General features: G+C 48.7%; 3 protein-coding genes and 2 long non-coding RNA genes across 7 annotated transcripts in view; 2 read left to right on the forward strand and 3 right to left on the reverse strand.

Moving 5' to 3' along the window:
• Nucleotides 1–4,304, forward strand: part of LOC140422635 (uncharacterized) — a 29,010-nt gene extending 24,706 nt beyond the window's left edge. The window contains exon 4 of the mRNA XM_072507639.1: nucleotides 3,110–4,304. Within this exon, the coding sequence (XP_072363740.1) occupies nucleotides 3,110–4,106 (997 nt within the window). The 3' untranslated portion in view covers nucleotides 4,107–4,304. The remainder of the gene's footprint in view (nucleotides 1–3,109) is intronic.
• Nucleotides 4,305–48,899: 44,595 nt separating this feature from the next.
• LOC140421448 (uncharacterized) lies at nucleotides 48,900–92,794 on the reverse strand. The gene is made up of 5 exons (XM_072506169.1): nucleotides 92,688–92,794; nucleotides 89,801–91,758; nucleotides 81,152–81,266; nucleotides 70,617–72,322; nucleotides 48,900–49,894 (listed from the first exon to the last, which is right to left on the reverse strand). Exons 4-5 carry the CDS (start codon nucleotides 71,633–71,635, stop codon nucleotides 49,045–49,047), a joined length of 1,869 nt encoding a protein of 622 aa, XP_072362270.1. The 5' UTR covers nucleotides 71,636–72,322; nucleotides 81,152–81,266; nucleotides 89,801–91,758; nucleotides 92,688–92,794; the 3' UTR covers nucleotides 48,900–49,044.
• Nucleotides 92,559–97,047, forward strand: LOC140421453 (uncharacterized). Its single transcript, XR_011946787.1, has 2 exons — nucleotides 92,559–93,286; nucleotides 95,500–97,047. It is a non-coding gene; the product is annotated as an uncharacterized lncRNA (long non-coding RNA).
• Nucleotides 97,048–107,567: 10,520 nt separating this feature from the next.
• LOC140421460 (uncharacterized) lies at nucleotides 107,568–111,391 on the reverse strand. The gene is made up of 2 exons (XR_011946794.1): nucleotides 111,003–111,391; nucleotides 107,568–110,243 (listed from the first exon to the last, which is right to left on the reverse strand). It is a non-coding gene; the product is annotated as an uncharacterized lncRNA (long non-coding RNA).
• Nucleotides 111,392–111,854: 463 nt separating this feature from the next.
• LOC140421414 (uncharacterized) lies at nucleotides 111,855–118,116 on the reverse strand. Of its 3 annotated transcripts, none has more exons than XM_072506089.1 (2): nucleotides 118,053–118,116; nucleotides 111,855–115,940 (listed from the first exon to the last, which is right to left on the reverse strand). In XM_072506089.1, the coding sequence occupies exon 2, from the start codon at nucleotides 115,507–115,509 to the stop codon at nucleotides 114,151–114,153; it is 1,359 nt and encodes a 452-aa protein (XP_072362190.1). In that variant the 5' UTR covers nucleotides 115,510–115,940; nucleotides 118,053–118,116; the 3' UTR covers nucleotides 111,855–114,150. The 3 variants fall into 3 exon arrangements, with proteins under 3 accessions (XP_072362190.1, XP_072362191.1, XP_072362189.1); XM_072506090.1 differs by lacking the exon at nucleotides 118,053–118,116 and adding an exon at nucleotides 117,680–118,036; XM_072506088.1 differs by lacking the exon at nucleotides 118,053–118,116 and adding an exon at nucleotides 117,634–118,036.
• Between the last annotated feature and the right edge of the window lie 9,341 nt (nucleotides 118,117–127,457).

Below are 127,457 nucleotides of genomic sequence, written 5' to 3' on the forward strand. Positions count from 1 at the left end.
ATATTTAAATGCGCGCAGTGTACGGAACAAGGTAGATGAGCTTGTGGCCCAGATTGTGACTGGCAGGTATGATGTGGTAGGCATCACAGAGACATGGTTGCAGGGGGTTCAGGACTGGCATTTAAACATCCAGGGATTCACAACCTATCGAAAAGACAGAGAGGTGGGCAGAGGGGGCCGGGTTGCCTTGTTAATTAGGAATGAAATTAAATCAATAGCACTAAACGACATAGGATCGGATGATGTGGAGTCTGTGTGGGTAGAGTTGAGGAACCATAATGGGAGTTATGTACAGGCCTCCTAACAGTGGTCAGGACCAGGGGCACAAGATGCACCACGAAATAGAAAGTGCTTGTCAGAAAGGCAAGGTCACAGTGATCATGGGGGACTTTAATATGCAGGTGGACTGGGTAAATAATACTGCCAGTGGACCCAAGGAAAGGGAATTCATTGAATGTTTACAGGAGGGCTTTTTGGAACAGCTTGTGATGGAGCCCACGAGGGAACAGGCCATTCTGGACTTAGTGTTATGTAATGAGCCAGACTTGATTAAAGATCTTAAAGTAAGGGAGCACTTAGGAGGCAGTGATCATAATATGGTCGAATTCAATCTTCAATTTGAAAGAAAGGTAGAATCAGATGTAAAGGTGTTACAGTTAAATAAAGGAAACTACAGGGGCATGAGGGAGGAACTGACGAAAATTGACTGGGAGCAGAGCCGAGTGGGAAAGACAGTAGAACAGCAATGGCAGGAGTTTCTGGGAGTAATTGAGGACACAGTACAGAGGTTCATCCCAAAGAAAAGAAAGGTTATCAGAGGGGGGATTAGGCAGCCATGGCTGACAAAGGAAGTTAGGGAATGCATCAAACCAAAAGAGAAAGCCTATAATGTGGCAAATAGTGGGAAGTCAGAAGATTGGGAAGGCTACAAAAACAAACAGGATAACAAAGAGAGAGATAAGGAAAGAGAGGATCAAATTTGAAGGTAGGCTAGCCAGTAACATTAGGAATGATGGTAAAAGTTTCTTTAAATACATTAAAAACAAACGGGAGGCAAAAGTTGACATTGGGCCGCTCCAAAATGACGCTGGTAATTTTGTGATGGGAGACAAGGAAATAGCCGAGGAACTGAATAAGTACTTTCGGGGACAGAGTTGAATATGGTAGCCATCACAAAGGAGAAAGTTGTAGAGAAACTAAGAGGTCTAAAAATTGATAAATCTCCGGGCCCAGATGGGCTACATCCTACAGTTCTAAAGGAGATAGCTGAAGAAATAGTGGAGGCGTTGGTGATGATGTTTCAAAAGTCACTGGAGTCAGGGAAAGTACCAGAGGATTGGACAATCGCTGTTGTAACCCCCCTGTTCAAGAAGGGAACAAGGAAAAAGATGGAAAATTATAGGCCAATTAGCCTAACCTCGGTTGTTGGCAAGATTCTAGAATCCATTGTTAAGGATGAGATTTCTAAATTCTTGGAAGTGCAGAGTCGGATTAGGACAAGTCAGCATGGATTTCGTAAGGGGAGGTCGTGCCTGTCAAACCTGTTAGAGTTCTTTGAAGAGATAATAAATAGGTTAGACCAAGGAGAGCCAATGGATGTTATCTATCTAGACTTCCAAAAGGCCTTTGATAAGGTGCCTCACGGGAGATTGCTGAGTAAAATAAGGGCCCATGGTATTCGAGGCAAGGTACTAACATGGATTGACGATTGGCTGTCAGGCAGAAGGCAGAGAGTTGGAATAAAAGGTTCTTTTTCGGAATGGCAACCGGTGACAAGTGGTGTCCCGCAGGGTTCAGTGTTGAGGCCACAGCTGTTCTCTTTATATATTAACGATCTAGATGACGGGACTGAGGGAATTCTGGCTAGGTTTGCCGATGATACAAAGATAGGTGGAGGGGCAGGTAGTATGGAGGAGGTGGGGAGGCTTCAGAAAGATTGAGACAGTTTAGGAGAGTGGGCCAAGAAATGGCTGATGAAATTCAACGTGGGCAAGTGCGAGGTCTTGCACTTTGGAAAAAAGAATAGAGGCGTGGACTATTTTCTAAACGGTGACAAAATTCATAATGCTGAAGTGCAAAGGGACTTGGGAGTCCTAGTCCAGGATTCTCGAAAGGTAAACTTGCAGGTTGAGTCTGTAATTAAGAAAGCAAATACAATGTTGTCATTCATCTCAAGAGGCTTGGAATATAAAAGCAGGGATGTACTTCTGAAGCTTTATAAAGCATTTGTTCGGCCCCATTTAGAATACTGTGAGCCATTTTGGGCCCCACACCTCAGGAAGGACAGACTGGCACTGGTGCGGGTCCAGCGGAGATTCACACAGATGATCCCAGGAATTGTAGGCCTAACATACGATGAACGTCTGAGGATCCTGGGATTATATTCATTGGAGTTTAGGAGGTTGAGGGGAGATCTAATAGAAACTTACAAGATAATGAATGGCTTAGATAGGGTGGATGTAGGGAAGTTGTTTCCATTAGCAGGGGAAACTAGGACCCAGGGGCACAGCCTTAGAATAAAAGGGAGTCACTTTAGAACAGAGATGAGGAGAAATTTCTTCAGCCAGAGAGTGGTGGGTCTGTGGAATTCATTGCCACAGAGGGTGGTGGAGGCCGGGACGTTGAATGTCTTTAAGACAGAAGTTGATAAATTCTTGATTTCTCGAGGAATTAAGGGCTATGGCGAGAGAGCGGGTAAATGGAGTTGAAATCAGCCATGCTTGAATGGTGGAGTGGACTCGATGGGCCGAATGGCCTTACTTCCACTCCAATGTCTTATGGTCTTACTCCCCTCTTTCCTCTTCACATCGAGGCCACAGCCTTCCGTAGGCCTAGGAATGCTGGGTGGTTCCTTTTCCTGAAGGAGATTAATGAACCAGTTGGGTTTTTATGACAATCCAGCAGTTCTCATGGTCATTTTTCCCAGTGCCGGCCCCACAAATGACCAGATTCATTCAGCTCAATTTCACAACCTGCCTTTGTGTATTTGTGGGTTCTCTCTCACTCTCTTTTGTCTGTTTTAAATCAATTTCACAGGGTATTAGAGCGAATTTGCAGTTGGGAAACTCAAACTGAACATTACATCAGATCTGACAGAATCCCCAATTTAACCTGAACATCATTGGATTTTGAACATGGAAGGAAAAAGCACCGTTCACAGTGGGGAGAAACCATACATGTGTTGTGTGTGTGGACAAGACTTCAACCAGTCATCTTACCTCTCACAACATAAATGCAGTCACAACGGGGAGACACCGTGGAAATGTGGGGACTGTGGGAAGGGATTCAATTACCAGTCGAAGCTTGAAACTCATCAACGCATTCACACTGGGGAGAGGCCATTCACCTGCTCCGTGTGTGGGAAAGGATTCACTCAGTCATCCACTCTACTGACACACCAACGAGTTCACACTGGGGAGAGGCCGTTCACCTGCTCACAGTGTGGGAAGGGTTTCATTAATTCAACCAATCTGCTCACACACCAGCGAATTCACACTGGGGAGAGGGCATTCACTTGCTCCAAATGTGGGAAGGGATTCACTCGGTCATCCGACCTACTGACACACCAGAGAGTTCACACTGGGGAGAGGCCATTCACCTGCTCCGAGTGTGGGAAGGGATTCACTCTGTCGTCTGATCTGCTGACACACCAGCGAATTCACACGGGGGAGAGACCATTCACCTGCTCCATGTGTGGAAAGGGCTTCACTCGGTCATCCCATCTGCAGAGACACAAGCAAGTTCACACTGATGAGAGACCTTTTAAATGCCCGGATTGTGGGCAGTACTTTAAATGTTCCTGGGACTTGGTGTCCCATCAACGTGCTCACACTGATGAGAGGCCGTTCACGTGCGCTGACTGTGGGACTGGGTTCAGGCGATCATCTGACCTCATTACACACCAGCGGGTTCACACTGGGGAGAGGCCGTTCACCTGCTCCAAGTGTGGGAAAACATTCACCCAGTCATCCAACCTGCTGAGACACCAGCGAGCTCACAGTGTGAAGAGACCATTCACCTTATCTGTGTTTGGGAAGGGATTAATTCAGACAGCCACCCTTCTAACACAACAGCGAGGTCTCCCTGAGGAGATACCGTTCACCTGACCCGAATGACAGGATGGATTCACTTAGTCATCGTTTCTGCTGAAACAACAGTGGGTTCCCAGTGTGAAGAGATGTTTTAAATCATGTATAATCAAGGTGTTCCCAGTGATGAGAGACTGTTCAGGTCTCCCTTTAAGACTGGGTTTTGGAAATTAAAGTTAAATGGAAAATAAATCAGCTCTGTATTAACTACCAAAATATCTCTAACACAAGTCTTTTTTTTGAAGCACTCTCCCTGTCTCCTCCATCCTCACCTTCAACACCAAGTGTGAGGAGCTCATGGAGTTTCTTTGTCACTAAGTCTGAGACAATCTGATCAGTTATCTCTGTCCCTTCCCTCCTTCCACTAGCTCACTGGGCCAAACTGTCTCTAAAGTTTCCCCTTTCCTGAGCCCTCCCTGAACCCACATTTTTCTCTTGTTTCACTCCCATCTCCCCTCATGCCCTATCAGGATTCATCTTATCCCCAGGGTAGAGGGGTCAATTACTAGGGGGCATAGGTTTAAGGTGAGAGGGGCAAAGTTTAGAGTAGATGTACGAGGCAAGTTTTTTACGCAGAGGGTAGTGGGTGCCTGGAACTCACTACCGGAGGAGGTAGTGGAGGCAGGGACGATAGGGACATTTAAGGGGCATCTTGACAAATATATGAATAGGATGGGAATAGAAGGATACGGACCCAGGAAGTGTAGAAGATTGTAGTTTAGTCGGGCAGTATGGTCGGCACGGGCTTGGAGGGCCGAAGGGCCTGTTCCTGTGCTGTACATTTCTTTGTTCTTTGTTGTTCTTTGTTATCCATTAGACCCATTCCTGTTCCAATGGCCCTATTCCCATTAAAGTACTGACAATCCAAACTCCCCAAGTTCACTGACTTTGTTCACAGTTCTCTCTCTTCAGGGACTGAACCTCTTTCCTTCAAATCTGCCATCATCACCTCTCCTCAATGAAAACAACTTTTCACCCCACTGTCCTTGCAAACAACCGCTCCGCTCCAGATTCTGTCTTAACTCCAAAATCCATACCCATCTTTCCCGAACTCAATGTTTGAATCCCTCCAATAAGATTTCTGTCTCCCATAGAAGCCAGACTCTTCTGCAGGCACAGACCGGGTGGCAGGTTCCCTTCCCTGGAGGTAATTAGTGACCAGTGGGTTTTTATAACAATCCAGCAGTTTTCATGGTCACTTTTTCCCAGTACTGGCCCCACAAATGACCAGATTCATTCAGCTCAATTTCACAACCTGCTTTTGTGTTTTGGTGGGCTCTCTTTAAATGTCCCTTGTTTGTACAAATAGTTTTACTGGGTTTTAGAAGGATTTACACTCGGGGAAAGTCAAACCAAACATCACATGAAAATCTGCCAGAGTTGCCCTGTTCATCAGGACCCGGATATCATCGACCTTTACACATGGCAGCAAAAAACCCTGTTAATACCAGGGAAAATGTGGGACTGTGGAAAGGGATTCAGATCCCCGTCTGAGCTGGAAACACATTGATGCAGCCACACTGGGAGAGGCCGTTCACCTGATTCCTGTGTGGAACAGATTCACTCTATCATCCCACCTGCTGACACACCAGCAAGTTCACACCGTCAAGAGAGAGTTTAAATGCTCCGACTGTGAGAAGAGCTTTAAAACCCACTGAGGGAGCACCAGCGCATTCACACCGGGTACGCACCATTCAGCTGCTCACAGTGTGGGGAGAGGTTCAGGACATCACCCCACCTACTGACACACCAACGAATTCACACTGACGAGAGACCTTTTAAATGTCCAGACTGGGAAATGCTTCAAAGGTTCTGTAGATCTGCAATACCATCGACGAGTTCACAGTGATGAGAGACCGTTCAGGTGCTCTCACTGCAGGACTGGGTTCATACGATCATCTCATCTCACTGCACACCAGCGCGCTCACACTGGGGAGAGGCCGTTCACCTGCTCCAAGTGTGGCAAGGGATTCATAAGAACATAAGAACTAGGAGCAGGAGTAGGCCATCTGGCCCCTCGAGCCTGCTCCACCATTCAATGAGATCATGGCTGATCTTTTGTGGACTCAGCTCCACTTTCCGGCCCGAACACCATAACCCTTAATCCCTTTATTCTTCAAAAAACTATCTTTAACTCAGTCATTCAATCTGCTGATACACCGACAAATTCACACGGCGGGGAAACTGTTCACTTGCTGTGGGTGTCGAAATGGATTCATTCACTGGTCCCACCTGGAGACACCAGCGAGTTCACAAATGATTTTGCAGGAATTGCTGCTGTTAATCACATCCTGGACTGAATCATGTTTATTCTGACATTTGGGGTTGATCTCTAATGTCAGTTAGACTGAGCAGGGACCCCATCACATCACATCATGTGTGGATAAAGCATTATGTCTGCAAACCCTATTAAATGCAAATTAGTCAGAGACTGCGCTGAACCGAAGATGAGCAGTAAACAGATCACAGTCCAGTCCTGCAGCTCTCCATTGACAGGAGCAGAATCTGGGGCGAAATTCTCCGTTATCGGCGGAAACTCCGCCGATCGGCGCAAAAAACGGCGCAAATCCCACTTGCGTCACGTCATAAAAATGGGCCGATAGTCTGCGGCCCGAAATGGGCTAGCAGCGACGTAACGGGATCCGCGCTTGCGCAGTGGTTCACGCCGTGCAGCGTCATACGCGCTGCACGGCGTGACGGCTCATAAGGCCGCGCAGCTCCCCCCCACCCGACCGGAACAGCCGACCGCAACACCCGACTTGATGGCTGGCCGTCGCTCAGCCCCGAGGTTCGAGTCACGCGATGTGGAGGCGCTCCTGGATGCGGTGGAGCAGAGGAGGGACGCCCTGTATCCCGGGCACGGCCGCAGAGTTGCCCCACGCCACAGCCGGCGTCTGTGGAGGGAGGTGGCAGAGGCCGTCACCGCTGTGGCCCTAACACCACGGACAGGCACCCAGTGCCACAAGAAGGTGAACGACCTCGTCAGAGCAGGCAGGGTGAGCGTCCCCCATATCCCCCATATCCCCCATATCCCCCCTCCCCATATCCCCCCTCCCCCATATCCCCCCCTCCCCCATATCCCCCCTCCCCCATATCCCCCCTCCCCCATATCCCCCCTCCCCCATATCCCCCCCTCCCCCATATCCCCCATATCCCCCCCTCCCCCATATCCCCCCCTCCCCCATATCCCCCATATCCCCCCTCCCCCATATCCCCCATATTCCCCCCTCCCCCATATCCCCCATATCCCCCCTCCCCCATATCCCCCCTCCCCCATATCCCCCATATCCCCCCTCCCCCATATCCCCCATATCACCCATATCCCCCCTCCCCCATATCCCCCCTCCCCCATATCCCCCATATCCCCCCTCCCCCATATCCCCCCTCCCCCATATTCCCCCCTCCCCCATATCCCCCCTCCCCCATATCCCCCCTCCCCCATATCCCCCCTCCCCCATATCCCCCCTCCCCCATATCCCCCCTCCCCCATATCCCCCCTCCCCCATATTCCCCATATCCCCCCCTCCCCCATATCCCCCCTCCACCATATTCCCCCCTCCCCATATCCGCCATATCCCCAAGTGAATCCAGCCCTAACCTTAACCTCTGCAATGCACGCGCAACCGATGGCGTGCATTCATATACCTGCCTAACACTGTTGCCTTTTACCCCTGCCACCACCCCCCCCCCCCAGGAGAAGCGCGCACACAACAATAGGGAGCATGTGAGGACTGGAGGAGGGCCCGCTGATGAGAGGCCACTGACCGTACACGAGGAAAGGGCCCTGGAACTGGCTGGCGGACCTGAGGACCGGGAGGTTGCTGATGCAGAGGTCGGGGCCCCACGAGCAAGTGAGCCACCAACAGCCCGTCCCCATATCACCCCTCCCCTATATCCCCCTCTCCCGTATCACCTGATCACTGCCTGATGTCTAACCATGCATGCTTCATTGTGTATCGCAGGACCAAACGTCCAGGCACCCATCCCCGCAGATGCAGACCACCCGCAGGATGCCCCTCGGAGACCACGGGAGACGGAGAGACCTGGAGCAACAGGGAGACGACACCCCCGTCACGTGCGGGAGCGACCACCCAGCGATGAGGGGGGCAGCCACAGGCCCCCGTCACATCCGAGCCAGGACACCACTACCCAGGACACCACTATCCAGGACACCCCTACCCGGGACACCACTACCCAGGACACCCCTACCCGGGACAGCACTACCCGGGACAGCACTACCCGGGACAGCACTACCCAGGACACCCCTACCCGGGAAGACGAAAGACCGGACAGTGACTCAGAGTGGATGGGTGGAGACGAACCCCCACCCCAAAGTGCCATGGACTCAGAGTGGGACGAAGAGCACGACACAACGCCACTGCTGTCACCAACACCCTCCACCATCGCAGAAACACTCACCACGGTTGGGCACTTTAGTGATGAGGCGTCTGGTACACTCACTGGTGCGCACAACACAGCCGTCCCGGTACAGCAGGTGGAGGTAGGAGCAGCAGAGGGACCGGTCGGTCGGAGGGCAGCCCAGGCCAAGCGAACATCTGCCGCCCAGATGGATCCCGGGTTCCTGCAGTTACCACACCCACACATAGATCCGATGCAACCACCGACACGGAGACGAGCGAATAGGGTGACGGGTGGCTTGCGGCGGCTGCGGTCGCAGGTGGAGGAGTCCACCCGCGTCCAGGAGCTGGGAGTGGTCCCGGTCATGCGTGCCACCCAGGCTGACACCGCACGGGTGGCGTCCGCGGTGGAGGCAATGTGTGCGACGGTGTCAGACATGGGGAACGGTTTGCGAGGCCTGGGGCCTTCCGTGCAGGCGGCGTCTGTGGCCCAGGAAATGGCTGCCCTCTCACAGGAGGCCATGAGCCAGTGCCAGCGCCAGATGGCAGAGGCGCTCAACGCCATAGCCCAGTCTCAGCAGGCCATGGCCCAGTCTCAGCAGGCCATAGCCCAGTCTCTGCAGGCCATGGCCCAGTCTCTGCAGGCCATGGCCCAGTCTCAGCAGGCCATCGCTGAGGGCATCGGCGCCAGTGGCCATGTGCGAGCTGGCGTCGCACTGTCGCAGACAGGGTTCGACAACCCCCTGGGCTCCATGGCTGCAAACCTGCAGACCCCTGTCGATACCAGCACGGGCCTCCAGGACTGGCAGCGCCAGATGTCGGGGGCGCGTCGGATGGCCAGTCCGTTCGCATCCCCCACCCATGTAGAGGCCTGGGGGCCATCGGGCACCCCGAGGGAGGAGGAGGTGGTGTGGTCCGTCCCGGCTCCCTCCGTAGGGGAGGTCCCGGTACACCGCGACACCTCGGACTCCCCCCCTTCCGTCCCAGGTGCATCGGGTGGGCAACGGGTAGGACAGGCTGGCAGCTCGCCATCCCAGTCGCCCGGGCCGCAGCCTGGCCCATCTAGGCCAGGACGCCCCAGGAAACGGCCGCCAAAGGGATCCAGTGTCAGAGGGCAGGAATCACAGGAGTCCACCTCCAGTTCTGCTGTACCGTCTGGGGAACCACGTAGACGTAGTCAAAGGGCCCGTAAGGCCAAACAATTAGACACTGAGTAAGTTGGCACGGGTGCAGGGCACAGATGAGTTTTAGGCGCTAGGGCACGTGCATGAACTCCTTTGGTTATTAAAGTCAATGTTACACCTACCGAAGCTGCCTTTGTGCTCTGTCCAAAGTGTGTGGGGGTGTCATGTACGTTGAGCGCAAGTGTGTGTGTGAGGGGTGGTCTTACCTCAGCCCCAGGTGAGTCTGCCCCCTTCCCCCTGGGCCGCCATCAACATCCCCCGGGCAGAGGACGGGACCGTGCGCTGCAGTGTCACAGCCGCATGCAGGGATGGTCCGGGTGGATGGTGGTACTGTGGCCATGGGTCAGACATAGTCCAACGATGTAGAGCCAGGAGCTCATCGGAGGCGGGTTGTCATCATTCTCCATGGCCTGCGATAGACACGCGTCCACCCGCAACTGGGTGAGCCCGGCCCGTTGTGCCGCCGGTGGATCGGCAATTGGGAGTGGGGGGGTGGTGTGCATGCGGGTGGGGTGTGTGGGGTTGGGGAGGGGGGTGATGGTGCTGGGTGGATGGATGGGTGGGGGGTGTGGGTCGTCGGCTGTTGTCATGGTGTGCGGTCTGTGGCCATACTACCCGATTCCCACGCCCATCTAGTCAGTGAAGCGGGCGTCTATCAGTCTGTCCCGTGCCCGCTGGGCCAGCCGGTAACGGTGGACAGCCACCCGTCTGTGTCTACCCCGTCTGCCCTGACCATTGCCCCCATCCCCCTCATCTGGGGAGGACTGGGCCTCTTCCTGCTGCTCCTCCACTCCGCCCTCCTCTGCTTGCGGCACATCGCCCCTCTGCTGGGCTATGTTGTGCAGGACGCAGCACACCACAATGATGCGGCCGACCCTATCTGACCGATACTGGAGGGCGCCCCCAGAGAGGTCCAGGCACCTGAAACGCATCTTCAGCACGCCAAAGCACCTCTCGATCACTCCCCTTGTCGCTACATGGGCATCATTGTAGCGGTTCTCCGCCTCATTGCGTGGCCTCCGTATAGGCGTCATCAGCCACGATCGCAATGGGTAGCCCCTGTCGCCCAGCAACCAGCCCCTCAGCCGGGGATGGCGTCCCTCGTACATGCCGGGGATGGATGACCGCGACAACACGAATGAGTCGTGTACACTGCCTGGGTAACGGGCGCAGACGTGCAGGATCATCATGCGGTGGTCGCAGACCACCTGTACGTTCATCGAATAGGTCCCCTTCCTATTAGTGAACACGGCCCTGTTATCTGCAGGTGGCCGCACGGCGACGTGCATCCCATCGATCGCGCCCTGGACCATGGGGAACCCGGCAATGGCAGAGAAGCCCACGGCCCGGGCATCTTGGCTGGCCCGGTCCACGGGGAAGCGGATGTAGCGGTGCGCCATGGCATAAAGGGCATCTGTCACTGCCCGGATGCACCGATGCACCGATGTCTGCGATATGCCGGACAGGTCCCCACTCGGTGCCTGGAATGACCCCGTTGCATAAAAGTTCAGGGCCACCGTAACCTTGACGGACACGGGGAGAGGGTGTCCCCCGCCAGTGCCACGCGGTGACAGGTGTGCCAGCAGGTGGCAGATGTGTGCCACGGTTTCCCGGCTCATCCGGAGTCTCCTCCTGCATTCCCGGTCCGTGAGGTCCTGGTATGACTGCCGGGGCCGGTACACACGGGGCGCCCTCGGGTGCCTCCGTTGCCGTGGGGCCGCGACGTCCTCCTCCCCCTCCTCGTCCTGTCGGTCAGGTGTCCCTCCAGCCTGGGCGGCTGCCGCCTGCCCCTCTGCGGCAGCCTGCGCCGCCTCTCTGGCACGCTCCTCCTCCTCCTCCTCCTCATCCAGGGCAACATAGACATGAGCGGCTGCCACCACGGCGGCCAACATCGCTGGATGATCTGAAAACATGACGACCTGGTGGGGGGGAGGGGAACGACGACATGTCATCATTGCCCATATCCCCTCCTCCCCCCAGCCAGGTGGCATGGACCGCATGGGTCCAACTGTTGGAGGCTGGCACCTGGCCAGGTGGACCAACTCATTTGCCCTCCCATCACCCACCCCGGCACGGACCCCCTCCACAACCCCCAACCTCCACCCCAGCACGGACCCCCCCAACCTCCACCCCAGCACGGACCCCCCCCCAACCTCCACCCCGGCACGGAACCCCTCCCCAAACCCCAACCTCCACCCCGGCACGGCCCCCCCCCCCAACCTCCACCCCGGCACGGACCCCCTCCACAACCCCCGACCTCCACCCCGGCACGGACCCCCTCCCCAACCTCCACCCCGGCACGGACCCCCTCCCCAACCTCCACCCCGGCACGGACCCCCTCTCCAACACCCAACCTCCACCCCAGCACGGACCCCCCCCCAACCTCCACCCCGGCACGGACCCCCCCCAACCTCCACCCCGGCACGGAACCCCTCCCCAACCCCCAACCTCCACCCCGGCACGGCCCCCCCCCCCCAACCTCCACCCCGGCACGGACCCCCTCCACAACCCCCAACCTCCACCCCGGCACGGACCCCCTCCCCAACCTCCACCCCGGCACGGACCCCCTCCCCAACCTCCACCCCGGCACGGACCCCCTCTCCAACACCCAACCTCCACCCCAGCACGGACCCCCCCCAACCTCCACCCCGGCACGGACCCCCCCCAACCTCCACCCCGGCACGGACCCCCTCCCCAACCTCCACCCCAGCACGGACCCCCTCCACAACCCCCAACCTCCACCCCGGCACGGACCCCCTCCCGGCACTCCCCCGGAGCCCAGCCTACTCTAACCACCCCCCCCCCCCCGCCGCACACACACACAAGCCGAGACACACCTCTCCTCAGGCAATCAGTCTGCGGCCACGCCATTTCCTGCCCAGAGCCAACCCCCCAGGCCGTCACTCACCTCCTCGCTGGTCGGCGTGAGCCTGGAGCACCGGGTCACGCCGATGAAAAGGAGGTTTGATTGACGTCGACGTGAACGGTCATCACGTCGACGGGACTTCGGCCCATCCGGAAGGGAGAATATCGGCAGGCCGAAAATCGGCTGCCTTGCGCAGACCCGTGACATTCTCCGCGGCAGCGGCGCCATTAACGCCCCGCCGACTTTTCTCCCTTCGGAGACTTCGGCGGGGGCGGGGGCGGGATTCACGGCGGCCAACGGCCATTCTCCGACCCGGCGGGGGGTCGGAGAATGACGCCCCTGTTCTGTAACTCGAGATTGCGGCTGTGTGAGCTCTTGAGTATTTATAATCACAAGTAGGCTCGAGCTATTTGGTAGATGGGCTGTTCAAAGCTATTAGCTTCTCAGATATTGAAGGAATTACTCTGAAAGTAAACTCACCGATTTCTCAGACTCTGGTCCATTAGTGCTTATATACAGTGAATCACTGGATGTTACTTGTTCTGTGAAATATCTCTCTCGATTGTTGCTGAACTGTTGGATAACTGATTACATTCAGACATGTCTGGAAAGGACTATGTGCCCAGGTTTAACTGTAATTTGTAACGAATAGACCATAAGACATAGAAGCAGAATTAGGCCATTCGGCCCATCGAGTCTGCTGCCATTCAATCATGGGTGACATGTTTGAAGGTAGGGGAACTGGCAGCGTGGGTTGGTACCTGGGACTTCGATGTTGTGGCCATTTCGGAGACATGGATAGAGCAGGGACAGGAATGGATGTTGCAGGTTCCGGGGTTTAGGTGTTTTAGTAAGCTCAGAGAAGGAGGCAAAAGAGGGGGAGGTGTGGCGCTGCTAGTCAAGAGCAGTATTACGGTGGCGGAGAGGATGCTAGATGGGGACTCTTCTTCCGAGGTAGTATTGGCTGAAGTTAGAAACAGGAAAGGAGAGGTCACCCTGTTGGGAGTTTTTTATAGGCCTCCTAATAGTTCTAGGGATGTAGAGGAAAGGATGGCGAAGATGATTCTGGATATGAGCGAAAGTAACAGGGTAGTTATTATGGGAGACTTTAACTTTCCAAATATTGACTGGAAAAGATATAGTTCGAGTACAATAGATGGGTCGTTTTTTGTACAGTGTGTGCAGGAGGGTTTCCTGAAACAATATGTTGACAGGCCAACAAGAGGCGAGGCCACGTTGGATTTGGTTTTGGGTAATGAACCAGGCCAGGTGTTGGATTTGGAGGTAGGAGAGCACTTTGGGGACAGTGACCACAATTCGGTGACGTTTACGTTAATGATGGAAAGGGATAAGTATACACCGCAGGGCAAGAGTTATAGCTGGGGGAAGGGCAATTATGATGCCATTAGACGTGACTTGGGGGGGATAAGGTGGAGAAGTAGGCTGCAAGTGTTGGGCACACTGGATAAGTGGGGCTTGTTCAAGGATCAGCTACTGCGTGTTCTTGATAAGTATGTACCGGTCAGACAGGGAGGAAGGCGTCGAGCGAGGGAACCGTGGTTTACCAGGGAAGTGGAATCTCTTGTTAAGAGGTAGAAGGAGGCCTATGTGAAGATGAAGTGTGAAGTTTTGGTTGGGGCGATGGATAGTTACAAGGTAGCGAGGAAGGATCTAAAGAGAGAGCTAAGACGAGCAAGGAGGGGACATGAGAAGTATTTGGCAGGAAGGATCAAGGAAAACCCAAAAGCTTTCTATAGGTATGTCAGGAATAAGCGAATGACTAGGGAAAGAGTAGGACCAGTCAAGGACAGGGATGGGAAATTGTGTGTGGAGTCTGAAGAGATAGGCGAGATACTAAATGAATATTTTTCGTCAGTATTCACTCAGGAAAAAGATAATGTTGTGGAGGAGAATGCTGAGCCCCAGGCTAATAGAATAGATGGCATTGAGGTACGTAGGGAAGAGGTGTTGGCAATTCTGGACAGGCTGAAAATAGATAAGTCCCCGGGACCTGATGGGATTTATCCTAGGATTCTATGGGAGGCCAGGGAAGAGATTGCTGGACCTTTGGCTTTGATTTTTATGTCATCATTGGCTACAGGAATAGTGCCAGAGGACTGGAGGACAGCAAATGTGGTCCCTTTGTTCAAAAAGGGGAGCAGAGACAACCCCGGCAACTATAGACCGGTGAGCCTCACGTCTGTAGTGGGTAAAGTCTTGGAGGGGATTATAAGGGACAAGATTTATAATCATCTAGATAGGAATGATATGATCAGGGATAGTCAGCATGGCTTTGTGAAGGGTAGGTCATGCCTCACAAACCTTATTGAGTTCTTTGAGAAGGTGACTGAACAGGTAGACGAGGGTAGAGCAGTTGATGTGGTGTATATGGATTTCAGCAAAGCGTTTGATAAGGTTCCCCACGGTAGGCTATTGCAAAAAATACGGAGGCTGGGGATTAAGGGTGATTTAGAGATGTGGATCAGAAATTGGCTAGCTGAAAGAAGACAGAGGGTGGTGGTTGATGGGAAATGTTCAGAATGGAGTACAGTCACAAGTGGAGTACCACAAGGATCTGTTCTGGGGCCGTTGCTGTTTGTCATTTTTATCAATGACCTAGAGGAAGGCACAGAAGGGTGGGTGAGTAAATTTGCAGATGATACTAAAGTCGGTGGTGTTGTCGATAGTGTGGAAGGATGTAGCAGCTTACAGAGGGATATAGATAAGCTGCAGAGCTGGGCTGAGAGGTGGAAAATGGAGTTTAATGTAGAGAAGTGTGAGGTGATTCACTTTGGAAGGAATAACAGGAATGCGGAATATTTGGCTAATGGTAAAGTTCTTGAAAGTGTGGCTGAGCAGAGGGATCTAGGTGTCCATGTACATAGATCCCTGAAAGTTGCCACCCAGGTTGATAGGGTTGTGAAGAAGGCCTATGGAGTGTTGGCCTTTATTGGTAGAGGGATTGAGTTCCGGAGTCGGGAGGTCATGTTGCAGCTGTACAGAACTCTGGTCCGGCCGCATTTGGAGTATTGCGTACAGTTCTGGTCACCGCATTATAGGAAGGACGTGGAGGCTTTGGAGCGGGTGCAGAGGAGATTTACCAGGATGTTGCCTGGTATGGAGGGAAAATCTTATGAGGAAAGGCTGACGGACTTGAGGTTGTTTTCGTTGGAGAGAAGAAGGTTAAGAGGAGACTTAATAGAGGCATACAAAATGATCAGGGGGTTGGATAGGGTGGACAATGAGAGCCTTCTCCCGCGGATGGATATGGCTGGCACGAGGGGACATAACTTTAAACTGAGGGGTAATAGATATAGGACAGAGGTCAGAGGTAGGTTCTTTACGCAAAGAGTAGTGAGGCCGTGGAATGCCCTACCTGCTACAGTAGTGAACTCGCCAACATTGAGGGCATTTAAAAGTTTATTGGATAAACATATGGATGATAATGGCATAGTGTAGGTTAGATGGCTTTTGTTTCGGTGCAACATCGTGGGCCGAAGGGCCTGTACTGCGCTGTATTGTTCTATGTTCTATGTTTCTCATCCCCATTCTCCTACTTTTGCCCCATAATCTCGGACCCTTTATTAATCAAGAACCTATCTATATCTGTCTTAAAGATACTCAGTGATTTGGCCTCCACAGCCTTCTGCGGCAAAGAGTTCCACAGATTCACCACCCTCTGAAGAAATATCTCCTCATCTGTGTTTTAAAGGATTGTCCTTTTAGTCTGAGATTGTGCCCTCTGGTTCTAGTTTTCCCTACTTGTGGTAACATCCTCTCCATGTCCACTCTATCTTGGCCTCGCAGTATCCTGTAAGTCTCAATAAGATCCCCGCTGTTCCTTCTAAACTCCAAAGAGTACAGACCCAGAGTCCTCAAACTTGGAGGAGTGGATATCGGGATTTGTGAACTAACATGCAACATCCAGATGTAATGACTTTATTCAACATACTGCACTTGCTATAACCTTAGTTAAAATACATATCAGCGCATTTTTGTTCTCATCAGGTCTTACTGTACATAGATCTTTTTTAATAATTCTGTGTATAACACTTTGAATACCTAAGCTCTATCCAGACTAAATGCGATGATAGAAATGTCAATTTCTTGAATGGTTCCTTATGTTAAATCCACTTCAAAAGATAAAACATATCTGCCTGCAGAAGTTCTCAAAGTCAAACTCATCAGTGGCATCACTAGTTGTTTTATAAATGTACATTACGTTGCGTTTAATATTCTTGAGCTTCAGATATATCCTACACTGAGTTATAAAAATATATTCTTGTCTCAAATCCAGAATTGAGAACTGGCATTCCAATTCTAACTATTGCATTGTCCACCCATTGATGTTAGTTGTATTTTGGTGATCCCACACTATAACTAATTCCTTTTGCAAGAACATGTGCTACAAAAAAGTGTTGTTTTCAAGCCCATAATGCAATATGAATTAATGTATGTTAAATACAAAATGGTTATAGTGTGCGAATGCTCAGGCTAACAACATTCAATTTTATAAGGCAGCAGCATTATTTAAAAGATCAATTTACTAATGGTAGACTATTGACGCCAGTTAGAAAAACCTATATGGCACTGTGATCTGGGATGTACTTCTGAGGCTGTGTCAGACCCCATTTGGAGTATTGTGAGCAGTTTTGGGCCCCATATCTAAGGAAGATGTGCTAGCCTTGGAAAGGGTCCAGAGGTTCACAAGAATGATCCCTGGACTGAAGAACTTGTCGTATGAGGAACGTTTGAAGACTCTGGGTCTGTACTCGTTGGAGTTTAGAAGGATGAGTGGGGATCTTATGGAATCGTACAAGATACTGCGAGGCCTGGATAGAGTGGAAGTGGAGAGGATGTTTCCATTGTAGGAAAAACTAGAACCAGAGGACACCATCTCAGATTAAAGGAATGATCCTTTAAAACAGAGATGAGGAGGAATTTTTTCAGCCAGAGGGTGGTGAACCTGCGGAACTCTTTGCCGCAGAAGACTGTGGAGGCCAAATCACTGAGTGTCTTTAAGACAGAGATAGATAGGTTCTTGATTAATAAGGGGATCAGGGGTTATGGAGAGAAGGCAGGAGAATGGGGATGAGAAAAATATCAGCCACGATTGAATGGCGGAGCGGACTCGATGGGCCAAGTGGCCTAATTCTGCTCCTATGTCTTAAGGTGAACATACAAGGACTCCTAAAGTCCACTCAGAATTAGATGCTGAACTGAAATGATAATATTAACGATGATCAAAAACTTGGTTTAAGTGCCAGGCAATGACCATCTCCTACTAGACAGAACCTAACCATCTCCACTCAACAATGGCCAAGTCAACTCAATTTCTCCTCATGGGACAATCCCCTCACTCCAGGAACCAGTCCAGTGAACCGATCCTTAACAACCCCTCAGAAAGTATGTCCTTCCCTGGGTAAGGAGACAAAACCTGTGCACAGTACTCCAGCTGAGGCCTCAGCACTGCCATGTTTAACTGTAGTGGACTCTTATACTCCAATGCCTTTTTAACGAAGCTAACACACTGGGTCTGAGCGTGTTGCAGTCTATGAGATCTTGCTGTGCACAAATTAGCTGCTGTATTTCCTACATTACAACATTAACTGCACTTCAAGGGAATTAAATTGGCTGTAAAATGCCAGGACATCTTGAGTTCATGAAAGGCTCGACAAAAATACAAATCTTTCTTTGACAAAGGAGATATGACCCAGAAGTGGAACAGTTGAGAACGGGATTTCAATTAGTCTCTTTTTACCTTGGAGGAAACAAATACTCGACACAGTGTGAGTTTGACACCAAACTGATTTACTTCACATTTAATATTAATATCTAGAATATTAAACTCCAGCCCCATTATAGGGGTCACTAACGTCAACAGAAATCAGCTCCAAGAGTCCAAGAGTGGTGTCAGGGAACCTGATACTGGATGGATTCCAGGTTTGAACCCTGCAACTGAACGGCATCATTCTCGTGACACCAGGTTAAATGTAAATTGTCAATGATTCAGCAAAAGCTGAGCTCACCTCCAACACCAAATGCAGGCAGCAGCCATTTTGGGGACTGCTGTTTTGCCGAGGGAAGCAGGCAGCTCATGAAAGGGCCAGGTGAATAAAGAGCGCACTATGCGACCATAGACATCAAATCTAGGTGCAGCACTCAGATCTGTGCTAGTTTATCCCTCAAATCTCACAGAAAATCACATGAAAACAAACCATGTTTTGACCCACAGTGACTGACAGCAGTGCACTAACATGCACCACACTGTCTAACTTCATGCAAAAAACAGATTGACAATCCCATTTTGTTCCAGACAGGCTCCATAAGAAGTTCATCGATGAGCTTAAATTGCTATTTATTGGAATGAGCAGGTTTCTCGTTCCCTCCTCTCTTCCAGCCTTTTGAAAATTACAAACGGTCTCAGAGGCTGCAGATCCTGTGTCACTGACCAGGAAAGTAATTTTCACATCACACCAGCGCCCGTTCCCACCTCCGCTGGTAACTAAAAACCAACCCAACTATCAGAATGAACATGGTTCAGTTCTGGACGATATAAACAGCAGCAGCAACAATCCAACCCCTGTAGTCATAAGTGAAACTGTTGGTGTCTATGCAGGTTGGATGAAAAAGTGAATGCCTTCCCACACACGGAGCAGATGAAAGGTGCCTTCACAGTGTGAACCCACTGGTGCCTGAGAAGGTTAGATGCCTGACTGAATCCTTTCCCACACACGGAGCAGATAAATGGTCTCTCCCCTGTATGAATGTGTTGGTGTTTCAACAGATTTGTTGAGCTTTTAAAGCTCTTTTCACAGTCAGAACATTTAAACAGTCTCTGATCACTGTGAACAAGTTGGTGTGTCAGCAGAACTGGTGACTGAGAGAATCCTTTCCCACAAATAGAGCAGGTGAATGGTCTCTCCCCAGTGTGAACCCGTTGGTGGGTCCCAAGGTTGGATGAACTGATGAAGCCCTTCCCGCACACGGAGCAGGTGAAAGGCCTCTCGCCAGTGTGAATGCGCTGGTGTATCAGAAGGTTTGATAATTGAGTAACCCCCTTCCCACATTCAGAGCAGGTGAATGGCCTCTCTCCGGTGTGAATTCGCCGATGAATTTCCAGCAGGGATGGAGAAATGAATCCCTTCCCACAATCGCCACATTTCCATGGTTTCTCCTTGGTGACGGTGTTCTTGTGTCTCTCCAGGTTGGATGATCAATTGCAGCCTCGTCCACACACAGAACACGTGTACAGTTTCTCCCCACTGTGAATGGTTCTTTCGGAATGTGTAACTGGTTAAAACTCTTTCTATAGTTAGTTCACTGGAACACTTTCACTCGAGAATGTGTGTGTCTCAAAATTGTTCCAGACACTGATGTTTTAAATCTTTATCCACAGACCGAACAGACAAACTCTCATTCCACATTCAAAGGTGGATAATATTCAGGTCCTGATGACTCGAGTGACTGCCAGATCTTGATGTAATGTTTGATTCAAGTGAACCATCCGCAAGTCTAACCCCCTGTAAAATGAGTTTACAAAATCATTACTTTAAATGCAGAATAGAAATTCTGAACAGACAATTCTAGTTTCTCTGAAACATTTTTCATCTCTTATTCCCCCAAATCTGTAAATCCCCGTCCCACACACTCTCCCTCATCCCTGGGCTGAAATCCAAATAAAGTTGGATAATTCTTTCAGGATCCTTTAAGAAATTCTACAACTCAAGCTCATGTTTTACAAGGAGGATCGAGAGTCCCTATGGCTGTGTTGCCTTCCCGGTGCCAGGGTTCGGGACACTTACATGGGCACATAGGTATAAGGAGCAGGAGTAGGCAATTCAGCCATTCGAGCCTGCTCCGCCATTCAATAAGATCATGGCTGATCTCTTCTTGGCTTCAAATCCAGCTCCCTTTCTGTTCTCCATATCCTTTTAACCATTTTTAAAAAATCAGAAATGTACCTATCTCCCTCTTGAAACCATTTAATGACTCAGACTCCACCGCACTATGGGGTAATGAGCTCTGTAAATTCACCACCCACTGTGAGAAGTATTCCCTCTTCACCTCAGTTTTAAATTTACCGCCTCTCAACCTATATCTGTGACCTCTCATTCTAGATTGCCCCACATGGGGGAACATTTGGCTTACATTTATCAATCCCTCTTAATATTTTCTATACCTCGATCAAATCCCCGCTCTCCCATGCACGTTTTGAATGTTTACCATCATCTATCCCACTCTCTGATTGTTCCCCATTGCTGATCCTAATAAGCACACTTTTCTTCTTATCTGTTTCTCTATCTCCTTCCCTTCGTCAGATATTCCTTTACTCTGATTGAACTCTTCTTTATCGGCAGCCCATTGCTCAGTTACAGTTTCCCCTGCCACCCTTTGACTCCAATTTACCAGGGTCAGGTCCATTCTTACACCACTAATGTTGGTTTTCCCCAGTTAATTATAGCTTCCACAATCAAAGGCTGAAGATATTCAGGTCCTGATGAATGAGTGACTTGACTCAACTGAGTGATGTTTGGTTTGAGTTTCCCATCTCAAAATGCTGCATCTAAAAATATGTAAAATAATTTTAACAAAATCCATCATTGTCAGTCCAGGAGAGAAATTGAGAAGAAACAAACATTTCACCTAGTTTGAGTTTGCTGTGTATAAATCCTCCCCTTCCAATCCCGATAAAAGACGTTTCCAAAATCCATCATGGTCAGTCCAGGATAGAAATTCATAACATTCTCTCCTCCTGCTTACATGTGTGATCAATGTAAGAAATTGGCATATATATTGTATTTTATATCTGGTGCAGTAAGGTTTTTAAAAGCCTGGGTTAAGGTATATACTTGTTGCAGTAATATTATTAAATGACCTTGGTTAAGGTCCAGACTGTGTGTCTGCTAAAGCTGCAATTAAGAAGATCTGAAGTCATTATTCATTCGAACCATTTACGTGTTTTCATAGAGATGCCTAATGTAACATTGTTATGATTTCTAGAGATTCCCTGGAGTGCCGATAATTTATTGGGGTGTGTTTTTTGTCCATGCTAGACAAGGTCATGGAACATAGTCGGATACAGATAATGCAATTAATGGGAGGAGCCAGGTGTGTCTGTAGTTATGCAGTTTCAGAACGGTTGCAGTCTGCTCGGAGATTTAAGTTGAACAGCAGTTTTGCCAGATGCTGTAAAGATGAGCAGGAGCTTCTGACAAGACAGAAGTATTTGGTATTGGTGTTGCTTACTTGGAGTTAGTGAAGGTGTAAGACTTAAATTTAGGTTTTTCCTTCTGTTTAAGAACTTTTATTTAAATTTGGAGTACCCAATTATTTTTTTCCACTCGCTCCGACACCGACCCTCTCCCATATACCCACTTCCTAATCATGACTATATTCGTCGTCCAATAATAATTACTAAAGTTCGGCAGCGCCAGCCCGCCCCGCTCCAGCATCCCCTTTTTTACTTGCAGGGTCTTATCCGCCCATACAAAGCCTGTGATCACCTTATTGACCAGTTTAAAGAAGGACCGCGGAATAAAGATGGGGAGACACTGAAACACAAACCGGAATCTCGGAAGACCGTCATTTTTTAAGAGGCAATTTAGTGCGGCCAATTCACCTACCCTGCACATCTTTGGGTTGTGGGGGTGAGACCCATGCAGAATGTACAAACTTCACACGGACAGTGACCAGGGGCCGGGATCGAACCCGGGTCTTCAGCACTGTAAGGCAGCAATGCTAACCACTGCGCCAATGTGCCCCCCGTAAGAACTGTTTAACTGATAATTGGAAAGCTATTTTCTTTCATGTTAAGTGTGGTTAGTTCTGTGTTTAAATTAAAGTTTGTTATAACATAAAAGATACTGTCATGATATCCACATCAGCATATCATGGTGCAATCACACACACACTGATGGACAGGTAGTTGGACCAACCAGCACACACATAACATCGCAGCCAATCACCAGTGAGAGCACACGCACTATAAAACAGGGAACACCACAGTTCCCGCTTATTCTACCAGGAGATAGCTCAGAGCACAGAGCTCACAGCGTGCCACTCAGACATACACCATGTTCTGAGTGCCTCACTAAGATAGTGATAGGGCTGGGTCCACAGGTTAGCTGGTGAAGCACATACCCAAACCAGCAGTTAGTAGTTGTCATTGTTTAAGACAATAAAACAGAGTTGTACCATCTACAGCCGTGTTGGATCATTTGTGCATCGGAACACCCAACACGACATGATACAAGTAGTGGAAGCTAACCAGCGACTGTGAGACCTACCTGCACCCTTTCAGAAATCCACCGTCCTGCTCCATGGAAAACATCAGCCCACTGCAGCCGCTCCGAATCGCTGGAAATCTTGGCGTCAACTGGAAGCTGTTTAAACAGCGCTTCCAGCTCTTCTTAGAAGCCACAGACAGGGAGAATGCATCAGACACCAGGTAGATCGCCCTCCTCCTCTCCACGGCGGGGCAACACGCCATCCACATCTACAACTCCCTGGCATTCGCAGAAGGCGAGGACAAGACAAAATATAAGACGGTGCTTCTGAAGTTCGAGGACCACTTCAGCGTGGAAGTGAATGAGAGCTTCGAGAGGTACCTCTTCCAGCAGCAGCCTTTCCAATCTTACTTGACACACCTCCGTATTCTCGCGCAGTCCTGCGGCTATGAGGCCACCTCCGACTCCACGATACGGGATCAGATAGTTTTTGGGGCCATCTCGGACACCCTACGCCAGCAGCTCCTTAAAATAAAGCGCCTCACCCTAGCGACTGCCATCGAGACCTGAGTCCTCCATGAGAACGCGACCAGCCGGTACTCCCAAATCCAGGCAGCCGAAACGGCCCGGCACGGGTCCTACGAGGTGGAGCAGGTCCAGTCGATCGAGTTCCTCCTGGACGAGGGCGGCCATTTCGCGCGCTTTCCGAGGCCTCCCGTGCTTGTACGTGCCAAAAGAGGGGACGTGACGCAGAGGGACCTGATGTGCAGGTGCTCTCTATGCAGGACCGCACCGTGCATGCGCAGTGACGCAATGAACGCCATGACGTCACAACGTGCGGCAACTGTGGCTCCACCCACTTAAAGCGGCAATGTCTGGCCAAAGCGCGACAATGCCTCCGCTGTGGCAGGATGGGCCACTACGCTGCCTGCTGTCGAGCACCTCAACCTGCCAACTCCCAACAATTCCGCCAGCCTTGCAGGGACGTGCGGATGATTCAGCCCCCCTACACTGAGTCATATCCTGATAGTATGCAGACTAGCGATACCGAAGACAGGGAGCCCTTCCGCGTTGCGGTAATCCACAAGAACTGGATGTCCACAAGTCGGAACCACCAGCCGCTGCCAGTGCACAGCATTGATCCGGGCAATGAGTGGTGTGCCACCCTAACAGTCAACCGATCACAGATCACATTTCACTTGGGCACTGGTGCCTCTGCCAATCTCCTCACGTGGTCAGCCTTCCAGACCCTGAAGGTCAAACCACCGATTCTGCCATCCCACTGTCAGCTGGTTGACTACAATGGAAACGTCATCCCGGCCACGGAGTCCTGCCAGCTCGAGGTTACACACAACTCACACAAAGCCACATTATCGTTTGAAATTGTTGGATCCTCGAAGGACTCTCCGTTAGGCACACAGGCGTGCAAGATCCTGCACCTTGTTCAGCGGGTACACACTCTGTCTCCAGAAGGCACGTCCGATTTCCCGGATGCAGACTTTAGGGCGCAGCTCCACTCACTGCTCGCGCACAACCATGAGGTTTTCGAGGGCATGGGCACACTGCCCTACACGTACAGAATACGGCTCAAACCGGTCGCCACCCCGGTCATTCACACACTTCGTAGGGGCCGAGCACCACTCAAGGACTGCCTCAAGCAGCAGCTGTAGGACCTGCAGGACCAAGGAGTGCTTTCCTGGGTCACGGAGCCAACGCCATGGGTCAGCTCCATGGTGTGCGTCAAGAAGCCCTCCGGCGAGCTCCAGATCTGTATCGAACCAAAAGATTTGAAGAACAACATTATGAGGGAACACTACCCCATACCCAAACGAGAAGAAATCACGAGCGAAATGGCTCGGGCAAAAATATTCACCAAGCTTGATGCCTCAAAGGGTTTTTGGCAGATTCAATTGGATCAGTCCAGCAGGAAGCTGTGCACTTTCAACACTCCATTTGGCAGATACTGCTACAATAGGATGCCATTACGGCATCATCTCGGCCTCCGAGGTGTTCCATCGCATTATGGAACAGATGATGGAGGGCATCGAAGGGGTACGCGTCTACGTAGACAACGTTATCATCTGGTCCACCACGCCACAGGAGCATATCAGTCGTCTCCAGCGTGTCTTTGCACGGATACGAGATCAGGGCTTGCGCCTCAACCGAGCCAGTGCTCTTTTGGCCAGATTGAGCTAAAGTTTTTGGGGGACCACATCTCCCGGTCGGGTGTGCGGCCGGATGCCGACAAAGTGGCAGCCATCGCCGCCATGCAGCAGCCGTCAGACAAGAAGGCAGTGCTGCGCTTTCTTGGGATGGTCAACTTCCTGGGGAAGTTCATTCCTAACCTTGCTTCGCACACGACTGCTCTTCGCCACCTGGTCAAAAAGACAACGGAATTCCAGTGGCTGCCCGCACACCAGAATGAATGGGAGGAGCTCAAGGTCAAGCTCACCACCGCCCCGGTACTGGCATTTTTCGATACCACACGGGAAACAAAGATCTCAACTGACGCCAGCCAGTCTGGCATTGGGGCGGTACTCCTGCAACGGGACACTACATCATGGGCTCCGGACGCCTCTGCGTCGCCATGACCACCACAGAACAGCGCTATGCGCAGATTGAGAAGGAGTGCCTAGGCCTGTTGACTAGCATCAACAAATTTCACGATTATGTATATGATCTTCCGCATTTCACTGTGGAGACCGACCATCGCCCCCTGGTCGGCATCATTCAGAAGGACCTCAACGATATGACCCCTCACCTCCAGCGCATTCTGCTCAAGCTCTGGGGGTACGACTTCCAACTTGTCTACACCCCTGGGAAGGATCACATCATCGCAGATGCTCTGTCCAGGGCGGTTAACACACCACCCGACTCGGAGGGGTTCGTTTTTCAGGTCGACGCACAAGTAGCCTTCACATCGGCCAATCTGCCGGCCACTGACGCACGTCTGGCCCACATTCGCCGTGAGACTGCGGCTGACCCCCTTCTACAGCATGTAATGCGCCACATGACGGAAGGGTGGCTCAAGGGGCAGTGCCCACAATTTTACAATGTCCTGGATGACTTGGCCGTTATTGATGGTGTCCTCTTAAAGTTGGACCCGATCATGATTCCACACAGCATGCACCGGCTTGTCCTCGAACAACTGCACGAAGGCCATCTCGGAGTTGAAAAGTGCAGGCGGAGGGCCCGAAAGGCTGTGTACTGGCCGGGCATCAGCGACGACATCGCCAACATGGTGCTCAACTGCCCCACATGCCAAAGGTTTCAGCCGGCGCAACCCCCTGAGACACTTCAGCCCCATGAGTTGGTCACGTCTCCCTGGGCGAAGGTGGGCGTGGACCTTTTTCATGCGCTCGGCAGGGTCTATATTATTCTGATTGACTACTTCTCAAGTTATCCGGAGGTCATACGCCTGCACGACATGACATCATCAGCTGTCATCCGGGAATGCAAGAAATCTTTGCTCGCCATGGAATTCCCCTCACCGTCATGTCTGACAACGGGCCTTGCTTTGCGAGCCAAGAATGGTCTTCCTTTGCCACTTCATACAACTTCACACACGTGACGTCCAGTCCCTTGCATCCTCAGTCGAATGGCAAGGCGAAAAAGGGCGTCCACATTGTGAAGCGGCTCCTCTGCAAGGCTGCTGATGCCGGATCTGACTTCTGTTTAGCCCTGCTGGCCTATCGCTCAGCCACACTGTCCACGGGCCTCTCGCTAGTCCAGCTGTTAATGGGTCGCACCCTCAGGACCACTGTGCCGTCCATTCATGTTCCTGACTCGACAATGCTCCAGTATTGCGAAGGATGCAACAACAGCGTGCTCAGCAGAAGGTGGCACATGCCGCTCGGCCGACTGATCTTCCTGCCCTGGCGCCTGGAGACAACGTACGCACACACCTGCCGGAGGGTGGCTGGTCGGCAACGGCTGAGGTTCTCCGCCACGTGGCTCCCCGCTCCTTCCTGGTTCGCTTGCCTGATGGCTCCATTCGCCGCCGTAATCGGTGGGCCCTTCGTCTGGTTCCGCGCTCGCTACGAGATCATGCACCGGTGCCACGCCCTCCTGTTGTCCCTGATGTCGACTTTGTGGAGCTTCCTGCCACTCTGCCTCTTCCTCTTTCGCCTGTGGCCAGGCCCATTCCTCAGCCGGTGGATCCTGACCCACCCTTGAGGCTGTCAAACCGAATTTGTCACCCACCTGAGAGACTTGACTTATGAGCCTGTTAGCACAGTGGGCTCACTGAATTGTTTTACAGTACTGTTAATGAGTTTCTTTTCTTGTCGTTCATTGTTCAAGAAGTTTTCTCTCATCGTTTGCTCATTGCATTGTTCTGTTATTGGTACAACCTCGTTGCTCTGTTGCACCTGACACCTTCCTCTGTATACAGTTGAGCCTCATGTACATGTTGTAAATATTGCACACACATACTCAGATGCACTCAGTACACATTTCTATTTATTAGCATGTAGGCACATATCCTTGTGAAAGGGGGGAATGTCATGATATCCACATCAGCATATCATGGTGCAATCACACACACACTGATGGACAGGTAGTTGGACCAACCAGCACACACATAACATCGCAGCCAATCACCAGTGAGAGCACACGCACTATAAAACAGGGAACACCACAGTTCCCACTCATTCTCCCGGGAGATAGCTCAGAGCACAGAGCTCACAGAGTGCCACTCAGACATAGACCATGTGCTTGAGTGCCTCACTAAGATAGTGATAGGGCTGGGTCCACAGGTTAGCTGGTGAAGCACATACCCAAACCAGCAGTTAGTAGTTGTCGTTGTTTAAGACAATAAAACAGAGTTGTACTATCTACAGCCGTGTTGGATCATTTATGCATCGGAACACCCAACACGACAGATACTAACTGGGCAGTCATCACTCCTGGGGTAAAGTATCCTTTCCTCGCAGTTTTACAAATTGTAAGAATATTTGGGCTTCTTGTCTGGTGCCCTGACAAATGTTGGGCATTGGTCCAGGATTCTGACACAGGTATGACCGCGCATGCGCCGTGTTACATACTGCCCCCTATAAAATGGCGGCCGCTAACTCGGTCCCGTCTCCATGGGGAGGCCCCGGGCCGCAGTTACCACCGCCTCATTACTGCATCCACGGCATCGGAAGCTTCTTATTTCCGGTTTCAGGCCTCTTCTGGACGATTATGAAGCCTCGCCTCCCAGTCTGCCGCCTCTCTTCCTCCCCACTCACCGGCTCCATTTACTCTCCCGCACTCGACATATTTCAGCACCTTCCAACAGCACGAGGAACAGAGCGTACTGCGCATGCTCCCGTTAGAAACCGCATTGCGCATGTTCCAGTAACACAATGTAGCGCCTGCGCGGGACGCTCCTGCATTGAGGATAGAGCACATTCTACTGACCATTGAATGCTGGGTACACTTGCAATTAATTGTGGGACAATTTGGTAGAATCAAAAATAATGTTTCCTTGGAGCTAGGGGGTCAAGATATGAAATTATTAAGTCGATTACCATGACAATGCAAGTGCAGTCGCCATAGTTCTGCTCTCGTGTAATTAACAACAGAATAAACACTGACAGATCTGAACTCACTGGAGTGTATGTAGGTGTTGCGAACAATGTTTTTTCTTCCCATACACAGAACATTTAAACCCCATCTTGTCAGTAAAATGTAGCAATTAAGATGGTGAACGATCTTCTCATGGTGCGATTTTACCCATGAGTTTCCAACTCACATTGGGATCTCAGACCCTTGTTACAGGCAGGAGGGTAATTCGTTTAAATGGTCTTGATTTATCCTCTCACTACCCGTCTGTAAACTGAATGACGAATTTGATTTTTGATTCCCCTCTTTATAAGTAGTGGTATATTTTCCCTAACACTTAATTTTGGAGTGATCCAATCCTCTATGAATAACGTAGAGCAGAGAAGGCTGAGGTGGGACCTGTTGAGATGTACAAAAGTATGAAGGACATAGATACGATAGAGAGAAATAAGGTTTTCCACTGTGTGGAGGGGATACAGATTTAAGGAAATCGGCAGGAGGTTTAGAGGGTATTTGAGGAAAAGATTTTCATGCCGAGGGTGGTGAGAATCTGGAACATGCTGCCTGAAAGGTTGGTAGGGGTGGGAACATTCACAACATTTAAGAGTCATTTAGATGATGACTTGGAAAATGGGATTAGAATAGATAGGTGCTTGATGGCTGCTGCAGAAATGATGGGCCGAAGGGCCTCTTTCCGTGCTGTAAAACTCTATGACTATGACTCTAACTCACCCAGCAAAAACAAGATAAAATAAAATAAAATGGTTATTTTATTTCAGACACACAAAATACAGGAAAGGGGTTTCGCAATATCTGTCCCTTTTGCTCTCATACAATAAAAGAGAGATAAAGGGAAAAAAGAGCAAGATCACAATAAAAACATGCTTTTACGTAGGTTCTCAGTCCAGATTAAAAATTTGATGTCATATTTCTTCAGAGGGTAGTTGGCTGACTGAGCCGCCTTTCCAGAAGTGAAGACTTCCATGATGGGAGAAGATACATAGAGTTAAATTAATCTTGAATCTGCAAGTTCGAATGTTCCAGTAGTTCAGTGTAGATGATGGGCAGGCTATTACAAACTTGGGCATGGGCTCATTCTGCTGCTACACGTACGATGGAAAATAGTAGACAGAAACAAGTGGCTGCCTGGATTCTTGCTTCTTGTTGAAGTTCAAATTGTTGGTGAATTGGACATTTTTAATTCTCGCTCAGTGTACCCGAACAGGCAACGTAGTGTGGTGACTCGGGGCTTTTCACAGTAACTTCATTGCAGTGTGAATGTAAGCCTACCTGTGACTCCAATAAAGATTATTGTTAGTATTAAGACTGACAAAAGATCCAAAAGCTGTATAATTAAAGGAATTCAGACAGCTCAATCCTCGGTCATGTGACAGGTTGTTTCTCATTGAATGATTCGGCGAATAAGGCCCCTGATTGAAGCTATTGTGCTTTGGAGAAGGTAGTGATCGGACCATAAACCCCAGATTGGTGAATAGCAGTCACAAACATCTGACTGTCATAGCTGGCTGAGGCAGGCATCTGGTTTGTTGAACCGTTATGTTGTCTTGGCTGGAACATTTATACGATGCCAACGGTGTTACATTCCAGGAGGCGTGAGCTGTTAGCCTTTGTTTGATTTTAAGCAGTTCAGAAATTTCCATAAGTCAGCAATTTTATCAGACCAGCAATTGTCAATCTTGAAAAATAGAGAAAAAAATAATTTTACAAAGTAGCTGATGGGAATATATACTGTCTTTGTCCTTTCTACTGACCAGGAAACTCTTCTGATAAGTTCTATACGATCAAACATCCACAGTTAGAGAAAAAAAAGTGTTGTTAACCTGAAATGAGAACAGAAAACTCTGGAATTTCACCAGATCTGGTAGTGTCTGTGGCATGAGAAACATTGTGTCTGTGCAGAACCCAACGTAGTTCAGAATTCAGGACTATGACTTTCCATCAGACCTACACTGCATCAGTGCACAGACCGTCGTACTTAACTCGGTTGCTCAATTGAAAGATGCTCCCAAATGTGCTTAGTATTTCTGGCATTTTCTACTTATATCTCTGGTTATCCCTGAGTCAGGACTCGTTGGGCCCGACAAATCAAACTACAGGCCTATTGGAAGATTTGCAACACTTTTTAAAATTAATCTTTATTGTCACAAGTAGGCTTACATTAACACTGCAATTAAGTTACTGTGAAAATCCCCTAGTCACCACATTCCGGCACCTGTTCGGGTACACAGAGGGAGAATTCAGAATGACAAAATTACCTAACAGCACGCAAAAGAGAAAATGCTGGAAAATCTCAGCAGGTCTGGCATCATCTATAGGGAGAGAAAATAGCTAATGTTTCAAGTCCGATAACTCTTTGTCAAAGCGAACAGACAGAGATAGTGGGAAATATTTATACTGTGGAGTAAGAATGAAAGATGAGTCAAAGGCACAGAAACCCAGGGAAACCGGGTGCTAATGGCCACAGAAGTCAAGGGGAAAGAGTGCTAATGGAAAGGATTTACGAAATCATCCACACTGCTGACACACCAGCGCACTCACACTCCCGGAGAGAGTCCATTCACCTGCTCCAATTGTGGAAAGGGATTCACTCAGTCATCCAACCTGTTGACACACCAGCGAGTTCACACTGGGGAGAGACCATTCACCTGCTCTGTGTGTGGAAAGGGATTCACTCAGTCATCCGACCTGCTGACACATCGGCGCAGTCACACTGGGGAGAGACCATTCACCTGATCCGTGTGTGGGAAGAGTTTCATTTTTTCAGCCAACCTGATGACACACCAGCAGGTTCACACTGATGACAAACCTTTCAAATGTCCAGATAGTGGGAAGTGTTTTAAAACTTCCCAGGAACTTATGTACCATCAACGTATTCACACCGAGGACAGACCATTCAGGTGCTCACACTGTGGGACAGGCTTTAGACGATTCTCGCATCTCACTGTACACCAGCGTACGCACAGTGGAGAGAAACCATTCACCTGTTCAGAGTGTGGAGAGGGATTCACACAGTCATCCACCCTGCAGAGACACCAGAGAGTTCACACAGGGGAGAGGCTATTCACCTGCTCAGAGTGTGGGAAAAGGTTCATTCAGTCATCCACACTGCTGAGACACCAGCGACTTCACACTGTGGAGAGGCTGTTCATCTGCTCTCAGTGCGGAGAGGGAATCATTAAGTTTGCCAACCTACTGACCACCCACAAGTTCACAACTAACTCCAGAGGTTGTGTGGGTTTCCTCCGGGTGCTCCAGTTTTCTTCCACCGTCCAAAGATGTGCAGGTTAGGTGGATTGATCACGCTAAATTGTCCCTTTATAATATAATAATCTTTATTGTCACAAGTAGGCATACATTAACACTGCAATGAAGTTACTGTGAAAAGCCCCTAGTCGCCACATCAAATAGCTGTAGTGTGTGTACCTTTAAGAAATGGGTGTTTATCAAATAGCTGCAGTGATATCAGAGTGTGGATGGAGCTGGGCTGTCTGTCGTCACTGCAGCTATTTGATAAACACCCAGTTCTTAAAGGTAGATCCACTACAGCTATTTGATAAACACCCAGTTCTTAAAGGTACTCTCACATGACAATTCTGAATTCTCCCTCTCTGTACCTGAACAGGTTCCGGAATGTGCTGACCAGGGACTTTTCACAGGAACTTCATTGCAGTGTTAATGTAAGACTACTTGTGACAATAAAAATTAGGATTATAAAAACAAATATTCTGGCAAATTTCCAACCCACCCGCGAAGATTCTCACGGCCGGAAATATGACCCCAGCAAATGGGATGAAGCCAAATCTTTAAAAGTCAAAGTCTTTATTTCAAATTGTTGCCGTGCTGTCAGGGGAAAGGGTTAACTTCTCTGCTTGTTCACAAAAGGGAAGAGGATACATTCACAAAGGTTCCCACAGCTTGTGAGCTCCGAAACATAACTTCAAGGCTGAAGTTTATCTTCAGAGATCGAAACGTTTTGATGCCTTTTCCAATTGGACCAGTAAATTGTGATTCACAATGAAAGGTTTACTTTCACTCAGTAATTAGAACATTTCACTTTCTCAGCACTGACACTTTAGATTAAATCCCAATTGTTCACTTCCCTTGTAGCTGGTGTGTGGAGAAGATCATGTTCACTGTAGATCTGTCAGCACAGAGACCGCACTGTGCTTCTGGACACACTCAGTCTGCAAGTAGATGAATCTTTTAAACATCACCCATTGTGAGGTGGAGCATGCGCAGTGCCGATGCTGGACTCGGCCGGGAGGTTCCAAACCCCAATACGAAGTTTCCGGGCCCGGGGGGACAGCTGCGGCCTGCTCCCGGTGACAGGCCTGAGTTAACGGCCGCCGTCTTTACAGAGGCTGCAAACCCGCAGGGGGCAAAACATCAGAGATAGAGTTTGTTGTGAAACCAATGCGATATTGTAAAACAGGAGGTCAGGGTTACAGTCAACAACAACAACTTCTATTTATATAACACCTTTAACATCATAAATCATCCCAGTCGGCTTCCGGGTGCGGCGATGACCAGCTAAGTCGCACGTTTCGGCAGCTCCCGGTGGAACGGACTTTTGGGCTCTTAATAGGAGCCCCAACGGCAATTTTAACGGCTAAAAACACTGTGCGGTAAACCAGAAGGGAATCCCTCCTGGATACGGATGGAAAAAGGAGAGGAAAGTGGCCGGATTGCGGTGGATCCTTTAGAGCAGCGGCAAGGAAGGCAAGCAAAAACCAAGATGGCGTCGGAAGGTGGCAGTTTAATATGGGGCCCTGAACAACAAGAGTTCTTGAAATGCTGTGTGGAAGAACTCAAAAAGGAAATGAAGAAAGAGCTGCTGGCCCCGATATTACAGGCGATCGACGGGCTAAAGGATGAGCAAAAGACCCAGGAGCGGGAGCTTCGGGTCGTGAAGGCAAAGGCTGCCGAGAACGAAGACGATATACAGGGCCTGGTGGTGAAGACAGAGATGCATGAGGCACACCATAAACGATGTGTGGAAAGACTGGAGGTGCTGGAGAACAACGCGAGGAGGAATAACTTAAGGATTCTTGGTCTTCCTGAAGGTACAGAAGGACCGGACATCGGGGCATATGTGAGCACGATGCTGCATTCGTTGATGGGCGCGGAGTCCCCGGCGGGTCCGCTAGAGGTGGAGGGAGCATACCGAGTGATGGCACGAGGACCGAGAGCAGGAGAAATTCCTAGAGCCATAGTGGTGAGATTCCTCCGTTTTAAGGACAGAGAGATGGTCCTTAGATGGGCAAAGAAAACTCGGAGCAGTAAGTGGGAGAACGCGGTGATCCGCGTATACCAAGACTGGAGTGCGGAGGTGGCGAGAAGGAGGGCGAGCTTTAATCGGGCCAAGGCGGTGCTTCACAAAAAGAAGATAAAATTGGAATGCTGCAACCGGCAAGACTGTGGGTCACATATCAAGGGAGGCACCACTACTTTGAGACGGCGGATGAGGCGTGGACTTTTATTGTGGAAGAAAAATTGGAATAAGCGGGTTATTAAAAAAGAACGTTTGAAACAAAGTGGTGGGGCGAGTATGGGGGGGCGAAGAGGGGGGGAAAAAGGGGGGAAAGAGGAATTTTATGTTATTAATCCTGCGATGCGGTAACTTTTCTCTCTTCCACAGGTGGTGGTGGGGGGAGGAAGGGAGGTGGAGGAGATGGGGCGTTGGCCATTGGGGGCGGGGCCAAGGGGGAAGCGCGGGCTTTGTTCCCGCGCTATGATAATCATGGCGGGAATAGGGAAGCAGGAAGGAGGGGGCGTCGCACGGTGCGAGCCGAGGTCACGGGGGGAAGCCGAGGTCGGCCAGAGTTTGCTGACTTCTGGGAGCAACATGGGGGTGTAACTACGCTAGTGGGGGATCTAGCGGGGAGGGTGGGAGGGGGGAGTTATTGGGTTGCTGCTGCTGGGGAGAGGGGGGAGCTGGTATGGGGTGGGGTGGGCGGGGGGGCACCGCCTGGGGGGGACACATCTGCGTGGGAACCGGGTGAGGAGCTGGAAAAAGGGGATGGCTAATCGACAAGGGGGAGGTAAAAAGCCCCCCAACCCGGTTGATCACGTGGAATGTGAGAGGGCTGAACGGGCCGATAAAGAGGGCACGGGTACTCGCACACCTTAAGAAACTTAAGGCAGACGTGGTTATGTTACAGGAGACGCACTTGAAACTGATAGACCAGGTTAGACTACGCAAAGGATGGGTGGGGCAGGTGTTTCATTCGGGGCTAGATGCGAAAAACAGGGGGGTGGCTATACTAGTGGGGAAGCGGGTAATGTTTGAGGCAAAGACCATAGTGGCGGATAGCGGGGGCAGATACGTGATGGTGAGTGGCAAATTACAGGGGGAGACGGTGGTCTTGGTAAACGTATATGCCCCGAACTGGGATGATGCCAATTTTATGAGGCGCATGCTAGGACGCATCCCGGACCTAGAGGTGGGAAAGTTGGTAATGGGGGGAGATTTTAATACGGTGCTGGAACCAGGGCTGGACAGGTCAAGGTCCAGGACTGAAAGGAGGCCGGCAGCAGCCAAGGTGCTTAAAGATTTTATGGAGTAGATGGGATGGGTAGACCCGTGGAGATTTAGCAGACCTCGGAGTAAGGAGTTTTCGTTTTTCTCCTATGTCCACAAAGTTTATTCGTGAATAGACTTTTTTGTTTTGGGAAGGGCGTTGATCCCGAAGGTGAGGGGAACGGAGAATACGGCTATAGCCATTTCGGATCACACTCCACATTGGGTGGACTTGGAGATAGGGGAGGAAACAGAAGGGCGTCCACCCTGGAGAATGGACATGGGACTAATGGCGGATGAGGGGGTGTTCCTAAGGGTGAGGGGGTGCATTGAAAAGTACTTGGAACTCAATGATAATGGGGAGGTCCAGGTGGGAGTGGTCTGGGAGGCGCTGAAGGCAGTGGTTAGAGGGGAGCTGATATCAATAAGGGCACATAAAGGAAAGCAGGAGAGTAGGGAACGGGAGCGGTTGCTGCAAGAACTTCTGAGGGTGGACAGGCAATATGCGGAGGCACCGGAGGAGGGACTGTACAGGGAAAGGCAAAGGCTACACGTAAAATTTGATTTGCTGACAACGGGTACTGCGGAGGCACAGTGGAGGAAGGCACAGGGTGTACAGTACGAGTATGGGGAAAAGGCGAGTAGGTTGCTGGCCCACCAATTGAGGAAAATGGGAGCAGCGAGGGAAATAGGGGGAGTGAGGGATGAGGAAGGAGAGATGGAGTGGGGAGCGGAGAGAGTGAATGGAGTGTTCAAGGCAGTCTATAAAAGATTATACGAAGCTCAGCCCCCGGATGGGAGGGAGAGAATGATGGGCTTTCTGGACCGGCTGGAATTTCCTAAGGTGGAGGAGCAGGAGTGTGTGGGACTGGGAGCACAGATCGAAATAGAGGAAGTAGTGAAAGGAATTAGGAGCATGCAGGCGGGGAAGGCTCCGGGACCGGATGGATTTCCAGTTGAATTTTACAGGAAATATGTGGACTTGTTCGCCCAGCTACTGATGAGAACCTTTAATGAGGCAAAGGAAAGGGGACAGCTGCCCCCGACTATGTCAGAGGCAACGATATCGCTTCTCCTAAAGAAGGAAAAAGACCCGCTGCAATGCGGGTCCTATAGACCTATTTCCCTCCTAAATGTAGACGCTAAGATTCTGGCCAAGGTAATGGCAATGAGGATAAAGGATTGTGTCCCGGGGGTGGTCCATGAGGACCAAACTGGGTTTGTGAAGGGGAGACAGCTGAATACGAATATACGGAGGCTGCTAGGGGTAATGATGATGCCCCCACCAGAGGGGGAAGCGGAGATAGTGGTGGCGATAGATGCCGAGAAAGCATTTGATAGAGTGGAGTGGGATTATTTGTGGGAGGTGCTGAGGAGATTTGGTTTTGGAGATGAGTATATTAGATGGGTACAGCTGTTGTATAGGGCCCCGATGGCGAGTGTGGTCACGAATGGACGGGGATCTGCGTACCTTCGGCTCCATAGAGGGACAAGGCAGGGATGCCCTCTGTCCCCATTATTGTTTGCGCTGGCCATTGAGCCCCTGGCAATAGCATTGAGGGGTTCCAGGAAGTGGAGGGGAGTACTCAGAGGAGGAGAAGAACACCGGGTATCTCTGTATGCGGACGATTTGTTGTTGTATGTAGCGGACCCGGCGGAGGGGATGCCAGAGATAATGCGGATACTTCGGGAGTTTGGAGAATTCTCAGGATATAAACTGAACATGTGGAAAAGTGAGTTGTTTGTGGTGCATCCAGGGGAGCAGAGCAGAGAAATAGAGGACTTACCGCTGAGGAAGGTAACAAGGGACTTTCGTTACTTGGGGATCCAGATAGCCAAGAATTGGGGTACATTGCATAGGTTAAATTTAACGCGGTTGGTGGAACAGATGGAGGAGGACTTTAAGAGATGGGACATGGTATCCCTGTCATTGGCAGGGAGGGTGCAGGCGGTTAAAATGGTAGTCCTCCCGAGATTCCTCTTTGTGTTTCAGTGCCTCCCGGTGGTGATCACGAAGGCTTTTTTCAAAAGGATTGAGAAGAGTATCACGAGTTTTGTGTGGGCCGGGAAGACCCCGAGAGTGAGGAAGGGATTTTTACAGCGTAGTAGGGATAGGGGGGGGCTGGCACTACCGAGCCTAAGTGAGTACTACTGGGCCGCCAATATCTCAATGGTATGTAAGTGGATGGGAGAAGAAGAGGGAGCGGCGTGGAAGAGATTGGAGAGGGCGTCCTGTAGGGGGACTAGCCTACAAGCTATGGTGACGGCGCCATTGCCGTTCTCACCGAAGAAATACACCACAAGCCCGGTGGTGGTGGCCACTTTGAAATTTTGGGGGCAGTGGAGACGGCATAGGGGAAAGACGGGAGCCTCGGTGGGATCCCCGATAAGAAATAATCATAGGTTTGCCCCGGGGAGAATGGATGGGGGATTTGGAACATGGCAAAGAGCAGGAGTAACACAATTGAAAGATCTGTTTGTGGATGGGATGATTGCAAGTCTGGCAGCGCTGACCGAGAAATATGGGTTGCCCCAAGGGTATGCATTCCGGTATATGCAACTGAGGGCTTTTGCGAGGCAACATAGAACATAGAACATAGAAAAACATAGAAAAATACAGCACAGAACAGGCCCTTCGGCCCACGATGTTGTGCCGAACCTTTGTCCTAGATTAATCATAGATTAACATTGAATTTACAGTGCAGAAGGAGGCCATTCGGCCCTTTAAGTCTGCACCGGCTCTTGGAAAGAGCACCCTACCCAAACTCAACACTTCCACCCAACACCAAGGGCAATTTGGACATTAAGGGCAATTTATCATTGGCCAATTCACCTAACCCGCACATCTTTGGACTGTGGGAGGAAACCGGAGCACCCGGAGGAAACCCACGCAGACACGGGGAGGACGTGCAGACTCCGCACAGACAGTGACCCAAGCCGGAATCGAACCTGGGACCCTGGAGCTGTGAAGCAATTGTGCTATCCACAATGCTACCGTGCTGCCCTTGAGAACAAATAAATCTACACTATCATTTTACTGTAATCCATATACCTATCCAATAGCTGCTTGAAGGTCCCTAATGTTTCCGACTCAACTACTTCCACAGGCAGTGCATTCCATGCCCCCACTACTCTCTGGGTAAAGAACCTACCTCTGATATCCCTCCTATATCTTCCACATTTCACCTTAAATTTATGTCCCCTTGTAATGGTTTGTTCCACCCGGGGAAAAAGTCTCTGACTGTCTACTCTATCTATTCCCCTGATCATCTTATAAACCTCTATCAAGTCGCCCCTCATCCTTCTCTGTTCTAATGAGAAAAGGCCTAGCACCCTCAACATTTCCTCGTAAGACCTACTCTCCATTCCAGGCAACATCCTGGTAAATCTTCTTTGCACCTTTTCCAAAGCTTCCACATCCTTCCTAAAATGAGGCGACCAGAACTGTACACAGTACTCCAAATGTGGCCTTACCAAAGTTTTGTACAGCTGCATCATCACCTCACGGCTCTTAAATTCAATCCCTCTGTTAATGAACGCGAGCATACCATAGGCCTTCTTCACAGCTCTATCCACTTGAGTGGCAACTTTCAAAGATGTATGAACATAGACCCCAAGATCTCTCTGCTCCTCCACATTGCCAAGAACTCTACCGTTAACAGGTGAGGGAATTCCCGCAGCTCCCGACGCAGGAGGTGCAGGACAGAGTGATCTCAAAGACATGGGTGGGGGACGGTAAGGTGTCAGATATATATAGGGAAATGAGGGACGAGGGGGAGATTATGGTAGATGAGCTGAAAGGGAAATGGGAAGAAGAGCTGGGGGAGGAGATTGAGGAGGGGCTGTGGGCTGATGCCCTAAGTAGGGTAAACTCATCGTCCTCGTGTGCCAGGCTAAGCCTGATACAATTTAAGGTGTTACACAGGGCGCATATGACTGGAGCACGGCTCAGTAAATTTTTTGGGGTAGAGGATAGGTGTGCGAGATGCTCGAGAAGCCCAGCGAATCACACCCACATGTTCTGGTCATGTCCGGCACTACAGGGATTTTGGGTGGTGGTGACAAAGGTGCTTTCGAAAGTAGTGGGGGTCCAGGTCGAACCAAGCTGGCGGTTGGCTATATTTGGGGTTGCAGAAGAGCCGGGAGTGCAGGAGGCGAGAGAGGCTGATGTTTTGGCCTTTGCGTCCCTAGTAGCCCGGCGCAGGATATTGTTGATGTGGAAGGAAGCCAAGCCCCCGGGGGTGGAGACCTGGATAAACGACATGGCAGTGTTTATAAAGCTGGAACGGATTAAGTTTGTCCTAAGGGGATCGGCTCAAGGGTTCACCAGGCGGTGGCAACCGTTCGTCGAATACCTCACAGAAAGATAGAGGGAATGGAAAAGAAGAAGACAGCAGCAGCATCCCGGGGGGGGGGGGGGGGGGGGGGGGGGGGGAGGGGGGGGTACCAGAAGGACTCTCAGCGATGTTGATATATATGTATAATATGTATAGGTTGTTGTTATAGATAATTGTATATTGGACTGATAAATCATATTTTTGGAGAGTATTTATCTGGGACAAGGCAGTTGCCATTTAGTTTTAGTTTTAGTTTTTGTTTTTGTTATATACTATTTATTTCTTGTTTATAAAACTGGCCATTGTTATTTATATTGTTATATTACTGTGTAAAGGATACACAATGTACTGTGATGGTTGGCCAAAAATTTTCAATAAAATATATATATTTTTTAAAAATCATCCCAGTCAACTTCACAGGAACATTATAAAACAAAGTGAGACTCCCAGACACAAAAGGCGATATTAGGACAATTGACCAAAAACTTGGTCAGAGAGGTGAGTTTTAATGAACATCTAAAAGGAGGTAAGTGAGGTGGAGACGGGGAGGTTTCGGGAGAGAATTCAGTTCTTGGGACCGAAGGAACTTAAAACCATGGCGGAGTAATTAGAATCGGAAGTGTACAAGAGTCCAGGATCAGAGCTGTGCAGATATCTCAGGGGGTTGTGGAGATGACAGACACAGGGAGAGACGAGGCCATGGAGGGATTTGAAAACAAGGGTGAGAATTGACTGGGAGCGAATGCATGTCTCGGAGCACAGGGATCATAGGGGAAAGGAACTTGCTGTGAATTAAGACATGGGTAGCAGACTTTTGGAAGGCTTTAAGTTTAAGTAAGAGGTAGAATGTGGGAGAGCAGCCAGGTGTGTAATGGAATTGTCGAATCGGGAGATGATGATGGTAAATTGCCTTAGTATCTAAAATGGTTAGGGGGTTACGGGGATAGGTGGAGGTGTGGGCTTAGCCAGGGTGCTCTTTCCAAAGGCCGGTGCAGACTCGATGGGCGGAATGGCCTCCTTCTGCACTGTAAATTCTATGAGGTCAGAAGCTCATATTGGATGAAGTGTGAAACCAAGTTTACAAAGAGACTGGCTAAGTCTCAGACTGTTGCCAGGGAGAGGGATGGAATCGGTATGCGAGGATTGGAGATTGGAGCAGGGACCGAACAGTGGATTCAGTCTTCTCCATATTTGATTGAAGTTATTTAGTCAGCAGGAAGAGAACCAGAATGGACCCTGAGTCTGATATCCGGTATAACTTAGTTCGAGAGGGAGAGGAAGAACAAAGGAAACCCTGGAAGATTTGGAGAAACGACATTCGCGATGGCTCATCAAATCTCCACACAGTCAGTTCTGGTCACAAGGTTAACATCTGTTATTCTGTCTGCTCAGTCAGGGCGATTCAGATTAATGTCTGTCACAAGTCATGGATGAAGTGACTTATAAAGCAGATTCTTATCTCTAATTATATAAATTTGGTAAAAGGATAGAGAAATAATGATCTCATATTTTATTTGGATTTCAGCCCCAGGGAGGAGGGAGAGTGTGTGGGACGGGGATTTACAGCTTTGGGGACAGAAGAGAGAAAATATGTTCCCCAGAAACTGGAATTAACTCTTCTGAATTTCTATCCTGTGCTGATAATGTGACCTTTGTAAACTCCTTTTACAGGACATTAGGAAAGCGTTTTCAGACATGAAACACAAACCAAATATCACATTAAGATCTGACAGTGTCACTCAATTGATCAGGACCTGAATATCCTCAGACTATAAATGTGGAATGAAAAATGTTTGTGGGAAAATATTTCAAACATCAGATCAGTGTGACTGGTAAAGTACCGAGACACACACACACCTGAGTGAGAGTGTTCCAGTGAACTGACTGTGGAAAGAGCTTTAACCAGTTACAGCCTGAAAAAACACACCATTCACTGAGGGGGGAAACCATACACGTGTTCTGTGTGAGGACCAAGCTTCACTTGATTGTCTGAAGAGGAAACGGACAAAGACACTGACTCCATGGAGATGCCGTGGAAACTGTGGGGTATGATTTTCGCTTCGGGGGTTTCCAAAATGCGAGAGGTCCCGGGTTCATATCCCAGACGAGCTCTGCAAAGCGCTTGACTGGGGAGGTGATGGTGTAGTGGTATTGTCACTGGATGAGTAATCCTGAGACCCAGCACAATTCTCTGAGAATGCGGGTTCAAACCCCACCATGGCAAATACTTCATTAAGGCTTGTATTTCAACTTGGATCCAATCAGGGGCAGCACGGTAGCACAGTGGTTAGCAAGCTGCTTCACAGCTCCAGGGTCCCAGGTTCAGTTCCTGGCTTGGGTCACTGTCTGTGCGGAGTCTGCACATTCTCCCCGTGTCTGCGTGGGTTTCTTCCGGGTGCTCCGGTTTTCTCCCACAGTCCAAAGATGTGCAGGTTAGGTAGAGTGGCTATGCTAAATTGCCCTTAGTGTCCAAAAGGGTTAACTGAGGTTACTGGGTTACGTGGATAGGATGGAGGTGTGGGCTTGGGTTGGGTGCTCTTTCCAAGGGCCAGTGCAGACTCGATGGACCGAATGACCTACTTCTGCACTGTAAATTCTATGATTGTGGAAATTGGATGTTCAACAGTATCGTGAGAATCGGAGCAAAGGGTAAGTCACACAGACAAGATGAGCGCTGAGAGAGCATGATGGGATTTAACGGGGAAAGAGGCGAGTTCAGAATTTGGAAAAGAAAGGACTTTCGAGGCAGTTTTACTGAATGGTTTCATGGAAGACGAGCAGCAGAATCAGCTGATCGGATTGTTTCAATGGGTGGGGTTTTCCAGTCCTCCCTGCTCGCTGGATCTTCCAGTCCCACAGATCTCTCGGTCTGCTATTCCGGTTCATTGGTTGTCTCATTGAGTTTGCTGTAGGCCTCTTGGGGTCTGTGGAAGAACTCCCGGAGCCTCATTCGCCTGATGAATTCCCTGGAGGGGAAAAACTACATTTTCTTCGCAGCCTTCAGCACGTCATCGATGAAGACGAACATCTTGCCAAGGCCATCCCCACACCCCTACTACTTTCCTTCAAACAACTGCGCAAACTCAAACTGACCATTGATTGCAGCAAACTATCCAGCCTTCAGAAGAACAGCGACCACGACACCACACAACCCTGCCATGGCAATATCTGCATGACGTGCCAGATCATTGACATGGGTACCACCATTACACGTAAGAACACAACCCACCATGTATGCGGTACATACTCGTGCGACTCGGCCAGCGATGTCTACCTCATAGGCTGCAGGAAAGGATGTCTCGAGGCGTGGTGCATTGGCAAGACCATGCAGACGCTGCGACAACGGATGAACAGACATCGCACAACAATCGCCAGGCAGGAGTGTTCCCTTCCTGTCGGGAACTCTTCAGCAGTCAAGGGCATTCAGCCTCTGATCTTCAGGTAAGCGTTCTCCAAGGCGGCCTTCAGGACGCGCGACAATGCAGAATCGCCGAGCAGAAACTAGTGGCCAAGTTCCGCACACGGGTACGGCCTCCACCGGCACCTTGGATTCACGTCACATTATTCACCCCTTACCATCTGGCCTGGGCTTGCAAAATCCTACCAACTGCCCTGGCTTGAGACAATTCACACCTCTTCGAAAGCTAGTGATTCGAAACAAACCTGTTGGACTTTAAGCTGGTGTTGTAAGACTTCTTACTGTGCCCACCCCTGTCCAACGCCAGCATCTCCACATCATAAATGAGAAGCATTTAATGCTTCTGCCAGTTTCGAACCATGCACCTTTTGTGCATTAGGTGAATGTGATAACATCTGCGCTGCAGGAACAGCTGGCAGCACAGTACCCAATCACCCTATGCAACGCTCAATTGCACAGTCTTGCTGCAGCTTTCAATGGTTTGGCTGGGAGGCCAGGTCACTGATTACATGAAGACAGCTGTTCCTTTAAAACAGATGTCTCAACTTGTCAGATCATAAGCTATAAAACTTGTGTTGAACTTTAGCATTTGTTCAGCAAATATCTAACGGAACAATGCTCTCTGTTCAATCATTAATGCATCATTCTTATCTTCCGACAGAAAATTTCCATCAATTCTACTCAATATTTGTTTCGTTATTCAACGTTGAACATCAGGAGATTGATTTATTATAAATGACTTCATTTTGAATTGAATAGCTCTCGCGTCTTCACTCTGAATAACTCTGAAATATGCACCATTGAATTGCAAACATGGCTGACCAAGAAAAGAAAGCTTTTCACTGGGTAATACAAATCCCATGAATCTCAGTCAGCTTTTAAACACAGTCAAATATAGTTAAATGGACGAGAATTGAGAATTATGTGTTGCTTATATTTGATCCCTCTGTGTTTTGCTGTTAAATGTTCTGCAGCCTAAATCCCGTTCATGTATAAGAAAGGAGGGGTGACAGCAAATCCACACTGAGCCTGGATTTCCTCATCTCCCTGAGTGGCTTTTCCTGTTTCTCCATCATGAAGGCCGAATCTTTCAAAAATGTGGTTCAGTTAAATCTCTGCCATTTCCTCTGATTCAGTTACAGTATCGTTTGTGTCTGTCTATATGAGCTGTCTAGATATGTTTTGGATGCTGATTAAAATTTTAATCTGCGTCTACAAAGTCATTAAATTTTTTTGTGAACTGAGCAAACTGCCAAGATCCGCACTTTGTTTTTTCGTGTATGGAACGATCTGTCTGGACTGTACACAGAACAATACTTTTCACTGTACTCGGTACACGTGACAATAAATCAAATCCAATCAAAGAGACAGTTTCTTACTCGTTCTTCAAATTGAAAAGAGTCTTCTTAAAAATTATTCATTCATGGGAGGTGGGCGTCACTGGCTGGGCCAGCATTTACTGCTCATTCCAATTGCCCTTGAACTCTTGTGAGGCTATTTCAGAGGGCACTTACAAATCAACCACAACATTGCTGTGGATCTGGAGTCATGTGTAGGCCAGGCCACATAAGGAGAGCAGATTTCCTGAAGGACATTAGTGAACCAGATGGGTTTTTACAACAATTGACAATGTTATCATCAGACTTTTAATTCGCGACTTTTATTAATTTCAATTTCACCATCTGTCAAAGGCAGATTCTATCCCAGATCCCCAGAGCAGTAACCTCGCTCTCTGGATTACTCGGCCATTAACAATACAGGGCAGCACAGTGGCTTAGTCATTAGCATTGCTGCTTCACAGCACCGAGGTCCCAGGTTCGATCCCACCTCTGGGTCACTGTCCGTGTGGAATTTGTACATTCTCCCCATGTTCCCACAAGACACTCTTGGAACTATACTGTCGTGCGACTGTCCTCGTGTAAGCCACAACCTTCTGTTGGTAGCCGGATGTCACTTGACTGATGCCGGACGCCACCTACTGGTGGGAGGTCACACTGCTGACTACATGTAATATTAATTCCAGGCTTATCACCACATCTCGTAACTTCTAAAATTATCGAGTAATTTATTTTTTTCAAACAAATTCTGATAGCTCTGCAGTTTCTGGAAACATTTTGGTTGATCGTGTTATTTTAAAAAATAAATATCTAGTCTTTGCAATATAATTACCTAACATACCAATTCACTTATGATAATCAATGTTCACTACTGAATAATCATGACTATAATTATTGTTTTTTGCGATGAAATCAATGCATAGTTAATATAGAAAAGGTACAGAAGGTAAAATGGCTGCAGGAAGCCACATGTTTGAGGTATAAAAGGGTTTCCTTGACCTTGTTACAAATGACAGTGAATACACTACGAAAATGACAATTTTATAACTAAATGTGATCACACATCCGTCCTTACAGTTTCCTACATTACAACAGTGAATATATTTCAAAAGTACTCCATTGGCTTTCAAACACTTCAGGAGGTCCAGTGGTAGTGAGAGGTTTTCTCGAAATGTACATTTGTTCTAATTGTTCGCAAACTCGGATACATTACACTTGGTGTCCTCACCAGAATTATTAATAAAGATTGAGTCTTAATTTTGTGTAATAACCACAACATTGACACCATTTTGAAAACTCTGTGAAATTCCAGACGCACGATATGCACAATTATTTGTAGTAAAATACAGCGAGTTGTTGTGATTTACACTGTCTATAAATGGTGCTGGAGTCTCATTGGACTGTCACATCCAAAAGATAATTTGATTCATTCTGAAAAAGAAAACAAAATTGTTGAACTCTGGGATTGAATGGGTCGCTGTACAGAGAGCTGGCACGGGGAAAATGGGTCAAATAGACTCCTCTGTGCTCGAGGAGCCTTATGTACATGTAAAGCGAGTGGTAACGACCTGGAACCTACTGCCTATGAGGGTAGGAGATGCAGAGATGGCGGAAGGATTTCAATCGGAAATTGGACAGACACTGCGAGAAATAAACCACAGGGATTCGGGGAAAGAACGGGGCAATGGACAGACTGGCTTCCTCCACAGGGAGCCGACACCGTCTCAAAGGGCTGAATGGCCCCATTCCCCACCCTCTAGATGCTGTGATCTCAGGAGAGAAATTCAGCTGCTCCAGTCACTCCAACTAACTGGAGTCCCTCAACTCTGGTGCCATTCTAGCACAATGGTTAGCACTAATGCTTCACAGCACCAGGTCCCAGGTTTGATTCCCGGTTTGGGTCACTGCCTGTGCGGAGTCTGCACGTTCTACCCGTGTCTGGGTGGGTTTTCTCCGGGTGCTCCAGTTTCCTCCCACAAGTCCCGAAAAATGTGCAGGTTAGGTGAATTGGACATTTTGAATTCTCCCTTGATGTACCTGAACAGGTGCCGGAGTGTGGCGACTGGGGGATTTTCACAGTAACTTCATTGCACTGTTAATGTAAGCCTATTAGTGACAATAAAGATTATTATTGTTAATGTCCTCTACACCCTTCGAAGAACTTCACATCTTTCCTACAGTGTGGGGCCAATATATAGGGTTCCCTTCTAGAGGGATAGAATTGAAAAGCACGGAGGAAATGTTCAACTTGTTTAGAACCAGGGTTAGACTACACTGGGAGCACTGTCAACATTGGTGATCTCCATTTAGAAAAAGGAAATAGAGGCACTGGATAAGGTGCAACAAAGATTCATAATATACAGAACTGAGAGCATTTAACACTCAGGAAAAGGTTGGGGCTGCTTTTTTCTGGAAAAGAGAAGACTGATGGGTGACCTGATGGAAATCTTTAAGATTATGAAGGAATTCAATAATCCAACAGGAATTTCAGTAGAAACCTCTTTACCCAGCGAGTGGTGAGAATGTGGAACTCACTCCCACAGCGAGTGGTTGAGGTGAACAGCATGAATCCATTGAACGTAAAACGAGATACATACATGAGGGGAAAGGGAATAGGAAATGCTGATGGGGGGGGGGGGGGGGGGGGGGGGAGAGGAGAGATATAGAGGGGTGGGTGGAGGATCATGTGGAGCATAAATACTGACACAGACCATGGCTAACCTCAGCCGGTATGGGAATTTAACCTGTGCTGTTGGTGTCACTCAGCACAAACCAGCCATCCAGCCAACTGAGCTAACCGATCCCAGTGTAAATCTGTAATAATTCCTTAAATATAAGTGATTGCCTGTCTCCCACCATACTATTTAATGTAGTTTCCCAGTGTACCTCAGACAACTTGCCCCTCATACCCTGATAGTTTTCTTCTGTGAGAAGCACTGAGATAAATTAAACAAAAAAACCGTGTAACCACCACAGTCCATCTTCATGGCAATGTGGCATGATTTTGGGGGTTTTAAAACAGAAATGGTAATGAAACATCTAACCTGGGCAGCACGGTAGCCTAGTGGTTAGCACAGTCAAGGACAGTAGTGGGAACTTGTGCAGGGAGTCAGAAGAGATAGGAGAGGCATTGAATGAATACTTTGCTTCAGTGTTCACCAAGGAGAGAGGCTATGTTTTTGAGGACGAGAGTGTGATACAGGCGGGTCGGATGGAGGAGGTAGATGTTCTAAGGGAAGATGTATTAGCAATTTTGAAAAACCTGAGGATTGACAAGTCCCCTGGGTCAGATGGGATATATCCTAGGATTCTTTGGGAGGCAAGGGATGAGATTGCAGAGCCTTTGGCTCTAATCTTTGGGTTCTCGCTGTCCATGGGGATAGTGCCAGAGGACTGGAGAGTGGCAAATGTTGTTCCTCTGTTCAAAAAAGGGAATAGGAATGACCCTGGTAATTATAGGCCAGTTGGTCTTACTTCGTTGGTCGGTAAGTTAATGGAAAAGGTCCTGAGGGATAGGATTAATGACCATTTGGAAAGATGCAGCTTAATCTGGGATAGTCAATAAGGATTTGTGAAGGGTAAGTCTTGCCTCACAAATTTGATTGAATTATTTGAGGAGGTAACTAGGTGTGCAGATGAGCGTAGAGCAGTTGATGTTGTATACATGGATTTCAGTAAGGCGTTTGATAAGGTTCCCCATGGTCGGCTCATGAAGAAAGTAAGGAGGTGTGGAATAGAGGGAAATTTGGCCAATTGGATAAGTAACTGGCTATCACATATAAGACAGAGGATGGTGGTGGATGGAACATTTTCAGACTGGAGACCAGTTACCACCGGTGTACCACAGGGATCAGTGCTGGGTCCTCTGCTATTTGTGATCTTTATAAATGACTTGGAGGAGGGGGTTGAAGGGTGGGTCAGTAAATTTGCTGATGACACCAAGATTGGTGGAGTAGTGGATGAGGTGGAGGGCTGTTGTCGGCTGCAAAGAAACAATGATAGTATGCAGAGCTGGGCCGAAAAATGGCACATGGAGTTTAACCCTGATAAGTGCGAGGTGATTCATTTTGGTAGGACAAATTTGAATGCAGATTACAGGGTCAACGGCAGGGTTCTGAGGAATGTGGAGGAACAGAGAGATCTTGGGGTTAATGTCCACAGATCTCTGAAGGTTGCCACTCAAGTGGATAGAGCCGTGAAGAAGGGGGCTTGAGTTTAAGAGCCGCGGGGTTATGCTGCAACTGTACAGGACTCTGGTGAGACCACATTTGGAGTATTGTGGGCAGTTCTGGTCACCTCATTGTAGGATGTGGAAGCATTGGAAAGGGGGCAAAGGAGATTTACGAGGATGCTGCCTGGATTGGAGGGTAGGTCTTTTGAGGAAAGGTTGAGGGAGCTAGGGTTTTCTCATTGGAGCGAAGGAGGATGAGAGGCGACTTAATAGAAGTTTATAAGATGATGAGGGGGATAGAGTGGACGTTCAGAGACTATTTCCTCGGGTGGGTGTAGCTGTTACAAGGGGGCATAACTATAAGGTTCGTGGTGGGAGGTATAGGAGGGATGTCCGAGGTAGGTTCTTTAATCAGAGAGTGGTTAGGGTGTGGAATGGACTGCCTGTTGTGACAGTGGAGTCGGACACTTTAGGAACTTTCAAGCGGCTATTGGATAGGCACATGGAGCACACCAGAATGGCAGGGAGTGGGATAGCTTGATCTTGGTTTCGGACAAAGCTCGGCACAACATTGAGGGCCGAAGGGCCTGTTCTGTGCTGTACTGTTCTATAATTCGGTATACATTGTAAAACACAGAAATTCCCCTCCAATAGGAGGGAAGCAGCAGAGGCAGCTGATCGGATTCACTCAATCTCAGTCACAAAGAAGTTCCATGAGCTCCTCACAGGTGGAGATGAGGATGGAAGAGACGGGGAGAGCGAGAGGACTTCAAAAGGAACTAATTTGTGTCAGAGATATTAAAAAGTTTCAACACACTGTGCATTTCACACAGACTTAATTTATTTTGATTTTTAGCCAGAATATTAGCCCCTGTAAATGGGCTGGAGTTTGTTATCAGCAGAAAAAGACCCAAATGAACATGGTTCAGTCCTGAATGTGAGTTAACAGCAAAACCCATTCACTGTGGTTACTTATGGCCTATTTGGTGACTCAGCAGGTGGGATGACTGAGTGAATCCCTTCCCACACTGGGAGCAGGTGAATGGCCTCTCCCCAGTGTGAACTCGCTGGTGCTTCTGCAGGTTGGATGACAGAGTGAATCCCTTCCCGCACTCGGAGCAGGTGAATGGCCTCGCCCCAGTGTGAACTCGCTGGTGCTTCTGCAGGTCAGATGACTGAGTGAATCCCTTCCCACACTTGGAGCAGGTGTATGGCCTCTCCCCAGTGTGAATTCGCTGATGTACAGTGAGGTTAGATGAGTGCCTGAAACCAGTCCCACAGTGAGAGCACCTGAACGGACTCTCGTCAGTGTGAACACGTTGATGGCGCATCAGATCCCCAGAACCTTTATAGCACCTCCCGCAGTCTGGACATTGAAATGGTCTCTCATCAGTGTGAACTCGCTGGTGTCTCAGCAGGTTGGACAAATTACTAAATCCTTTCCCACACTCTGAGCAGGTGAATGGTCTCTCCCTAGAGTGAACTCGCTGGTGTGTGGACAGACTGGATGACTGAGTGAATCCCTTCCCACACTGGGAGCAGGTGAATGGTCTCTCCCCAGTGTGAATTCGCTGGTGTGTCTGCAGGGCCGATGAGTCAGTGAATCCCTTCTCACACTTGCAGCAGGTGAATGGTCTCTCCCCAGTGTGAATTCGCTGGTGTCTCAGCAGGTGGGATAACTTAGTGAATCCCTTCCCACACTTGGAACAGGTGAATGGTCTCTCTCCAGTGTGGCTGCGTCGATGAGTTTCCAGCTTGGATGGGGAAGTGAATCCTTTCCCACAGTCCGCACATTTCCAGGATTTGTTCTCAGTGTGACTGCATTGGTGTTTCATGAAGCCTGATGATTGACTGAATCCTCGTCCACACACACAACACATGTATGGTTTCTCCCCACTGTGAATGATGCTTTTTCCTTCCATGTTCAAAATCCGATGATATTCAGCAATGATAAATTGAGGACTCTGTCAGATCCTGATGTGATGCTTGGTTTGAGTTTCCGGACTTTGAAGCGTCCCCTTCGAACACCCTGTGAAACGGATTCAAAACAGAAAATAGGGAGTGAGAGAGAACCCACAAAAACACAAAGGCAGGTTGTGAAATTGAGCTGAATGAATCTGGTCATTTGTGGGGCCGGCACTGGGAAAAAGTGACCATGAAAACTACTGCATTGTCATAAAAACCCAACTGGCCTCTGGGAGGAGAGAAAGAGGTGAAGAGGGATTTTGTATGTCTACAAGACATATCAAGAGAGTAGTTGGCAAAGCAAATTCGATCTTGAGCTTTATCAACAGTAATATTGTTGCCAAAACTATGTTTCTGGTGGCACAGTGATTAGTACTGCTGCCTCACAGCGCCAAGGACCCGGGTTCAATTCCGGCCTTGGTGACTGTGCGGAGTTTGTACTTTCTCCCCGTGTCTGTGTGGGCTTCCACCCGGTGCTCAGGTTTCCTCCAAAAGTCCAAAGGGAAAGTTAGGTGGATTGGCCTTGATAAATTGCCCCTTAAGTGTCCAGGGTTGTGCAGGTTAGGTGGGGCTATGGGGTTACAGGGACAGGGTAGGGGTGTGGGCCGAGGCAGGATGGCCTTTCAGAGAATCAGTGGAGACTCGAATGGCCCCCTTCTGCACTGATGGAATTCTATGGTTCTAATTCTATTCTATGAATCTTTATAAAGCTCTGGTCACCACTCTTCAGGAAGAATGTGAAGGTTCTTGAGAAGTGGCAGAGGAGATTTACCAGAATGGTTCCAGCAAAGGAGGTTGAGGGGAGATTTCATTCAGGGACACAAGATTACGCCAGGTTTCCATCGGGTGGACAAAGAAACTGTTTTCATTCACCGATCGTACAAGCAGCCGGGACACAGATTTAAAGTTTTGGATAAAGCCTGGATTGAACGATATAAGATCCTGAGGGGTTTTGACAGGGTGGATGTAGAGAGGATGTTTCCTCTTGTGGGAGAATCAAGAACGAGGGTGTCACTGTTGCAAAGTGAGCGGTCGCCCATTTCAGATGGAGATGAGGATTTTTCATTCTCGAGGGTTGTAAGACTTTGGAACTCACGTCCTTAAAAGGCAGCGGAAGCAGAGACCTTGAATATTTTTAAGGCAGAGCTGGATAGATTCATGATGGGCAAGGGGGTGAAAGCTCATCAGGGATGTGGAGTTGAGGTTAGAATGAGATCAGCCGCAATCTTATTGAATGCTGAGCAGGCTCGAGGGGCCGAGTGGCCTGTTCCGAGTTTGTATGTCAAAGGTACAGGAGATATGAGATATATGTTTTTACACAGCGAGTGGCAATGACCTGAAACTTGCTGCCTATGAGGGAGTTTGAAAATAGATACAATGAATGATTTGATTTCAACAGGAAATTGGATAGACATCTGAGGGGAAATAACCTGCGAGGATACAGGGAGAGAGGAGAATGGCACTGACTGGATTGCTCCAGAGAGCTAGCATGGACTCAATGGGCCGAATGCCATTCTCTGTACCATCATGTCTCTGACTCTTGTGTCATCTAGTTTTGTAATTTAACCCCGGGGTATTCAGATATCACTCAGGTAAATCTGTGCTACACTCCCTCCGAGGCCATTCTATCCTTCCTCAGGTTTGTTGCCCAGAACTGAACACAGTTCTCCACGTTTGGTCTAACCAGGGTTTGTGAATCTCGGGGCTTTTCCAGTCACACTGAGACCTTAACTCTACCCTCACAGACAGAACAGACAAACCTTTTACCTTCCACACCCAGATGCTGCTGAAATTCAGGTTCTGGTGAATCGAGTGATTCTGTCAGATCGCGATGTGACGTTTGGTTTGCTTTTCCAGTCTGTTCAACCTCCACTTCCATTATCCTGTCAATTTACAGAAACCTCACTGTCAGTTTAGGATAAAAATTCACAACATTCTCTCCTCATCAACTTGATTGAATGTATTCCTGGAGGTTTGATCACATGACCTGCCCCCATCCTCCAGCCATTAATCGGTCAACACATCCATCCTTGTGACACACTGCCTTCCTCGGCCAAATGGGAAGCAAAAGGATTCATTACCTTACAGGACAGTTACTGTCCTAATGGTTTTCCAGCCACCCAGCTATGAACCTCGCCAACGCAGGGAGCGGAGTTGGTGTGAACTCGGGGAGAGGAGCTTTGGAACAGTAAATATAAATAACTTACCTCAGGGATTCACGGCCTAGCCGGCAGGGAGCGGAGTTGGGGCGAATCCAGGGAGGAGGAGCTTCAGAACAGGAAATATAAATAACTTACCTCAGGGATTCACGGCCTAGCCGGCAGGGAGCGGAGTTGGTACGAATCCGGGGAAGAGCAGCTTCGAAACAGTAAGTATAAATAACCTCGGGGATTAATGGCCTAGTCGGCAGGGAGCAGAGTTGATGTGAATCCGGGGAGGATTAGCTTCGGAACAGTAAATATAAATAACTTACCTCAGGGATTCATGGCCTAGTCGGCAGGGAGCGGAGTTGGTGCGAATCAGAAAGGTGGAGCTTCGGAATAGTAACTATAATTTTTTTTTTTCAAATTTAGAGTACCCAATTCATTTTTCCAATTAAATGGCAATTTAGCGTGGCCAATCCACCTACCCTGCACATCCTTTTGGGTTGTGGGGGCAAAACCGACACAAACACGGGGAGAATGTGCAAACTTCACATGGACAGTGAGCCAGAGCCGGGATCGAACCTGGGACCTCAGCACCGTGAGGCAGCAGTGCTACTCACTGCGCCACCCTGCTGCCATCAGTAAGTATAAATAACTTACCTGTTGGGTATCTGGACTGGGGGCAAAAACTGAAACGTGACATTAGAGTAATTAACTAAGTCGGGTTGTAACTAGATTAGTAACTCGGAGATAAGTAACCAGGAGATTTGTAACTAAGAGATTGCTGAATGTTATCTATATCAATGACTTGGATGAGAAAGTACAAGGCTTGATCAGTAAGTTTGCAGATGACACTAAAATAGGTGATATTGTAGACAGTGAGGAAGGTTATTAAAAATTGCAGCTGGATCTTGATCTGCTGGGGAAGTGGGCCAAGAAATGGCAAATGGAGTTCAATACAGTAAGTGTGAGGAGTTGCATTTCGGAAAGTCAAATCAAGGTAGGACTTTCACATTGAATGGTAGGGCCTGAGGGAATACCATGGAACAGAGGGACCTTGGAGTTCAGATGCACGGTTCTCTAAAGGTGGAGTCACAGGTGTATAGGGCAGTGAAGAAGGCTTTTGGCCTTCATCAGTCAGGGCATTGAGTATAGAAGTTGGGAAGTTATGTTGCAGTTGTACAGGACGTTGGTGAGGTCGCACCTGGAGTATTGTGTTCAGTTTTGGTTGCTTTGCTATAGGAAAGATGTTATTAAATTGGAGAGAGTGCAGAAGAGATTTACAAGGATATTGCCAGGACTCAAGGGACTGAGTTATAGGGAGAGATTGGATAGGCCAGGACCTGTTTCTTTGGAGCGTAGGAGACTGAGGGGTGATCTTATCGAGATGTATAAGATCATGAGAGGCATGGATAGGGTGAATGCTCTGTCTTTTTCTCAGGGTTGGGGAATTGAGAACTAAAGGACTTTGGTTTAAGTTAAGAGGGGAAAGAATTAATGGGAACCTAAGGAGCAACGGTTTTACACAGAGGGTGGTACGTATGTGGAATGAGCTGCCGGAGGAAGTGGTTGAGGCAGGGGCATTGGCAACATTGAAAAGGCATTTGGACAGATACATGGATAGGAAAGGTTCAGAGGGATATTGGGTTAGCTTAGATGGACCTTTTGGTTAGCATGGACCAGTTTGGGCCGAAGGGCCTGTTTGCGTGCTGTAGATTCTATCCATGAACCCCAAGTCTCTTTGGGCACCCACTGTATTTAACCTCTTTCCATTTAAAAAGTACTCAGCTCTAACCTTTTTTGGTTCAAAACAGATAACCTCACACTTGTTTACATTGCCACAATCTTGGCCATTCACCTTGTCTGTCAATATCTGTCAATAGGGGCTGGTTTAGCACAGTGGGCTAAATAGCTGGCTTGTAATGCAGAACAATGCCAGCAGCGCAGGTTCAATTCCTGCAGCGGCCTCCCCGAACAGCCGCCGGAATGTGGTGACTTTTCACAGTAACTTCATTGAAGCTTACTTGTGACAATAAGCAATTATTATTATTATCATTATCTTCTTACAGTTTTATGTTGTCATCAATGCTGTCTACGATGCCACCAAACTTTGTATTATCAGCAAAAGTGCAGAAGAGGCACTTTGATCCATCGAGTTTGCATCAACACATCAAAATCTGACCCACCTACCTAATCCCATTTGCCAGCACTTGGCCCATAGCCCTGAATGTTATGATGTGCCAGTCTTCATCCAGGTACTTTTAAGCGGATGTGAGGATTCCAGCAGTTTCCCAACAACAGGCATTAAACTAACTATTTTCCTACTTTCTGCCTTTTTGAACAGGAGGGGTGCCATTACTCTTTTCCTCTAATGCAGTGACATGGTCACTGGGTCAGTGTCTCCCCCGCCCCTGGTCTCTGTGAGGTTGTTTGTGGAGAGAAGCCGGAAGCGACAGTGAGAGTGGAGAATGTTCATTGTTCGGCTCTGGGGTTTGTAACCCCGTCCGTCCGTCCCCCTCCCCGACACTGACCTCTCACCTGACACATCACAACGCGCGGGGTGATTGACGGCAGCACCGAACCAATAGGCGAAGAGTGGACAGATCCGGAGGACCGGTCGGGAGCGACTGGTCCTCCAACCAATCAGCGCGAATGATGAGGCGGGACTGGGCTGAGTGAAGCATGCGCAATGTGATTAATGGCGAGGCAGCAAAAGGTTCTATCTCGGATCCACAATCCGTGAAGGTGGGAATGGCGGGACGGAGAGAGAGATGAATCAGGAGGGTCGTTAGGCACGCTTCGTGTACATGTTATATAGACCAAAAATCCGGAAAAATAACCTACCGGTACCTGGGGATCTGAGCGCGAGCTGCAGCTTTGTTACAGACAAGATTAAGCTAACGCCATCTTTATTTGGCTCTGGCAGACGTGCGCATGCGCCATCTCAATATTGGGTTCGTGGCAGCAGTGGGTATGCGCCCTTGGCATCCTTTGGATCACTAGCAGTAGTGCGCATGCGCCCTCGGCATCCTTCTTTGGCGCACTAGCAGTAGTCCGCATGCGGTCCTACTGAATAGTCCGCAGTGACAATAATTCGAATTTATATTGTGACTTGAACGGAATAAAACTTTGAAGACTTTCAGAGAAACGTTACAAAATAACAATTGACACTGAGCCACATGAGGAGATATTAGATTTTAAGCAGAATCTTAACGGAGGAAAGTGAGTCGGAGAGTTTTAAAGAGGAAATTGAGGCCTTGGGAACACTAATGGTGGAGAGATTAAAATCAGGACTGCTCAAGTGGCTGGAATTAAATGAGTGCAGAGATCTCAAAGGGTGTGTGTGGAGGAGATTACAGAGATCAGGATGATCATTACCATGGAGTAAACAATGAAAAATTTAAACTTTTTGTGCCTTTTAAAAGGAAGTGTTTGCAGATCAGTGGGCACAGGGGCTGGTGTGAGTAAGCACATGGGTAGCAGAGTTTGGGATGGGATGGAGGGGGTTGTTTAATGTTGCAGTCCGGCTGCGAGTGCGTTGGAATAATTTGGTTAAGTGGTAACAGAAGAATGGATGATGGTTTCTGCAGCAGATGAACAGAGACTAAGGTGGAGTCGAGCTGTGTTACTGAGGTGGAAATCAGCAATCTTGGTGACAGTGTGGATATGTGGTCAAGAGCTTATCTAGGGGTGAAATATTTCACTAAGGTTGTGAACAGTCTGCTTCAGCCTCAGACATTTGACAGGGATGGAATTGGTGACAAGGGAGTGAAGTTTGTAGAGGGGACAGGAAGGGAATGGGTTCAGTCTTGTCAATATTTAAATGGAGGAAAGTTCTGCTCATCCAGTCCTGGATGTCAGACAAGTTCAACAGTGTGTGTCTTGGAAAGGAACTTGCAGGTGGTGATCTTCACATACATCTGCTGTCCTGTTCCATCCAGGTGGTGGAGGTTAAGGGTTCAGGAGATTTTGTCAAATTGTGATTCAGTTGTTGGTCCATTGCTTCCTGTTACCCTCACTCCGTTCTCACTCTCCCTTCCATCAACCTTTTTGATTCTCTCTCTCTCTCCCACTACTCACTCTCTTTCTCTCTCACTCTGTTTCTCACATAAAATTCTCTAGCCCAGAGGGTTGTGGATGATAATAACAATAATCATTATTGTAGGCTTACATTAACACTGCAATGAAGTTACTGTGACCATCAGTGAATATATATTTAAGGCTGAGATGGTGAGATTTTTGGTCTCTCAGGAAGTGAAAGGACATAGAGAGCTAACGGGAAAGAGGAATTAAGACTGAGATCAGCCACAATCGTGTTCAAGGCAGAGCAGGTTCGATGGGCCGAATGGTCTACTTCTGCTCCTATTTCTTGTGTTCTTGCAGAGGCCCAAGTTTTGTGTAGTCTCAGGCCGGGTGGCAGGTTCCCTTCCCTGAAGGACATTAACAAACTGGTTCACTTTTCACGAAAGGTTCAACAGTTTCCGTGGTCACTTTTTCCCAGTGCCGGCCCCACAAGTTACCAGATTGATTCAGCTCAATTTCACAACCTGCCTTTGTGTTTCTGTGGGATCTTTCTCACTCCCTTTTTACTGTTTTAAATCAATTTCACAGGGTATTAGCAGGGAAGGATGTGCAATTGAAAAACTGCAACCAAGCACCACATCAAAATCTGACAGTCGTGTAACTGATCGTAATCTGAATATCATCAGATTTTGAACATGGAAGGAAAAAGCACAGTTCACAGTGGAGAGAAACCGTACACGTGTTCTGTGTGTGGACGAAGCTTCAGCCGATTATCTGGCCTGTCAAAGCACAAGCACAGTCACAGCAGGGAGAAACCATGGAAATGTGGGAACTGCGGCAAAGCGTTCATTTACCCATCTGACCTGGCAACCCATCAACACATTCATATTTGGGAGAAGCCTTTCACCTGCCCCGAGTGTGGGCGTGGATTCACTCAGTCATACAGCCTGTTGATGCACCAGCGAGTTCACACTGGGGAAAGGCCTTTCACCGGCCCGAGTGTGGGAAGGGATTCACTCATTCATCCCAACTGCTGACACACCAGCAGATTCACAATGAGAGACCTTTTAAATGCAGGAAGTGCTTTAAAAGTTCTCGGGATCAGGTGTCCCATCAAAGAGTTCACACTGAAGCGAGACCGTTTAAATGCTGCCACGAGGTGACATCATCCAAAAGTGTTAGTTTTCACATGTACACTGACAACACCCAGCTCTACCTCACCCCCATCCCTCCCCATTCCTCCACTGTTACTAAATTATCAAACTGCTTATCCCACATCCAGTACTGGATGAGCAGAAATTTCCTCCAATTAAAAATTTGGAAGACCAAAGCCATTGTCTTCAGTCACCATTAGAAATTCCGTTCCCTAACTCCCGAGTCCATCCCTCTCCCTGGGAACTGTCTGAGGCTGAACAACACTGCACAATCTCCGTGTCAGATTTGACCCAAGATGAGTTTCTGACCCCAAATCCACACCATCACTAATACCAGATATTTCAGTCTCCATAATGTCACCTGTCTCCAACCCCACCCCAACTGCTGCTGAAACCTCATCCATGCCCCTGTTACCTTTAGACTTGGTGATTCGAATACATTCCTGTCCAGCCTCTCATATTCACCCCACATGGAAACGTGAGCTTATCCAAAACTCTGCTGGCCGTGTATTTTCTCACACCAAGTCCTGTTCACCATCACCGCTGTGCTCACTGACCTACATTGGGTCTGATTAAGCAAAGCCTCCATTATAAAATTTGCATTCGTGTTGTCAAATCCCTCCATGGCCATGAACACCGTCAGCCTTTAACCATAGAAGCAATAGAGCCCTGTTCAATGTGTGGAGAAACAGTTCACGTGGTCTGAATGTAGATGATGTTTTAGCCGATGATCTGACCTTTCGAACGATATGTAGTCACGCTGGGGAGAAATCTTGGAAATCTGGGGATTGTGGAATAGATTTAATCAGACCTGGAGATTCACCGACCTGTTCACACTGAGGAGTGACCGTTAATGTTCTCCGTGTGTGGGAAGGGATTCACTCAGTTCACCAACCTCACTTCATCATGGTCAATCTGTATTGGACTGTTATCAAGTGCAATGTACCTTTCCTGAGGTTTGGTGGCCAGTACGGAACACAGTTCATGCAGCAAGTGAGGAAAAGACAGCAGGAATTTCTCTAATCTGTGATTTACAAGGACACATGCTTGGTTCCCAGCAGTTACGTTTCTTCAGTAATTTCCTCATTTTCCCTAAACTACCCTGCCTGTTAATTCTATTATTTCTGATAATTCCATTACTGTTAGCTATAAACATCACACATTAGAATTCAATCTGTTCCACTATTCACTCTGGTTTAAGTTTATGTTGAGGTTAATAACAGACAAACTCTGTCCTCTCCCCAATCCGATTAGAGTTTCCAATGAGTCGATTCTGTGGAATGGAATGTCTTATCAGCGTTTCCACGGTGACCTGTCTGCAGTGAAGGAATGTCTTATCAGCGTTTCTACAGTGACCTATCTGCAGTGAAGGAATGTTTTATCAGTGTTTCCACGGTGAGCTGTCTGCAGTGAGGGGGTGGGGGGGGGAGGGGGAGAAACAGTGGAGGAACCGGTGATGGTTTCTCTGATCTCTGAATGAAATGTTATTTTTAAAGCGAAGGGAGTCTACTGGAAAATCTGAGTACCAAGTGCCAGCTTGAACCATTCTCCAATCCGTTGCAGCACAGCTCCCTCTACATTGCCCCATGAAACACTCCCAAGGCTGATACAAAATGGTGTTAGATACAGAGTAAATCTCCCTCGATGCTGTCCCCATCAAACACTCCCATAATAGGTACCATAGAATTTACAGTGCAGAAGGAGGCCATTCGGCCCATCGAGTCTGCACCGGCTCTTGGAAAGAGCACCCTACCCAAGGTCAACACCTCCACCCTATCCCCATAACCCAGTAACCCCACCCAACACAAGGGCAATTTTGGACACTAAGGGCAATTTATCATGGCCAATCCACCTAACCTGCACATCTTTGGACTGTGGGAGGAAACCGGAGCACCCAGAGGAAACCCACGCACACATGGGGAGGATGTGCAGACTCCGCACAGACTGTCCCAAGCCGGAATCAAACCTGGGACCCTGGAGCTTTGAAGCAATTGTGCTATCCACAATGCTACCGTGCTGCCCAAGTATAGCACAAGGTCAGATACAACGTATATTCTCCTCTGCACTGTCGCCATCAAACACTCCCAGGCCAGGTGCAGCACGGGGTTAGATTCAGAAGAAATCTCCTTATACACTGACCCCATCAAACACTTCCAGGACAGGTACAGTACAGGGTTAGATACAGAGTAAAGCTGCCTCTCCAATCAACCACTCCCAGGACAGGTACAACACAGGGTTAGATACAGAGTAAAGCTCCAGTTCCTCTCGATCATCAAACACTGCCAGGTGCAGATACACAGGCAGGTTATCAAACCATCCCTAGATGCCAAGGCTAGCAGAGACAGAATGGAAGGTATGGCGAGCTGGGACTGTTAAAATTTGGTTTTGGGATTGCAGATTACTCACAAAGTGGAGTGGGGGAATGGGGTTAGATCAAGCTTAACGCGCATCCAGATAGATAAATCCCCGGAAACTGATGAAATGTATCCCAGGACGTGTGGGAGGTTAGGGGTGAAATTGCGGGTCCCCTAGCAGAGATATTTGAATTGTCGACAGCCACAGGTGAGGTGCCCGAAGATTGGAGGGTAACAAATGTTGTGCCTTTGTTTAACAAAGGCCAGAGGGAAAAGTCTGAGAACTACAGACCGGTGAGCCTAGCATCCGTGGTGAGTAAGTTGTGAGAAGGTATTCTGAGAGACAGGATCTACTGGCATTTAGAGAGGCAAGGACTGATTAGGGATAGTTAACATGGCTTTCTGAGTGGAAAATAATGTCTCACAAATTTGGTTGAGTTTTTTTAAAGGGGGAACCAACAAGGTAGATGAGGGCAGTGCAGTCGACGATGTTGTCATGGACTTTAGCAAAGCCTTTGTCAAGGTACTGCATGGTAGGTTGTTCCACAAGGTTAAATCTCACGGGATCCAGGGTGAGGTAGCCAATTGGCTACAAAATTGGCTTGGCGACAGAAGACAAAGGGTGGTTGTAGAGGATTGTTTTTCAAACTGGAGGCCTGTGACCAGCGGTGTGCCTCAGGGATCAGTGCTGGGTCCACTGTTATTTGTTATTTATATTAATGATTTGGATGAGAATGTAGGAGGCATGGTTAGTAAGTTTGCAAATGGTACCAAGGTTGGTGGCATAATGACCAGAGAAGGTTATCTAGGATTGCAACGGAACTTGATCAATTGGGCCAATGAACGGCAGATGGGAGTTTAATTTAGATAAATGTGAGGTGATACATTTTGGTTGATCGATCGAATCGGGGCAGGACCTACTCAGTGAATGGGAGGGAGTTGGGGAGAGTTATAGAACAAAGAGATCTAGGAGTACAGGTTCATAGCTCCTTGAAAGTGGAGTCACAGGTGGACAGGGTGGTGAAGAAGGCATTCGGCATATTTGGTTTCATTGGTCAGAACATTGAATACAGGAGTTGGGACGTCTTGCTGAAGTTGTACAAGACATTAGTAAGGCGACACTTGGAGCACTGTGTACAGTTCTGGTCCTATTATAGAAAGGATATAATTCAACTAGAATGAATGCAGAAAAGATTTACTCGGATGCAACCAGGACTTATTGCCCTGGAGCGTAGGCGTGATCTTATAGAGGTCTGTAAAATAATGAGGGGCATAAGTGAGGTAGATAGTCAACATCTTTTCCCAAATGTAAGGGAGTATAAAACTAGAGGGCATAGGTTTAAGGTAAGAGGGGAGAGATATAAAAGGGGCCAGAGGGGAAATGTTTTTCACACAGAGGGTGGCGAGTATCTGGAACGAGCTGCCAGAGGCATAAGTAGAGGCGGGAATGCTGGGTATAGAGGGATATGGGCCAAATGCGGGCAATTGGGACTAACTCAGTGGTAAACATTGGGCGGCATGGACAAGTTGGGCCGAAGGGCCTGTTTTCATGCTGTAAACCTCTCTTGACTCTATACAACTGCAGCAAAACATCCCTACATTTATATTAGATTTCCTTTGCAATAACAATAATATTCCATTGACCTTCCTAATCACTGGCTTTACCTGCAGACTAACTTGGGATCAGGCACCCCCGATCCCTCTGTAACTCAGATTTCTGCAATCTCTCTCCATTTAAATAATATTGTTTTATTTAATACTTCCTGACAAAGTGGACAATCGACATTTTCTTAAGTTATGGTCCAGCTTTATCAGTTTTTTGCCCACTCATTTAACCAATTTGTAGTACTTTGCAGAGTCCTTAAATCCACTTCACAAATTACTTTCCTACCGGTCTTTGAGGCATCAGAAATTTTAGCCGCCAGACATTCAATCCCGTCATCCAACACATTCATATAGATTGTAAATGGTTGGGAGCCCAGCACTGATCCTGGTGACATTCCACTTGTCACATCTTACCCATCCAGAAATGACCCATTTATACCGACTGGCTGCTTCCTGTTCGCTAACCAATCCTCTATCCATGCTGATATGTTGCCCCCAAACCATGAGCTCTTATTTTGTGTAATAACCTTTGATGGGGCACCTTGGGAAATACCTTCTGGAATGGAAATGGAAATCGCTTATTGTCACAAGTAGGCTTCAACGAAGTTACTGTGAAAAGCCCCTAGTCGCCACATTCCGGCGCCTGTTCGGGGAGGCTGTTACGGGAATTGAACCGTGCTGCTGGCATGCCTTGGTCTGCTTTTAAAGCCAGCAATTTGGCCCTGTGCTAAACAGCCCCAGATAATCCAGATAAAGCACATCTACAGGTTCCCCTTTATTGACATCCCTTGTTCCTTCCTCAGAGAACCTTGATAAATTAGTCAAGCGCGATTGATTCCCTAAACCCATTTTCAAACACTGTATCAAAAGAAAATTAAAATCTCCTCCACCCCTCTGGCTCCTTTGCCAATTACCTTAGAGGGACTCACTTTCTGTTAAAGAGCCTGTCAACCCCTCTCACCCACTCTCCCGAAAGTGAACAAATTTAATCAGGAAAAGTTCAACAAATTCAAATATTTTTCTGTTAAAAGTTTATTGACGAAACAGAACATGGTTAAAAAAAAACTAACAGAAAATTACTTGAGGATCAAAGACAACCAGAGTAACAGGATGTTCACAATGTTCTGGTCCCAAATGGTTTCCCTTTGGCTCCTCTGTAGCCTGTTCCCGTGACTCCCTGCTTTCGACACAGGGGCACTGAACCCTGGGGGTCACATCATCGTCAGCCCCTGGGATTCTCCCCCCCACCCCCTCCCCCCACAAAACCTGATTGGTTGGAGGTCCAGTTTCCAGTTTAGCACAGGGCTAAATCGCTGGCTTTTAAAGCAGACCAAGGCAGGCCAGCAGCATGGTTCAATTCCCGTACCAGCCTCCCCGAACAGATGCCGGAATGTGGCGACTAGGGGCTTTTCACAGTAACCTCATTTGAAGCCTACCTGTGACAATAAGCGATTTTCATTTCATTTCATTTCAGTCAGGCGTCCAGCACCTTCCTGTCTCTATTAGCGACGCCAATGGCAGTTCCCCTACTGGGGAACAGGCCCCGTTATTCTCAGCTAAATTCAGCGAAAGTCAGCCCTCAGCTCCATCACCTGGCTGTCACCGACACGAGCAATCGAGACAGAAAGGTGCCCGAGGGTCAAATAGGAAGACAAAACTTGTGGATTTGGACCCCCATAAAGGTCAGCAACTTCTTAGAAAAAATCAAATTCCCAGTAAATAAATTAAAGGATCACACAACGGGACTTCAAGTTTTATAAGTTTTAATACAACAAACAAACGCACTAGAAGCTACTTTAACTTGGAAACCTACACAGTAAACTATAAACTAGAACTTTGCCCTTTTACACTATCTAAAATCACACTCCACCATCATAGTTACTCTGTCCTGGAATTTAATTGTCTCAGAACCTGTCCAAAGTGATGATTCATTCCTGAGGATTTACTTCCGTTCTTCAACCAAGACACTGAGAAACAAAAGGGAGAATAGAATAGAATGTGAACTGGCAAAATACATAAAAATGGACTGTAAAAGCTGCTGTGGCTACGTAAAAAGGCAATGTTTGTCCGTTCCAGATAGAGTCAGGAGAATTTAGAATGAGGAATAGAGATCTCTCCAGCCACCTCGTTCAACTCTGGGATGTAGATCATCAGCTTTTGGGGATTTATTCCCTTTCAACCCCATTAATTTCTCCAGTGCTACTTTTTCACCAATACTAATCTCTGCCAGTCCCTTGGTTGTCTGGTGTTTTGGGGCCAATTTCTGTATCTTCCTCTGTGAAGTCAGACACACATTGTTTAGTTTCTCTGCCATTTCCTTACTCCCCATTATAAACTCTCCTGTCGACTTCCGGTTGCGGCTATGCGGAGCTAAGCCGCACGAGTCAGCAGCTCCCGCGAAGACGGACTTTCGGGCTCGATAGAAGAGCCCCAACGGAACTTTTCACACAGCCAACCCGTGGGGAAGAGAGGAGAGAGGTCCCCCACTAACCTGTATGGACCGGACCCGCAGCGAAGGACCGGACCCGCAGCGAAACGGCCAAAAAAACGGCACTGGAGCAGCGGGAGAAGAAGAGTAAAACTCCATTATCATAGAATTTACAGTGCAGAAGGAGGCCATTCGGCCCATCGAGTCTGCACCGGCTCTTGGAAAGAGCATCCTACCCAAGGTCAACACCTCCACCCTATCCCCATAACCCAGTAACCCCACCCAACACTAAGTGCAATTTTGGACACTAAGGGCAATTTACCATAGCCAATCCACCTAACCTGCACATCTTTGGACTGTGGGAAGAAACCGGAGCACCCGGAGGAAACACGCACACACGGGGAGAATGTGCAGACTCCGCACAGACAGTGATCCAAGCCGGAATCGAACGTGGGACCCTGGAGCTGTGAAGCAATTGTGCTATCCACAATGCTACCGTGCTGCCCCAACAATGTTACCGTGCTGCCCCAAACAAACAAAATGGCTGCGGCTGGGGACAAAGAAGAGATGCAAGAATTCATCAAGCGCTGCTTCGAGGAGCTGCGCAAGGAGATGGTGGCGCCTATGCTGGCAATAATTGAAGGACTTGGGGCAACCCAGAAAGCCCATGAGGTGAAGATCCAGGAGATGCAGGACAAAGTGAGTGAAAATGAGGACGAGTTCTTGGGCCTGGCGGTGAGAGTGGAGCGGCACGAGGCGCTACAAAAGACGTGGGCGGGAAGACTCGAAGACCCGGAGAACAGGTCGAGGAGAAATAACTTGAGGATCCTGGGTCTCCCAGAAGGAGTGGAGGGGGCCGACGCCGCGGCATATGCGGGCACAATGATCGGGGCGCTGATGGGCGCGGAGGCCCCCCCCCGGGGTTGTTGGAGCTGGAAGGGGCGCACCGGGTGCTGGCGAGGAAGCCCAAGGCAAATGAGCCGCCAAGGGCGATGGTGGTGAGATTTCACCGGTTTACAGACAGAGAGAGGGTCCTGAAATGGGCCAAGAAGGAGCGGAGCAGCAAGTGGGACAATGCTGAGATTAGAATATACCCGGACTGGAGCACGGAGGTCGCTAAGCGGAGAGCGGGTTTCAACTGGGCCAAAGCGGTGCTGCATCGGAAAGGAGTGAAATTTGGAATGTTGCAGCCAGCGCGACTGTGGGTCACATATAACGGCCAACACCACTATTTTGAAACGCCCGAAGAGGCGTGGACCTTTATACAAACTGAAAAGTTGGACTCTAATTGAGGGTTTGTGAGGGTGGGGGGTATTTGAGGGTTGCAGTATGATGGCGGTTGTGTATAGGGAGGCAAGCACGCGCAGGGAATGTTATATGGACTGGGGACGAGAGACAAGGCCGCAACAGAAGCTGCGTCGGGGGGGGGGGGCAGGCTCTGGAAAGTGCGGGGTTTTTCTCCTGCGCGCGGAAAGAAAGGTGGGAGGGGGAACGTAGGAACGTCTACTGATGGGGAGATTCCCACACGAGGGGGTCAAAGGGATGGCGGGGGAAGCCGGGGTCAGGAGACTTACGGGAGTGATATGGGGGGAGCAAAAAAGCTAGACAGGGATCTGGGCGGGGGGGGGGGGGGGGGGGGGAACGGTTGCTGCTGCACTGGCCGAAAGGGAATGGGATACAGAAGAGGTGGCCGGGATGGAGGTCCCCCGATTGGGGGCCTGGAGGGCGAGGTAGACGCGGACACGGGACTGGCCCAGAAAAGGAGATGGCTAGTCGGCGGGGGGGTGGGGGGTGAGAGCCCCTCCAATCCGGCTGATAACGTGGAATGTGAGGGGCCTGAATGGGCTGGTGAAGCGGGCTCGAGTGTTCGCGCACTTGAAGGGACTGAAGGTAGACGTGGCAATGCTCCTAGAGACACACCTGAAGGTGGCGGACCAGGTTAGGTTAAGAAGGGGATGGGTAGGACAGGTATTTCTCTCGGGACTGGACGCGAAAAACAGTGGAGGTGGCAATTCTGGTGAGAAAACATGTTTCATTTGAGGCCAAGACTATCGAAGCGGACAAGGGAGGGAGATACGTGATCGTGAGTGGTAGGTTGCAAGGGACGTGGGTGGTGTTGGTAAATGTATACGCCCCGAACTGGGATGATGCTGGATTTATGAAGCGCATGTTGGAGCGCAACCTGGACCTGGAGGTAGGAGGACTGATAATGGGAGGGGACTTTAATACAGTGCTGGATCCAGTACTAGACCGCTCCAGATCAAGGACGGGGAGAGGCCGGCGGCGGCCAGGGTGCTCAGGGGGTTTATGGACCAGATGGGGGAGTGGACCCATGGAGGTTTGCAAGACCGCAGGCCAGAGAATTTTCTTTCTTCTCCCACGTGCACAAGGCATACTCCCGGATAGACTTCTTTGTGCTGGGCAGGGTACTTATCCCGAGGGTGGAGGGGATGGAGTATTCGACCATAGCCGTTTCGGACCATGCCCCGCACTGGGTGGAAGTGATGCTGGGAGAGGAGAGGGACCAGCGCCCGCTGTGGTGGTTGGATGTGGGACTGTTGGCAGATGAGGTGGTGTGTGGTAAGGTAAGGGGGTGTATTGAAAGGTACCTGGAGGCCAATGACAATGGGGAGGTGCGAGTGGAGGTGGTGTGGGAGGCGCTGAAGGCGGTGATCAGGGGAGAGCTAATCTCCATCAGGGCCCATAGAGAGAAGACAGAGGGCAGGGAAAGGAAGAGGTTAGCGGGGGAGATTTTGCGAGTGGACAGGAGATACGCAGAGGCCCCGGAGGAAAGATTACTTGGGGAAAGACGACGGCTCCAGATGGAGTTTGACCTGTTGACCACGGGGAAGGCGGAGGCACAATGGAGGAAGGCGCAGTGGGCGACCTACGAGTGTGGGGAAAAGGCCAGTTGGATGCTGGCACACCAGCTCCGCAAGAGGGCGGCAGAGAGGGAAATAGGGGGAGTCAAAGATGGTGGGAGAGTCATGGCCCAGAGTGCAACGGAAATAAACAAGGTATTCAAGGCCTTCTACGAAGAGCTGTACAGATCCCAGCCCCCGGGGGGGAAGAGGGGATGGTAAGATTCCTGGACCAACTGCGGTTCCTGAGGGTGGAGGAGCAAGAGGTGGCTGGTCTGGGGGCACCAATCGGGTTGGAGGAGCTGAGTAAGGGCTTGGGGAGCATGCAGGCTGGGAAGGCCCCGGGGCCGGACGGGTTCCCGGTGGAGTTCTATAGAAAGTATGCGGACCTGTTGGCCCCGCTATTAGTGAGGACCTTTAACGAGGCAAGAGAGCAGGGGACCCTGCCCCCGACAATGTCGGAGGCGACAATTTCCATGATTCTGAAGCGAGACAAGGACCCACAGCAATGTGGATCGTATAGGCCGATTTCGCTCCTTAATGTGGACGCTAAGCTATTGGCAAAAGTGCTGGCCACGAGGATTGAGGACTGTGTGCCGGGGATGATACATGAGGACCAGGCGGGATTTGTAAAGGGCAGGCAACTAAATACGAATGTGCGGCAGCTCTTAAACGTGATTATGATGCCATCGGAGGAGGGAGAGGCGGAGATAGTGGCAGCCATGGACGCGGAAAAGGCCTTTGACCGAGTAGAGTGGGAGTACCTCTGGGAGGTGTTGCACAGGTTTGGGTTCGGGGGAGGGTTTATTAGCTGGGTTAGGCTTCTCTACAGCGCCCCGGTGACAAGTGTGGTGACGAACCGGCGGAGGTCGGAGTACTTTCGGCTGTACCGAGGAACGAGGCAGGGGTGCCCTCTGTCCCCCCGTTGTTTGCATTGGCGATCGAACCCTTGGCCATATCACTGAGGGAGTCCAATAAATGGAAGGGGGTGGTCCGCGGGGGAGAAGAGCATCGGGTGTCGCTATACGCGGACGACCTGCTGCTGTACGTGGCGGACCCAATGGAGGGGATGGTGGAGGTCATGCAGACTTTGAGGGAGTTTAGGGAGTTCTCGGGCTATAAGCTCAATGTAGGGAAGAGCCAGCTTTTTGTATTACAGGCAGGGGACCAAGAAAGAGGGATAGGGGACCTACCGCTGAGGAGGGCGGAGGGGAGCTTTCGGTATCTAGGGATGCAGATAGCCAGGAGCTGGGGGGCCCGACACAAACTGAATCTGACGTGGTTGGTGGACCAAATGGAGGTGGACTTGAAAAGATGGGACATGTTGCCGCTCTCGTTGGCGGGTAGAGTGCAGTCGGTCAAAATGGTGGTCCTTCCGAGGTTTTTGTTTGTGTTCCAGTGCCTCACCATCTTGATTACCAAGGGCTTTTTCAAGCGAGTAGGTAGGAGTATTATGGGGTTTGTGTGGGCGAACAAGACCCTGAGGGTAAGGAGAGGGTTCCTGGAGCGCAGTAGGGACCGAGGAGGGCTGGCGCTGCCAAACCTAGGGAGCTACTACTGGGCAGCAAACGTGGCGATGATCCGCAAGTGGGTTATGGAGAGAGAGGGGGCGGCATGGAAGAGGATGGAGATGGCGTCCTGCAAAGGAACAAGCTTGGGGGCGCTGGTGACGGCACTGCTGCCGCTCCAGCCATCGAAGTACACCACGAGTCCGGTGGTGGCGGCAACGTTAAGGATCTGGGGCCAGTGGAGACGGCATAGGGGTGCAATGGGAGCCTCGGTGTGGTCCCCGATTAGGAGTAACCACCGGTTTGTCCCGGGGAAGATGGACGGGGGGTTCCAGGGCTGGCACCGGGCGGGGATTAGAAGAATGGAGGACCTGTTCATCGACGGGACATTTGCGAGCCTAGGGGCACTGGAGGAGAAGTTTGAGCTACCCCCGGGAAATGCATTCCGATATATGCAGGTGAGGGCTTTTGTGAGGCGACAGGTCAGGGAATTCTCGCTGCTCCCGGCACAAGAAGTTCAAGACAGGGTGATTTCGGGTGTATGGGTCGGGGAGGGCAAGGTTTCGGCAATACACCAAGAGATGAAAGAAGAGGGGGAAGCGCTAGCAGAAGAGTTGAAGGGTAAATGGGAGGAGGAGCTGGGGGAGGAGATCGAGGAAGGTTTGTGGGCGGACGCCCTGGGTAGGGTTAATTCGTCCTCCTCATGTGCCAGGCTTAGCCTGATACAATTTAAGGTGTTTCGCAGAGCGCACCTGACGGGGGTGAGGTTGAGTAGGTTCTTTGGGGTAGAGGACAGATGCGTAAGATGTTCAGGGAGCCCGGCGAACCATGTCCACATGTTCTGGACATGTCCGGCACTGGAGGGGTTCTGGAGAGGAGTGGCGGGAGCAATATCTCAGGTGGTGAAAGTCCGGGTCAAGCCAAGCTGGGGGCTAGCAATATTTAGAGTAGTGGAGGCCGGCATTCTGGTCTTTGCGTCCCTGGTAGCCCGGCGAAGGATCTTGCTCATGTGGAAGGAGGCAAAGCCCCCTAGCGTAGAGGCCTAGACAAATGACATGGCTGGGTTCATAAAGTTGGAGAGGATTAAGTTTGCCTTAAGGGGGTCTGCGCAGGGGTTCTACAGGTGGTGACAACCGTTCCTAGACTATCTCGCGGAGTGTTAGAGGAAGGCCGGTCAGCAGCAGCAGCAACCCTGGCGGGGGGGGGGGGGGGGGGGGGGGGGGGGGGGGGGGGGGAAACGAGAGACTGCTTGAGAGGACGGATGAGCGGGAGATAACATGGAGGGTGGGGGAAACTGGCACGAATGGGCAAGAGCCAGTGTATAAAGCTATGTAAATATATCATCTTACCATGTATATATCTTGCTCAGGGTGATTTTGTGTTATTTTGTTACGGGTGGGGGGGGGGTTTATTGTTTGTAAGGGGAAAAATTGTTATGTTTTGTTAAAAAACTTTAATGAATATATTTTCAAAAAAATAAATAAACTCTCCTGTCTCTGCCTGGAATGGACCCACATTGGCCTTCGCTAATCTTTTCCTTTTCACATTCCTGCAGAAGCTTTTCCAGTCGGTTTTTATGTTTCTCGCCAGTTTGCTCTCATCAGTTTCTTGATCCTCCTTTGCTGAATTCTAATGGATCTCATGGAATCTTTAACTTTTCTTGTTCGCCACGGTTACATCACTTTTCCTGTTGGAATTTTGTTCCTTAAAGGAATCTATATTTGTTGTATACATGTGAAATAAAAGTCGCAAAAGTCCCAGAGGTCCATAGGCTGCTCTCCCCTTTGACAGAGAGAGAGCTGACTGGAGGTGATTTAACCCGAGGGTCAGCACACCTCAGGCGAGGGGCCTGGTTGAGAAGGCGGGGCCTTCATGAATAAACTCAGCCAGTACGGGAGTTGAATCCTCACTGTTGACCTTGCTCTGCATCACAAACCAGTCGTCCAGTCAACTGAGCTAACAAACCCCCTGATAAATATGTAATAATTCCTTAAATATTAGGTATTATCTGTACCAATCAGTTTCCCAGACCACCCCAGACAAATTGCCCCTCACACTGTGATAGTTTTCCTCTGTGAGGAACACCCAGATAAATTAAACAAAAAAAACATGTAACCACCAGGGCCCATCTCCATGGCAACATGACTTGGGGGGGGGGGGGGGGGGGGGGTTCCAAACAGAAATTGAAACTAAATATCTTCAAACTTCCAAACCCCCTTTCACTCTGTGATCCTTATGAAATTTGGAGCCAGGTATTAGCAACAAGGCTCAAAGAGCATCAGCCCACTGGAGGCAAAGTGGTGAGACCGGCCAGTCCAGCAGAAAGAAACCCTCCGACCATCCCCACTGACCACCTGTCAGAATGAACAAAATGCACTCCTGGATGCAGAGCAGAAACAATAACAGCAGAATCCAACCCCTGTAATCAATTGTGAAATTGTTGGTGTCACAGCAGATGCGATTAAACATGCAATCCCATCTCACAGTGAGAGGTGGACGGTCTCTCCCCAGTGTGAACTCGCTGGTGTCTCCGCAGGTTGGATGAATCACGGAACCCTTTCCCACACTGAGAGCAGGTGAACGGCCTCTCCCCAGTGTGAATTCGCTGGTGTGTCCGCAGGTAAGATAACTGAGCAAATCCGTTCCCACACTGAGAACAGATGAATGGCCTCTCCCCAGTGTGAACTCGCCGGTGTCTCCGCAGGGATGATGAATCACGGAATCTCTTCCCACACTGAGAGCAGGTGAATGGCCTCTCCCCAGTGTGAACTCGCTGGTGTGTCTGCAGGGCGGATGACTGAGTGAATCCCTTCTCACACTGAGAGCAGGTGAATGGCCTCTCCCCATTGTGAATTCGCTGGTGTGTCTGCAGGCCGGATGACTGAGTGAATCCCTTGTCACACTGAGAACAGGTGAATGGCCTCTCCCCAGTGTGAATTCGCTGATGTCTCTGCAGGGTTGATGAATCACGGAATCCCTTCCCACACTGAGAGCAGGTGAATGGCCTCTCCCCAGTGTGAACTCGCTGGTGTGTCTGCAGGGCGGATAACTGAGTGAATCCCTTCCCACACTGAGAGCAGGTGAATGGCCTCTCCCCATTGTGAATTCGCTGGTGTGTCTGCAGGCCGGATGACTGAGTGAATCCCTTCCCACACTGAGAACAGGTGAATGGCCTCTTCCCAGTGAGAATTCGCTGATGTCTCTGCAGGGTTGATGAATCACGGAATCCCTTCCCACACTGAGAGCAGGTGAATGGCCTCTCCCCAGTGTGAACTCGCTGGTGTGTCTGCAGGCCGGATGACTGAGTGAATCCCTTCCCACACTGAGAGCAGGTGAACGGCCTCTCCCCAGTGTGAACTCGCTGGTGTGTCTTCAGGGCGGATAATTGACTGAATCCCTTCCCACACTTGGAGCAGGTGAACGGCCTCTCCCCAGTGTGACTGCGTCGATGGGTTTCCAGCTCTGATGGGGCTCGGAATGCCTTGCCACAGTCCCCACATTTCCACGGTTTCCCCATGTCTAGGGTCTCCCCGTGGCTCTTCAGGTTGGATGATCAATTGAAGCCTCTTCCACAGACACAACATGGGTATGGTCTCTCCCTGCTGTGAATGTTATGTTTATTCAGGCTGTGTAACTGGTTAAAGTTCTTTACACAGTAAGTTCACTGGAACTGTCTGTGCGGAGTCTGCACGTTCTCCCCGTGTCAGCGTGGGTTTCCTCCGGGTGCTCCGGTTTCCTCCCACAGTCCAAAGACGTGCAGGTTAGGTGGATTGGCTGTGATAAATTGCCCTTAGTTTCGGAAAAGGTTGGGTGGGGTTATTGGGTTATGGTGATAGGGTGGAGGTGTGGGCTTAGGCAGGATGATCTTTCCAAGGGCCGGTGCAGACTCGATGGGCCAAATTCTGGGAGTCTATGTACTCTCTCACTTGGTTGTGTGTTGTGTGGGTCTTGGTGCTTTTCCAGTCACACTGATGTTTCCACAGTCAGTTCACTGGAACACTCTCACTCGGGTGTGTGTTGTGTGGGTCTCGGTGCTTTTCCAGTCACACTGATGTTTGAAATCATTAGCTGACAGTTCGGGTAAACATTACTCCTTCTAGATTCAAAGGCCGATGATGTTCAGGTTCCAAGGAATCAAGTGACTCTGTCAGATCGAGACGTAATTTTTGAGATTTCTGTCTGTAATTCCTCCTCATCTAATATCCTGTAAAAACAATTTACAAAATTCATCACGGTTAGTACAGGATCAAAACTTAGAACAGACAATTCTCGTTTCTATGGAACATTTGTCCTCTCTTATTCCACGAAAGCTGTAAAGCTCCATCCCACATACTCTCCCTCCATTATCACTCTGCTGTATCTAATATTCACCCTTGCAATTCCCCTTCAGGTGCGGATTCATGTTGATTGACAGATCCAAGCTCACAGCTTCCTGTCCAGGAGATCACAACAAATATGAGCTGCAGTCGGCCATTCGGCCCATCGAGCCTGAACCATTCAATGGGATCATTGGCTGACCTACCTCAGCACCGTTTTCCCACACTATCCCCCTGTCACAATGGTCAGCACAGTGGTTAGCACTGTTGATTCACAGCTCCAGGGTCCCAGGTTCGATTCCGGCTTGGGTCACTGTCTGTGCGGAGTCTGCACATCCTCCCCGTATGTAGCATGGGTTTCCTCTGGGTGCTCCGGTTTCCTCCCATAGTCCAAAGATGTGCAGGTTAGGTGGATTGGCCATGATAAGAACTAGAAGCAGGAGTAGGCCATCTGGCCCCTCGAGCCTGCTCCACCATTCAATGAGATCATGGCTGATCTTTTGTGGACTCAGCTCCACTTTCCGGCCCGAACACCATAACCCTTAATCCCTTTATTCTTCAAAAAACTATCTATCTTTATCTTAAAAACATTTAATGAAGGAGCCTCTACTGCTTCACTGGGCAAGGAATTCCATAGATTCACAACCCTTTGGGTGAAGAAGTTCCTCCTGAACTCAGTCCTAAATCTACTTCCCCTTATTTTGAGGCTATGCCCCCTAGTTCTGCTTTCACCCGCCAGTGGAAACAACCGGCCCGCATCTATCCTATCTATTCCCTTCATAATCTTATATGTTTCTATAAGATCCCCCCTCATCCTTCTAAATTCCAGCGAGTACAGTCCCAGTCTACTCAACCTCTCCTCGTAATCCAACCCCTTCAGCTCTGGGATTAACCTAATGAATCTCCTCTGCACACCCTCCAGTGCCAGTACGTCCTTTCTCAAGTAAGGAGACCAAAACTGAACACAATACTCCAGCTGTGGCCTCACTAACACCTTATACAATTGCAGCATAACCTCCCTAGTCTTAAACTCCATCCCTCTAGCAATGAAGGACAAAATTCCGTTCGCCTTCTTAATCACCTGTTGCACCTGTAAACCAACTTTTTGCGACTCATGCACTAGCACACCCAGGTCTCTCTGCACAGCAGCATGTTTTAATATTTTATCATTTAAATAATAATCCCTTTTGCTGTTATTCCTACCAAAATGGATAACCTCACATTTGTCAACATTGTATGCCATCTGCCAGACACAAGCCCATTCACTTAACCTATCCAAATCCCTCTGCAGACTTCTGGTATCCTCTGCACTTTTTGCTTTCCCACTCATCTTAGTGTCGTCTGCAAACTTGGACACATTGCCCTTGGTCCCCAACTCCAAATCATCTATGTAAATTGTGAACAATTGTGAGCCCAACACTGATCCCTGAGGGACACCACGAGCTATTGATTGCCAACCAGAGAAACACCCATTAATCCCCACTCTTTGCTTTCTATTAATTAACCAATCCTCTATCCATGCGACTACTTTACCCTTAATGCCATGCATCTTTATCTTATGCAGCAACCTTTTGTGTGGCACCATGTCAAAGGCTTTCTGGAAATCCAGATATACCACATCCATTGGCACCCGTTATCTACCGCTCTGGTATTGTCCTCAAAAAATTCCACTAAATTAGTTAGGCATGACCTACCCTTTATGAACCCATGCTGCGTCTGCCCAATGGGACAATTTCCATCCAGATGCCTCGCTATTTCTTCCTTGATGACAGATTCCAGCATCTTCCCTACTACCGAAGTTAAGCTCACTGACCTATAATTACCCGCTTTCTGCCTACCTCCTTTTTAAAACAGTGGTGTCACGTTTGCTCATTTCCAGTCCGCCAGGACCACCCGAGTCTAGTGAATTTTGGTAAATTATCACTAGTGCATTTGCAATTTCCCTAGCCATCTCTTTTAGCACTCTGGGATGCATTCCATCAGGTCCAGGAGACTTGTCTACCTTTAGCCCCATTAGCTTGCCCATCACTACCTCCTTGGTGATCACAATCGTCTCAAGGTCCTCACCTGTCATAGCCTCATTTCGATCAGTCACTGGCATGTTATTTGTGTCTTCCACTGTGAAGACCGACCCAAAAAACCTGTTCAGTTCCTCAGCCATTTCCTCATCTCCCATTATTAAATCTCCTTCTCATCCTCTAATGGACCAATATTTACCTCAGCCACTCTTTTTTAAAAATATATTTGTAGAAACTTTTACTATCTGTAACATCTGTTACATCTTCTCCAGTCCTTCTAGATCCATTTTACAATATGGAGACTTGAACTAATCTGAGCAGCAAACTCACCGTTGTCCTTAAATGCCTGTATGTTGCAGTATTTTACACATTTTACTATTAGCTGAATGTACGATGGGACAGAATAAGATCCAACGAGCCAGTCTGTGACACTGTAGAACATCGGGCAGCACGGTAGCACAATGGTTAGCACAATGGCTTGACAGCACCAGGGTCCCAGGTTCGATTCCGGCTTGGGGTCACTGTCTGTGCGGAGTCTGCACGTTCTCCCCGTGTCTGCGTGGGTTTCCATCGGGTGCTCCAGTTTCCTTCCACAATCCAAAGATGTGCAGGGATATGTGGATTGGCTATGCTAAATTGCCCTTAGCATCCAAAAAAGTTAAGGGAAGGTGGGGTTACGGGGATAGGGTGGAAGTGTGGGGATAGGGTGGAGGTGTGGGGTTAGGTAGGGTGCTAAGGCCGGTGCAGACTCGATGCGCCAAACGGCCTCCTTCTGCACTGTAGATTCTGTGATTCTGTATCTACAAACTTGCCTCTTCCCCTTACTGCTAAAAAGTTGGCTTTTTCATTCTTAACCTGTCAGTGATGACATTAAGAATAATGTGTCAGAGAAAGACTGGATTTCAGCTCGGTGACACTGGGCCAGACTAAAGTTTAATTCATAGGATTGTTGAGCTAATGTCTCCATATCATTTGATGGACCTAGAAGGACTGAGGAAGATACAGGAAAGTTTATCGGAATGAAGCCTGAATGGACAGGTTACAGCCAGCAAGAAATGCAGAGGCTCGATGAGCCGTATGGTCTGCATCCACTCCCATTTCTTGTGTTTTCATGAACATCACGGTCAGTCATTTCCATGCAGACACAACCAACTAACAGTTCATCGCCATCCTTCCCATATTCCAGGATTCCAAACACACTTTCCAGGTGACAGTGATTTACTTGTACTTCTTGCTTTCCAGTATTGTGTATTCACTGCTCACGATTTGGTCTCCCCTCCACTGAGGAGATAAGTCTGGATTGGTGACTGTGGAACATCACCATTTAGTCTGCAAGCATAATCCTGAGCTCCTGATCATTTAATATTTTAATTCCCTGCCCCACTCCCACTCTGTCCTCGGCCTCCTGCACTGCTCCAATAAAGCTCAAAGGAAACTCGAGGAACAGAACCTCATCCTTGATCAGGCAATTTCTGATCTTCCAGACACAACATTCATTTCAGTAATTTCAGATTATAATCATCACTCCGATATTTTCAGACAGTTGGTGCTGGTAACGGTTCTGCTGTTGCCATTTATACCTCACCTGGACCTGTCTTTTATTTCTTCTCTTATCCTATTAGTTTATTTACTTATATCATTGTCTCCCAGTTTTGTCTTGCACCATTATCCCCTTTGTCATTTAATCACTTCAGCCTCACATCCTCCCAAACTGCCCCCTCTGAAATGGCCCAGCAAGCCACTCAGTTCAAGGGCAATTAGGGATGGGCAGCAAATGCCGGCTCAGCCAGCGACACCCACATCCCAAGAACAAATAAAGGAAAGTCGGCAGTTAGAAAGGCAAATGCAATGTTCGCATTCATTTTAAGAGAGCTACAATACAAGTGCAGGGATGTACTGCCATGCCTCTCATCAGACCACATTTTGAGTATTGTGAGCAGTTTTGGGCCCCGTGTCTAAGGAAGGATGTACTGGCCTTGGAGGGTGTCTGGAGGAGGATCACAAGAATGATCCCTGGAATGAAAGATTTGTCATATGAGGAGCGATTGAGGACTCTGGGTCTGTACTCGATGGAGTTTAGAAGGATGAATGGGAATCTCATTGAAACTTACAGAATACCCAGATAGAGTGGACGTGGAGAAAATGTTTCCACTGGTAGGAGAGATTAGAACCCGAGGGCATAGCCTCAGACTGAAGGGACGATCATTTAAAACTGAGGGGAGGAGGAATTTCTTCAGCCTGAGGGTGGTGAACCTGTGGAACTCTTCGCTGAAGAAGACTGTGGAGGCCAAGTGACATAAACATCGAACTTGATGGGGCAAATGGCGTCTTTCTGCACTATCAAGTATGCACACCGACCCTCTGAAAGAGCACCCTACTCAGAGCCACTCTCCCGCCCTATCCCCTTAACCCCACCTAACCAACACATCCCCGGACACCGAAGGCAATTTAGCATGGGCAATCCACCTAACCTGCACATCTTTGGACTGTGGGAGGAAAGTGGAGCATCCGGAAGAAACCCACGCAGACACGGGGAGAAAGTGCAAACTCCACACAGACAGTGACCCAAGGCTGGAATTAACCTGGGTCCCTGGCACTGTGAGGTAGTAGTGCTAACCATGTGCCACCACGTGATGTCAGTCACTGAGTGTTTTTAAGATAGAGATAGATAGGTACTTGATTAATAAGGGGATCAGGTATTACAGGGAGAAAGCAGGTGAATGGGGATGAGATACATATCAGCCATGATCAAATGGCCTAATTCTGCTGCCTTATCTTTTGTAATTATGGTCTCTTGACTTGTTTAGCCAGGCTCAAACTGTGACACCATTACATTAGCTCTCTCGCTACAAACGGTAAAATGGTCGGTAAGGGACCAACCATGAGAGGAACCCGGGAGGGAGCGAGCAGGCAGTGTATATACCGTATTGTAAATGAATCTAGTTCTTTACTCAGTGTGGATTCTCCAAGTCCTTATTATTATTTTTTTTAATTTAGAGTACCCAATTCATTTTTCCAATTAAGGGGCAGTTTAGCGTGGCCAATCCACTACCCTGCACATCGTTGGGTTGTGGGGGCGAAACCCACGCAAACACTGGGAGAATGTGCAAACTCCACATGGACAGTGACCCAGAGCTGGGATCGAACCTGGGAACTTGGTGCCGTGAGGCCACAGTGCTAACCCACTGCGCCACCGTGCTGCCCTACCGTGTCCATATTAAACTTCCCCTGCAAAAGTCACAGAATTAGAAGTGAGATAATCAATCTCTCGCAGACATCATGTCTGTAAACATTTAACCTAGCTTTTCATAATATTACTGCAAAATACAAACTATGAAGTATGACCATTTCTTATATTTATCACGTTCGTCTCCCCCTCTCTTTCCCGGCCTCTGTACTTGTTGATAAACTATTCAATTTCCAAATTCTTCCAGCTTGGATAAAAGGTCACTGGCCTGAAGCATTCACTCTGGTCCTCTGCACAGATGTTGTTTGACCTGCTCCGTGTTTCTACTATTTTCTGTTTTGAGGTCGGATTTCCAGCATCTACAGTATCTGGTTTTTGGGTCACTGTGGATCAGGTTTCTCTCACTGTTCCCTGTTTTTAAAATAAATTTAGAATACCCAATTATTTTTTTTCCAATTAATGGGCAAGTTAGCGTGACCAATCCACCTAACCTGCACATCTTTGGGTTGTGGGGGTGAAACCCACGCAGACATGGGGAGAATGTGCAGACTCCACACGGACAGTGACCCAGGGCCGGGATTTGAAATCGGGTCCTCATGCGCCATAGTCCCAGTGCTAACCACTGCGCCACGTGCCACCCTACTGTTCCCTGTTTAAAGGTGAAGAAGGAGTTTTTCAAGAATGAAACACATGAACTCTCACCCTGTCCAACATGAAACTAAACTCACTGTTAGTTCCTTATCAGTAACAATTTTAAACACAAAGTTTCCAGGCGGGATCGAAGCGGGAATTTCTCATGTAAAGTAAAGGTGATCAACAGCACACTGGGTAATGAGTTTGAATCCCCCCCACCCCCGGACAGAGGGGAACTGCCCATCCACCACCCCCCCCCACCCCGGACAGAGGGGAACTGACCACCCCCCACCCTGGACTGAGGGGAACTGACCATCCCCCCCCCCACCCAGGACAGTGGGGAACTGACCATTCCCCCCTTCCAGGACAGAGGGGAACTGACCATCTCCCCTCCCCCCCACCCTGGACAGAGGGGAACTGACCATCCTCCACACCCCGGACAGAGGGGAACTGACCATTCCCCCCCCCACCCAGGACAGAGGGGAACTGACCATCCCCCCGCTCCCAGGACAGAGGGGAACTGACCACCCCCCCCCCCCCACCCTGGACAGAGGGGAACTGACCATCCCCCCACCCCTGGACAGAGGGGAACTGACCATCCCCCCCCCCCACACAGGACAGAGGGGAACTGCCCATCCCCCCACTCCCAGGACAGAGGGGAACTGACCATCCCCCCCCCCCCACCCCAGACAGAGGGGAACTGACCATCCCCCCGCCCCTGGACAGAGGAGAACTGACCACCCCCCCACCCAGGACAGAGGGGAACTGACCATACCCCCGCTCCCAGGATAGAGGGGAACTGACCATCCCCCACCCACCCTGGACAGAGGGGAACTGACCATCCCCCACCCACCCTGGACAGAGGGGAACTGACCATCCCCCCCCCCCACCCTGGACAGAGGGGAACTGACCATCCCCCCACCCCCGGACAGAGGGGAACTGACCATCCCCCCCCCCCCCCCACCCTGGACAGAGGGGAACTGACCATCCCCCCACCCCCGGACAGAGGGGAACTGACCATCCCCCCCACACAGGACAGAGGGGAACTGACCCCCCCCCCCCCCACCCCGGACAGAGGGGAACTGACACCCCCCACCCCGGACAGAGGGGAATTGACCATCCCCCCCACCCCGGACAGAGGGGAACTGACCATCCCCCCACCCCCGGATAGAGGGGAACTGACCATCCCCCCACCCCCGGACAGAGGGGAACTGACCATCCCCCCCCCCCCACCCTGGACAGAGGGGAACTGACCATCCCCCCACCCCCCGACAGAGGGGAACTGACCATCCCCCCCACACAGGACAGAGGGGAACTGACCCCCCCACCCCGGACAGAGGGGAACTGACACCCCCCACCCCGGACAGAGGGGAACTGACCATCCATCTCCAGCTCTAATTCGCAAACACAAAATGCCGCCAAGAATCAGCCAATCAGGCTGAGCCTGTGGCTGCGCCACAACACCCCATTTGCTTTACTAACTACTCTCTCAATATATCTTGCAGATATACAAAATCCTTTTCCTTCACCTCCCGCCTCTATCTCTCTCCTTTCAGAGACCAGGTGGAAGGTTTCCTCCCCGAAGGACAACTTGACCAGAAGTTTGACAAATCTTTCAAACCTTCAGCCTCCATCACCATAAAGCAGCAGTGCGAACCACCGTGCGACCGGAGACTAGGAAGAAGTGATGATGAAAGTTACTGGATTATTGTGAAAACTCAACTGGTTCACCAATGTCCTTCAGGGAGGGAACCTGCCACCTGATCTGGACCTACACAGGACTCTGGCCTCTACGAAAGGAGAGAGATAGAGGTTTGAGGTGAAGGAAAAGGATTTTGTATATCTGCAAGACATATTGAGAGAGTAGTTAGTAAAGCAAATGGGGTGTTGAGCTTCATAAGCAGGAATACTGATAGAAAAACCGGGAAGTGATGCTGAATCTTTATAACGCTCTGGTTAGGTCACATCTCGAGTATTGTGGCCGGATCCGGTAACCAGACTTTAGGAAGGAAGTGAAGATTCTGAGAAGTTGCAGATTTACCAGAATAGTTTGAGCAAAAGAAGCTGAGGGGAGATTTGATTCAGGTTCTCAAGATTCTGACGTGTTTGGATAAGGTAAACGAAACAATCTGGGACAGAGATTTACATTTTTGGATAAGAAATAGAGGGGGATGTGGGGGAGAATATTTTTACACAGTGAGTGATAATGACCCAAAACCTGCTGCCATGAAGGGGTGGAAATAGACACGATGAATAATTTTGAAGGACATTGGAGAGACACTGGAGGGAAATAAAGCTGCAAGGACACGGGATAGAGCAGGAGAATGGGATTGACTGGATTGCTGTAGTGAGCTGGCATGGTTCAATGGGTGGAATGGCCTCCTCTGTACCATTCTGACTCTATGGCTCTTTCCAAGAAATCCTTAAATCCTTACAGTGCAGAAGGAGCCCATTCGGTCCATCGAGTCTATACTGACCCTCTGAAAGAACACCCTACCGAGGCCTACTTTCCCACCCTATTCCCATAACACTACCTCGCCTTTTGTACACAAAGGGACAATTTAGCACGGCCAATCCACCTAACCTACACATTTTTGTGGGAGGTAACCGGAGCACCCGGAGGAAACCCACGCAGACTCGGGAGAATGTGCACAGTCCACACAGCCTTTCCTGTAATTGTACCTTGTAATTTAACTCTGGGCGTTCAGATATCACTCGGGTAAATCTGTGCTACATTCTGTCCTTCCTCAGGTTTGTTGCCCAGAGCTGAACACAGTTCTCCAGGTTTGGCTTAACCAGGGTTTGTGAATCTCGGGGCTTTTCCAGTCACACTGAGACCTGAAATCTTCCCTCACAGACAGAACAGACAAACCTTTTACCTTCCACACCCAGATGCTGCTGAAATTCAGGTTCTGATGAATCGAGTGACTCTGTCAGATCGCGATGTGATGTCTGGTTTGAGTTTCCGTCTGTCAATCCTCCACTTCCAGTATCCTGCAAATGTACAGAAACCATCACCTGTCACAGTTAACTTCTCCGAACAAATGATTCACAGGAGCATCAGAGCAGATTTACGAGATGTAGCCAACAAGCATTCTCGCTGAACTAATTTTATTGTTTACACAAAGTGGCACAGTTCTAACTTTCTGAACACATGCACAGTCACTGTTTAAAGTTTCAATCTGGTATATATAAACACGCACTCTCACCTACCCTTGAAGGCACCGCTTATCTTGTTATTGTCCACTGTCCCTATCTGTTACTGAGACAGCCGTTACCTCCTGTTCCTTGTTATTGAAGCTCGCTGTCCTTGCGAGAACACAGCTGCAAATGCTGCTGACTTGTGCGTTCAGTTTTACAAAGGTCAATTAGAATCTTAGTAACAATCTGTAACCCCGTATCTGTTGTTTTATTCAGTCTGAAACCTCATTCTTAAATCATATTATTACCTTAACATGTACTATTTATTTCCCCTTTACACAGTGCAGGATAGAAATCCACAGCATTCTCTCCACCTGCTCCCTGCTCCAGGATGACCGCTCATGCTCCCTGGTCCAGGATGACCGCTCCTGCTCCCTGGTCCCTGGTCCAGGATGACCGCTCTTGCTCCCTGGTCCAGGATGACCGCTCTTGCTCCCTGGTCCAGGATGACCGCTCCTGCACCCTGGTCCAGGATGACCGCTCCTGCTCCCTGGTCCAGGATGACCGCTCCTGCTCCCTGGTCCAGGATGACCGCTCCTGCTCCCTGGTCCAGGCTGGCCGCTCCTGCTCCCTGGTCCAAGAAGACCGCTCCTGCTCCCTGGTCCAAGATGAACGCTCCTGCTCCCTGGTCCAGGATGACTCCCCTGCTCCCTGGTCCAGGATGGCCGCTCCTGCCTCCTGGTCCAGGATGACCCCTCGTGCTCCCTGGTCCAGCATGACCGCTCCTGCTCCCTTGTCCAGGATGACCGCTCCTGCTCCCTGGTCAAGTTGACCGCTCCTGCTCCCTGGTCCAGGAAGACCGCTCCTGCTCCCTGGTCCAGGATGACCTCTCCTGCTCCCTGGTCCAGGATGACCGCTCCTGCTCCCTGGTCCAGGCTGGCCGCTCCTGCTCCCTGGTCCAAGAAGACCGCTCCTGCTCCCTGGTCCAAGATGAACGCTCCTGCTCCCTGGTCCAGGATGACTCCCCTGCTCCCTGGTCCAGGATGGCCGCTCCTGCTCCCTGGTCCAGGATGACCCCTCGTGCTCCCTGGTCCAGCATGACCGCTCCTGCTCCCTTGTCCAGGATGACCGCTCCTGCTCCCTGGTCAAGTTGACCGCTCCTGCTCCCTGGTCCAGGAAGACCGCTCCTGCTCCCTGGTCCAGGCTGACCGCTCCTGCTCCCTGGTCCAGGATGACCGCTCCTGCTCCCTGGTCCAGGATGACCGCTCATGTTCCCTGGTCCAGGATGACCGCTCCTGCTCCCTGGTCCAGGATGACCGCTCCTGCTCCCTGGTCCAGGATGACTGCTCCTGCTCCCTGGTCCAGGGTGACCGCTCCTGCTCCCTGGTCCAGGATGACCGCTCCTGCTCCCTGGTCCAGGATGACCGCTCCTGCTCCCTGGTCCAGGATAACTGCTCCTGCTCCCTGGTTCAGGATGACCGCTCCTGCTCCAGGATGGCCGCTCCTGCTCCCTGCTGCACATTGACTCTTGTTGTCATCAGCAGTCGCTCGATTCAAGGATGGCGTCTTCTCAGGTTTGTGTGTTTCTGCCCTGGGTCTTCATAAGACTGAACAGAGCTGCAGATTTTTGGACACATGGGGCAGGACATCCCATCAGACAGTGGGATCCAGAGAGCAGAATTTGCTTAATATTCTTTCCTCTGCTGCTGTTCTGCTTCATTAATCAGGCACCTGGGTCTCTACAAACCAGGGTCATGGTTGTCAAATTACCCAGGTCAACGGTAATGCAGTTTGATGGTCACAAAGAAAAGTACAGCACAGGAACAGGCCATTCGGCCCTCCAAGCCTGCACCAACCATGCTGCTCGTCTGAACTAAAAGCCCTTACCCTTCCGGGGACCGTATCCTGCTATTCCCATCCTATTCTTGTATTTTTCAAGATGCTCCTTAAAAGTCACTATCATCCCTGCTTCCACTACCTCCCCCGGCAGCGAGTTCCAGGCTCCCACCACCCTGTGTGTAAACAAATGTGCCTCGTCCATCTTCTTCAAAGCTTGCCCCTCGCACCTTAAACCTATGTTCCCTAGCAATTGACTCTTTCACTCTGAGAAAAAACTTCTGACTATCCATTCTGTCCATGCCCCTCATAATCTTGCAGACTTCGATCAGATCGCACCTCAACCTCCGTCATTCCAGTGAGAACAAACCAAGTTTCTCCAACCGCTCCTCACAGCTAATCCCTCCCTACCAGACAACACGCTGGTAAATCTTTTCTGTATCCTCTCCAAAGGCTTCCCATCCTTCTGGTAGTCTGGCGACCAGAATTGAACTCCATATTCCAAGTGCGGCCTAACTAAGGTTCTATAAAGCTGCAACATGATTTGCCAATTTTTAAACTCAATGCCCCGGCCGACGAAGGTAGCATGTCATATGCCTTTTTGACTACCTTCTCCACCTGTGCTTCCACTTTCAGTGACCTGTGTACCTGTACACCCAGATCCCTCTGCCTATCAATACTCTTGAGGGTTCTGCCATTTACTGTATATTTCCCATCTGTATTAGACCTTCCAAAATGCATTACCTCACGTTTGTCCGGATTAAATTCCATCTGCCAACTTTCCGCCCAAGTCTCCAACCAATCTATATCCTGCTGTATCCTCTAACGGTCCTCATCGCGATCCATAATTCTACTAATCTTTGTGTCACCTGCAAACTCACTAATCAAACCAGTTACATTTTCCTCCAAAACATTAATATATATTACAAACAGCAAAGATCCCAGCACTGATCCCTGAGGCACGCCACTAGTCACAGCTCTCCATCAGAAACGTACCCGTGCACTGCTACCCTGTGTCTTCTCTGACTGAGCCAGTTCTGTATCCATCTTGCCAGCTCACCTCTGATCCAGTGTGACTTCACCTTTTGTACCAGTCTGCCATGAGGGACCTTACAAAGACCTTACTGAACATAGAACATACAGTGCAGAAGGAGGCCATTCAGCCCATCGAGTCCGCACAGACCCACTTAAGCCCTCACTTCCACCCTATCCCCGTAACCGACCCACTTAAGCCCTCACTTCCACCCTATCCCCATAACCGACAAATTAAGCCCTCATTTCCACCCTATCCCAATAACCCCTCCTCACCTTTTTTTTTTGGACACTAAGGGCAATTTAGCATGGCCAATCCACCTAACCTGCATGTCTTGGACTGTGGGAAGAAACCGGAGCACCCGGAGGAAACCCACCCAGACACGGGGAGAGCGTGCAGACTCCGCACAGTGACCCAGCGGGAAATCTAACCTGGGACCTTGGCGCTGTGAAGCCACAGTGCTAGCCACTTGTGCTAACGTGCTGCCTATGTAGTCCTTGTAGACAAATTCCACTGCCCTCCACTCATCAATTATCTTTGTCCCTTCCTCAAAAACTCGATCAAGTTAGTGAGACACGACCTCGCCTTCATAAAACCATGTTGCTTCTCGCTAATATGTCCACTTATTTCCAAGTGGGAATAAATCTTTTCTCAAAAGAATTCTCTCCCATAATTTCCTGCCACTGACGTGTAATTACCTGAATTATCCATGCTACCCTTCTTTTTTTTATTGGGTTTTTGAACAAAGTATATTTGGCGTTATGTACACAGAATATGATATATATATATGTACATATACATAGAAGAGAAGGGCACACAAACATATCACAAAAAAAAGTAACAATAAAAAATCAAATGAAGTAACTGGTCGAGTATTATGCACCAGCTCAACAGCAGCAACTCTGTACAATTGGCAAAATTATTTATAGCACCGAAGTAGGCATCTGTTTGTGTGTGTGTGTGTGGTGGGGGGCGGGGGGGAGACTGGGGAGGTAGATATACACTTGGGTGCCGGAGAAACAATTACAGAGGGCAATACTTGATGGGTCTGGTGTTGGTGTTGTCACTTGCTTCTCCCAGGCGGACTTCGCTGCCAGTATCGTCTCGCGCTCACCTGCGCTTTGGCCATTCCTCCCGTCTTTCACCTGTATACTATCCTTGCTACCCTTCTTTGTTTTTTTTATAAATTTAGAGTACCCAATTCATTTTTTCCAATTAAGGGGCAATTTAGCATGGCCAATCCACCTAACCTGCACATATTTTTGGGTTGTGGGGGTGAAATATATTTTATCAAATAGCTGCAGTGATATCAGAGTGTGGGTGGAGCTGGGCTGTCCATCTTCACTGCAGCTATTTGATAAACACCAGGTTCTTAAAGGTACTCTCACATGACAATCCTGAATTCTCCCTCTGTGTACCTGAACAGGCTCCGGAATGTGCTGACTGGGGGCTTTTCACTGTAACTTCATTGCAGTGTTAATGTAAGACTACTTGTGACAATAAAGATTAGGATTATAAAAAAATGTTCCAGCAAATTTCCATCCCACCCGCGATGATTCTCACGGCCGGAAATATGACCCCAACAAATGGGGTGAAGCCAAATCTTTAAAAGTCAATCTGTATTTCAAATTGTTGCCGTGCTGTCAGAGAAAAGGTTAACTTTGCTGCTTGTTTACAAAAGGGAAGAGGAAACATTCACAAAGCTTCCCACAACTTGTGAGCTCTGAAACATAACTTCAAGGCTGAAGTTTATCTTCAGAGATTGAAACGTTTTGGTGTCTTTTCCAATTGGACCAGTAAATTGTGATTCGCACTGAAAGGTTTACTTTCACTCAGTAATTAGAACATTTCACTTTCTCAGCACTGACACTTCAGATCAAATCCCAATTGTTCTCTTCCCTTGTAGCTGGTGTGTGGAGATTGTAGATCTGTCAGCACAGATACCACACTGTGCTTCTGGATACACTCAGTCTGCAAATAGATGAATCTTTTAAACATCAGCCAAGTGAAGGTCTTCCCCTGACTCTAAGGAGTGAGATGTCCCTGTAGTTGATGCTGTCTCCCTGTCACTGCTGTTTTTTATTGCATCACACATGTTCCGTGGACCAGTCTCACAGCCCAAAAGGGGAGGGCAGGAAGGTGTGACAGTCGATGGGACTTTCTGTGTGTGAGTTCAGCTGGAATTCCATCCTTGCCGGGTGCTTTCTGCTTGCTCAGCAATCAATGGCCTTTTCCAGCTCAAATGATGAGAATTCCTTGTCCAACTCAACCAAGATAGGAAGCTGCAGGAGAGTCAGAGACTGGGAGATGCCCTTCTCACAGGGTGCAGCTCACTGTTGTGTTCAACCCAGCTCCTCCTCACTCCCTCACCATGACTGACACTGAGCATGCTCAGAGCACACACCCACACTGCACCTGCGCACTGGCCTCGTACACTCACTGATCGGGAACTTTCTGCAGCGCGGGGGATTCTGGGTAACACAGCCGCCATAGAGCCATGAGTAAACAGGAAGATTCTATTTCCCAGTCAGCAAAACAGAAGATCCACAGTTAGGCAAGATGCTGGGCATGAAGCACAATGAGAGTTTTGGATACTTTATTTAATACAGAAGCACATTATTCTGATATCGCTTAGACATGGGCACAAGCAGGCTGATCTACAGTATGTACAGTATTTAAAACACCTGGGACACGGTAAATCATCGCATCAAATCAGTGATAGATTTGTTTACTGTTCATAATTGTGACTGGGTCACACTCACGATTCATGCAAAATGCAACTCCCCAGGTTTTTTGACCCACTCCCTCCAGACCTGTTTTCACTCCAAGGGTCTTGACACCTGCCTTAGTCTTTATCAAGCCATGATCAGCTCACACTGCCCAACAACCAGCCTCTCCTGCACGGGGGCACAGGGTTTCCATCACCAAATATCTGTCCTGGTCCACGCACATCGACACTACCACCAAGAAAGCACAACAGCACCTATACTTCTTCAGGAAACTAAGGAAGTTTGGCATGTCCGCACTGACTCTTCCCAACTTTTACAGATGCACCATAGAAATCATCCTATCTGGCTGCATCACTGCCTGGTATAGCAACTGCTTGGTCCAAGACCGGAAGAAACTTCAGAGAGTAGTGAACACAGCTCAATCCATCACACGAACCTGCCTCCCATCCATTGATTCTATCCACACCTCCCGCTGTCTTGGGAAAGCGGGCAGCATAATCAATGACCCCTCCCACCCAGCTTACTCACTCTTCCAACTTCTTCCATCAGGCAGGAGACACAAAAGTCTGAGAACACGCAGAAACAGATTCTAATCAGCTTCTTCCCCGCTATTACCACTCCTAAACGACCCTCTTATGGACTGACCTGATTAATACTACACTCCTGTATGCTTCAACCAATGCCTTTGTCTATATATTTACATTGTGTACCTTGGGTTGCCCTATTATGTATTTTCTTTTTAGTTTACTTTCTTTTCATGTACAAAATGATCTGTTTGAGCTGCTCGCAGAATAATACTTTTCACTGTACTTCGGTGCACGTGACAATAAACAAATCCAATCCATATCGAGGGAGTAATCTGCCTCTCTTGCATTGGTGCACTGCATTTCCCTCATAACACAGTGACATAGAAAGGTGACAGCACAAAACAAAGGCACTCAACAAATTGTATCTGTGCCAACTTTCTGCAACAGTCACAATCCCCTGTCCTTGGCCCTGAACTCTGCAGATATTTTTCTCCTCAAAAGATACGAACAGATGAGCAAGGAGCTGGAGTTGGCTATTCAGCCCAGTCTGCTCCACCATTTAATAACCTCATGGCTGATCTGACAGTAACAGATAGTTGTCCAATTCTCTTTTCAAGGCATCAATTGAATCTGCCTCCACCACATTTTCGAGCAGTGCATTCATGATCCCACATGCAGCACAGAATGGTTTTCTTCACATCATAAGACATAGGAGCAGAATTAGGACACACGGCCCATCGAATCTGCTCCGCCAGTAAATCATGGCTGATATTTTTCCCATCTCCATTCTCCTGCTTTCTCCCCATAACCCTTGATCCCCTTATTAATCAAGAACCTATCTATCTCTGTCTTCAAGACACTCAGTGATTTGGCCTCCACGGCATTCTGTGGCAAAGAGTTCCACAGATTCACCACCCTCTGACTGAAGAAATTCTTCCTCATCTGTTTTAATTCCTCCTCATCACCTGAGGAAGGAACTGTGCCCCTGAAGCTAGTGAGTCGAAACAAACCTGTTGGATTTTAACCTGGTGTTGCAAGACTTCTTACTCTGTTTTAAAGGATCGCCCCTTTGGTCTGAGATTGTGTCCTCTGCTTCTAGTTGTCCCTACAAGTGGAAACATCTTCTCCATGTCCTCTCTACCCAGGCCTCGCAGTATCCTGTAAGTTTTAATAAGATCCCCCCATATCCTTCTAAACTCCAACGAGTACAGACCCAGAGTCCTCAACCGTTCCTCATACGACACGCTCTTCATTCCAGGGATCATTCTTGTAAACCTCCTCTGGACCCTTTCCACGGCCAGCACATCCTTACTTAGATACGGGCCCAAAACGGCTCATAATACTCCAAATGGGTCAGATCAGAGCCTTATATAGCCTCAGAGGTACATCCCTTGTCTTGTATTCTAGCCCACTCGACACAAATACATTGCATTTGCCTTCCTAACTGCCGACTGACCCTGCACGTTAACCTGAAGAGAATCTTGAACAAGGTCTCCCAAGTCCCTTCGTGCTTGTGATTTCCTCAGCATTTCACCATTTAGAAAATAGTCTATGCCTGCTTCGAAAGTCCATAACCTCACACTTTTCCACATTGTATTCCATCTGCCACTTCTTTGCCCACTCTCCTAGCCTTGTTCAGCATTGTTTATTATAATCACTTGAAATGGATGCCCTCCATTTATAATCTTGCCCTAAATATGACTTGCTGGATCAAACGTCTATTGCAGATCCTTAGTTTTAATGTGGTCAAGTGCCTTTCCATTTGAGAACTGTTCAATAAAGTTATTAGAATTATTTGTAGCTAGGACAGCACGTGGAGCAGTGGTTAGCACTGGGACTACAGCGCTGAGAACCCGGGTTTGAATCCCGGCCCTGGGTCACTGTCCGTGTGGAGTTTGCACATTCTCCCCATGTCTGCATGGGTTTCACCCCCACAACCCAAAGATGTGCAGGTTAGGTGGATTGGCCAGGCTAAATTACCCCTTAATTGGAGAAAAATAATAATAATTGGGTACTCTGAATTTTTTTTTTTAAAGGATTATTTGTAGTTTCCCCCAGTTTTTTCCATTATCCTGAAGTGACCTTATTTTTATCGGGAGTTAACTGAAGTGTGTTCCTAACCTCTCATTATCTAAATTTCAATTTCCCACCTTTCTGTCCACCTGACCCAGCCCATGGCTTTCTCCCTCATTGTCTGAAACACATCAGCAACTTTTGTATAATCCTGGTGCATACATTTAAGTCTAAATCATTGATATATACCGGAAAATTGTGGAGCCCCACTGGAAACAGACGTCCAGGCATCATTCAGTCCTAGATGTGACTAACAGCAGCAACAACGTCTGAATCCAAACCCTGCTGTTGCCTGTGAACTTGCTGATGCCTGTGCAGGTTGTTTGACTGAGTGAATCTCCTCCCACACACGGAGCAGTTGAACAACCTCTCCCAAGTACCGCTCCCACTTTTGGGTGACACAGTAGCTCAGTGGTTAGCACTGTTGCTTCACAGCTCCAGGGTCCCTGGTTTGATTCCCTGCTTGGGTCACTGTCTGTGCGGAGTCTGCGCGTTGTCCCAGTGTCTGCGTGGGTTTCCTCCGGGTGCTCCGGTTTCCCCCCACAGTCCAAAGATGTGCAGGTTAGATGGATTGGCCATGCTAAATTGCCCTTTCTGTCCAAAAAGGTGAGGTGGGGTAATGGGTTAGGTTGGAGGTATGGGCTTAAGTAAGGTGCTTTTTGCAAGCACTCGATGGGCCAAATGCCCTCCTTTGGCACTGTATATTCTATGATTCTGTTTCAGTGTGAACTCGCTGGTGTTTCAGCAGATTCAGTTTACTTTTAAAGCTCTTCTCAGTCAGAACATTTAAAAGATCTCTGATCAGTATGAACAAGTTGGTGTCTCAGGAGGATTGATGACTGAGTGAATCCCTTCCCACACACGGAGCAGGTGAATGGCCTCTCCCCAGTGTGAGTGCGTTGGTGTCTCAGTAAATTCATTTTACTTTTAAAGCTCTTCTCACAGTCAGCACATTTAAAAGGTTTCTGATCAGTATGAACAAGTTGGTGTCTCAGGAGGATTGATGACCGAGTGAATCCCTTCCCACACATGGAGCAGGTGAATGGCCTCTCCCTGGTGTGAGTGCGTTGATGTGTCAGTAAATCCTTTCTGTGTTTAAAGCTCTTTTCACAGTCAGCACATTTAAACGGTCTCTGGTCAGAGTGAATCTGATGGTGAATCCGGAGGTTTGACAAATCATTAAATCCCTTCCCACATTCCAAACAGATGAACGGCCTCTCCCCAGTGTGAGTGCGTTGATGCAACAGTAAATCCTTTCTGCTTTTAAAGCTCTTTCCACAGTCAGCACATTTAAAAGGTCTCTGATCAGTATGAACAAGTTAGTGTGTCAGGAGGTGGGATGACCGAGTGAATCCCTTCCCACACATGGAGCAGGTGAACAGCCTTTCCCCAGTGTGAATACGTCGATGAGTTTCCAATTCAGAAGGATAATTGAATCCCATCCCACAGTCCCCACATGTCCACGGTTTCATCATAGTTATCGACAAGTGATCAGGTGTAGATGGGATGCAGATTTGAGGTCACTATCAGATCAGCATTGATGTTATTAAATGGTGGAACAGGCTCACGTGGCTGAATGTCCTATTGCTGCTTCTTGATTCCTTTGGTGCGAATGGCCTTATGTCTCTCCAACTTGGATCATCAGTTGAAGCCTGAATATGGTGTCTCCCTAATGTAAATGCTGCAATTTAATTTCATGCTGTGTGATTGGTTAGAGCTCAGTTCCAGCTAACTGTGGAAAATTACTTAGATGTCTGTGTCTCGGTGCTTTTCCAATGACAGTGATTTTTGACATTTTTTCCGAAAGTCAAAACAGACAAACATTTCTCCTTCCACGTTGAAAGGCCGGTCCTGATGAATCAAGTGACTGTCAGATCTCGACATGATGTTTGCATCTGCAAATATTCTGTAAAAGGCGATTACATTGAATTACTGTGAATATATAAGACACAAACAGGCCATTCTGTCACAGATTCTGCTGCTGTCAATACTCGGCACACATCTCTGACTGTCACACCTATCATATCTCAGCCTTTCAGCTGATTTTCGATTCCATTTTCTCTCATGTGCTTGTCCCGTTGCATTTTGAAAACATCTCAGCACCTTCCTCAACTCCTTTCCATGGTAATGAGTTGCACATTCTGAACCTGTGATAAATAAATGTGTCCGTATTTATGACTTGTTTATTAATGGTCACTCTCTCACATCGCCCCTCTCCACAGTACTGATAATTTAAAAGATTTATAGCATGTCACTGCTTCATTTGTTGTTGTCGATAGAAAAAGGGCCCCACTCCATTTAATCTTTCCTGAGAGCTGTAATCTCTCATGTTATAAAAGTAATCACTGTCAATGCAGGATAGAATTCGCAAAGAGACAAACCTTTCTGTTGGGTTCAGTTTGTTGTGTGCAAATTCTCCAATTCTAACCCCCTGTAAAAGGAGTTTACAAAAGCCATCACTGTCAGTCCAGGATAGAAATTCTGAACAGGCAATTCTAGTTTCTCTGGAACATTTTTTCCTCTCTTGTTCCCCCAAAGCTGTAAATCCCCGTCCCACACTCTCCCTCCTCCTTGGGCTGAAATCCAAACCCATCTCACCATCTCTTTCCTCCACTGCCAGTTTTCTCCCTCCCTCTCCTCTGCCTGGGTTCAGTTCTCCAGCTCCTGTCTGCAGACTGACAATAAAATATTATCCCCCCTCCCCCATCCTCTGATGTGAACCATCCTCCAGTGTCTGCAGGATGGTGCCCGTTAACCTGGGCCTGTTCCCGGGAGGGAGAAGCTCCGCAGCTGCAAACCAGGGAGCTGACAATGATGGTGAAGGGTTTGTTCCAGCTCACAATGCCCGGGGACTGATTGACGGCGGGTTCGGACCAATAGGAAGAGGGGGCAACGCCAGGGCTCTCGCTCCGTCCGCATGCGCCCGGCCACTCGGGCCTGTCTCGGGGCAAAGCCCGAGCAGCTTTCGTTGGATGAACTGCTGTATCGACCTTCGTATTCGGGGCTTCGGGCTGCACGGAGTGTTTATGAAGCCTCCAGACCCATCCGCCGGCTCCATCCCTCCCTCATGACTCACCTGATCGAATTTGACCGGCTCAGGATTTCCAACCTCCCGCCTGAATCCTGAGTTGTCATCGGTACTGCGCATGCTCCACCTCACGTCGGAGACCCGGCTCAGCCCCGCCCTTCATTCACTCCAATTGGTTGGAGGACCCACTGCAACCACTCGGTCCTCCAGGCCCACCTCTCTCTTCCTACTGGCCCAGAGCTGCCGTCAATCACTCCCTGGGCATTGTGAGCTGGAGCATGCGCAGTGCCGATGCTGCTCTCGGACGGGAGGTTTCACTGATCTCCGGTGTAGGCTCCAAACCCCAATAAGAAGTTTCCGGGCCCGGGTTTGCATCGAGCGGCGGGGCAGCTGCGGCCTGCTCCCGGTGATAGGCCTGAGTTAACGGCCGCCGGCTTTATAGAGGCTGCAAACCCGCAGGGGGCAAAACATCAGAGACAGAGTTTGTTGTGAAACCAATGGGATGTAAAACAGGAGGTCAGGGTTACAGTCAACAACAACAACTTCTATTTATATAACACCTTTAACATCATAAATCATCCCAGTCAACCTCACAGGAACATTATAAAACAAAGTGAGGCACCCAGAAACAAAAGGAGGTCAAAGAGGTGAGTTTTAAAGAGAGTCTGAAAGAAGGTAAGTGAGGTGGAGACAGGGAGGTTTAGGGAGGGAATTCAGTGCTTGGGGCCGAGGGAACTTAAAACCATGGCGGAGTTATTGGAATCGGGGGTGTGCAAGAGTCCAGGATCAGAACTGTGCAGATATCTCAGGGGGTTGTGGGGCTGGAGGAGATGACAGACCCAGGGAGAGATGAGGCCATGGAGGGATTTGAAAACAAGGGTGAGAATTGACTGGGAGCGAATGCAAGTCTCGGAGCACAGGGATCATAGGGGAAAGGAACTTGCTGTGAATTAAGACATGGGTAGCAGACATTTGGATGGATTTAAGTTTACAGAGGTAGAATGTGGGGGAGCCAGGTGTGTAATGGAATTGTCGAATCGGGAGGTGACAAAGGCATGACCGAGGTTTCAGCCCAGGCACACAGACACAAGAGAGAGGCCGGATAATGTAATGTAGGTGGAAACGGGCAGTCTTAGTGATAGCACAGACATGAGTCCAAAGATGTGCAGGTTCGGTGGATTAGCCATGCTAAATTGCCTTAGTGTCCAAAAAGGTTAGGTGGGGTGACTGGGTTATGGGGATAGGGTGGAGGTGTGGGCTCAGGTAGGCAGCCTTCAGGACGTGCAGCAATGCAGTATCGCCAAGCAGAAACTGATAGCCAAGTTCCGCACGCATGGGTACAGCCTCAACCGAGACCTTGGATTCATGTTGTATTACATTCACCCCCCACAATCTGGCCTGGGCTTGCGAAATCCTACCAACTGTTCTCGCTTGAGACAATTCACATCTCTTTAATCTGTGATTATCCCTCTCTCCAGTTGCACCGTCTGGACCTGTAAAGATTTAATTACCTGCAAAGATTTGCATTCAAAGTATCATCTTGCATCATTGAATTTGTCTATACATGTGGTTGTGGAACCCACCTCTTCATTCACCTGAGGATGGAGCTGCGCTCCGAAAGCATGTGATTCGACACAAACCTGTTGGACTTTAACTTGGTGTTGTAATACTTCTTACTGTGCTCACCCCAGTCCAATGCTGGCATCTCCACATCTAGACTAGTAAAGCAGAGAACCAGGCTGAAGCCCTGGGGATCGGGGTTCCACACGGCAGATCAACTCAGCAACCCAATTCAAGGGCAATTCAGGATGGGTGTAAATGAATACTGAAAATGTCAATCGCGTAACTTTTCCACACACAGAAATGAATGGGGTTTGATAATGTTTCTGTGCAGTTTTAAACCGAGGGCCTTTAAGCAAACATGATAATCACTACACTACAGAAACAGGGAACAGCACCTTCCAAACCAACAACCACTCCCATCTAATCAGCAGATACCCTTACATCAAGAACACACCAGACACTCCCCGCACACATTGACTGACACACCCACACACTCAGGCATGCAGCCACTACCACCTAGGACAGGAGCAGCAGATATATATTTTTTATTCAATTTTTGGCGGGATGTGGGCGTCGCTGGCTAGGCCAGCATTTATTACCCATTCCGAGTTTCCCATCAGAAGGTGATGGTGAGTTGCCTTCTTGAACCACTGCTGTCCTTGAGGTGTAGGTACACCCACTGTGCTGTCAGTGACGTAGTTCCAGGATGTTGCCCCAGCGACAGTGAAGGAGCGGTGATATATTTTAATGTCAGGGTGCTGAATGACTTGGTGAACCTCCAGGTGATGGGGTTCCCGGTATCTGTTGCTCATGTCCTTCTAGATGGTAGTGGTTGTGGGTTTGGAAGGTGCTGTCTAAGGAACCTTGGTGAGTTACTGCAGTGCATCTTGTTGATGATTCACACGGCTGATTGGTTGATTTATTGTCACATGTACCGAAGAACAGTGAAAAGTATTTTTCTGTGGCCAAGGGAACGTACACAGTCCATACATAGTAGACAAAAAGAATAATTGACAAAGAAAATAATTGATTTTATTGTCAGTCTGCAGACAGGAGCTGGAGAACTGAACCCAGGCAGAGGAGGGGGAGGGAGAAAACTGGGAGTGGAGGAAAGAAATGGTGCAGATGGGGAGATGGGTTTGGATTTCAGCCCAGGGAGGAGGGAGAGTGTGTGGGAGGGGGATTTACAGCTTTGGGGGAACAAGAGAGGAAAAAATGTTCCAGAGAAACTAGAATTGTCTGTTCAGAATTTATATGCTCCACTGACAGTGATGACGTTTGTAAATTCCTTTTACAGGATATTAGAAAGGAGGATTTACAGATGTGAGACTGAAACTAAACATCATCTGACAGTCACTCAATTCATCAGGACCTGAAAATCCTCAGACTTTGAATGTTGAAGGAGAAACGATTGTCTCTTCTGTCTGTGAGAAACACTTTTAAACATCAGTGTGACTGGAAAGATATTGAGACAAACACACCTGAGTGAGAGTGTTCCAGTGAACTGACTGAGGAAAGAGCTTTAACCAGTTACACAGCCTGAAGAAACATCACGACCATTCACATTGGGGAGAAACCATACATGTGTCCTGTATGTGGAGAAGACTTCAAGCGATCATCCAACTTGGAGAGACACAAGGACACTGCACCATGGAGAGACCGTGGAAATGTGAGGGATTCAGTTACCCTTCCCTGCTGGAAAACCATTGGCGCAGTCACACTGGGGAGAGGCCATTCACCTGCTGTGTGTGTGGGGAGGGATTCATTCAGTCATCTGGCCTTTGGTCTCACCAGTGGATTCACACTGAGGAAAAGCTATTCATCTGCACCTCCTGTGGAAAGAGGTTCAGGCATTCTTCAGCACTCACTGTACATCAACGCACTCACACTGGGGAGAGGCCGTTCGCCTGCTCCGACTGTGGGAAGGGATTCACTCAGTCATTCCACCTGCTGTCACACCAGCGTGTTCATAGAGGTGAGCGGCCATTCACCTGCTCTGTGTGTGGGAAGGGATTCACCGGATCATCCCACTTGCTGTCACACCAGCGAGTTCACATTAAGGAGAAACCATTCAGCTGCACTTCCTGTGGAAAGAGTTTCAGACAGGCATCCTCCCTCCTTGTACACCAGCGGCTCCATACTGGGGAAAGACCGTTTACTTGCTTTGTGTGTGGGAAGGGATTCACAGTTTTACCCACCCTTCTGAGACACCAGCAAATTCACACTGAAGAGAAACCATTCGGCTGCACCTCCTGTGGAAAGAGTTTCAGGCAGTCATCCAACCTCACTGCTCACCAACGCACTCACACTGCGGAGAGACCATTCACACGCTCCGTGTGTGGGAAGGGATTCAATCGGTCGTCCAACCTCACTGCTTAACAGCGCGTTCACACTGGGGAGAAACCGTTTACCTGCTCAGTGTGTGGGAATGGATTCGTGAAGTCTTTCAACTTGCTGACACACCAACGCACTCACACTAAGAGACCATTCAACTGCTGTGTGTGTGTGGGAAGGGATTCACTCAGTCACGATGTCTCCAGAGACATCAGCAAGTTCATAAATGACTGCAGGGGTTGGATTCTGCTGTTGTTGCTGTTGTTTAGTATTGATCATCTGACAATATTTTGTACTTGCTGATGTTAACCCCTATAACCGCTGGAACTTAATCTGCTGAAAATGTCATTTATTGTGGGGGCTACCAGTGTCTATTTTTAAAAGCACCATCTGTGATCTTTCCCCTTCATTCAAGAACTCTCAGCAGAAACCTGTTTAGAATAAATTTCTGAACTTTTGCTTCTATTTTAAATAAATCTTTGGTGTAAAATCTACAATTCAGCATCTGAAAGATCCGACTCCAGGGCTCAAAACATATTGTTTCAATGGCTCTTCTTGAGATTTTCTCGAGAGATGCTCTCTGATTTTCAGGAGTTAATTTTTGGTTTCCATGGTCTCCTTTTCCACTTTCACTGACTCCTTTATTAAGTGATGTAGTCACGCAATCACATTCCTGTCTGTACAAGGGGCTGTTTAGCACAGGGCTAAATCACTGGCTTTGAAAGCAGACCAAGGCAGGCCAGCATCACGGTTCAATTCCCGTACCAGCCTCCCCAAACAGGCGCCGGAATATGGCGTCTAGGGGCTTTTCACAGTAACTTCATTGAAGCCTACTTGTGATAATAAGCGATTTTTAAATTTCATTTGTGTTGAGTATTTTTTTAGTTTACTTTTAGTAGATGAGATAGCTCAAATACCAAAGACTGTGTACATATTAAATCTTTTAAATTGGAATCTATAAATTAGGGGCGGGATTCTCCGACCCCCCCCCCCCCCCCTCCGGGTCGGAGAATCACCGGGGGTCGCCGTGAATCCAACCCCCACCGTCCTCCAAATTATTCGGCACCCCAAAATTCAGCCCGGCGTGAATCGTGCCGCCCGCCTCGGAGAATGGCGGGGGCCGGCGCGACTCAATGGGCCCTGGGGCTGCCATAATTCTCCGGCCCACAATGGGCCGAAGTCCCGCCCGTTTTTTGCCAGTCCCGCCGGCGTAAATTGGAGTAGGTCCTTACCGGCAGGACCTGGCGGCGTGGGCGCCCTCCGGGGTTCTTGGGGGGGCAGGGGGGATCTGGCCCCGTGAGGTGCCCCCACGGTGGCCTGGCCCGCGATCGGGGCCCACCGAAATCCATATACACCACATCAACTGCTTTACCCTCATCCACCTGTTTGGTCACCTTCTCAAAGAACTCTATAAGGTTTGTGAGGCACGACCTACCCTTCACAAAACCGTGTTGACTATCTCTAATCATATTATTCCTTTCCAGATGATTATACATCCTATCTCTTATAAACCTTTCCAAGATTTTGCCCACAACAGAAGTAAGGCTCACTGGTCTATAGTTACCGGGGTTATGTCTACTCCCCTTCTTGAACAAGGGGACAACATTTTCTATCCTCCAGTCTTCTGGCACTATTCCTGCAGACAAAGATGACTTAATGATCAAGGCCAAAGGCTCAGCAATCTCCTCCCTAGCTTCCCAGAGAATCCTAGGATAAATCCCATCCGGCCCAGGTGACTTATCTATTTTCACACTTTCCAGAATTGCTAACACCTCCTCCTTATGAACCTCAAGCCCTTCTAGTCTAGTAGCCTGAATCTCAGTATTCTCCTCGACAACATTTTCTTTTTCCTGTGTGAATACTGACGAAAAATATTCATTTAGCACCTCTCCTATCTCCTCGGACTCCAAGCACAATTTCCCACTACTGTCCTTGACTGGCCCTACTCTTACCCTGGTCATTCTTTTATTCCTGACATATCTATAGAAAGCTTTAGGGTTATCCTTGATCCTACCTGCCAAAGACTTCTCATGTCCCCTCCTGGCTCTTCTTAGCTCTCTCTTTAGGTCCTTCCTAGCTAACTTGTAACTCTCGAGCACCCTAACTGAACCTTCATGTCTCATCTTTACATAAGTCTACTTCCTCTTGACAAGTGTTTCGACTGCTTTAGTAAACCACGGTTCCCTCACTCGACCACTTCCTCCCTGCCTGACAGGTACATACTTATCAAGGACACGCAGTAGCTGTTCCTTCAACAAGCTCCACATTTCCATTGTGCCCATCTCCTGCAGTTTTCATCTCCATCCGATGTATCCTAAGTCTTGCCTCATCGCATCATAATTGCCTTTCCCCAGATATAACTCTTGCCCTGTGGTATATACCTATCCCTTTCCATCACGAAAGTAAACTTAATCGAATTGTGGTCACTATCACCAAAGTGCTCACCTACTTCCAAATCTAACACCTGTCCTGGTTTATTACCCAGTACCAAATCCAATATAGCCTTGCCTCTCATTGGCCTATCTACATACTGTGTCAGGAAACCCTCCTGCAAACATTGGACAAAAACAGACCCATCTAAAGTACTCGAACTATAGAGTTTCCAGTCAATATTTGGAAAGTTAAAGTCCCCCATAACAACTACCCTGTTGCTTTCGCTCCTGTCCAGAATCATCTTTGCAATCCTTTCCTCTACATCTCTGGAACTTTTCGGAGGCCTATAGAAAACCCCTAACAGGGTGACCTCTCCTTTCCTGTTTCTAACCTCAGCCCATACTACCTCAGTAGACTAGTCCTCATCAAACGTCCTTTCTGCCACCATACTGTCCTTGACTAACAATGCCATCCCTCCCCCTCTTTTACCACCTTCCCTGAGCTTACTGAAATATCTAAACCTCGGCACCTGCAACAACCATTCCTGTCCCTGCTCTATCCATGTCTCCGAAATGGCCACAACATCGAAGTCCCAGGTACCAACCCATGCCGCAAGTTCACCCACCTTATTCCGGATGCTCCTGGCATTGAAGAAGACACACTTTAAACCACCTTCCTGCCTGCCGGTACACTCCTGCAACTTTGAAACCCTACTCATGACCTCACTACTCTCAACCTGCTGTATACTGGAGCTACAATTCAGGTTCCCAAGCCCCTGCTGAACTAGTTTAAACCCTCCCGAAGAGCATTAGCAAATTTCCCCCCCAGGATATTGGTACACATCTGGTCCAGGTGCAGACCATCCCGTTTGTAGAGGTCTCACTGACCCCAGAATGAGCCCCAATTATCCAGAAATCTGAAACCCCTCCCTCCTGCACCATCCCTGTAGCCACGTGTTGAACTCCTCTCTCTCCCTATTCCTCGTCTCGCTATCACGTGGCACGGGTAACAACCCAGAGATAATAACTCTGTTTGTCCTAGATCTAAGTTTCCACCCTAGCTCCCTGAATCCCTGCCTTACATCCCTATCCCTTTTCCTACCTATGTCGTTGGTACCTATGTGGACCATGACTTGGGGCTGCTCCCCTTCCCCCTTAAGGATCCCGAAAACACGATCCGAGACATCACGCACCCTGGCACCTGGGAGGCAACACACCAACCATGAGTCTCTCTCGTTCCCACAGAATCTCCTATCTATCCCCCTAACTATGGAGTCGCCAATGACTAATGCTCTACTCCTCTCCCCTCTTCCCTTCTGAGCAACAGGGACAGACTCTGTGCGAGAGACCTGTACCCCATGGCTTAACCCTGGTAAGTCCCCCCCCCCCAACAGTATCCAAAGTGGTATACTTGTTACTAAGGGGAACGGCCACAGGGGATCCCTGTATTGACTGCTTCCTCCCAGCCCCTCTCACCATCACCCATCTATCTTTATTCTTCGGAGTAACTACATCCCTGAAGCTTCTATCTATGACCACCTCTGCCTCCCGAATGATCCGAAGTTCATCCAACTCCAGTTCCCTAACGCAGTTTCTGAGGAGCTGGAGATGGGTGCACTTCCCACAGATGAAATCAGCAGGGACACTAACGGCGTCCCTCACCTCAAACAGGAGGAACATTGCACTACCTTCCCTGTCATCCCCTCTAGATAAAAAAAAAGAAAGAGATTACCTGTTATTCACTCCCCTTCTCAGCAAGCACTCACTCAGCAACCTCTGCGCCCCGCACGATAACACATGAGGGAAAATAAATAAAAACTACTTACCAGTCACCAGCCAATCCCTTGCCTGCAGGCTGTGATGTCACGGTTCAACTTTCCACTTCTACCTGCCCTCGAGTCTTCCTCTTGATCCTTACAGCGGTTGGTTATTTTTGGTTAGAGGAGGGGGTACGGAGTGAAACACTGAAGAAATGTTTTGGGTTTAAGTGTCACTTGACAAGAGCTCCTCCACAAACCACCTCCAAGTTAGGGTGAGCACACGGACGTATGCAAATTTCCCCTGCAACGGCCAATCAGCAGCTCCGCTCTACTGCCCTCTGCTGCTAGGTGCAGACTCGATGGGCTGAATTGCCTCCTTCTACACTGTAGGAATTCTATGGTTCTAAGTCATTTATATTGATCTAAATAGTTGTGGCCCCAACACTGATCCCAGGGGCAGTCCATTAGTTAATGTGCCAATTTGAAAATGACCCATTTATCCCAACTCACTCTTTTCTGTTAGTTATCCAAGCCTCTATCCATGCTAAAAAATCATCCCCAACACTATAAGTCCTTATCGTGTGCAATAACCTTGTATGTAGTACCTTACGGGTTCAATTCCCATACCAGCTTACCCGAACAGGTGCCGGAATGTTGCGATCAGGGGCTTTTCACAGTAACTTCATACTTGTGACAATAAAAGGTGATCATTATTATTACTGAATGCCTCTGGAAATCTAAATTGAACTTGTTTTATTGTCACGTGTACTGAGGTACAGTAAAACGTATTGTTCTGCCTTCAGTCCAGACAGATCGTTCCATGCATGAAAAAACATAGGACATGCATAAATACACAATGTAAATACATAGGCACAGGCATCGGATGAGAAGATTTGTGAAGAGATCAGTTCAGTCCGTAAGAGGGTCATTCAGTAGTCGTAACAGCGGGGAAGAAGCTGTTTTTGAACCTGTTAGTGCTTTTTCTCAGACTTTTGTGTCTCCTGCCCGATGGACGAAAGAAAAACACAGATGGGAGGGGTCTTTGATTATGCTGTCTGCTTTCTCAATGCAGCAGGAGGTGTAGATAGAGTCAATAGATGGAAGGCAGGTTCGCGTGATGGATTGGGCGGTGTTCACAACTGTCGTTTCTTACGGTCTTGGGCAAACCACATCTACTGGTTCCCTTTATCCACCCTGCTTATTATATCCTCAAAGAACTTCAAGCTCCTCTTTTTGGAGGTGAGGATAGGGGATACAGAAGAGAGGGAGATCCCTTCAAAAGGAACTAACTTGTGTTGGAGATATTAAAAACATCTAACTGATTTGACTTTAATCCGGAATATTAATCCTATAACGGGGCTGGACTTGCTTTTCTTTAGAAACACCCCCAAATGGATAAACAGCAAAGTTCTATCAAAGTAGTTACTTGTGAGCTCGCTGGTGTCTCAGCAGGGTAGATGAGTGAGCAAATCTCTTGTGACATCTGGAGCAGTTGAATGGCTTCTCCCCAGTGTGAACTCGCTGGTGTGTCAGCAGGGTTGATGACTGAGTGAATCTCTTCCCACACGTGGAGCAGCCAAATGGTCTCTCCCCGCTGTGAATACGCTGGTGTTCCAGCAGGTCGGTTGACCCAGTAAATCCCTTCCCACACACAGAACAGGTGAACGGTCTTTCCCCAGTGTGAACTTGCTGGTGTTTCAGCAGGGCGGAAGAATTAGTGAATCCCTTCCCACAAACAGTGCAGGAGAATGGTCTCTCTCCAGTGTGAACTTGCTGGTGTGTCAGCAGGCGTGACGACCAACTGAATCCCTTCTCACACTTTTTGCAGGTAAACGGCTTCTCTCCAGTGTGAATTCGCTGGTGTACAGTGAGATCAGATAATTGCCTGAACCCAGTCCCACAGTCAGAGCACCTGAGGTCTCTCATTACTGTGAATATGTTGGTGGCGCAACAGTTTGCCAGAACTTTTATAGCAATTCCCACAGTCTGGGTATTTAAAAGGTCTCTCTTCAGAGTGAACACGCTGGTGAGCCAACAGGTTGCAAGACAGAGTGAATCCCTTCCCACACGTGGAGCAGGTGAACGGTCTCTCCCCAGTGTGACTGCGCCGATGAGTTTCCAGCTCAACTGGATAATTGAATCCCTTCTCACAGTCCCCACATGTCCATACTTTCTCCCCGTTGTGTCTGCACTTGTGGTTCAAGAGGTCAGATGATTGGCTGAAGTCTCGTCCACACGCAGAGCATGTGTTTAGTTTCTCCCAACTGCGAATGGTGCTTTCTCCTTCCATATTCAAAATCCAAAGATATTCAGGTTACGATAAATTGGGCGACTCAATCAGATCCTGATATGATACCTAGTTCGAGTTTCCCAACTGCAAATTTGTCCCTTTCTCATACTCTGTGAAATTGATTAAAACCAGAAAAAGGTGTAAGTGCAAACCTACAAAGAGACAAAGGCAGGTTGTGAAACTGAGCCAACTGAATCTGGTGATGTGTGGGACCGGCACAAGGAAAAAGTGACCATAAAAACTGCTGAATGTTGTAAAAAACAAACTGGTTCAATTATGTTGTTCAGGGTAGGGAACCTGCCAAACTTGAGTTCATACAAATTTCTGCTGCCATGTCTCCTGAACTGAGTCCCACTCACTCACTCACTCATCACCCCTGAGCTCACTGACCTACATTGGGCCCCGGTTAAGCAACATCCTTGTTTGCAAATCTTGCTCCACCCTATTTCCAGCTACACAGCTGTTTAAATCTTGAACCACAAATAAAACAGAAACACTTACATTCAGGTACTAATAAACTGAGTTTCTCTCAGGTTTTGAAGTGAATCTTGGGTGAGTTTTTCACCTTAAAATTCTGCTTTCCTAATGTCCTGTAAAAAGTCATCACTGTCAGTCCAGGATTAAAAATTCAGAAGAGAAAAACATTTCTCTTGATTTGAGTTTGCTGTGTGTAAATCTTCCCCTTCTAACCTCCAGTAAAAAGAGTTTCCAGAATCCATTCCTGTTAGTCTAGAAGAGAAATTCACAACATTTTCTCCTCCTCCCACTCCCCCCTGATGTCATGTGCAGCCTCCCGGATGTTGCCCCGCCTGGATTAAACATTAGATTCTTATTCTGCCATCTCCACAGGGTGTTTATGGAGCCTCCACATCCATTCCGCCACCTCAGTTACCCTTCTATAATCAGCCGTTATTTACTCATTGAGGCATTTCTCATCCATTAGCAGATTTAGATCAACGAGTCAAAACTTTTCTCTTCTGGTCACTGGGACCCTGAAGCCCCGCCCACTCCATTACGTAAAACAAATAGTCCCGCGTGTGCACTGCTCCTGCTGAAACAAGATGGTCTTCAAATCTGGGCCAATTCTCAGGAAAAACCCTCCGATCTACAAACTCCGGACTTGCGGGGTCATATTTGGTCTTGGGGCCTACACCAGGTGTTTCTGAAGCCTCCGCTCCCTACCCACCCTCACCTCCCGGCTCCATTCCTCCCTCCGCCCCGCCCACTCTCTCCCATTAACAAAAACCTCTCCCGCAAGATGACGGGTCTCCCCAGGTTCCTGTTCGTTTTTCAATGCCTCCCCAGTTTCATCCCCAAGTCCTTTTTTAAGCAGGTGAATAGGATTGTTATGGGATTTGTGTGGGCGAATAAAACCCTGCGAGTTAAAAGGGCATTCGTGGGGAGGGGGAGGGGGAGGACTGGCTCAGCCGAACTTCTACAGCGATTATTGGGCGGCCAATGTGGCCATGATTAGGAAGTTGATGATGGAGGAGGGGGCAGCTGGAGACGGCGTCATGCAGAGGCACCAGCCGAGGGGCACTAGTCATGGTGCCGCTGCCGTTCTCGCCGGCGTGATACACCACAAGTCCGGTGGTGACGGCGGCACTGAGGATTTGGGGACAGTGAAGGAGGCACAGGCAGGAGGAGGGGGCCTCAGTGTGGAGCCTGATACGGAATAACCACAGATTTGCTCCGGGTAGGATAGATGGGGGGTTCCAAGACTGGTATAGGGCAGGCATTAGGAGAATGGGGGACATGTTTATAGACGGGACTTACCCCAGTGTGCAGGCGCTGGAGGAGAGGTTCGGCCTGCCCCCGGGGAATGCGTTCAGGTACCTCCAGGTTCGGGACTTTCTTAAAAAGCAGGTGGGGACATTTCCGCTGCTGCCCCCGCGTAGGATACAGGACAGGGTTGTGTCTGGCATCTGGGTAGGGGAGGGGAAGGTGTCGGACATATATCAGGAGCTGCAGGAGGCTGAGGATGCCTCAGTGGAGGAGTTGAAGGGCAAGTGGGAGGAGGAGCTGGGAATGGATCTGGATGAGGGCCTGTGGGCTGATGCCCTGGGCAGGGTAAATTCCTCCTCATTATGTGCCAGGCTCAGCTTAATTCATTTTAAGGTGGTGTATCGGGCTCACATGACGATGGCGAGAATGAGTAAGTTCTTTGGGGTGGAGGACAGGAGCGCAAGATGTGCAGGGAGTCCGGCGAACCATGCCCATATGTTTTGGGCATGCCCGGCGCTTAAAGAATTCTGGCAGGGCTTTGCGAGGGCGATATCCAGGATCTAGGACACTCGGGTGAAGGTGAGCCCAACAATAGCGATATTTGGGGTGTCAGAGGATCCGGGAGTGCAGGAGGCGAAAGAGGCTGAGGTATTAGCCTTTGCCTCCCTGGTAGCCCGGAGATGGATCTTGCTAATGTGCAGGCACTCAAAACCCCCGAGTGTGGAGACCAGGGTTAGCAATATGGCGGGGTTCCTCAGCCTGGAGCGAATAAAGTTCGCCTTGAGAGGGTCTTTGATGGGGTTCTCTCGGCGGTGGCAACCTTTCCTTGACTTTCTAGGGGAGCAGTGTCAGCAGCAGCTGCATCCGGGGGGGGGGGGGGGGGCAGGGGGACTCAGGTGGGGGGGGAATTGTGGATATAATGTGAATTTTGCTTTGTATAAAGACAACACCCACCTTGTTTGTTTAATAATTCTCGTTTATTTTTGTTATGTAAAAACGTTGGTTGGAAAAAGCTTTAATAAAAACATTTATAAAAAAACCTCTCCCGTACTCACCCGCCTCTGGGCAAGGTGACACTGCGCATGTTCCGCGGAGTTCAGCACTGCGCCTGCGCACTGACCTCCCGCAGTGTGAATAGGGCACATTCACACCCGCAGAGAATGCTGGGTAACAGCAACGCCATTGAAGCATCCAAACAGAAGGAAACCAATTTTGTTACGCAATTCAAAGAAATTAATAAATACAACACATACATTCTTGTGAATATCTGCGCTGTTGTATGCCATTACTAAAAAACTTTTATTTTCCTGTCAGTACATGATTAGTTTTTTGACATTTTTCCAACTTTTCCCTGACTCCTCTCAGGGTGCTAAGTCTGTGCGTCAATCCCACAGTCACTGGTTCCTCTCCTTCTCTATTTACTGATGCTGAACTGCAATTCAATGAGGGAAAATGTGAGATTGTTCATTTTGGAAGAATGAATGAGAAGGCGGGTTCTTGTTTAAATGGTGAGACTGCAGAAAGCTGTAGCCCAAAGGGACTTGGGGTTCTTGCTCATGAAGCTCAGAAAGCTAGCAGACAGGAGCAGAAGCTAATAGGGAAGGCAAATGTGATGCTGGTGCTTATGTCAAGAGAGATTTGGTCCCCTCATTTAAGGAAAGATATAATATAATTGGAGGCAGTACAGAGGAGATTCACTGCAATGATCCCGGACATGGAGGAATTTCCATGAGGAAAGATTAAACAAGTTGGGTCTGTACTCCTAGGAGTGCATAAGTACGAGAGGTGATATGATTGAAACATATAAGATTTTTAGAGGGATAGACAGGGTAAATATTGGATGGATGTTTCCACTGATGGTAGAATGTAGGACCAGAGGACATAGTTGCAGAATAAGAGGATTTGAGGAAGAATTTTGTCTCCCAAAGAATTATGTGAGAGAACAGAGAACATACAGTGCAGAAGGAGGCCATTCAGCCCATTGAGTCTGCACTGACCCACTTAAGCCCTCACTTCCACCCATCCCCGTAACCCAATAACTCCTAACCTTTTTTGGTCACAAAGGGCAATTTATCATGGCCAATCCACCTAACCTGCACGTCTTTGGACTGTGGGAGGAAAACGGAGCACCCGGAGGAAACCCACGCAGGCACGGGGAGAACGTGCAGACTCCGCACAGACAGTGACCCAGCAGGGAATCGAACCTGGGACCATGGCGCTGTGAAGCCACAGTGCTAAACACTTGTGCTACCGTGCTGCCAGGAAGCTTTGGAGGCCGCGTCCTTGAACATTTTCAGGGCTGAGATCAATAGGTTTTTAATAATTTATGGAAATCAGGGTTATGGAGAGAAGGCAGGAAAGTGGACTTAGTGTTGGATCAGACATTTTTTTAGTAAATGGAGGAGCATGCTTGAAAGGCTGAATGGCTTACTGCTGTTCCCATTGAATATTAATTATTCTATGGAACGATACAGCACAGATGAAAACTATTTGGCCCATTGTACCAGTGCTGGCTGTTTGGAAGATTCCTCCAATTAATTCCACAGTCATAATAATGATAATCTTTATTATTGTCACAAATAGGCTTACATTAACACTGCAATGAAGTTACTGTGAAAAGCACCTAGTCGCCGCACTCCGGCGCCTGTTTTGGTACACTGAGGGAGAATTCAGAATGTCCAATTCACCTAACAAGCACGTCTTTCGGGACTTGTGGGAGGAAGCTGGAGCACCTGGAGCAAACCCACAAAGGTACGGAGAGATCGTGCAGACTCCGCACAGTGACCCAAGCCAGGAATTAAACCCGAATCCCTGGCGCTGTGAAGCCACAGTGCTAACTCTGTGCTAATGAGCCGCCCATTGATTAACTATGATTAACACAAACTGATTTGACTTGAATTTTATTCAGAATTAAATTTCTTACAATAGGGTTGGAGTTTAAGAACATCATCATCATAATAATAATAATCTTTGTTCTTGTCACAAGTAGGCTTATATTAACACTGCAATGAAGTTACTGTGAAAATCTCCTAGTCGCCACATTCCGGTGCCTGTTCAGCTACACTGAGCGAGAATTCAGAATGTCCAATTCGTGTAACAAGCACGTCCTTCGGGACTTGTGGGAGAAACAGACCCCAATGCCTATGGTTCAGTCCAGGCTGTGATGCCCAAAACAATCCAATCAGTGAAGTTACTTGTGAACTTGCTGGTGCATCAGTAGGTTGGAATCTGAGTGAATCCCCTCCCATACTGGGAGCAGGTGAATGGCCTCTCCCCTGTGTGAAGACACTGCTGTACAGTGAGGTGAGACGATTGTCTGAACCCTGTTCTTTGAGTGGTAAGCTGCCGATTGGGCGGCACGGTAGCACAGTGGTCAGCACTGTTGCTTCACAGCTCCAGGGTCCCAGGTTCGATTTTCGGCTTGGGTCACTGTCTGTACGGAGTCGGCACATTCTCCCTGTATTTGCGTGTGTTTCCTCCGGGTGCTCCGGTTTCCTCCCATAGTCCAAAGATGTGCAGGTTAGGTGGATTGGCCATTTTGAATTGCCCTTACTGTCTAAAAGGTTTAGGTGGGGTTACTGGTTTACGGGATTAGGGTGGAGGTATAGGCTTAAGTCGGTTGCCGACTCGATGGGCCAAATGGCTTACTTCTGAACTGTAAATTCTGTGATACAGTGAGAGCATCTGAATGGTCTCTCTCTTCAGTGTGAATATGTTAATGGGACATCAGTTCCCCAGAATCTTTATAACACTCTTCACAGTCTGGGCATTTAAATGGTCTCCCCCAGTGTGAACTCAGTGGTGTCTCAGCAGATTGGAGGAATGAGCAAATCCCATCCTACATAGGGAGAAGATGAACAGCCTCTCCCCCATGTGAACATGTTGGTGTGTTTACAAGTGGTATGAGTGTGTGAATCCCTTTCCATACTCAGAGCACGTGAAAAGCATCTCCCAGCATGAGTGCACTGATGAACTACCGGCTGGAATGGCTAATCAAATGCCTTCCCACAGTCCCCGCCTTCCCACAGTCCCCACATTCCCATGGGTTCTCCCTAGTGTGACTGCATTTATGTTTCGAAAGGCCAGATGACCGACTGAAGCTTCGTCCACACATAGAACACGTGTACGGTTTCTCCCCACTGTGAACGGTGCTTTTTCCTTCCAAGTTCAAAATCCGATGATATTCAGTTTACGATAGATTTGGTGAGTGTTAGATGCTGATGCGATGTTTAGTTTGTGTTTCCTAACTGCAAATCCTCTCTTTCCAAGACCAACTACATTAACACCTATAACTGAGCTATTTTTCAATTCAGCAGAAACAGACTCAAATGAACATGGTTCAATCCTGAATATGATTAACAGCATAATCCAATTACAACAGTTACTTGTGAATTTATTGGTGTTTCAGCAGGTTGGAGGACTGACTGAATCCTTCCCACACATGGAGTAGGTGAATGGCCTCTCCCCAGTGTGAATGTATCGATGTGCAAGTAGGTGGGATGATTGTGTGAAACAATCAAGTAGGTGGGATGATTGAGCAGCACGGTAGCATTGTGGATAGCACAATTGCTTCACAACTCCAGGGTCCCAGGTTCGATTCCGGCTTGGGTCACTGTCTGTGCGGAGTCTGCACATCCTCCCCGTGTGTGCGTGGGTTTCCTCTGGGTGCTCCGGTTTTCTCCCACAGTCCAAAGATGTGCAGGTTAGGTGGATTGGCCATGATAAATTGCCCTTAGTGTCCAAAATTGCCCTTAGTGTTGGGTGGGGTTACTGGGTTATGGGGATAGGGTGGAGGTGTTGACCTTGGGTCGGGTGCTCTTTCCAAGAGCCGGTGCACACTCGCTGGGCCGAATGGCCTCCTTCTGCACTGTAAATTCTATGAAACCCTTCCCACACTGGGAGCAGGTGAATGGCCTCTCCCCAGTGTGAACTCGCTGGTGTCTCAGCAGATTGGCTGAGTGAGTGAATCCCTTCCCACACTGGGAGCAGATGAATGGCCTCTCCCCAGTGTGAACTCTTCTCGTGTGTCCGCAGGGTATATGAGTGAGCAAATCTCTTCCCACACTGGGAGCAGGTGAACGGCTTCTCCCCAGTGTGAACCCGCTGATGTAATGCTAGGTTAGTTCACCAATTGAATCCCAACCCACACACAGAGCACGTGTATGGCCTCTCCTGAGTGTGAATTTGCTGGTGTCTCAGCAGAGTGAATATGTGAGCAAATCCTTTCCCACACTGGGAGCAGTGAATGGCCTCTCCCCAGTGTGACTGCGTTGATGAGTTTCCAACTGGCATGGGTAATTGAATCCCTTCTCACAGTCCCCACATTTCCATGGCATCTCCGTCACGACTGCAATTATGTTCCGAAAATCCAGATGATTGGCTGAAATCTTGTCCACACACAGGACACATGGTACAATTTCCCCCCACTGTGATCGGTGCTTTTTCCATTCATGTTCAAAATCCAATGATGTTCAGGTTACAATAAATTGGCTGGCTCCATCAGATTCTGATATCATGTTCGATGTCAGTTCCCCAATTGCAAAGCCTCCTCTTATAATACCTTGTGAAATGGATTTAAAACAGAAAAAAGGGAGTGAGAGAGAACCCACAAAAACACAAAGGCAGGTTGTGAAATTGATCTGAATCAATCTGGTAATTTGTGGGAAACAGGAAAATGTAACCATGAGAACTGCTGGATTGGCATAGAAACCCAACTGGTTCACCTCTATTGGAGTAGAGAGAAAGTGAAAGGGACTGTGGGAGGAAATCAGAGCACTCTGAGGAAACCCACGCAGACATGGGGAGAACGTGCAAACTCCACGCAGTCACCCAAGGTCGGATTTGAACCCGGGTTCTAGCACTGTGAGCAGTAGTGACATCCACTGTGCCACCCCGTTTTTTTCTTCTCTGCCACTGCGCTGCATCGGTAAGACATTGGGATTCAAAGGCTAATGCAGTTTGATGGACAAGTTGTCTCCAGTCTGATCAATGGGTAACAAGCTCCTCCTAGTGGGGAGCAGAGGGGAGTTGGTATTGGTTATCTACAATGTTGTACGATTTTTCTTCTGCTTTGGTTTATTTTTATGAAAATGCTCCACCCAGTCACTGGACATTTGCCCGCTACAAAGATGGCGATCACGCATGCGCCCTGATGCACATGACATCTATTAAAGATGGAGGCCGATAACCTGGGCCTGCAGCCCCGCTCGCTGCAAACTGGGTGGTCCAGTAAGCTCTTTTCGGAGATTTGTGGCTTACACAACATATTCACGCAGCGTTTCCGTAGATTCACGCGATTCCTCGCTCCCTCCATACTTACCAATTTCGGAGCTGAAGAAGCCGCTCCCCGACGCCATTTCCCACACTGCGCATGCTTCAATCACAGCGGGCCCCGCCCCTCATTCACTCCGATTGGTTGGAGGACCAGCCGCTCCCGGTCGGTGCTCCAGACCCGCCCCCTCTTCCTATTGGTCGGGAGCTGCCGTCAATCACACATTGTGAGGGTGACAGATCCGCAGGGAATTGGGTCTCCAAATAAAACCTGCTGATGGCCACAAGGTGAGAATAAAAACCTGCTGGTCCCAAATCGGCTGGTCTGGGGCTTTTTCCTGGGAACAGTCACAGGCTAATGACTGCCATCTTGATTCAGGAAGTACAGTAAGAAGTCTTACAACACCAGGTTAAAGCCCAACAGGTTTGTTTCGAATCACTAACTTTCGGAGCACTGCACCTTCCTCAGGTGAACGAAGAGGTAGGTTCCAGAAACATATATATAGACAAAGTATTCAAAGTATCGTCCTGCATCTTTGACTTTGTCTATATATATGTTTCTGGAACCTACCTCTTCGTTCACCTGAGGAAGGAGCAGTGCTCCAAAAGCTAGTGATTCGAAACAAACCTGTTGGGACTTTAACCTGGTGTTGTGAGACTTCTTACTGTGCTCACCCCAGTCCAACACCGGCATCTCCACATCATGGTGACTCCCTGAGGAGTAGCAGAGCTCACGTACGGCCATCATGGTGAGGGAACAGGAAGTGAGTGGGGCTTCAGTGACTAGGGGAGAAAATGATTGAGTCGTTAACTTCACTCTGTACAGAGGTTAGAATTGATCCAAACCAGAGTAGAGGATGGGAGAAAACTGGGAGTGGAGGAAAGGAATGGTGGAGATGGGTCAATGAGTTAATAATCTTTATTAGTGCCACAAGTAGGCTTACATTAACACTGCAATGAAGTTACTGTGAAAAGCTCCTCGTCACCACACTCACCCGGTGCCTTTCCGGGTACACAGAGGGAGAATTCAGAATGTCAATTAACCTAACAAGCACGTATTTTGGGACTTGTGGGAGGAAACCGGAGCGCCCGGAGGAAACCTATGCAGACACAGGGAGAACATGCAGACTCCACACAGACGGTGACCCAAGCGGGAATCAAACACGGGACCTTGGCACGGTGAAGCAACAGTGTTACCCACTGTGCTACCGTGCTGCCTTTATGGCTAACAGTTATTCGATTCATTAGGATCAGAATGTTACAGACGTTGAATGTGGAAGGAGTAATGTTAAGTCTATTCTGCCCATGGGAAAAGATTTCAAATATTATTGTGACTGGAAAAGTGCCGATACACACACACCCAAGTAAGAGTGTTCCAGTGAACTGACTGTGAAAAGAGATTCACCCAGTTACACAGCCTGTAGAAAGATCATACTTTCGTCAGTGGGAGATATTTGGCAAAGTATAATTTGGGGAAAAAGTGAAGTTAATTTAAATAGAGAGACTGCAGAATACCACAGTAGAGAAGGATCTATGTTTCTTATACATGAAGCACAAGTGTATTTATTACCTCACACTCCTCCAGATTGATCTCCATTTGCTTCGTTGCTGCCCAGCTGATCAGTCTACTGATATCTTCCTGTAGTCTACAACTTTATTCCTCACTGTTAACCACAACACTGCAAATGTCTCAACCATGACCCTTTGTTGAAGTCTAAATCATTAATATATAACACACAAAGCATGGAATCCTGTCCTGAACAATCCAGAACTCCGCTGGAAACAGTCTTCTGGTCACAAAAATACCTCTGGACCAATCCCCTTTGCTTCCTGCTGCTCCAGCTGATGTTTCCAGCATAATGGAAGTGTCCTGGTTTTCCCACATGGAACTGGATGTGTATTCCACAGGGCTGGGATGTGCTGTCATATCTTTATTTATTTCATTATTAACTGACTTGAGTCAATAAACTTCAGAATAAAACAAATAAAGATTCAGCAGATACTCACCAATTAGTGTTTTCCATTATCCTGAAGTCACCTTATTTTTATAGGAAGTTAACTGAAGTGTTTTCCTGACCTCTCCCATTATCTAAATGCCTCAGATTTTTATTCACTGAAAAATTCAGATTGCGTCACTGTTCAATCGCTTGTTATTTAGCTTCCTCTTCATCCCTAGATTTGATTTATTGAACACTGACCGTAATTATATAATTAATTTCAGTTTTAAGCTATTTCATGAATTTGGTTTTAATTTATAGTTGATTCCTGCAGTAACCAGACCTGTGCTCAGTCCTCTAGCTGTGCACTGACGAGTTTTTAATGAAGTTTGAACATAATCTCCCTGCTCTATATTCTGGTCCTGAAACAAGGAAAGTGTCCCAAATGCCTTCTGGACCACCTGATCTACCTGTCCAGCCACCTTCAGCGGTCTGTGGATATGCAGTCCAAGGTCTCTCTGTTTCCCAATACTTCTCAGCATCATCCTATTTATTGGTCATTCCCTTGCCTTGTTTACCCATCCAAATTCATTATCTCCCACTGCTCCAGATTGAATTCCATTTAGCACTTTTCTGTACATCTGACCCAGTCCATGGCTTTCTCCCTCATTCACTAAAACATATGAGCAACGTTTGTATAATCCTGGTGCATACATTTAAGTCTAAATTCATTGATATAGACCGGAAAACTGTAGAGCCCCCCAGGAAACAGACGTCCAGGCATCATTGAGTCCCAGATGTGACTAACAGCAGCAACAACAGCTGAATCCAAACCCTGCTGTTGTCTGTGAACTTGCTGATGCCTGTGCAGGTTGTTTGACTGAGTGAATCTCCTCCCACACACGGAACAGTTAAACAGCCTCTCCCCAGTACGACTCCCACGTGTGGGCCACACGGTAGCACAGTGGTTAGCACTGCTGCTTCACAGCTCCATGGTCCCAGGTTTGATTCCCAGCTTGGGTCACTGTCTGTGCGGAGTCTGCATGTTGTCCCAGTGTCTGCGTGGGTTTCCTCTGTGCTCCGGTTTCCACAGTCCAAAAATGTGTAGATTAGGTGGATTGGCCATGCTAAATTGCCCTTAAATGTCCAAAAAGGTGAGGTGGGGTTATGGGTTAGGTTGGAGGTATGGGCTTAAGTCGGGTGCTTAAGTCCAAGGGCCGGTGCACTCGATGGGCCAAATGCCCTCCTGCACTGTAAATGCTATGATTCTGTTTCAGTGTGAACTCGCTGGTGTCTCTGCAGATTTGGTTTACTTTTAAATATTTTTTCACAGTCAGAACATTTAAAAAGTTTCTGACCAGTGTGAACAAGTTGGTGTCTAGTCAGGTGGGATGACTGAGTGAATTTCTTCTCACATACGGGGCAAGTGTACGGTCTCTGCCCAGTGTGAACTCGCTGGTGTCTCAGAATCTGGGATGAACGAGTAAATCCCTTCCCACATAGGGAGCAGGAGAATGGCCTCTCCCCAGTGTGAGTGCGTTGATGTATCAGTAAACAGCTTTTACTTTTAAAGCTCTTCTCACAGTCAGAACATTTAAACGGTCTCTGATCAGTATGAACAAGTTGATGTGTCATGAGATGAGATGACTGAGTGAATCCCTTCCCACACACGGAGCAGGTGAATGGCCTCTCCCCAGTGTGAGTGCGTTGATGTATCAGTAAATACTTTCTGCTTTTAAAGCTCTTCTCACAGTCAGCACATTTAAAAGGTCTCTGATTAGAATGAACCTGATGGTGAGTCTGGAGATTTGATAAAGCATTAAATCCCTTCCCACATTCCAGACACGTGAATGGCCTTTCACCGGTGTGAGTGCGTTGATGTATCAGTAAATCCATTCTGCTTTTAAAGCTTTTTTCACAGTCGGCACATATAAATGGTCTCTGATCAGTGTGAACAAGTTGGTGTTTCAGAAAGTGGGAGGAACAAGTGAATCCTTTCCCACACACAGAGCAGGTGAACGGCCTCTCCCCAGTGTGAGTGCGTTGATGTATCAATAAATCCTTTCTGCTTTTAAAGTTCTTCGCACAGTCAGCACATTTAAAAGGTCTCTGATTAGTGTGAACAAGTTGGTGTGTCAGGAGTTGTGATGACTGAGTGAATCCCTTCCCACACACGGAGCAGATGAACGGCCTCTCCCCAGTGTGAGTGCGTTGATGTATCAGTAAATTAATTCTGCTTTTAAAGCTCTTCTCACAGTCAGCACATTTAAAAGGTCTCTGATCACTGTGAACAAGTTGGTGTTTCAGGAGGTGTGATGACTGAGTGAATCCCTTCCCACACACGGAGCAGGTGAATGGCCTCTCCCCAGTGTGAGTGCGTTGATGTATCAGTAAATCATTTCTGCTTTTAAAGCTCTTCTCACAGTCAGCACATTTAAACAGTCTCTGGTCAGTATGAACATGCTGGTGTGTGATGAGGTTGGATAGCTTAGTGAATCCCTTCTCACACACAAAGCAGGTGAATGGCCTTTCCCCAGTGTGAATACGTCGATGAGTTTCCAATTCAGACGGGTAATTACATCCTATCCCACAGTCCCTACATTTCCACGGTTTCTCCATGGTTATTGACAGGTTATCAGGTGACGGTGGGATGCAGATTTGAAGTCACTATCAGATCAGCCGTGATGTTATTAAATGGTGGAACAGGCTCACGAGGCTGAATGTCCAATTGCTGCTTCTTGATTCCTTTGGTGCGAATGTCCTTATGTCTCTTCAACTTGGATCATCAGTTGAAGCCTGAGTACGGTGTCTCCCTGATGTAAATGTTGCAATTTAATTTCATGGTGTGTGATTGGTTAAAGCTCAGTCCAGCTAACTGTGGAAAATTACTTCGATGTCTGTGTCTCGGTGCTTTTCCAATCACAGTGATTTTTGAATGTTTTCCCAAAGACAAAACAGGCAAACATTTCTCCTTCCACGTTGAAAGGCCGGTCCTGATGAATCAAGTGACTCTGTCAGATCTCAACATGATGTTTGCATCTGCAAATATTCTGTAAAAGGAGATTACATTGAAATACTGTGAATATATAAGACACAAACAGGCCATTTTGTCACAGATTCTGCTGCTGTCCAGACTGTCACACCTATCAATTCTCAGCCTTTCAGCTGATTTTCGATTCCATTTTCTCTCATGTGCTTGTCCAGTTTCCTTTTGAAAACATCTCAGCACTTTCCTCAGCTCATTTCTATGTAATGAATAACACATTCTAAACCTGTGATGAATAAATTTGTCAGTATTGCCCCCTTTGATTTATTTGTAGCTGTCTTGTATTTATGACTCAATGTTTATTCCTTGTTTACGATAGAATAAATGCCCACTCCATTTATTCCTTTCTGAGAGCTAAAATCTGTCATTTTACAGAAGTCATCACTGTCAATGCAGGACAGAAATCACAAAGAGATAAACCTTTCTGTTGGATTGAGTTTGTTGAGTGTAAATTCTCTCCTTCTAACCCCCTGTGAAAGGAGTTTACAAAAGTCATCACTGTCAGTCCTGGATAGAAATTCTAAACAGACAATTCTAGTTTCTCTGGAACAATTGTCCCCCTCTTGTTCCCCAAAGCTGAAAATCCCTGTCCCACACACTCTTCCTCCTCCCTGGGCTGAAATCCAAACCCATCTGCACCATTTCATTCCTCCACTCCCAGCTTTCTCCCTCCCTCTCCTCTGTCTGGGTTCAATTCACCAGCCCCTGTCTGCAGACTGACAATAAAAACTGACAATAAAAAGGCAGCACGGTAGCCTTGTGGATAGCACAATTGCTTCACAGCTCCAGGGTCCCAGGTTCGATTCCGGCTTGGGTCACTGTCTGTGCGGAGTCTGCACATCCTCCCCGTGTGTGTGTGGGTTTCCTCCGGGTGCTCCGGTTTCCTCCCACAGTCCAAAGATGTGCAGGTTAGGTGGATTGGCCATGATAAATTTCCCTTTGTGTCCAAAATTGCCCTTAGTGTTGGGTGGGGTTACTGGGTTATGGGGATAGGGTGGAGGTGTTGACCTTGGGTAGGGTGCTCTTTCCAAGAGCCGGTGCAGACTCGATGGGCCGAATGGCCTCCTTCTGCACTGTAAATTCTATGAAAAACAATGGGTCTTATTGTGGGTTTGGGGCCTCCAGCGGGTGTTTGTGAATCCTCCCCTTCCACCTGCCAGGGTTTACTTCCTTCCCAGAGATCAGAGTCCTCATTGATTTGAGTGCAAAGTGTAAGCTCTTATTTATTGTCCCCATACCCCATCCTCTGATGTGAACCATCCTCCAGTGTCTGAAGCAGGATGGTGCCCATTAACCTGGGCCTGTTCCCGGGAGGGAGATGCCCTGCAGCTGCAAACCAGGGAGCTGACAATCATAGAATTTACAGTGCAGGAGGAGGCCTTTCGGCCCATCGAGACTCCACCGGCCCTTACAAAGAGCACCCTACTCAAGCCCACGTCTCTACCCTATCCCTGTAACCCCTATTGAAACTTTCTGGACACTAAGGGCAATTTAGCATGGACAATCCACCTAACCCGCACATCTTTGGACTGTGGGAGGAAACCGGAGCACCCGGAGGAAACCCACGCAGACACAGGGAGAACGTGCAGACTCTGCACAGACAGTGACCCAAGCCAGGAATCGAACCTGGGACCCTGGAGCTGTGACACAACTGTGCTGCCCTGCTCCAGAAGGAGCTACGCTCTGAAAGCACAAACCTGTTATACTTTAACCTGGTGTTGTCAGACTTCTTACTGAGCTCACCCCAGTCCAACGCCGGCATCTCCACATCATAATTGTGAAGGGTTTGCTCCAGGTCACAATGCCCGGGGACTGATTGACGGCGCGTTCGGAGCAATAGTGAGAGGGGGCGGAGCTAGAGGACCGACGGAGAGGGGCTAGTCCTCCAACCAATCAGAGTGAATGGGAGGTGGGGCAAATCCCGGGCTTTCGCTCACTACGCATGCGCCCCGCCGCACACTTCGTCCACTCGGGCCTGTCTCGGGGAAAAGTCCGAGCAGCTTTCGCCGGTTCAACTGCCGCATCCGAGCTTCATATTCTGGGCTTGGGGCCGACACGGAGTGTTTATGAAGCCTCCCGACCCATCCACTGGCTCTGTCCCTCCCTAATGACTCACCGAGCGGGATCTGACCGGCTCAAGATTTCCACCCGACCGCCTGAATCCTGAACTGTCACCGACACTGCGCATGCTCCAGGTCACGTGGGCGACACCGGGCCCAGCCCCGCCCCTCATTCTCCGCGATTGGGTGGAGGACCAGTCGCTCCTCCAGCACGCCCCTTTCTTCCTATTGGTCCAGAACCGCCGTCAATCACAACCTGTGCATTGTGAGCTGGAGCATGCGCAGTGCCGATGCTGGACTCGGCCAGGAGGTTGCACTGAAACCCGGTGGAGGCTCCAAACCCCAAGAAGAAGTTTCCGGGCCCGGGTTTGCATCGAGCGGCGGGACAGCTGCGGCCTGTTCCCGGTGACAGGCCTGAGTTAACGGCCGCCGTCTTTACAGAGGCTGCAAACCCGCAGGGGGCAAAACATCAGAGACAGAGTTTGTTGTGAAACCAATGGGATGTAAAACAGGAGGTCAGGGTTACAGTCAACAACAACAACTTCTATTTATATAACACCTTTAACATCATAAATCATCCCAGTCAACTTCACAGGAACATTATAAAACAAAGTGAGACACCCAGACACAAAAGGAGATTTCGGGCAGGTGACCAAAAACTTGGTCCAAGAGGTGAGTTTTAAAGGGTCTGAAAGGAGGTAAGTGAGGTGGAGACGGGGAGGTTTAGGGAGGGAATTCGGTGCTTGGGAACGATGGAACTCCGCCAGGAATCGCAGTCAGATTCATGGTGGGGTAATTAGATTCGGGGGTGTACAAGAGTCCAGGATCAGAGCTCGACAGATATCTCAGGGGTCTGTGGAGCTGGAGGAGATGACAGACACAGGGAGAGATGAGGCCATGGAGGGATTTGAAAACAAGGGTGAGAATTGAATGGGAGCGAATGCAAGTCTCGGAGCACAGGGATCATAGGGGAAAGGAATTTGCTGTGAATTAAGACATGGGTAGCAGAAATTTGGATGGCTTTACGTTTACAGAGGTAGAAAGTAGGAGAGCAGCCAGGTGTTGTAACGGAATTGTCGACTCGGGAGGTGACGAAGGCATGACCGAGGTTTCAGCCCCAGCCGCACAGACACAGGAGAGAGGCCGGATAATGAAACGTAGGTGGAAACGGGCAGTCTTACTGATAGCACAGACATGAGTCCAAAGATGTGCAGGTTAGGTGGATTGGCCATGCTAAATTGCCTTAGTGTCCAAAAAGGTTAGGTGGGGTTACTGGGTTATGGGGATAGGGTGGAGGTGTGGGCTTAGGTAGGCAGCCTACAGGACGTGCGGCAACGCAGTATCGCCAAGCAGAAACTGATAGCCAAGTTCCACATGCATGGGTACAGCCTCAACCGGGATCTTGGATTCATGTTGCATTACACCCCCCCCCCCCCCCCCCCCACCCCCCCACCATCGGGCCTGGGTTTGCGAAATCCTATCAACTGTGCTGGCTTGAGACAATTCACACCTCTTTAACCTGTGATTATCCATCTCTTCAGTTGCACCGTCTGGACCTGTAAAGACTTAATTACCTGCAAAGACTCATTCAAAGTGCATCTTGCATCATTGAATTTCATAGCAATCATAGAATTTGCAGTGCAGAAGGAGGCCATTTGGCCCATCGAGTCTGCACTGGCTCTTGGAAAGAGCACCCTACCCAAGGTCAACACTTCCACCCTATCCCCATAACCCAGTAACCTCACCCAACACTAAGGGCAATTTTGGACACTAAGGGCAATTTATCATGGCCAATCCACCTAACATGCACATCTTTGGACTGTGGGAGGAAACCAGAGCACCCGGAGGAAACCCACGCACACACAGGGAGGATGTGCAGACTCCGCACAGACAGTGACCCAAGCCAGAATCGAACCTGTGACCCTGGAGCTGTGAAGCAATTGTGCTATCCACAATGCTACCGTGCTGTCTATATATGTGGTTGTGGAACCCGCCTCTTCATTCACCTGAGGAAGGAGCTGCGCTCCGAAAACTAGTGATTTGACACAAACCTGTTGGACTTTAACCTGGTGTTGTAAAACTTCTTACTGTGCCCACCCCAGTCCAATGCCAGCATCTCCACATCAAGACTAGTAAAGCAGAGAACCAGGCTGAAGCTCTGGGGATCGGGGTTCCACACGGCAGATCAACCCAGCAACTCAATTTAAGGGCAATTCAGGAGGGTGTAAATGAATAATGAAAATGTCAATCATGTAATTTTTCCCCACACGGAAATGAATGGGGTTTGATAATGTTTCTGTGCGGTTTTAAACCGAGGGCCTTTAAGCAAACATGATAATCACTGCACAACAGAACCAGGGACCAGCGCTTAGTGCATTGACCGAGAATAGTAAACAGTGCGCCCTTATTGCACTGACGAACCTTCTATTGCGTGAGTACAATTTGACTGAAAATTAGGCTATTGGCGGAGAAATTGATCTGACATTAGAATCATAAAATTCCACAGCACATTAGAAAACCATTCACAACTAACACGGGTGAACTCTGTCTGCGATTCCTGCCATTCTCCATCACAGAGGATTTTGCAGGGTATCATTTGGAACTTTGCGGGTGTGTTTAGCTATTGAACAACAAATAACAATGATACAACCTAGCTGCAAATTTAGATGAGTAACGTCAACAATGTTTCGAATAATAATAATATGGGACATTTGCTGTGTGGGGAACGTGATAACCAGTACACTGAAAAAACAGCTGATTGTCTATGAGCCCATTGTACTGGTGTTTTGAAAATCTGTTGTGTTATCTGTAAAAATGATAAAAGTCGAATAAAAATATAGATTGAAAAAGAGCAAATTGATTAGACTCAATGTCCATCTCTCTTTCTGTGATCTTGAAGTTTCTCTATTCCAATTATTCTTCCAATTTGCTTTTGAAGAAGGAGTTTCTGCAGAATCCTTGCTCAGTTTGATTTAACGAGAACCTTCCCCTGGTCCAATGATCAGAAGATTTGGACCTGAAGATGGTGTAGTTTACGATATAAACATTATGTAATCATGCAATTGGTTTCATATTGAATTTTTCTGCTGAAGCATCTTGTCATTATTTCTGAGTTGATAACAGAATCTAATTACATTTGATCTCCATCCTGTTTACAGAGTCTGTCTATTAGAGAGGGAAAGGATTTGTGAAGCTTAACAAAGCCCTCTAGAGATCACTTTGCTGAATTATTTTACTTTATTAGATTTCAAATGAATTATGAAATGTAGAAATATCCACCCAGCAAATATTTCCTCTCGTCCAGTAATAATATAATTCTTACGTTCCTTCGAAAAACATCAAACAATTTTAAAAAAATATATATATTTTGTTGAAAATTTTTTCCCTGAACAACATTTTTCCCGCTTACAAAACAAACGAAACAATAACAATAACAAAACAGAAATTTTTAACTTTTTAACAATAATAATAATAATAATAATACACAAATAACAAAACCTCAATCTCAATTGACCTATATTCAACTAAACCTCCTCCCCCCCCCCCCCCCCCCCCCTCTCTCTCTCAGTTGCTGCTGCTGGTCATCTGTCTTCCCTCTAACGTTCCCCTAGGTAGTCGAGAAATGGCTGCCATCGCCTGGTGAACCCTTGAGCCGATCCTCTCAGGGCAAACTTTATCTGCTCCAGTTTAATAAACCCCACCATATCGTTTACCCAGGCCTCCAGTCCGGGGGGTTTCGCCTCCTTCCAGATGAGTAGGATCCTGCGCCGGGCTACGAGGGACGCAAAGGCCACGACATGGGCCTCTTTCGCCTCCTGCACTCCCGGCTCTTCCGCAACTCCAAATATAGCTAACCCCCAGCTAGGTTTGACCCGGGCATTCACCACCTGCGAGATCACTCCCGTCACTCCCTTCCAATATCCTTCCAGTGCCGGGCACTCCCAAAACATATGTGCGTGGTTTGCCGGGCTCCCGCCACACCTCCCACATTTGTCCTCCACTCCAAAGAACCTGCTCAATCTTGCTCCCGTTATGTGTGCTCTATGTAGCACCTTAAATTGAATCAGGCTAAGCCTGGCGCATGAGGAAGAGGAATTTACCCTGCTTAGGGCATCAGCCCACATACCCTCCTCTATCTCCTCCCCTAATTCTTCTTCCCACTTTCCTTTTAGTTCGCCCACTGACTCCTCCCACTCCTCCCTCATCTCTCGGTATATCTCTGACACCTTGCCCTCTCCGACCCACACCCCTGAAAGCACCCTGTCCTGTATCTCCTGTGTTGGGAGCCGCGGAAATTCCCTCACCTGTTGTCTAGTAAACGCCCTCACCTGCATGTATCTCAAGAAATTTCCCCGGGGTAACTTATACTTTTCTTCCAATGCTCCCAAACTCGCAAAAGTCCCATCTATGAATAAATCTCCCACCTTCCTAATTCCCAACTGGTACCAACTCTGAAATCCTCCATCCATTCTTCCTGGGGCGAACCTATGGTTGTTCCTGACAGGGGATCCCACCAGGGCTCCCCGCACCCCTCTCTGTCGCCTCCACTGTCCCCATATGTTAAGTGTTGCTGCCACCACCGGGTTCGTGGTGTACCTTTTAGGTGAGAGCGGTAGCGGTGCCGTCACCAGCGCCTCTAGACTCGTCCCTTTACAGGACCTTCTCTCCAGCCTTTTCCATGCCGCTCCCTCAACCTCCATCATCCATCTACGTATCATTGCCACATTGGCGGCCCAATAATAATCTCCCAAGTTCGGTAGTGCCAGTCCTCCGCTGTCCCTACTGCGCTGAAGGAACCCTCTCCTTACTCTCGGAACTTTCCCTGCCCACACAAAGCTCGTAATGCTCCTGTCTATTTTATTAAAAAAGGTCCTGGTGATTAAAATAGGGAGACATTGAAATACAAATAAGAACCTCGGGAGGACCATCATCTTAATTGCTTGCACCCTGCCCGCCAGCGATAAAGGCTGCATGTCCCACCTCTTAAAGTCCTCCTCCATTTGTTCTACCAGCCGTGTCAGATTAAGTCTGTGCAAGGTTCCCCAGCTCCTAGCGATCTGAATCCCCAAGTATCGGAAATTTCTTTCCACTTTCCTTAGCGGTAAGCCTTCTATCTCTCTACTCTGGTCCCCTGGATGTATCACATATAATTCACTCTTCCCCATGTTTAACCTATACACCGAAAATTCCCCGAACCTCCTCAAGATTTGCATAACCTCTATCATCCCCTCGGCTGGGTCCGACACGTATAGCAATAGGTCATCCGCGTATAACGAGACTCGGTGTTCTTCTCCCCCTCTAGTCACCCCTCTCCATTTCCTGGAGTCTCTCAAACGCCATGACCAGAGGTTCGATTGCCAATGCAAACAACAATGGAGACAGCGGGCATCCCTGTCTTGTTCCCCTATATAATCGGAAATACTCCGATCTATGTCGACCTGTAACTACGCTTGCCGTTGGCGCCCCATAAAGTAGCCTAACCCAGCGAATAAACCCGTTCCCAAACGCAAACCTCCTTAACACTTCCCATAAATACTCCCACTCCACCCTATCAAATGCCTTCTCTACGTCCATTGCCGCCACTATCTCTGCCTCCCCCTCCACTGAGGGCATCATTATCACCCCGAATAGTCGTCGCACGTTAACATTCAGTTGTCTCCCTTTTACAAACCCAGTCTGGTCTTCGTGCACCACCCCGGGACACAGTCCTCTATCCTCGATGCCAGCACCTTTGCCAGCAATTTGGCGTCCACGTTCAATAGTGAAATAGGTCTATAGGACCCGCACTGCAACGGATCTTTGTCCCTCTTCAACATTAGCGATATCGTCGCCTCCGACATCGTCGGGGGTAGAGTCCCCCCTTCCCTGGCCTCATTGAACATCCTCGCCAACAAGTCCACATATTTTCTGTAGTATTCCACCGGGAACCCGTCCGGCCCCGGGGCCTTCCCTGCTTGCATGCTTCCCAGTCCCTTAATAACCTCATCCACCTCAATCGGTGCCCCCAGGCCTTCCACCTCCTGCTCCTCCACTTTCGGGAACCTCAATTGGTCCAGGAACTGCCGCATCCCCTCCTCTCTCTCTGGGGGCTGAGACCTATACAGTTCCTCATAAAAGGTCTTAAACACCTTGTTTATCTTTCCTGCCCTTCGCTCAGTGTCTCCCCTTTCATCCCTAATTCCTCCTATCTCCCTCGCTGCTGCCCTCTTTCGCAGTTGGTGCGCCAACAGGCGACTAGCCTTTTCCCCATATTCATACCTCCTCCCCTGTGCCTTCCTCCACAGTAACTCCGCCTTTCTGGTGGTCAGAAGGTCAAACTCGGTCTGGAGTCGTCTCCTCTCCCTGTACAGCTCCTCCTCCGGGGTCTCTGCAAATTCCCTGTCCACCCTTAAAATCTCCCCCAGTAGTCTATCCCTTTCCTTGGCCTCTGTTTTCCTTTTGTAGGCCCCAATAGAAATCAGCTCTCCTCTGACCACCGCTTTTAGTGCTTCCCATACCACTCCCACAGGAACCTCGCCGTCGTCATTGACCTCCAGGTATCTCTCAATACACCCCCTCACTCTTGCACACACTCCCTCATCCGCCATCAGTCCCACATCTAATCGCCAGAGTGTTCTCTGCTCCCTGTCCTCTCCTAATTCCAGGTCCACCCAATGTGGGGCATGGTCCGAAACCGCTATGGCTGAGTATTCAGCCTCTTCCACCCTAGAGATCAACGACCTTCCTAAAACAAAAAAATCTATCCGGGAGTACACTTTATGGACATGGGAGAAGAAGGAATACTCCCTAGCCCTGGGTCTAAGAAATCGCCATGGATCCACTCCCCCCATTTGGTCCATAAGCCCCTTAAGTACCTTGGCCGCTGCCGGCCTTCTTCCGGTCCTTGAGCTGGATCTATCTAGCCCCGGGTCCAGCACCGTGTTGAAGTCCCCTCCTAAAATCAAATTTCCTGCCTCCAGGTCCGGAATACGCCCCAGCATCCGTCTCATGAACCCCGCATCGTCCCAATTTGGGGCATACACATTAACCAACACGACCTCCATTCCCTCCAGCCTACCACTCACCATTACATATCTACCTCCACTGTCTGCTACGATGTTCTTTGCTGCAAATGCTACCCGTTTCCCCACCAAAATGGCCACCCCTCTGTTCTTTGCGTCCAGTCCTGAGTGGAACACCTGTCCCACCCATCCTTTCCTTAGCCTAGCTTGGTCCGCCACCTTTAGGTGCGTCTCTTGGAGCATAGCCACGTCTGCCCTTAATCCTTTCAAATGCGCGAGCCAGACCCTTTTTATCGGTCCATTCAGGCCTTTCACGTTCCACGTGATCAGCCTCACTGGGGGGCTACCTGCCCCCCTCCCGTGTCGACTAGCCATTACCTTCTCTAGGCCAGTCCCATATCCCGCCTCCGCGCTCCCGCTCGCTCCCCCAGCGTCGCACTCCGCCCCCAACCACCCACCCTTTAGCCATTTCCTTTTGGATTTCCGCAGCAGCAACCCAGTTGTCCCCTTCCCCTCCCCCCCCCCCCCCCCCCGCTAGATCCCTATCTAGCTTGATTGCTCCCCCCATATCACTTCCGTAAGTCAGCTGACTTCAACTGACCCCGGCTACTCCTGCTCACTCCTCGGCCCCCCCGGTGTGAGGGAACTCCCATCCGCCTTGCGCCTGTTTTCCCGCCTTATTCTTTCTGGCGCGGGAACATCCCTTTACCTAACCCACCTCTTATGGCGCAGCTCCCTTTCCCCTCCCCCTCCCCTTCCCTATTCTTCGACTATGTCCCGCCTTTCCCCCCTCACCGGCGCCCACATTTCCCCAGTGTCCCCCCCCTTCCCTGTTTACTTCTCGATTCACTTTCACCATAACATTAACAAAAACAATAACAATAACAATTCCCTGCAGCATCAGTCCCTCAGTTCCAGTCCAGTTTCTCTTCATTGATGAAGGACCATGCTTCCTCCGCCGTCTCAAAATAATAGTGTCTCTCCTGATACGTGACCCATAGTCTTGCCCGCTGCAGCATCCCAAACTTCACCTTCCTTTCGTGCAAAACCTCTTTGGCTCGGTTAAAGCTCGCCCTCCTTCTCGCCACCTCTGCACTCGTCCTGGTATATCCTTACCACAGCATTCTCCCATCTGCTACTCCGCACCTTTTTAGCCCATCTCAGGACCTCTTCTCTGTCCTTAAGGCAGTAGAATCACACGATTATCGCCCTCGGTGGTTCTCCCGCTTTTGGTCTTCTCGCCGGGATCCGATTTGCCCATTCCACCTCCATGGGGCCCGCAGGGGCCTCAGCACCCATCAGTGAGCTCAGCATCTTACTTGCGTACGCTCCACAGTCCACTCCTTCCACGCCCTCAGGGAGACATAGTATCCTAAGGTTCTTCCTTCGCGCTCCATTTTCAAGGGCCTCAATCCTGTCAGCACACTTTTTATGAAGTGCCTCGTGCGTCTGAGTCTTAACCGCCAGGCCCAGGACCTCGTCCTCAATACCTGATACCTTCTGCTCCATCACGCGAGGCTCAGTCTCCTGGGTCTTCAAAGTCTCTTTAAGCCCCTCAATTGCCTGTAACATCGGGGTCATTACCTCCTTCTTCAGCAGATCCACGCACCGTCTCACAACCTCGTCCTGCTCAGGCCCCCATGTCACCTGCGATCCCTCCGCCGCCATTTTGTTCCACTCCCTCTGACCTTCTGGTTGCAGATTCTTCGGGCTGCAGCCGCCGGTTTTTCCTCCTTCGTTCGGGGGGGGGACTCCCTTCCCACGCACCTCCCACCGGGTTTTTCGGCCGGTAAAGTCCCCGTTGGGGCTCTTAAAAGAGCCCGAAGGTCCGTCGGAGCTGGAGCTGCCGAAACGTGCGGCTAGCTCATCCTTGCCGCAACCGGAAGTATCAACATCAAACAATTTTACTCAGTATTTGTTGCATTACTCAAAACTTGATATTATTTGATATTTATGTCCTCATCTGAAATTGAGACTCTCTGAAATATACAACATTGAATTGCAAACATGACTGACAAAGAAAATAAATCGAGTCACTGGGTAATATAAATTCTGTTGAGTTCATTTGAGATTGGCCACATCAGTTTTTAAACACAATCAAATATCTTCACAGGTAGGAGATTAAAGAATGATACGTTTATTATATTTGACCCTCTTTGTTCTGGGTAGGAAACATTCCGCAGCCTAAATCCAGTTCATGTATAAGAAAGAAGGGGTGACAGCAAATCCGCACTGAGCCTGGATTTCCTCATCTCCCTGAGTGGCTTTTCCTGTTTCTCTAACACAAAGCCAGATTTTCAAAAGGTGTTTTAGTTAAATCTCTGCTATTTCCTCTAATTCAGTTAGAGTATCATTTGTCTCTGTCTGTGTGAGCACACATTACCATTAGATATGTTTCAGATGGTGATTAAAAATGTTAATCTACATCCATAAATCCACTAAATTCTGTAATGGACTGAA

Source organism: Scyliorhinus torazame, chromosome 5 (assembly GCF_047496885.1).
Source record: "Scyliorhinus torazame isolate Kashiwa2021f chromosome 5, sScyTor2.1, whole genome shotgun sequence".
NCBI classification, from domain to species: Eukaryota; Metazoa; Chordata; class Chondrichthyes; order Carcharhiniformes; family Scyliorhinidae; genus Scyliorhinus; species Scyliorhinus torazame.

Excerpts from the sequence above, each read along its gene's own strand:
- LOC140421414 (XM_072506089.1), bottom strand. The coding sequence starts at position 115,509 with ATGGAGAAACCGTGGAAATGTAGGGACTGTGGGATAGGATGTAATTAC.
- LOC140421448 (XM_072506169.1), bottom strand. The coding sequence starts at position 71,635 with ATGGGGAAACCGTGGAAATGTGGGGACTGTGGCAAGGCATTCCGAGCC. Across the intron at positions 49,895-70,616 it reads GTTCACACTGGGGAGAGACC|TCACACTGAGAACAAATCCT; the intron begins GTCCACCTCTCA and ends ACACCAATGCAG.